General features: G+C 38.6%; 10 protein-coding genes and 2 pseudogenes across 15 annotated transcripts; 8 read left to right on the plus strand and 4 right to left on the minus strand.

Annotated features, from left to right (window-relative positions):
- The first annotated feature begins 2,313 nt into the window (after window positions 1-2,313).
- bmp1b (bone morphogenetic protein 1b) lies at window positions 2,314-37,574 on the plus strand. 2 transcript variants are annotated; one of them, XM_084401043.1, is made up of 20 exons: window positions 2,314-2,897; window positions 7,521-7,631; window positions 8,616-8,762; window positions 9,008-9,125; window positions 15,465-15,643; window positions 15,806-15,911; window positions 19,111-19,235; window positions 20,046-20,161; window positions 20,838-20,940; window positions 21,087-21,203; window positions 22,333-22,478; window positions 28,527-28,722; window positions 28,801-28,926; window positions 31,970-32,130; window positions 34,321-34,501; window positions 34,846-34,971; window positions 35,949-36,076; window positions 36,194-36,407; window positions 36,486-36,736; window positions 36,813-37,574. In XM_084401043.1, the coding sequence occupies exons 1-20, from the start codon at window positions 2,762-2,764 to the stop codon at window positions 36,945-36,947; spliced, it is 2,922 nt and encodes a 973-aa protein (XP_084257169.1). In that variant the 5' UTR covers window positions 2,314-2,761; the 3' UTR covers window positions 36,948-37,574. The 2 variants fall into 2 exon arrangements, with proteins under 2 accessions (XP_084257169.1, XP_084257170.1); XM_084401044.1 differs by having other exon boundaries at window positions 2,638-2,897; window positions 31,967-32,130.
- A 2,271-nt stretch (window positions 37,575-39,845) lies between these two features.
- Window positions 39,846-48,930, minus strand: trim69 (tripartite motif containing 69). Of its 2 annotated transcripts, none has more exons than XM_084401046.1 (6): window positions 47,491-48,930; window positions 47,313-47,408; window positions 45,771-46,004; window positions 44,739-44,761; window positions 44,519-44,634; window positions 39,846-40,525 (listed from the first exon to the last, which is right to left on the minus strand). In XM_084401046.1, exons 1-6 carry the CDS (start codon window positions 47,980-47,982, stop codon window positions 39,981-39,983), a joined length of 1,506 nt encoding a protein of 501 aa, XP_084257172.1. In that variant the 5' UTR covers window positions 47,983-48,930; the 3' UTR covers window positions 39,846-39,980. The 2 variants fall into 2 exon arrangements, with proteins under 2 accessions (XP_084257172.1, XP_084257171.1); XM_084401045.1 differs by having other exon boundaries at window positions 44,519-44,637.
- A 3,145-nt stretch (window positions 48,931-52,075) lies between these two features.
- pcna (proliferating cell nuclear antigen) lies at window positions 52,076-54,568 on the plus strand. The gene is made up of 6 exons (XM_084401155.1): window positions 52,076-52,579; window positions 53,147-53,244; window positions 53,413-53,480; window positions 53,583-53,777; window positions 53,863-53,986; window positions 54,070-54,568. Exons 1-6 carry the CDS (start codon window positions 52,359-52,361, stop codon window positions 54,144-54,146), a joined length of 783 nt encoding a protein of 260 aa, XP_084257281.1. The 5' UTR covers window positions 52,076-52,358; the 3' UTR covers window positions 54,147-54,568.
- An 841-nt stretch (window positions 54,569-55,409) lies between these two features.
- LOC311285262 (GTPase IMAP family member 8) lies at window positions 55,410-60,495 on the minus strand. The gene is made up of 6 exons (XM_084400840.1): window positions 60,392-60,495; window positions 59,168-59,765; window positions 58,949-59,025; window positions 56,657-57,230; window positions 56,509-56,558; window positions 55,410-56,387 (listed from the first exon to the last, which is right to left on the minus strand). Exons 1-6 carry the CDS (start codon window positions 60,399-60,401, stop codon window positions 55,765-55,767), a joined length of 1,932 nt encoding a protein of 643 aa, XP_084256966.1. The 5' UTR covers window positions 60,402-60,495; the 3' UTR covers window positions 55,410-55,764.
- A 2,524-nt stretch (window positions 60,496-63,019) lies between these two features.
- LOC311285480 (GTPase IMAP family member 7) lies at window positions 63,020-65,309 on the plus strand. Its single transcript, XM_084401127.1, has 2 exons — window positions 63,020-63,096; window positions 63,578-65,309. The coding sequence occupies exons 1-2, from the start codon at window positions 63,054-63,056 to the stop codon at window positions 64,336-64,338; spliced, it is 804 nt and encodes a 267-aa protein (XP_084257253.1). The 5' UTR covers window positions 63,020-63,053; the 3' UTR covers window positions 64,339-65,309.
- Window positions 65,310-69,057: 3,748 nt separating this feature from the next.
- On the minus strand, window positions 69,058-74,722 carry LOC311285693 (GTPase IMAP family member 7; the record flags this gene model as incomplete). 2 transcript variants are annotated; one of them, XM_084401502.1, is made up of 4 exons in its annotated part: window positions 74,596-74,722; window positions 73,643-73,839; window positions 73,152-73,228; window positions 69,058-70,037 (listed from the first exon to the last, which is right to left on the minus strand). In XM_084401502.1, exons 2-4 carry the CDS (start codon window positions 73,738-73,740, stop codon window positions 69,388-69,390), a joined length of 825 nt encoding a protein of 274 aa, XP_084257628.1. In that variant the 5' UTR covers window positions 73,741-73,839; window positions 74,596-74,722. The 2 variants fall into 2 exon arrangements, with proteins under 2 accessions (XP_084257628.1, XP_084257627.1); XM_084401501.1 differs by having other exon boundaries at window positions 69,388-70,037; window positions 73,299-73,839.
- Window positions 74,723-81,702: 6,980 nt separating this feature from the next.
- On the plus strand, window positions 81,703-82,698 carry LOC311284578 (trace amine-associated receptor 13c; the record flags this gene model as incomplete). The annotated part of the gene is made up of 1 exon (XM_084399677.1): window positions 81,703-82,698. One exon carries the CDS (start codon window positions 81,703-81,705, stop codon window positions 82,696-82,698), a length of 996 nt encoding a protein of 331 aa, XP_084255803.1.
- A 6,570-nt stretch (window positions 82,699-89,268) lies between these two features.
- LOC311285292 (trace amine-associated receptor 13c-like) lies at window positions 89,269-90,261 on the minus strand (the record flags this gene model as incomplete). Its single annotated transcript, XM_084400885.1, has 1 exon — window positions 89,269-90,261. The coding sequence occupies one exon, from the start codon at window positions 90,259-90,261 to the stop codon at window positions 89,269-89,271; it is 993 nt and encodes a 330-aa protein (XP_084257011.1).
- A 4,713-nt stretch (window positions 90,262-94,974) lies between these two features.
- Window positions 94,975-95,982, plus strand: LOC311284760 (trace amine-associated receptor 13c-like; the record flags this gene model as incomplete). Its single annotated transcript, XM_084399975.1, has 1 exon — window positions 94,975-95,982. The coding sequence occupies exon 1, from the start codon at window positions 94,999-95,001 to the stop codon at window positions 95,980-95,982; it is 984 nt and encodes a 327-aa protein (XP_084256101.1). The 5' UTR covers window positions 94,975-94,998.
- Window positions 95,983-102,857: 6,875 nt separating this feature from the next.
- LOC311285291 (trace amine-associated receptor 13c-like) lies at window positions 102,858-103,913 on the plus strand (annotated as a pseudogene). The gene has a single exon. The product of its transcript is annotated as a trace amine-associated receptor 13c-like (transcript).
- Window positions 103,914-119,080: 15,167 nt separating this feature from the next.
- Window positions 119,081-120,070, plus strand: LOC311284761 (trace amine-associated receptor 13c-like; the record flags this gene model as incomplete). The annotated part of the gene is made up of 1 exon (XM_084399976.1): window positions 119,081-120,070. The coding sequence occupies one exon, from the start codon at window positions 119,081-119,083 to the stop codon at window positions 120,068-120,070; it is 990 nt and encodes a 329-aa protein (XP_084256102.1).
- An 8,542-nt stretch (window positions 120,071-128,612) lies between these two features.
- Window positions 128,613-129,607, plus strand: LOC311284762 (trace amine-associated receptor 13c-like; annotated as a pseudogene). Its single transcript has one exon. The product of its transcript is annotated as a trace amine-associated receptor 13c-like (transcript).
- Window positions 129,608-144,179: the final 14,572 nt, after the last annotated feature.

Consider the following 144,179-nt stretch of genomic DNA (forward strand, 5'->3'; position numbering starts at 1 on the left):
TAGTGATTTTTTTTAATTCTTATATTTATTTATTTATTTAACATATATGACTCTTAATTCACTTTTATTGTCATTTAAACCTTCTCATATGTTTTGTCAGTAATGATTTACACAGATGGAAATGTTTTTACCTTGTTTCAGAACTCTGCTTTAAAATGTGCGAAGTGTAAAGGCACTGATGGAAACAAAAGGGCAACAAACCTTTTTGTATATTGCATGAATATATGTGGATATGTGGGAGGTATTTTGTGCCCATTACTCTTGATTGAAGTGACATGTAATGCTAAATACAGAAGCACAGAGAAAAAAAAGAAAAAAAAAAGAAATGATGTTTTTACATACATTGTGAGGTTATTTCATGTGTGGTGACACCATGCTGTTATGAACAGAATTCTTATCTGTCAGCTCAGTTCTTGCTGCCCAGATTTAGTGTTATTGTAATTTAAAGAGTGTTATTGCCTCTGAAAGCACCATATTATTTTGCTGCTATGTTTTCATTAGTAACACACACTGTTATACAAGTTCATGGAATCATAACTGAAGATAAACATCACCTAACTGGAAAATAAAGCCATTTAATGTGTCAAATGTGACCACTAAAGATGTTTACCGGAGTCATTTTTTTATTGTAAATATGTTAATTAAGTAGATGTTATATTCATTGCTTCTGTTTTTCACCATATTCACAGATATTCTGTTAATTGTAATACCTTGCTTAGTCATTTTTATACCATGTGGATTTTGTAAAACAAGCTTGCATTTCCACTCTTGGGCATGAAATTCATATTTTAATAGATTGGTGCTGCTAAATGCCTCTCATACTGAGCTACTAACACGTAAGTTTTACATACACTTGCAAGTGGGGTGACCAAGGAACAGCACTCTCTGAAAAAAAAATGGTACAAAAGTTGTCACTGGTACGGTACCCTTTAAAAAGGTTCTGATATGTACCTTTTGGTACCACCATGTACCTTTGAGGTACTAACATGCACTGCCCCCAGTGGCAGGTTTTGTATCTTTTTTTCTGAGAGTGTGGTAGCCATTTTGTAGGGTTGCTCCAAACAGAAGGGCTCAAAAATAACCTCTACACAGGGCCAGTCATCATACATCTGCACCAGGTTTGCCAAATGTAATGTAGTTAAACCGGCTTGATTGGCAAACGTGCTCAGGTTCTGTAAGTGCAGAACATGAGGTTTCACAAAAATGTCAGTAATTGTTATTATGAACTTTTGAAAACATTATAAAATCCATATATATTCTTGTAACTGGGTGTAACCGGTCCTACTCAACCGGCTCTGAGCGGGATTCAGACCGGAGTTGCTGTGGCGTGGGAGGTACCTCTTGAGGCCAGGGGAGTGAGGTTTACATGCACAGCTCTTACTGACCCGAGTCCGTTACACTTACCCCCCTAAACCTCACTCCCATCTGGGTCACGGCACCAAATGCAACCAGTCCCACTCATCCTATTTTGAGCAGGATTCGAACATGAGTCACCAGCGTGGGAGGCGGGCGCTCTAACAAGAACACTATGAACCGCAGCCGATAGCGTCAGTATAAAAATGACTAGTCAATGGTTTTGCATTCCCTCGAGAAACTTTGCAAAGATTTTGCAAGCGAACAAAAAGTTTCTCAGGTAAACGCAAAACATTGGTGAGAGAACGCAAAAGCATTGCCAAATAATTTTTCCTCCCATCATCTCATATTTTTTTCTTTACCATGTTTTCTTTAGGGTCTGCATAGTACGGAAACATTTTTTGAGCCCTACACCTTGCAAACCTCTGAGGCTGAAGCTTCGGCATAGGCATGATGCTTTTGAATGGAACTCTGTTGATAAATTTGTTCCTTGAACAAGTCATATCTATCAAGATATTTAGAGAAAACTATTACAAATAGAATATAGAAAATAGAAAAAAACTTTTTTTAGTTTTTGTTGAAACGACTGTTTTTGCTTAAATCTAAATAACTGTATAATAATAAATAATACATAACTTGCCTGGTTAAAAAAATCTCTTTGTATATCCTGAAATTTCACAATTTTGCCGAGAGCATTTCTGATGGGCTTCTTTTTACTTTCGCTAAGATCGAAGTGCGGGCCACTCCGCTTGGAGACAACAACCGCAAAACATGTAGAGAGCGTTTCTGATTGGTTAATAAAGCGTGGGTCGGCCTTTGCTGTTTACAGATTTTAGCGCAAAATGAGTCACACGCAGAACGCGTTTCTGATTGGTTTATAAAAATAAAATAAAAAAAAAAAGCGCTGGCTGCTCACCTGGTTCTTCCTTTGCTATATTTACACAGTCAGAGACTGGCTGTCACAGAGACAGGTGTGATTCTTCAGGACACATTTCAGATGTAGGAATATTTTATGATTGCTATTCAAAAGAAATATAAGATATTGCCACTATAAGTGCATTTAACTAAATATAATTTGTTAAAATTGAGTCGGATTTGTGTTTTAAGCATTTTTGCTTCTGCTCTGCAGTGAAATGCACGAGCGAGCGCGTTCGCGTTCTTCTCCCACACAGATGGGCTCAGGACACTTTGAGTGCACTGACCTCCGATCTGTGATGTTTGTAAGCTTGGTGTTGGCACGAGGCCCGGGTATTTGAGCGAATCACTGGACTAGAATAAAGGCATTGAAGAGAGCAAAGCCTCGCCTTCCCGGGAGCTCCCATTTTCCCAAGTCCTTCCAAGCTCCCACCGCAGCCCTCAGCTCTGCGCCGGGTCCAGGTCCACATCCACATCCGCACTCATTCCCGTCATGAATTCCCTGTGGACATGTTTGCTTATGTTCAGTCTTCGGCTTTTATTAACGATCGCATTGAAAGTGGATTCAAACTATCACACAAGTCCAGGAGAAAGTGATGAGGTTGACTACATGGACCCATGCAAAGCTGGTAATAGCCTATATAACAATATGTTTCTAAACTAAAAGTTTGTTTTGTTTTGTCTTGTTGCTGATGTTATTTTGCTTTGTTTAATAGCCTACTGTTTTGTATTATTATTATTATTTGCTTTGTTTTGGTTAAAGTTTTGTTTACATTTTTTTTGGCTTAAAGTTGTTTTGTTTTATTTTGTTTGCTGTCGTGTTGCTTTATTTTATATTTAGTTTTGGTTAACATTTTGTTTTATGGTTTGTTTAATCTTGCGTTGCTTTTTGTCATTTGGTTGTGTGTTGTTGTTGTGCTGTGTTGTTTTGTTTTGTTTTGTTTAGCTGTGTCCTGCAGGACAGCATGAGATCTGGGACAAGTGAATGGGATCCTGGTGGTTCGGCACCTCCCCCTATCCCAACTCAGAAATCAGCATCCTTGGGCAGAGTGTGTAGAACTAAAATGTTGCCTAATTTACAGCACAAAGCATTAGTTACCCAACCAAGTTTTGATGACCTGTAAAAGTTTAAACCCTAACGTGACATCTAACTCAGACAAAAGCACCAATTCTTTGAGCTAATCTTTGTAATTGCAATAGACAGCAGATTAAATGTTGTTTGGACTATTAGAACTGAATTTAATACTAGTATTGTTTACATGCAGTTCTCTGTGAAAATGTTCGCACAAGAAAAATAGCTACATATTTACTATTTATCATTTTCATTATTGCTGGAGTGCAAATTCTTTATTAGTACTACTACTACTATTATTATTATTCATTATTAAATCAGCACATTTTCCACTTGCTTACTTTTAGAGGCAATGTTACTGAGTCAGTGGTCAAGCGTATGTGATTCCTACCTGCTGATGAAATCATTAACCTTGTGGTATTGATTTTGACTAATTTAAAGGACAGTTCACCCAAAAATGAAAATCATCTCATGATTTACTCACCCTTAAGCCATCAAGCCAGATATGACTATCTTCTTTCAGACGAACACAATCAGAGTGATATTAAAAAATGTCATTGCTTTTCCAAGCTTTATAATGGTGGTCCGGATTTTGAAGTCCAAAAAAGTGCATTTATCCACTATTAAAGTGCCCCACACGGTTCACAATGAAGGCCTTCTGAAGTGAAGTGATGCGTTTGTGGAAGAAAAATATCCATATTTACAACTTTATAAACTAAAATAACTAGCTTCTGGCAGACGGCCTACGGCCTAAGTCGACTTGCGCCAAAAGAGTAACACTTGACGCGATGTATGACGTCGGATGTAGCTAGTAATTTATTTTAATTTAAGTGTTAAATATGCATATTTTTCTTACACAAATGCATCACTTCGCTTCAGAAGGCCTTTATTAACCCCCTGGAGTCGTTTGGATTACTTTTATGATGGATGGATGCACTTTTTTGGACTTTTATGATGGATGCTTTTATGATGGATGGATGGATGGATGGATGCACTTTTTTGGACTTTTATGATGGATACTTTTATGATGGATGGATGCACTTTTTTGGACTTTTATGATGGATACTTTTATGATGGATGGATGGATGGATGGATGCACTTTTTTGGACTTTTATGATGGATACTTTTATGATGGATGGATGGATGGATGGATGCATGCACTTTTTTGGACTTTTATGATGGATACTTTTATGATGGATGGATGGATGGATGGATGCACTTTTTTGGACTTTTATGATGGATGGATGGATGGATGGATGCACTTTTTTTGGACTTTTATGATGGATACTTTTATAATGGATGGATGGATGGATGGATGGATGCACTTTTTTGGACTTTTATGATGGATGGATGGATGCACTTTTTTGGACTTCAAAATCAGGACCGCCTTTATAAAGCTTGGAATGCCAGGACATTTTTTTAATATACTGTAACTCATATTGTATTCGCCTGAAAGAAGAAAGTCATGTAAGAGAAGCGCTTAAAAAAAATTAGTTGAAAGGCATTTGAATTTACATATGAATCATTTATGTTTCTGACAGGGGCTGCCTAGCATTTTGGACAACTGTTCATTACCCTCACAGCATGAAGTGGGCTTCAGGCCATTGAAACCTGTCAGGAATTTGGTTTGGCCCAACCAGCATTAAATTGAGACAGTTAATTTGATGCTAACAAAGAGAAGAACTGAAATGGGAAATTGGAAGAGGAACAACTACTGCTGCTGCCATGTAGCGGTAATGACTAGATTCGATGGAACAAAAAGAACAGATTTTAAAGGAATTTTCTTCCATCTTACGTATGTAAAAACCCATCGCTTTGCTTCAGAAGGCATTTATTGTCATATGGATTACTTTTATGATGGATGGATGCGCTTTTTTTTAACCTTCAGAAACTCAGGCACTATTCAATGCCATTACAAAGCTAGGAAGAGCCAGGATATTATTTAATTTAACTCTGGTTGTGTTAGGCTGAAAGAAGAAAGCCATATACACCTAGGATGCCTTGTTGAGGGTGAGTCAATTATGGGATCATTTTCATTTTTCTGTGAACTTTTACTTTAAATGTGAAGGCCTGTCTTTGCATCCCTTTTGCTGAAGGGAATTGTTTGGATTGAGAAGAAGGGGAAGGTGAAAAGTTTGATGTCTTTAAAGTTTTACCTGAGACCTGGCAGTGTATCTCAATATTGAACGTTGATAGATTTTGTGTCTGTACACTTTAAATTTTGAGCAGAACAACAGTGAAGATGGATGCTGATAGTGACACATGGCCGTTTTTCTGTCAAGCTGTTTAAACAGCAGATTTAATTTGAACCTTTAACTGGGAACTGCTTTACCTCAAAATTGGTATGCTGTGACTTGCTTCTTCCTTCTTTTGACACTTGGAGAACAGCGTGACAGGAGGGCGTGAGTGTATGTTTTTATATGCATGTTCATAGATTTGACAGCTTTGGGTGAAAAATTCAAGCAAGACAAAATTATACTCATATATTTTTTGGTTTGTTTAGTAAACATTTCAGGCTTAATAAGATCTCCTGTCAGGCTGAAAATACCAGGGTAAAATAATAAAAGTGCTCCCTGCTGCCTCAGAGTCCATAAAACTATGAATTCAAATTCCAGACATGAATGTTCACAGCCACTCATGCAGAGTTATGATGTCTTTATACAGAATATAAAGGATGAAAACAATTAGTAGAAATAAAAGCCATGGTACCAAAATAAGGTTTTATTGCATTTAGTAAAAAAAAAAAAAAAAAAAACTTAAATCATTTTTTTTTAAAAAGATATTAGTTAACATAATATATATTTCATGTGCAAGCAGACCAACATTACAGATGATTAATCTTAATATTTTGTCCAATAAAACGTTCTCTAGAATGACGTGGTTCCATCTTCCTAATAACACACAAACTAGGGATATAATAGCTATTGGCTATTTAAAAAGCCTTTTATTCGATTTGATTTGATTTTACAAACAAATTGTATGAGAAAGCTTTAAAGGGATAGTTTGAATTCTGCCACCATTTACTCACCCTCATGTTGTCCCAAACCTGTAAAGAAAGTTTCTTTCTTCTGTTGATCACAAAAGAAGATATTTGAAAGAATGTTGGTAATGAATCAGTTGATTTTAGCTATTGACTTCCATAGTAGGAAAAAATATATGGAATTCAATGGCTACCATCAACTGTCTGGTTTCCATCATTCTTTAAAATATATTATTTTGTGTTCAGCAGAAGAAAGAAACTCATACAGGTTTGGAACAACATGAGGGTGAGTAAATGATGACAGAATTTTTATTTTTGGGTGAACTATCCCTTTAAGCTTTTACAGAAGGACACTTATTGATCTTTAGATGTGTCTGTGTTTTAACACTGTCGCTCTTTCATCCATCTTTAAAGACCTAATTAACAGTTATGAAACTTTTCTTCGTTGCGAAAAACCTTACTTGTCCCTTCACTTATGGATTATATTTTAATATACAAACAGAGACATCCGTTTAAGGATGGTGGTGACTTAAAGTTTAAAGCTCTAATCAATATAAAGGATTAAAAATCCAACAAACAAGAAAACCAACACAGAAAACCCAAAGCGGATTTTCCAGACACGGGAGAATTACTAGAATCACAAACTCGTTCTGTTACCGCCAATACAGAGGGACCATCCGTGCAATTACTGTGCTGTAAGTCCCTGAAAAATGCAAAAGTGTCTGCTGAAAGGCTGCTAATAGGTTCTTAGAAAAAGTAACACAAATCCTGTTCATTTAGATTTGTAAAGTGCCTTTTAAATCCCTCCATTTTAAAGCCACTGCACCTGCACTATATAATGGCTTCTGCCTGCATAGGGTAGCGTTAATGATCAAAGCCCTGGAGAAAAGTCTCTAGAGTCTTTTTCTGGAAGTTGGCGTTGGTTTGTGGTTCTTTTTCAAAATCTCCCTGCAATCTGACCAGCCTGTATGAGAGTCATCTCATTAAAATCTGATTTGAGACTGGTATACAAGTTGCAGGTGTGACCCCAGAGCACAGATTTAGTTTTTGGGGACCTGTGAACATCTAACAAGAACCTGAAACTGGGCTGAAAGCTGCTTCTCATCATGGTGATGTTCCCCCCCTCATCAAGTCTCACAGGGTTGCATGTTACTTGACCTTGAGAAATTCAGCCGGTGATTTATTGTCATCTTTGTTTAGCTGCTTTTCTAGGGGACATAGCCTTAGATGAGGAGGACTTGCGCTTTCTTAAAGCAAACTATATGGATGTTACAGAGAATGACTCTTCTAACTTCCCTATACCTGATTCAGGTGAGTACGGTTGCCAAGCACAGACTGCTGCTATACCATGCAATGATATTCAGTGCTGGGTAGTAACTGATTACATGTAATCTGGATTACATAATCAGATTCCAAATATTAAGTACTTGTAATTAGATTATATTACATTGTAAAATACTCTTAATCATGATGTATAGCTGTGAATCATATCCAGTGACCTTCACTAATTATTGATTCTGGAAAACTGGACAAAAAAACAAACAAACAAACAAAAAACCTGGAAGACATTGGCCATTGGTGACTGAGACAGATCAGACACACAATTAAGTTTTAAGGCACTAATCATGCAGATTTTGCAAATTTGCTACACTGTGTAATGTCACTGCTGTTTATGTGCTTTTTAATGTTTCTTTATATAATGCAGGGATTCCCTTTTTTTGTCAGCCAAACCCCTTTGACATAAAGTGTTTAAGTTAATTAAAAGAGATTTTTTTAAGTTTATATTTAAAAAATTTAACAGCACGGTTCCCTGATGGTCAATTGCCATTCAGGTAAACAAATAAAATATTTCATCGTTTTTTTAGGGCTGACCTCTTTTATTTTGATAGTTGTTATTTTAAAATGATTTATTTTAATTTTACATCATTAAGATTGAATTAATTATCTTTTCATCAACTCACGAACACCCTGCACAAACCTCAATTTTGGAAACCTTGATGTAATGTGATGTTTAATGCATTTCATGTTGTTAATAACAAAGTAGGTATGGTATGCTTTTTCTTTAGGTCAAAATTAAGTAAAAATGTAGTCTGATTATATTACCTAAGCTAAAATGTATGATCTAATTGAATACTCTACAGACTACAGTTTTCCTTATGTAAATTATAATTGATCTAGCCAGCACTCATTATTAAATGAATGTGTAATGCTTAATTCTGTGCAATCAGGCCTTTACAAACTTCATGGAATAAAGTAGACAAGTACATTTTGTCTGAAGCATTGTCTTTGCCCTAGCAAACAGATCCTCAGCTAATAGCAGTGCAAAGGACCCAGTTTTGGCCAATCGACGCCTTCTACGCAGAAGGAGAGCAGCCACAGCCAGACCTGAGAGAGTTTGGCCGGATGGCATAATACCCTATATTATTAGTGGCAACTTTAGCGGTAAAGCCCCATGTTTTGTTTTTTATTTCATAATCTCCTGTACAGTATGTGTTTTTTTTTTCATAATGTTGAATGTTCCAGTGTAATGTCATTTTTCCAACTGCACTTAACATCATACAAAAGCTCTAAGCTTAACACTAACAAAATTCTACAAATCCAATTTAAGATTAGTCTCATCATCCTTTGTAATTTTTCATTAGTTTTATCTAGATGTCCTTTACTGATTTAAATCAAATGCCCTGCAGGCAGTCAGCGAGCTATTTTCAAGCAAGCCATGCGTCACTGGGAGAAACACACTTGCGTGACCTTCAAGGAAAGAAGCACGGAGGAGAGTTACATCATCTTTACCATCCGGTCATGTGGGTAAGTTCATGTTCTGAGTTTCTTTGTAGAGAGACTACTGTTGCTCACCTTATTGACTATTCCAGTTTCTCCCTCAGTCCCCGATGCACAGAAACTCCTCCCTGCCAGCATCCCAAAGCTTCAATCATTACAGCAGTTTCCTTGATTTGACTTTCTATAGGCAACAAGTGCACAAGCAAGTTTTTTTCTAGAGCAAATCTGGCTCCCAGCATGTATTATGCAGTCACTGTGAATTGACACAAATCGTTTTACAGGATATTCAACACACACACACAAAAGACATTATTGTCTAACTAGACACTATTGCAGCTAGAACTGTGTGAATGTGTCTTTGCAAAATCAATGTCTAAATAGCTTGGCTATTGGTTAACATAATTCAATTGTTTGTTTAATTGCCATTAAGAAGGTAAATAGGGTCAGTTGTGATTAAAAACATAGCTCTGTTACTTTTCAGAGTGACCACACATACATACAATTAATATAATAATACAATAATTTTAATATAGTTTTAATGTAATTATACAATCCTAAGAAATCTGATGTTGTTTTTTTTGCCTAGCAGATGATAAAACAGGTTAAAAGGTTCTCTAGACCTGAGCCATACACTATTGTTCAAAAGTTTGGGGTCAGTAAGAGTGCTGTAAGAGCGCCTTCAGGCGCCATTTTCGAGTAAATTTAGTTTTTTTTGAAAAACCCACTTTTGTGAACTACTCCTAGGTTTTTGGCCTGATCGGAACCAAACCACTGCAGAAAAATCAAAATTCACGAAATTTAAATTCACGGTCGCTAAGGGAAACCAAAATGTTCGATGTGACCGGGGCCACTTTTACTAAAACAGTTCACATAACTTGTGAACGGAAAGAGATATTTTCGCTAAACTCGGGACACAATCTGAGGTCACAAGAAAAAAATCGTAACGATTGGCCACTTGATGGCGCTATAACAGGGAAAAAAAAAATCATGAAAATGGCTATAACCGCACCCAACCGTTTGTCCGATGAAAATTGGCATGCAGTGTCTTTGTCCAGGGCGCCATGATAGTCTGAGAACATTGGCGTATCTCAAAAACTAAGTATGCATCATCGGCACAATGCCCTGTAGGAGCCTGAGAAGTTTCAAGCCAGCGTTTTTCATGGAAGTGACCTCCTTAGACTGCCGAGTCAAACGATACCAAACATGCCAGGTTTCGCCTTATAGTTTGTGTAACGGTGTCATTTAGCGCATAAAAAAACTTGCGATTATCTTCGAAACCGTTAGTCCGATCGAGACAAACACTCAAATGTCAAAATTATGATAGGAACTGACAAAAAAAATCCAATCAATGTAGCCCATGGATAATTTTTATGCTCTCATAAATATAAGTGTCTAAACTTCAAAACGAAATGAGATATTTACAACAAATTTGACACACATATGTATGGGCACACTTTGAGGACACCTACTAAAAGTGGTGGAGATCAGGCAAGACATGGTGCTATAACTGTCAAAAATATTTGACATTTTTGTCATATTTTTCCTTAGTAAATTGCCTGTATTGGCTGTAAATGGTCTTTTCCATCTATGATCTAAGTGTATTTGTTTTTTTGGATCCCCATTAGTCACTACCTAGGCAGTGGCTACTCTTCCTGGGGTCCCAACAAGTAAAAAATACAAAACTACATTTAATCAACAACAATAAAAAGTCAAGTCAATGAAACATACTAACCCAACAATCATTCCAAATATCAAAATCAACAATTTACAATATATTGTGCCATTAAATGTTCCTTTAAATATTTTTTTAAAACTAATTTTTCTTGTTAAAAAATATGTAATATCAATGGTAAATCATTCCATATTTTCATTCCTCTATACATTATAGTTTGTTGTTTTGCAGTGGTTTTCGCAACAGGAAATAAAAAATATCCCTTTTATGCAAAAATTATGACTAGTACTACTATACAAAAGTTGAGAGTGCAGGACATTAGGAACTCTAGACACAGAAATATTTCTTATAAAACAAAGCAGAGAGACAATCCTTCACCAGTGCATTCTTAGTATATTAGCCCTTCTATTACAGTTTAAAGTGAGTCGTTTCGCTCTGGTCTGGACTAATTGTAATTTTTCTTTTAGATACATTTTTTGTCTTTACTTGATGCACTTGACCACACCACTGGGCAATCATCTAAGAAAAAACCATTGTTTGCACAATTTTAGAAATACAGTGTTGAGAACCAACTTATTATTCCGTACCTACTTTATGACCAATTGTATTTCCTCATCCAAAGCAGTAGACAACTGCTTAATTGATGTTGCAGGTAAATATAATGTTCTATCATCTGCATACATGACTGTCCATGCACACTTTAAAACATGAGGAAGATCATTGGTCTTAACTTCCTTGAGGCACACCACATTGCAACTCTTTCACATCTGAATAACTTCCATTATAAAATACACATTGTCCCATTAGACAGTTAACTTTTTAACCAATGTACAGTATGAGAAGTAAATTTGTAACATCAGTTTATCCAGCAATAATTTATGATCCAGTACATCAAAAGCTGAGCTAAAATCTAACAATACTGCTCCTACTAAGTTATTGTCATCAATCTGTGCTCTCTCAATAATGCATATTAGAGAGTAAATTATTCTCCTTAAAGAATAATTGAATTTACTCACAAACTATTTGCTAAAAACTGGTAGCAAACTTATTGGTCAACTATTATGACCATTACAACCCAGTGCTGCATTTTTCTGTAGATGAATAACCTTTGCATCTTTCCAAGCTGAAGGAAAAATCCTTTTTTCAATACTGATATTAAAGATGTAGCAAACTGGTTCTGCCAAACAACATTTCTTCTCTTAATTTATCAACTTTATTTATGAAAAAAATCATTAAAATAATTTCCAATTTCATATGGTTTAAAAATGAGTCACCTGTATCAATAAAAGTAGGAATTTGACTTGATTTCCTATCCATTATTTCATTGAGTGTACTCCACATTTTTTTACAATCATATTTACATTGACTTATTTTAATTTTGTAAAACATTCTTTTAGTTACTTGATTTCTTAATTTGCAATAGACATCCCAATCCTCCTTGTTCCCAATTCTGTTTGCTGTACCCTTTGCCACATCTCTACTAGTTAACTAATTAACAATCCATGGTGCCCTAACATTCTTCACTGTACATTTTTTCATAGGCACATGTTTTGTCTTGACTGAATCTCTAATATGATCTTTTATAAATTACTTTTGGTTTCCTAAGTTTTCTAAGTGTTTACATGCTTGCTAAATAAAACATAATATCTTTTTATGCATGTGCTTAAAGGCCTTAAACCGCTTGAACCCCGATAAATGCTGCCTGCAGCTTTAATTTGAAATGTTTTTGAAAGAAGTCTCTTATGCTCACCAAGGCTACACTTATTTGATCAACAAAAAACAAAAACAAACACTGTTTTTATGGGACTGAATGAATGATTGACGCAGAGTGTAGTAAAAAGATGGACTGTGCTGAAGTTTTCATGGCTCTAACAGCCATGTCACTCCACCGCAGTTCCCAAAAGAGCAGGCCATGTGCTGCCTGTGACAAAAACATCCTTGCTTTGGATTCAGTCAGCACAAAGCCTTTTTTTCTCAGCAGAGGCAGATCCTGACCTCAAGGTCTGACCGACTATAGAATTGGCTGCATTCAGCTCATTGTGTGTCTCACAATAACTCAAAAGGCTGAAGGATGAACTTAATTGTTGTCATGCTCAATGGTTTTCGAACAGGTTTCTCAAACATCTTCTACCCTGCCTCGTTTGTTCAGATAAACACCACTTATCTTATTACATTCACCAATTCTGCTAATATTTGGTATAAAAATACAGTAAAACACTAATATGATGAAACATTTTATTTATTATATTTTATTGTAACAGTTCTAGGTTGAATTCACGGTTACTAGTGCTTTTCTGCTACACTAGGGGGCGATGTCCTCAGTTCTGAGGGGGGAGGATGCGGATATAAGCAGAGAAGAAGTGAAGTTAAAGGAGAGGCAGAGCCCGTCTACGGAGAGCCTGCCCACTCCCTATTAAGTCCTATTGTACCGAATTTTGGTTGTAGTTCCACCAGAGTTCCACTGGGGGCGATCGCCATGAGTGCAAAATGAATGGGAGTCTATGGGGCTAGACGGCTAAATGTGTCTCTTTCACCCGATTGCCGTTGAGAAATCTCAGATTTGATTGTAGGTTTTGCAAGTTCAACATGGGTTATAGGTCGAAAGTTGAATGAATGAGTACTTATGTCCTTTCGATTTCTTACAGGTTGAGTTGTTGTTGCCCATAACACGCTAATGAACGCTGATTGGTCAGTGAAGGACTGATTACGACCAGAGATGCCGCTTGATGGCATCGTGGCATCCGAAGCGGGACCAGAAACAAACAAAGCAAAAACTCGTCTAGCACGTGTATTTACCTGTGTCAGCTGTGTTGTCGATGCCTCGAGAGAAAAGAAAGTGCAGAGCGCAAAAGCACCAGAGTGACTGAAGGATTGCCATAAAGCAGTATCTCTGGTCGTACGATGTGTATGACGTCATTGACACTTTAAAACATTTTTTTAAGCAAATAAGTGACTCTAAAAAATCTAACACCCAGCAATGTGTAATTTCTTTGCATCTCCTTTCGAATACAACATTCAAATTACTAGACAAAAAATCATATCCTGAGAAAAGTGGATTTTGGTTGGTATAGCGCCATAGACCTCCATTCATTCTGCACTCGTCCTGTGAGCGCCCTCATATGGAATCAGAGAGGAACTGCAACCAGATCAGAAGCCGGAAGTGTACTGAGAGTGAAACTTCTCGCCTTATTAGACATTCTCTGGGAGAGGTGACAAAAAACATGGGGTGCTTCTCAATTCTTATTTGTGCATCCTTTTCCTTTCCTCGCTTCCTTTCCTCACGTCTGAGCTCCACCCCCTGTAGGATGCGAGGGAAGGCTGCAAGGAAAGAAAATGAGGACGGAGGAATCGAATGAATGCTTTTTTATACATTTGAATGCTTGATCACTCGAGCATCACTTCACAGCGTCATCAGCTGCGCTCAAAGGATCTGCCCTTATGTTGTATTAGTTTGGTTATTTAAGAAATTCATTATAAATAATAATAAAGCAAGATACCCTGTTGAAATATGTGAGATGTGTGGTTTATATAAACTGCAAAGGTAAAGTATAAATTAAAATTGTGACCGATGTGAAGGGGGAGGAGAATTTATACGTGCGTCACGTTTAGTCAATAAGCTCTTCCGCAAAGGATACACCTGTGTATCCTCGCTCATGACTCCTCAGGAAGCCTCCTCACTCCTCGATCCTCGCCTCCTAGCGGTGCTATTAGAGAATTGAGATGTCCTTCAAAATGGCTGAGCTCGGTCGGTTTCCGGGTCATAGGATGGAGGACGGAGGAGCGAGGAGACGAGGATTGCATAAAATACTGTATACAATTCTATATAAAACAATTAAAATGTAATGTCTAATGTTAAAATGTATGTTTTTTTTTTATGTAACCTTCTAAAAAAAAAGAATAATTTTTGCAATTTTATATTTATTTGAAAGAATTAAAATAGCAGTTTCATGTCTATCCTTGGATTGTTCTACTGGTTGAGGTTGATTTGAGATTTAGAAAGTATGTAATTAGTAGCTAGTAATTTATTCCTTTTTAAACTTATTTACCCAACACTGGTGGAAACAATGATCATTTTTTCTTTCAGGATTTTTTGATGAATAGAAAGTTCAAAAGAACAGCATTTATTCGAAATAAAAATCTTTTGTTATACTATAAATACAAAGTTCTGTCATGAAACTCTAGATGGCGCAGGCTGATAGTTCCTTAACTCAATCTGTTTGCAATCACATCATTATCGATAGGGAACAGCTGATTGGTTCCCTCTGTATCAGTAGCCAATGAGCTTGCTGCTTAACCTTCAAATACTTGGTCAGCATTTGCTGTAGCGGTTGCAGTGTGCTTTCAGAAACCCTCCACCTTCCCCAGCTCCACCTGTTTAGATCTGCTACGGGTTATTCATGTATGCTATATTGTACAGCAACAGCATGTCTTACTTGCTTTTCAGCAGCAATAACAGCAGCAGCAGCGTAGCAGATCTATTCTGCCATGACCAAACATATCAACATTGTCATATCCATTACCATGCTAAACACTCCAAGAGCTGTCATGACAGAAATGTCTTTTAAACGGTAGAGTACCTTAATGTGAGAAGAGAAGAAAGTAAATATACAAACATTAATTTGACTCTGTTTACCAAATGCATCTGCTAAATATGTTCATTAGTGTTTTCTAACCCCACGTTGGCTTCTTTGCAGGTGCTGCTCATTTGTCGGGCGGAGGGGTGGAGGTGCACAGGCCATATCTATCGGGAAGAACTGCGACAAGTTTGGCATCGTGGTGCATGAACTCGGACATGTCATTGGATTCTGGCACGAGCACACACGACCCGACCGGGATGAACATGTTAATATATTTCGAGAAAACATCCAGCCAGGTATAAGAACTATCTAAGCCTCTGGTTAACTGGAATGACATCTCATACTTCTGTTTGCTTATAGTTGCTACTTGTAACTTTTTATGCATTATTCTATATCTAAAATCCAGAATAATACGTAATTGTATGGGATTCAGTGGAAGTGTTTGTTGCATTTTACAGGTCAGGAGTACAATTTCGAAAAGATGGAGCCAGACGATGTGGACTCGCTCGGGGAGGTTTACGACTTTAACAGTATCATGCATTACGCCAGAAACACCTTTTCCAGGTTTTGACTCATAAGCATTTAATGCACTTGTACACCACTAGATATTATTATTATTATTTTAGAGATAATTGGATAATGTATAACATACAAATAAATACCATTTCTGCTAAACACCACTTCAGTCTGATTATGCAGCCTCCCATTGACACTTTTATTATATTCTGTGTGTTGATTGGAGAATCATTATTATAAAGAATTGTAAATATATTAAGATTAAATGGTAAAACTTTACAATAAGGTTTCATTAGTCAAAAATCTAAATTCTGTCATTAGTTACTCACCCTCATGTCGTTCCAAACCATTAAGACTTTTTCATCTTCGGAACACGAGTTAAGATCTTTTTGATGAAATCTGAGAGCTTTCTGTCCCTCCATTGACAGCTACACAACTGACACTTCAAAAAGTTCATAAATAAATCATAAAACTAATCCATATGAATTGAATGTTTTTTTCCACATTTTCTGAAGAGACTCGATCACTTTATATGATGAACAGAAATTGTTGAATAAAGTCGTTTTTTATTTTGTGCACAAAGTATTCTCGTCACTTCATAAAATTAAGGGTGAACCACTGTAGTCACATGGACTATTTTTACAATGTCTTTACTACCTTTCTGGACTTTGAAAGTGTCAGTTGCGTAGCTGTCAATGGAGGGACAGAAAGCTCTCGGATTTCATCAAAAATATCTTAACTTCTGAACAGTCTTACAGATTTGGAACGACATGAGCCTGAGTAATTAATGACAGAATTTTCATTTTTAGGTGAACTATCCCTTTAACGACATGAACTAACAATAAACAACACTTCTACAGCATTTATTAGTCTTGGTCAATGGTTATTTCTACATTTGAAGAGTTCAGATGCAAAAGCCTCTAAGTGCCATCTGAAATTTTCTTCTAGAATGATCATTTTTATCAAGCTTGTATATTTAAGTTCAGTAATTTCACTTAAATGGCAATGCAAATGACCTATTAATTGTCATTTAAGTGAAATTACTGACTTTAAATATACAAGCTTTATAAAAATGATAATTCTAGAAGAAATTTCAGATGGCACTTAGAGGCTTTTGCATCTGAACTCTTCATTTACTAATACAAAGTTGTATTTGTTAATGCTCTGTGAACTAACATGAACAAACAATGAACAATTAGATTTTTACTAACTAATGTTAACAAAGACTAATAAATGCTTGAAAACTATTTTGGTCATTGTTAGTTCATTCTAGCTAATATGTAAATGAATGTTAACAAAATGAGACCTTATCGTAAAGTGTTACTATTTAAACAAAAATAAAAAAAAAAAAATATCAATTTCTACACTAATTCTAAATGACAGGGACATCATTGCATGTGTTAGTGTCTTAAAGTCTTGGCGCGCTCAGCGACTGCTGACTAACCTGTTGTTAGTGGCTTGAGGATGGAGATGCAGCTAGCTGCTCGGTTGTTTAGGACAAGAGGAAGGAATCCAGACAGGGAGCCAAGGCTGAAGTGCAATTAGACTTTTGGTAGAGTGTCCTTTGGTCAGTTCTTTGGGGTCTTACAAAACTTCTCTGAACTAACCATGTTGAAAACCTGCAAACAGTTTGGAATCAGTGAGGCTAATTCTGGTGTAGTCTTAATTCATATTCAGGGTTGGTGTGGTCAGCTTCTGTAAAAGTCACTTTATTCTACATGACTCAGTCAGGGTTCCCACAGTCATGAAAAAACTATAAATGTCAAGGGATTCTTTTATTTGTATTTTTTTTTATGAATTGGTACTGTTCTGTTTTCTAGTTTGCTGAATGCTGACCTAGTTATTGCTCTTTGTGTGGAGTAAAAAAGTTGTGCTCGTTTAGTTGGTTCCTTTTAATGAGTCAGTTAAAACTATTTACAAACTGGTCTGAGTGATTCGCTAGCAAATTGGTCTGAATCTAGGAATCTGGCATGGTTTCTCTCTGATTGTTATGTTTAGTGTTTTGAAAAGTGGCCCCTGTCCTATGGCCTCTCAACAAGGAATATTCACATTGTGCGGTTTTACCTCCAGCATTTTGCAGTCAGGGGATCCTGGAACTAGGCCAAAATAAATAAAGCCCTTCCAGGCTTTTTTGTCCTGGACAATTGCAGGGCTGGAGTGCTGTTGTGCTCTGGCATGCAGGGTGGGCTCCAGGGAGTCGGAGTCTAGGGAGGCAATGCTTTAAACTCTGCTCTGACCGCTCTGCGTCCGCATGCTGGCCATTCAGGGTGCTGTCATCATGGGAACTGGTGAGAGTGAAGACAGCACAAGCCAAAACCTATATATATTGGGCAGATGTCAATCAAATATATGTCATAGGCAGATATTTTAATTTAGGAATATTGGCATTGGTTGGAGTGCAAGCTGGATCTCTGATGTCATAAACATGTACAGTGGCCCCAAAACGTATTTGGACACTTAAACATAATCACAAATGTTTCTTGAGTACTAAATCCATATATTAGAATGATTTATGAAGGATCATGTGATATCGAAGCAAGGTTATTATCGTCAAATAAAACTAAAACCATAAAAAACATTTTCGTAATTCAAAACAAAATAAACGTTAACTGAAATAAAATATAATGTTATGCTTTATTTCAGCTAGTTGGCAAAGCAATATTGTTTTTTCACCTTTTTACACAGTCAGGACTATGTACATACACAATATTTTTTTGGCACACACACACAGGAAAAGACATCTAGCAAATATTCACAAAATGGTTTGTTTGGGTGTTGATTTCAATTTTCAACAGCCTTTCTAAGAAATTGCTTACTGCACCTTAAATTGTGAATAAAATGTCCAAATACTTTGGGGTCACTGCGGCCTCATCATGAATCAACCATGTATGAAATCTTTGGGTCCTTTGTCAGTTTCATAACATGTGATGTCTCAATATATGATTGGATTAATTTTTAGATGCACACTGTAAAAACAATTTTTTTTCAACTTATGTGTTCGTGCTGGCTTAATTTTTTATTTTAATAAAAAATTTTGTTTTGTTTAGTCAACACAAATATCCAAGTTGTCACTTTGTACAACTTTACAATTCAAGTTGACTAAACTTAAAATTAAGGCAGCACGAACACTTACTTTAAAATGTTTACAGTACATTCTCCCTGCTGCTATATCTTAGATCCTCTTAAAGGTTTCTGAGAACCCACTTGTGAATAATTGGGGAGTTATTGTTTTTATGTCTGAAAATAGAGGCATCTATCTTGATACCATGCTGCCAAGGTATGAGGTTGATGGAGTCCGACCTCCCATCGGACAGCGGACGAGACTGAGCAAAGGGGACATCGCTCAAGCAAGAAAATTATACAAGTGTCCAAGTAAGTGGGCCCTCACATCCCAGTAGGGCTGTGGAATCGTAATTGATTTTGGCTTCGAACGATTATGAACACAAGATAATTGAATGAATGAATGAATGAGGCATTTATATAGCGCTTTCATATGTACTACTGTACACCCAAAGCGCTTTACAATCATATCAGGGGATGTCTCCTCAACCACCACCAGTGGTAATTGAGGTAAAAAATTTTTATGTCTAATAATAATATTCACTTAAGTGAATGTAAACAGTTAGACTATTACTTATCTGAATACCACTGTTACATCTTCCTGAAAAACTTAACTTTTTTGTCTTTCAATAATTGTGATAGAAAGTAATAAATTTGATAAATCTAAAATTACTCTATTCTTTGTCATTTCTAATTATAGGCCACCTATAATCATGTTAAATAATTGTGATTTCAATATTGACCAATTTTATTTGCCATAATTGAGCAGCCCTATATATCCCATGCATTTTTGTACTGTTTTTAGATTTCCTTCTGCACTTGCTTAAGTTGTTCTTGACAGATTCATTTGCGACTATGACATCAGTTTAATTATCCATTTACAGTGGGAGAATGAACCAGCTGTATAATTATCCCCTATAACTGAACATTTGTTTTTGCAGTCATCTTTTTTAATCTTAGCTGGAATTATGGTGATTTCCCACTTCAAAATAAAAGCATGATCCATAAAACTGACCTTACCATCTGCAAAACTCCTACTGATTTCCAATAAGAGGATCCGGTTTCAAGGTCAATCATCTGTGAGTTTCTCTCAGTGTGGTTTTGACTCTGGTTTGTGCACAGGATGTGGTGAGAGCCTTCAGGACAGCACTGGAAACTTCTCCTCCCCTGGGTTCCCTAACGGATACGCTGCATATATTCACTGTATATGGAGGATATCGGTCACACCTGGGGAAAAGGTAGAAGTGACATTTTTCAGTCATTAAAACATTATTTTATTTCTACTTTGCATTACACGCAAAACACAATCAAATAAATAAAGTATTTATAAACTTGTTTTTAAACAGCTTTGGGAAAGCATTTATATCTAAACTTATATACACCACCGTTCAAAGGTTTGGGGTCAGTAAGATTGTTTTTAATTCTGCAAGTTGATCAAGAGTGACAGTTAAAACATTAATAATGTTATAATATTTAAAAACAAATATATATTTCAGTATAAAGCTTGTTGAACTTTGTATGCTTTAAAGTATCCTGGAAAAAAGTATCACAATTTCCTCAAAAATATTAAGCAGCACAAATGTTTTCAACATTGATAACAATCAGATATGTTTATTTAGCAGCAAATCGGCATATTAGAACGATTTCTGAAGGATCATGTGACACTGAAGACTGGAGTAATAAATGACATTTTAAAATGTATTCAAATAGGAAACAATTCTTTTAAATTGTACAAATATTTCACAATATGAATGTTTTTACTGTATTCTTTAATCAAGTAAATGCAGCCTTGGTAAAAACATTTAAAGACATTGCAAGAATCTTACAGACCTCAAACTTGTCAACTGTAGTATAAATAACCTTCTTCTGACTCCCAACTTCTCTCTTTTGTCTGTATTTCTTTCTCTTTGTTAGATCGTTCTTAATTTTACCTCAATGGATCTGTACAGAAGTCACTTGTGCTGGTACGACCATGTGGAGATCCGTGATGGATACTGGAGAAAAGCACCTTTGAAAGGTTCTCATATTTATTAAGATCATTATTAAATGTGTTTTAATGGCTTCAGGATTATTGGAAAGAAACACTAAATAATTAAATATTCAATCAACCCTGTCCATGACATTTTGGCATCACCTTTTAATCAATTGGTTCTTTTGCTTCAGGCCGTTTTTGTGGAGACCAGCTACCCGAGGCCATCGTCTCCACTGAGAGTCGACTGTGGATTGAATTCCGCAGCAGCAGTAATTGGGTGGGGAAAGGCTTCTCTGCTGTTTATGAAGGTATAAGTCCGCTGACCATTAGTCTCAAGTCTCAAGTTTAGTTTATTTATAGAGCCCTTTCCACTACAAAGTAGACCGAAGGGCTGTACAGTTAATAGTCAATAGTAACAAAAATAACAAAAAGCAGCGAGGAAAAGACATAACATATACAACTGCCAAAATTGATATTTTTAAATCTCGATTGAAAGCACATTTGTCTTCTATGGCTTTCAATTCTTGAAATTTAGGGTGCAGATCTAATGTCAGGTGGAAGGGTATTCCACAGTCTTGGACAAGAGAAAAAGCCCAAGCTTTAAAAGAGAGTTTTAGGAATTGCGAGAAGTAAACAATTAAGTTATCGTCGAGGTCTACATGAATTAAATTAGTAATATATTCTTCTTTAATATATTACCAAAACTGGGGTAATATGCTCTCTTTTTCTAGTGTTCGTGAGGAGCCTTGCAGCCGCATTCTGGACCAATTGCAACTTTGAAATAAGAGATTGACTTGCTCCCAAATAAACTGCATTGCAATAATCCAAGCGGGAGGAAACAAATGCATGAATCACTGTCTCAAGATCAGCAGCAAACAAAAAAGTTTTCATTAATTTTTTTTTTACCACACCCTTTATCTGATCAACGAATGTTAAGGATGAGTAAAAAATTACACCGAAATTCTTTATCTTAGGTCGCACAATTATTGACCATTGACCCAAAACATCTTTCTGTCACCTTGATTTGGCCCAAAAATGATAACTTCAGATTTAGTCGCATTTAGCTGGAGACGATTTTGTTCTAACCATCACTTCACCTCCTCAAGACATAATAACAAAGATGAACGAGGAGTTGATCATCCAGATTTAATGGGCAAGTAAATCTGAATGTCATCGGCATAAAGATGATACGACATACCGTGTCTTTTAAAGACAAGACCTAAGGGCAACAAAAATAAAGAAAACAAAATAGGCCCCAAAATGGAGCCTTGAGTAACTCCACAGTCAATATGAACTACAGAGGAAGAAAAATCAGTCCTTTCTGAAAAAGACCTTTCCTTCAAATAAGAGGAAAACCATTTTAAGACCATTAGCTGAGAGGCTCATCTGCCCATCTAGATGTAGTGTTAATGTGTGATGTCCTATCCATGGTTTCAGCTATTTGCGGAGGTGAAGTGAGAAGAGACAGTGGACAGATCGAGTCACCCAATTACCCTGATGACTATCGGCCTAATAAAGTTTGCACATGGAAGATCAACGTATCCCAGGGGTTTCATGTGGGCCTCATCTTCCAGTCGTTTGAGGTAGGGTACTTGAGTCTTACTTTTTTTGTTTGTTATTGTCTTGCAGTATTCTACAACTAGCCTCAGACAGCACTGTAACAGTGTCTGAAACCACAAAAATATCAAATATCAAGGTGGGTCCTTCTCAGGAAATGCTGTAATATGTGCACCATGTGTCCCTATGATTATTACTAATATAAATATCAGCCATGTCTCTATCGTATTTCACTTTATACACAAAAAATATTATATTATTATATATTGCTTTACTGTTTTTAATAATGCTTGTTTTTGTGAAAATGTTTATTATTCCTTATTTTTCTCGCATTAATCTGTTAAAAAATATACCAAAAGTCTAATTCTAAATGATTAATATAGAAGCAGTATCTATTAAATTTTAGCATACACTTTAGCATACTTTAAAAATAATACCTATTATATACCTTAAAAGAAACGTAGCGCAAACGTAGCATTGTGTAATATTAGTTAAAATGTATATTAAATGCAATTAGCTGTACTTTGTTTTTAGTGTTTTTTGACCCACTTAAGTAGGACTAAAGTACATCTTTATACAGTATGTAATATCATTACTTCTGTTGTCTTTGAAATATGGTTACAGTGTACTGCTGAATGTACTGACAACTTATGTAAACTAAAATATACTTTAATGTAATTTCTACTAAAACTTCTGTCATGTATTTAAATATATTTGTAATGTTTAAATTAGTATGTTTAAAACATAATTTAGTATGTTTAAAATATATACATTTTTACATGCAATTTTGAATAACACACTATTGTTAAAATTATAACAAAGTATTTAACATATGCTTTAGTATGTTAGTCGACACATTAAAATGATTCAAAATGTACTTTATGTACTTTTAATGTGACATTTTTACAAAGTGCATTGTTTTAAAAGTGCACTTAAGAGTGTTATGAAATATAGTATATATTAAAATGTACTTTTTTCATTATTATATTTGCAAGTAGTCTACTTTATATATTTTAAGATTTGAAGTACAGGGTGGGCCATTTATATGGATACACCGTAATAACATGGGAATGGTTGGTGATATTAAAGTCCTGTTTGTGGCACATTAGTATATGTGAGGGGGCAAACTCCTCAAGATGGGTGGTGACCATCACATATACTAATGTGCCACAAACAGGACTTTAATATCACCAACCATTCCCATGTTATTACGGTGTATCCATATAAATGGCCCACCCTGTACACAATACAAGCACATTCAGTACACTTTTTCACAAGTGTAATTATGGAGGAAAGTACAGAGAAAACTAGACTGGGAAATGTCATAAAATGTTAAAGTCATTTATGAGTAGAAAATACAACATAAATCCATGAAATGTCTGTGATTTACTGCGGCTTGAGTTTGTTGTCATGGCATCACAAGTGCTTATTAGCAGTATGACAGTCTGAAGCATTCTTGTGTTGTTCCTCATTGACTTTTCTTTTTTTTTTCTTTTTTTTTTTTTTTTTTTTTGACATGTTTATTCAATATTAGCAGGATGAGTGTACAATGTGCTTTCCAGAAATACAATAGGTTAACAACAATTCTTTAGACCATTGTGACATGAATTTTTAAACAATAAACAATAATATCAAATAAATAAGCAAATCCAAAATGAGTAAATATACATTTAGAGAGTAAAAGGATGATAAAATAAAAATTAAAAACATAATACCATCTATAAGTATAAATGTTGGTGACTAACTAGCCACTAAATTAAACAGTCACAACTTCTGTAAAAGCACACAAACAAAAGATATTTCCTGTATATATTACCCTAGATATGTTCAGTAATATAACCCTATAATGAAGACATGTCATTTAGAACAACAACAACAACAAAGAAAAAATAAATAAAATAAATAAATAATAATAATTGTTAAAACAAAGGAACCAAGACCATTCTTTATTTATTATTGAGCCCACCTCCAGGAGGAGGGATCTGACAACCCAAAAGCCCTAATTAACACACAAAACCATTTTTCTCACATCTGGAGGCAAGTGATCTATAAAAGGAGACCATACATTCTGAAAGCTCTGTATATTACCCCTAAGTACAGCTGCCAGCCTCTCGTGTGGTAAAACTGCAAAAATCTCCTTATACCACTGTGTGACAGAGGGGGGAGTACTTTTTATCCATTTAATAAGGATGCATTTCCTTGCCACAAGTAGCAGTTTATCTAGCAATCTATAACCTTTTGCATTAAGTGACAACGACATTGCCTGCCTTTTAGAAGGGAGCCCCAAAAGAAAGAGACCAGGATCCAGTTTCAATTTTATCTTAAGAATAGTGCTAATTTCGTATGCAATAAAGTTCCAGAATCTTGAAATGAACTTGCACCTCCAAAAACAATGAAAGTATGTTCCTAGTTCTGTATGGCACTTAATACAAAGAGATGGCATAGAGGGATCAATTTTATTCATTAAAACTGGCGTTATATGCAACCTATGCAAGATCTTATACTGAGTCTCTCTAAGCCGGTTACAAGTAAAAGTGGATCTAACACTTTTCAGAGCCTCCTGCCAGTCATCGTCTATATAAACATTACATAGATCTTCCTCCCACTTTCGAGCCACAGTGTTTAAAAGTCCAGAGACATTAGAATATAAAAAAGAATAAAATCTAGAGATAAAATGAGCAGCATTAGTTGTGTTGATAAGGAAACTCTCCAAACTGCTAGGTGCTAATGGATCTGGCACCTGTTTTTGCTTTGAAATAGCATAGTGCCGAATTTGCAGATATCCAAAGTGATGTTGATTTGGGAGATCAAACTTTTGTTGTACTTGTTGATAAGACATTAGCGAGCCATCCTGAAACAGGTCTCCTAGCACACGAATCCCCTTCATGTGCCATGTTTTAAAGAGAGGTGAACCTATTCCGGGAGCAAAATCCTGATTCGAATATATTGGATTCAGCATGAATATAGTTCTGCCTCTCCCAAAGAACCTAGAGATCTGTCGCCAAACTTTAATAGAACTATAGAGTATTGGATTCTTTCTCACAGTCTCATCATACTTATGGGGACAGGCAAACAGGCTCCAGACAGAGAGCGGAGTGCAGGCCCAGGAATCCACAGTAGGACACAGATCATAGTAAGACCTAAACCACTCCCAAATAAGTCTAGCATGGCAAGCCCAATTATAATATAGAATGTTTGGCATAGCTAATCCACCCAACTCCACTGGCATCTGCAGAGATTTAAACTTTTGTCTAGGCTTTTTACCATTCCATATAAATCTAGAAAAAGCACTTTCCAGCTGAGCAGAGACTTTCCTGCTTAACCATAAGGGTAACATCTGAAGAGGGTACAATAGTCGAGGGAGGATATTCATCTTGATTAAACTTATCCTACCAAGCAGTGAAAGAGGGAGAGCTTGCCAACGGTTTAAGTCTCTTTTTACAGTATGAATAATTGGAGCATAATTAAGTTTCCATAATTTATTTAAATCAGTTGACACATTAATCCCAAGATAAACAAATCCAGATGTTGACCATTTAAAGGGGAAATTAATTAATGATTTAGTATCAAAATTACCTAGCGGTAATGCTTCCGATTTGTTAAAGTTAATTTTGTACCCTGAGATTGCGCTAAATTCATCAAATAATGATAATGTTGCTGGTATCGACAATTCAGGTGAGGATAGAAACAACAAGATATCATCTGCATATAGTGCAATTTTGTGCTCAGCACCCCTCATCGATATACCCTTTATATCCCTATTCTGTCTAATAGCCTCTGCTAAAGGTTCTAGAGCCAGCGCAAACAAAAGAGGGCTCAACGGACAGCCCTGTCTGGTGCCCCTAGCAAGCGGAAAAGAATCTGACCGTAGACCATTAGTAATAACACAAGACATAGGGGAATGGTAAATAGTTTGAATCCATTTTAGAAATTCACCCTCTATACCAAATCTCTGCAAAGCCTCAAACAGGTAGCCCCACTCAACCCTGTCAAAAGCTTTCTCTGCATCTAAAGATACAGAGATCGCCTCACAATTCTGCTGGTTGGTATACTGTATAACATTCAAGAGTCTCCTTATATTTGTGATAGAAAAACGTTTCTGTATAAAGCCCGTCTGATCTGGGTTTATAAGGTTAGGAAGAACCACCTCAAGTCTTCTGGCCAGCAGTTTAGAGAGTATCTTAGCATCAACCCCAATTAAGCTAATAGGTCTATAGGAGCTACATGAATCAGGTGGTTTATTCTTTTTAAGAATTAAAGAAATATTTGCCAAATTTAAAGTGGGTGGAAGGTGACCATTTTTCAATGAATCAGTAAACATTTCAGTAAGTGATCCTACTATTTCTTTTCCCATTTTTTTATAGAATTCTGGGCAAAAACCATCTGGCCCAGGGGCCTTCCCTCCTCTTAGAGCGTTTATGGAAAAAAGAACCTCCTCCTCTGTAATTGGCCTACAGAGTTCTGCTTGCTCTTCCACTTTAAGAGAGGGTAATCTGATGTTATCAAGAAAAAGGTTCATCCTTTGCTCTGTCGAATGGCATTCTGATGAGTAAAGATTTTGATAATATTCTTTCATAATTTTATTAATGTATTTATTTTCAAACCTATGAGCCCCGGAGGTATCCTTTAAGGATGAGATTACATTAGTCTCTATCCTCCCCCTAGCCAGCCGTGCAAGAAGACGGCCAGGTTTATTCCCTGACTCATAAAGTCTGTGTCTGGCAAAAAAAAGAGAAGATTCAACCTTCTTGGTTAGTAGTTGATCTAAAGCCAAACGGGCTGCGTTAAGTTGTTGGGACACACCTCTGGATGGTAACAATTTAAAATCTCTCTCCAAAGACTTAATTTTCTTTTCAAGTTCTACTATGTTTTTCATTGCTGCTTTCTTTTTGGCTGAGGTGTAACCTATAATTACACCTCGCAAATAGGCTTTTGCTGACTCCCATAAGACTGACGGAGTGATCTCAGGAGCTTTGTTGATTTCAATAAAGATTTTCCATTGTTGTTTGAGAAAATGCATAAATTTAGGACAGCTCAGTAATGAAGGGTTAAGTCACCACTGTCTACTACATGGGTCTCTGTAGGGAGGACAGACTATTATTGTAATGGGAGAGTGGTCAGACAAAGTCCTAATCCCAATAGAGCTATCCACTGTTCTATCCAATAACTCCTGGGATACTAAAAATAGATCGATACGTGAAAATGTTTGATGGGGCTGAGAGTAGAAAGTATAATCTTTCTCCCTCATATGAGATACCCTCCAAACATCAAACAGTTCCAGATCCTTGCAGAATTCCAAAAGCCTAAGACTTTTCCTTTGTCTGATACCTCTTGAAGGGGACTGATCTATGGATGGGTCTAGAACGCAGTTAAAATCCCCTCCCAAGAGTATGCGAGAGCATGAAAATGAAGAAATGTCAGCTAATAACTTAGAAAAAAAATTAGGCTCATATACCGTAGGAGCATAAATGCAGCCAATCAGAACATGCTCCCCATATAAGAAACCTGAAAGGAGTACATAGCGACCTTCATTATCTGCAACTGATTTTTCAAATGTAAAGGAAAGATTTTTATGAAGAAGAATTGCAACTCCCCTACTATTGGACTTATACGAAGAAAAAAAAACTTGGCCAACCCAGTTTCTACGCAGCTTCATATGCTCTGTATCAGAGAGGTGGGTTTCTTGCAACAATGCAATCTGACATTTCTCCTTCTGAAAAAAAGAAAGAAGTTTTTGCCTTTTAACAACATGGTTAATACCTTTTACATTAAGGCTAATAAATTTAAGATCACTCATAATCAGATTATACCAATATATTTAAGTTGTCTTAATAATACAGAAATCCAAGTGTGAAAGGGTCTTGGGTTGTTGGAACAACACAGAGAATGGTCAAAATAAAGAACAAAAAAACACACAAAACCAAACCATAACCACCCCACTCCTTTACCAGAAACGAGTACAAACGCAGTTTGATAAACACCTCCCGCCCCCACAGCCGACTTTTCTGACAGAGATGTCATAGGTAACATTTCTATTACGATCCTTTCCTCATGAGCTGCTCTTTCACACTCAGATTGAGAAACATGACAACTGTGCTTATGACTTCCTGGAAGTGCGAGACGGTGATTCAGAGAGCAGTCCTCTACTGGGCCGTTTCTGTGGCTACGAAAAGCCAGATGATGTCAAAAGCAGCTCTAACCAGCTGTGGATGAAGTTTGTATCTGATGGTTCTGTGAACAAAGCTGGGTTTGCGGCTAATTTCTTTAAAGGTGACAATCCTAAATTGCATATTGACCTCTTCACCTACTTTTGTGACCTTCTGACCTTGAACTTTGCTTGTAATGCAGAGATTGACGAATGCTCCAGGCCTGATAAAGGTGACTGTGAGCAGCGCTGTGTCAACACCCTGGGCAGCTACCACTGCGCCTGCGACCCTGGTTACGAGCTCGCCCCGGACCGCCGAAGCTGCGCAGGTGATACCAATTACCTGCTCATGATAAACGCACAGCAATGTGCTGTGAGCCACGCAGAATACCCTAGTTATATTTACTAACCTCACATTTAAGCAGAAGTCTTAGTCAACAGAAGTTACATTTAGAGATGCACCGATGTATCGGCCAACAACCGGTATCGGCCGATAAAAGCAATTATTTTCACTATCGGCCATCGGTTGTTTAAAAACAGCCGATGATCAGTGCTGATTATATCCTGTCAATCAAAAGGTTGCGGTAAAACCTGACCGAATGCAGTGTGTGACTGAGACTGTGTGTGAAGAAAATCTCTCATGTTGAGTTAGTTAAGGCAAGATAATGCGACAATAACGCATTAACGGCTAAAAACAGCTACATATAAGCAGGCTCTATTTGACCCTATGAATCACCCGTAGTTCAAGCCAGCGTTGCCAGATCTGCAGTATTTCCGCAGAAATGCTCGCCTCTCACCCAGTAATAGCAAATAGCTCTGTGCTTTGTTACTTCTAAAAAGAAACAGTGTCAGCTTTCAAATTCTGTCCATTTTATCACGAAATTCAAACAATAAATGACATTTTGACACTCTTAAATGTGACGTGACAGATCACTGTAGCGCCTCAGTTCAAGCAGCAGCGCGGAGTGCGAGTCTATTCTTCCACTTTAATACAAATTATATCTGGAAAAACATGCATGAATATCAGAAGGTAAGTTGAAAGTTACAGTACAACTTGCCGAAATCCATATCATGTCTCATGTAATCACTCAATCAGTCTTTCAAACGTGGAAAGATGTCAATAAAACTTGCTTGTGAAGCTTGAAACTTTCTTGTGAAGCTTGCGAATAATATCACTTAATGTTGCATTTACCTCAGGAAAGTCATCCGTTTGTTAGTTAGTTAAAAAAAAGAAGAAAATTATTTAAATTTAATTTATTTTAAAACTTATTTACTGTTAATTATGTATGTTTGAATACATTTTCCTTGAATAAATTTGCCATGAAGAGAAGTGCTTATGAAAACTACCTTATATGTGTAACTGAGTTGTATACAAACATTTCATCTTTTATTTGAGTGTAAATATTATATCTGGAAATAAATAGCAGTTGAATATAATAGCTCTGTTGTTAATTTTAACCTCTAATATTATAGTGTACCAAATGAGAGGGTTCTCTGTTTGCAGCATTATTTGGGAGAGATTTTTTTTATCCATAAGAAAAAACAAACTATCGGCATCAGCATCGGGCAATATCATTCTAAAAAAAACGGCTATTGGTATCGGCTCTCACTGGTATCGAAATTTCATATCGGTGCATCTCTAGTTACATTTCTTCTATATGAGAAACAGTGCTGGATAGATTACTTACAAAATGTATTCAGTTACTGATTCCAGTTACTATTTATCACATTGATTTGAATAGGATAATCTAATAGCAAGTGTGTAGTTTCAGCCCGACGCAGTTATTATTTCATCGCCCTGCGCCATGTTGTTTAAATAGCAAATATTAATATTGTGTACATAATATTGTCCCGTAGATGGTCTGCTCGCGTGCTTTAACCTCATGCACGAGCAGATCCGTTTTCTCGCTAGAGATGGCGCGAGCGCAACAGGCTTTTAAACGAATGGGAGATGAGACTTGTTACGCCCAAAACGCACCCATTACTCAATAAGAGAATAGGGACAACCCTTTTAGACCATGCGCCGGGTGTGCTGACCATTTTTCCCCGTCGTTAAACTAGCAAAAGTGGATTCGGACACGCCCTAAGTGCACTTGCGCCGTGCGCTTTGATCGTTAAAATAGGGCCCAAGGTCTTAATCGCTGAAAATGATCCCACTCCGTGAACGCACACACAGTCATATCCCATTTTGAAAAGTTACACTCAAACTTTAGCATAATGCAATTAGTCACGAGACACATGAGAGCCAATGCCATTTCAGAACCAAAGCTGATGTAATGCTTCATCTGGCAGAAATTTTAGAACGTGTTCAGGACGGATCGGAGCTTTATGGATGAAGATGCTTAAGAACGCTTTTGGGTCTGTTCCTCACACAAATAAATTGTTTGTCCTTGTTACACTTGGAATAATTGTACTGTTTGAATAAATTGTGATGTAGATGTATCTGCCTGTTATATCCTGTGTTTTATATTATATAATATACAAACGGTTAGGTTTAGGGGTAGGGGGTTGGGTTACGTGCTCAAAAATGTCTAAAAAGTAAGTTGAGAGTGAGAATGTGCTGGTTCTACCTGTTATTCTCAGGCCTTTGTAAACTAAACAGACTGTGAAATCAGGCCTGAAGTGGTTCCCTTTCAACAAATAGCCATAACTGATCAGGAAAACCAGTGTGGTAATTATATATCCGGTAAAAAGGGACCATTTCATTCACTGCTCTCCAATCAGGCTTTGAGGGTTTTACCTGGAGTGGGAACCTACTTTTCATTATATCAGTTTGTCTGATTTTAACGGCAGTCATTGTACTGGAAAATTAGAACTTGTCTAACTGAAGTGTGGTGACCTGAGGCATGAATAGGAGAAATCATGGGGCTTGAGACGTGCTGTTACTTTTCCAAGTGATCAGTCTTTTTCGGATTCATCATTCGGTGGCTCGGAATTGTCAAAACGCCTCTCAAAATGCTTGCTATTTTTTTCTTTTTATTATGACGGACAAAAGATTTGGAGGCAGTGTGTAAACGTGATTGAGACAACCGTGAGGTCGTATTTATTTTTTAACGTGCGAAAATTTCGGATGAGAATTTGGTTTACAGCCATAATGTGTATTCATACAATTTGTTTATTGATGCTTGCATTCAGGTTGCTTTAGATCTTTGACCAGCTTTGATGTTACTGGCAATGGAAAAGATTAATAATTGAGTTGTTGAAAGCAGGAAAATTACTTCTGAAAGCCTTCAAAGGCATGCTTGTTTGGCTAGTCAGAACATTTGTGTTTAACATTCTGGGTCATGTGTATCTCTTTGCATGTTGGCTTCAATCAATCAATCAAGTCAATCAAGCCAACATAATAATGACTCCTCTATCTGATCCCAGCAGCAGCCTGTGGAGGATTTATCTCCAAACTCAATGGCTCCTTCACTAGTCCAGGATGGCCGCAGGAATACCCGCCCAACAAGAACTGCGTGTGGCAGCTCATTGCACCTGTGCAGTACCGCATCACGCTGCTTTTTGACACTTTTGAGACTGAGGGGAATGATGTAAGTTGACTTCAAAGGAGCCGGAGCAACTTTTCTCTATTTATGGATATGACGAGACTAGGGCTACCCCCGACTAAAGATGTTTCTAGTTGACTAGTAGTCGTTCATTTAAGCCATTAGTCAACTAATTGCACGTTTATATTAATTTAAATATAAATAAATATATACTAGGGCCGAATATATAGCCTATTCTGCGCTCAAGCGGATGCATAAAGTTTGCCACGAAGCGCCAGCAAAAGTATTGATTATGGATGTGTCAGGAAAAAAATTGCAAGGAGACGTTTAATTATCAACTCTTTCCCTGCCAGCATGTTTGTTTTTTGTTTTTGTTTTTTTGTTGTCAGCTACCGCCAGCGTTTTTGATAATTTTTACAAAAGTTTCATGGCCCCCAGAATATTTGATTGTTTGAATATCTGAACATGCAATTTATCAAAAGAAATAAAACCTGTTTTATCCTAGCTTATTGCATTCTTTTTTTTATCAACACTTGAATGTCGGTAAGTTTCATTTAAGAAAAGCAACATTTTGAGCAAAAAGCGGAGAAAAAAATCACGTTTTTGTTAAAGACTTTGTCCAGGTGGGATTCAGAACGATGATCAAAACACAGATGAAGTAGATCGAGTCTATCAACACCCCTAATGCTTGCACAGTCCTATAGCTCGTCCTGGGTTGACATTTCATTCAGTAACATTAGGCAGATTTGATTTATCTGCTGTTTAATGTTGATGATTGCGTTATTTTACATATGCATATGATTACATATGATATTGCTTGTTTCATATGAGATTCAGAGAGATCAGGAGATTCAGTACTGTTTCAGAAGATATGTAATAGCGCCCTTACCATATAACAGTAAAAACACGGATTGCCGTACATTTTCATCAATGGCGGGGAAAGAGTTAATAAACTAGTGATTTCTGAGGTAATGTTGGCTGCAAAGTTGTGGATGCTCGCCATCTCTGCAGTAAACCCTTATGAAAAAGAAGTATACTTCAAGTTCATTTTATGAAGTATACTTAAGTAATGTTCAAGTATATTTTTAAGTATACTTTATGTAGTAAGTATACTAGTATCAATGTGTACTTGTTGTAAACTTGTAAGTGTACTATTTCAGTACGGCTTGGGACTAAATTGGCTCACTTTTAGTATATAAAAGTATACATTTAAGTGTACTATAAGTGTAACAGTAGTAAACTTTAAGTACACAACTAGGTTTCTCATTTGTAATGCATCTGTAGTACAAGTGAACTTATAAGTATACTAGTAGTTTACTATTTGAATACAAGTAGTACAGTTTTTAGTTTATGAAAGTACACACTGAAGTGTACTCTCAGTAAACTACTAGTTTAGTAGTTTATACTGCAAGTATACTTGTAAGTTTTCTTTAAGTGAACATAACATTATACTTATAGTTTGCTATTGATATATTATTTTTGCACTTGCAGTATACTACTATGTTCAAATGTAGATATCATTTTTTATACTTGAAAATACGTTTAACTGTACTTTAATTTAATAAACATTTTATTAGCAACAAATAAGTTGAGAAAATCATATTTTTGTCAAAGACTACACCTTGATCAGATTCAGAACGATGATCAAAACACAGATGGAGTAGACCCAACACCCCCAAAGCTTCACAGTCGTTTTCTCCTCATGGGTTCGACATTTCATTTGGTAATCTTAAGCAGTTTTGATTTACATGTTGTTAAATGTTTGATGATCACGTTATTTTACATTTGCTTGAGTTAGCAAGTAGCCTATCCGCTGAGTTTCGTTAAATTTTTGTGACGTGCTCCAGCTCACAAAGACCGAGATGGCAAGAAGTGCATCCTGTTTGTTTTCTTTATTTTACAAAAGCACAACTTTTTGTTGTTCTTGTGAGTTTTCACAAATAAAATTACCCTTATCAGTTTCGATGCATTACTCTTATCTGTATGAACAAAAATGGAGTATTTTAAGTTGTTTGCGCTGTTGACGTATGTGCGTAATTTCCAGCGAAAACCATCCTGACAGGTCTAAAATATAAACACATGTAATAGGTTTACCATGAATCGGGGTAAGACAAAAAGACGTTTTGGAAGAAGTATTGATTATCTATTAACTATTTGTTTATTTAAATGTTGTTCATGTTGAGCAAGCACAAAAAAAATGTGAAATCTATTCATTGGTTGTCTGTCTGTTTACAGGTTTGTAAATATGATTATGTTGAGGTACACAGTGGTTTGTCTACTGACGCCAAGCTTCATGGGAAGTTCTGTGGCACAGAGAAACCAGAGGCGATCACGTCCCAACTCAACAGTATGCGTGTTGAGTTCAAATCAGACAACACTGTATCCAAGAGAGGCTTCAAAGCTCAGTTCTTTTCTGGTGAGCATGAGAATTGATCATTTGCGTTTGTCTTGTACAATACGAACAATATAAATGAGTTTCAGACAGTCTTGACTTTCTTTTCTGACAGTTTCTGACTCTTTTAACTCTTCTTTTGTACTGAACCCAGAATTTATGTCAAGCTGTCCTTCAGTTTGTAAATGCATACATTTACAGTAATGTACTTATAATGGATGTCTGTGATGAAATATGGAACTGTCAAGTTTCCTTTAATAGCCTTCATGAATTATAGACTCGTCTTTCACTGATATTTATATAATTGGGTGTATTGTGTCAATCAACAAACTACAGAATAAACTACAGTTCCTCTTTTTCTCTGGCAGACATGGATGAGTGTTCTAGGGAGAATGGAGGTTGCCAACACGAGTGTGTTAACACGTTTGGGAGCTACAGCTGTCAGTGTCGCAGTGGCTTTGTGTTGCACACCAATAAACATGACTGCAAAGAAGGTTCGTCTTTACATCACGTTACCAATCATTCTTGTATTAGAGGCATTCATTTGGCTGGAGGCATTTGGCATAAACTGGACAAAATTAAGCACTTCAAAGCTCTGTATTCTTTTTGAACTCATACAGATGCAGAGAAGGGCTGTTTCGTTATTGCTCCAAGGCTGCCCTGTGTACACAAAACATTTCCTTTTGCTTTTTGTAAACTCTTTAAACCTGAAGTTACGATTATCTCTTAATAAAATGTTTTTTTTTGTTTTTTATCAAAAAGCAGAAAAAAATACTGATACGAATATATCAGTATATTCATATATATATATATCATATACTCTGTGTGATATATAGATATATAAATAAACACAATTTCACAATCACTGATAAGAAAAATTATTATATTATATATATATATATCATACACACACACATTTTTTTTTTTTTTCTGTTGGGTAGTAACTGATTATATAGGTAATCTGGATTACGTAATCAGATTCCCAAAAATATTATAACTGTAAGTAGATTATTGATTACATGATTACTTAATATTCACAAAATGGCAGTAAATTATTCATAATTTATTGATTCTCACTAATTCTTCTTTTCTGTCTTTTAACTTGTCCTTTCTAAAACAGCCTAATGCTTATGTTTGTTTGGGAAACCCTGTCAATATGTAATGTTTAATGCACTTCATTTTGTTGATGTCAAATTTTCTACAAAAAAAAATGTCTCTTTGTATTGTTATATCACTTTAGTACAAGATTATCCATTTTAAATCTATCTGATAACCAAAGGTCAAAAGCAATTTAAAAGTAATCAAAGAGTAGTTCGATTATATTACCAAAAATGTGTAATGTAACAGATTATGTTACTAACTATTCAAACAAGATATAATTGCATTAAGCTTACAGAAAATATTTTCTTTGCATCCTTTCCTTGGTTGAGGATTCACAACAATCATCTATGTCCTGGTTTTGTGTTTTTAGTGGGCTGTGATCAAGCCATTACCAGTGTGTCCGGTATCATCACCAGTCCAAACTGGCCTGATAAATACCCCAGCAAGAAGGCCTGCACATGGACCCTATCCACCACCCCAGGCCACCGCATTAAACTTGTACTTGCATCATTCGGCCTGACAAAATGAGTGGTTAAAGATACAATATACACTAGTAAACCATTTCACCAGCTCTGTTTGTGTGGCGATTAATCCGAATTGTATTCTCTCCCATAGGCTTTTGAAGAGATTGACATGGAGGCTCATCAGGAGTGTACATACGACCATTTGGAGATATATGACGGCCAAAATGGCAGAGCGACCAGTTTTGGACGCTTTTGTGGGAGCAAAAAGCCATCGTCGGTCATTTCCAGTGGTAACACCATGTTCCTGCGGTTCTCCTCTGATAACTCGGTACAGAAAAGGGGTTTTAAGGTCTCTCATTCAGCAGGTATTTCTTTTTCTGAATGGTCCTGAGGTTCTCCATGAACGTTTGATTTTGGCTACCGATAATCGTCCTTGTTCTCAGAGTGTGGTGGTAGTCTGAAGGCGGAGATAAAGACCAAGGATCTGTATTCCCACGCTCAGTTTGGTGACAACAACTATCCCGGAGCTTCAGACTGCCAGTGGGTGATCTCAGCGGAGAAGGGCTATGGGGTGGAGCTCATCTTCCACACCTTTGAGATTGAGGAGGAAGCTGACTGTGGATATGATTACATGGAGCTGTTTGATGGCGCTGATGTCAAAGTGCCCAGGCTGGGACGCTACTGTGGGTCAGGGGTAAGCTTGAGATTTTTGTTAAGCCAGCATAAGCACACACATCTATACATTTATGTCTCAATTTTATCCTTTATAGCCACCAGAGGAGATATATTCAGCTGGTGATGCCATTGTCATCAAATTTCACTCGGATGACACCATCAACAAGAAAGGTTTCCATGTTCGCTACAGAAGCACCAAGTTCCAGGACACCCTGCACTCTAGCAAGTGAGTTCTTCATGACAGAAGAGCTCTTGTGGACCTGTATTATTGAAGCCACCCGAGGCCTCTTGCTCCCTCCCCTCCAGACTGCAAAGAGGAAGTCCTAATGGTGCCAACCCCATATGTAGCCTTTCAGCTATAACAAGCAGAAATAACAAGCTTGATGTAGGAATATGACAAAAAACAATTGTCGTACTTCAAAGGATCCATTGAAAACTCTATAGGAAATGGAACATCAGACTGGCAGATATAATTAGTATGAAGAGCTTTGTTGACTGCAAATCAAGGAGGAAGGATGAATTGGATTCAAAATGTCCCTGATGCACTTTAGCCGCCCAGAGATCTCTTCCATTCCTCGAAGGCAAGCATCTTAAAGACTTTTAGATGTGTCTTTTATTATAAAAATGTTTTTATTGCCACAAATCTGGGTAATTGAGTTTGGAAATGTATAAAATATTATACTTACAAGGATTATATTTTTTGTAAAAAAAAAAACATAAAAAAACAATTCTAGCACTATTCCTTACATGAGAGTTGTACATGATTATTCAGACTTCTAAACCTAAATTATATTCGTAGAAATAGATCTAGTGCAAATTTACCCACTCACAAGTAGCAAGGAATAAAGTAAAGCAACGATGAAGAAGGATCCAGATAATTCAGCAACGCTTGTAATCAAAGAATACCAACACGTTTCGGCTTGAGAGCCTTCCCGTAGACTTAAATTGTTTGGCATTTGATATTGTCCATCTGATGCAATGAACTGTAAGACAGTGTTAATGTGACTAATAAACAATTTGAGATGACTAAAGGTTTTTATTGCTCTTTTGCTTTTGTGTATAAAATGAGCTAGGATCATCAAGTGAGTAGTATATGAGTTAACAACCTTTACCAGGAATCATGATCTTTTGAAACTAGGCTACTAGGTAAGTTTTTAACTATTATAGCCTGTCTGCAGTGAGCCAACTTGGCTAAAAAACAACAACAACAACGTAGTTGTCAGACTGGACACTTTTCAGCTGGTCAGGCCCATAGACTGCAAAGAAAAAAAAAAGACTAGAAAAAGGCCATTTCATGCTCAATATAGCATGGCCTCAAGTGCATTTGTTGCATTTATGGGGAATTTAATACATAATAAAAATATGAATGACAATTTTGAATTGTGAATATTTTTTTTTTTTCATTTTCAGTAAACATCATTAAATGCTTTGCTTCCACTGGAAGATAGTCCCTTTCAGTGGCGACTTGCACAACAACAATTTCTGTTTTTTCTTTTTTTCTATGTGGGCTACGCAGTGATACTTATAAAACTAGGCTAACCTTATATCATACATTTTAGCAGCTGGAATGCTATGATTATTTCATCATTCAGATCTGGAACTACCTTAAAAACAATAAGTCTAGTTTTAGAAATTTCTTCTCATTCTTTTCAAACTGACGCGTAGGCCTAGGCTGATTATTTAACGCTGTATGCCACACACTTTTCACCCTGTAATTATAGTTTATTTATTTATTTATTTATTACCTAGCTAATTCTTGAGTTGTCCAAGTAGGACCCCACAGGGCAAAATAAAGCCAGATCAATTTTCATTGTAAGTTTAATAGACTGCATGACTCATGCCAATTGTTGTTTAAGTCATTGTGACTAATAATTGTATAGGCGGAAATCAAGTGCTTTAGCGTAGTCCTAATTAATTGCTGCTCCCAGAAAACTAGACAGAGTCAGTGTCGATCCTACGCCTTTCCCTCTCTGTGTCAGCTTGACGCTGGGGTGTTCAATCCTGCTCCTGGAGGGCCATTGTCCTGCAAAAAAACACAACAAAACCAGCTAATCACGGTCTTAATAGGCATACTAGAAACTTAAAGGCAGGTCAAGTTTGGACACCCCTGGTTTAACGTAACAAGAGTACAATTGCACCTCCTTGTGGTTAGTAAAGGTAACTGCATTGATCGTATAAAGTAACGAGGTGGGAAATAATTTGTTACATGTTTACCAGACATTAAAAATGAAGCAACGCACTTTGTTGTTGGTTTTTAATGAATTTCTTCCATAGATTGTACATGTTTGTATTAAAAAAAGAAAGAAATCATTAGGCTTGTAGATTTTAGACTATAACTAGAGTGCACATACGACTGTAGCCTATAGCCTAATATTTTTATTATTTTTATTTTTATTTATTTATTCACATCTGTATAGTCTCTTTTTCTCAGCAGGATATGTAGGACCATGTTTCTCTATGCATAGAAGCCTAGTTTTAAGCTGATATAAGTGGTATTCGCACTGGCTACACTAACCTGTACTGACTGTTTTGCTGTTTACAGCATTGAGCTGTTACATTAAAGGCTGCAGATAGGGGAAATAGCTTAATAGTCAGTCCATTTTCATGCTTTTAATGTCCTTCAGAAAAGAATCTGTCACTGGTTAAATATATACTGTAATATACTCAAATCATTTTGATGATATGTTGCTTGCAAAAAATAGTTTTTAGTCAAAATATACAGGTAATGTCGATGGAGAAAAATGCTTTTTGTTCTCAGATGGGTGTAGTTACTGCATCTACCAGCAGGGGGCTGACTGGACCATCCTGACCAGCCAAATCTTCACTCACCCCTTTGTTTATAAAATCTAGAGTACATGAACATGTGTATATACAAAGGCAGTGATATCTGTCAGGGTATCTTATGCTTGGTAGTCCAAAATAAAATAGCTTACTGCAGCATTAAACTGAGAAAGGGTCATGAGCCATGGTTTATAACCATTTTCTAAAGATTTGGTTTCATTTTACATGTGCCTCCACTAACCCACTGTGATGTTGACATAAATGCTTTTGCAAAAAAAAAAAAAAAAAAAAAAAAAAAAATATATATATATATATATATATATATATATTTGTAATTCGCTTCCCTTTAAACAATATTCTCTTATTTTAAAAAACTTAAAATATCCAGGTCCAGCCTAGTGTTTATATATAGAAAAAAAATATTAATATTATGAAATATAAAATAATAAAGCATGTAAAATATGAATATTAAAACCTAAAATTTAGATTTTAGGTAGGAACACCTTAAGAGGTTCATTTTCATGCACTTTATCCAGGAACCCCAGGTTAAAATAAGGGTAGAGGGTCTCAGTGAAGGTGTCCTTGAAGGTGTAGAGGTGCGTCATGTTCTCAGCATTGTAGAAGGACACCAGCCCTCTTTTATAGTCCAGATACACGCCGATTCTTGCCAGCGGCTCTTCCAAGGCCAGTAATGTTGGTGGAGACGTCCCAGCCATGTATTGAACTCCATACGACAGTGAGAGCGTCCAGAAGCCGTTGGCCGGCATGGTATTGATGACGCCTTTTCTCGTGACGGATTCGCGAGCGACTCCTACGGTCCACACGGTGCTGCTGTACACCTCCACCTCCCAGTAGTGGCGGCCTTTAGTGAACCCTTGACTGCCCATGAGAGACAGGGCGGCATTGAAGCGCTGTGGGTTGTCCTGCACCGTGATGTTGAAGGTCTGGTAGCGCACACAGGTGAGCGAAGATGTAAGACTGAGCCAGGGGTTGGCTGTTTTGGAGTTAAATGTGATGGCTGAGGGAACTAGAAAAATGTAATAGAGAACTGTTAGTTCATGATATAGTAATCGGTTAAATGTAATCAAATAAGTCTTAACTGCATTTACTGATTATAGATTGCAGTCTATTGGAATCATTGGTGCCCCCTTGACTTGATTTCGATCTTATGTTACAGGTCATATTCGATTTGTAAAGTTTAAGCAGTTTAGATCAAAGCCTTTTAGTACATCAATATTGGTGTTCCACAGGGCTCAGTTTTGGGTCCTTTTTTATTTATTATTGATCTTTTACCCCTTGGTAATATTTTTAGGAAATTTGGTATTAAATTTCACTGCTATGCAGATGACACCCAACTTTACCTACCTGTTTTACAAATTTTCTTAAACTTAGAAGTAAAAATTTAATTCTTGTTGGTTCAAAAATCAATCTGACCAAATCTAAATGTTCCTCTGTGAATATTGATAATATGATTTCTGGTGTCTGTTTCTAATCAGGTTAAAAATTTGGGTGTCATCTTTGAAAGTACTTTATCATTCGAAGCACATATGTCATTGTCAGTGTCATTTGCTCTGCATATTTCCACATACGTAAAATTAATCGACTTCGTCCAGTTCTCTCAGTAAAGAGCACTGCAGTTCTTATTCATGCTTTAGTCACTTCCTGTATTGATTACTGTAATGCTTTTTTTTTTTTTTGCCTGCCTTCAAAGCTTTTCTACAAACTCCAGCTACAGAACACAGCTGCTAGAATTATTTGCAGAACTCCTCTAACTGAACACATTACTCCCATTACACTTGCAATCCTCCTTCTTATTTACAAGGCACTCAATAATCTTGCCTTATAATAATCATTCTTATCAGACCTTCCTCATATCTACACAACTACTCGTACCTTAAAGGTGAACTAAGTAACTTTTTTACCTTAACTGAACAGCTTCGGAGTCATTGGAATGGTTATAATACTTATTTTGGGTTGAATGGTGGTCGTTTCGCACCCCCCTGGTGCCCGTGAGCGGAAAATACGCACTTGCAACTTTGGGGCGGCGGGCCGCCGGCCGCCACGTCAGGAAGTCTCGTGTGATATCAGGTCTCGCGATGTAAACAACTGCTTTACGGCCAAAAGAAATCTGCTAAAATGCTGTCATTATTGCGCTCCCTCACGCTGTTCGAACCCGAATGAAGAAGACGTTTTAAAGAATGTCCCATCTGCTTTGATGTCGTTGATCTACTAGCCTCTGGTGTCCGAGAATCACCAACGAGTTTTTACAACAGTGTTGTCAAATATCTATTCCGAAGCTGTGGGGGGAGCTCTAGAGAGAAACCTGCGAGCGAAAAGCGAGAATACAGCGTAGAAATCTGCTTTAAAGCTGCAGTCCGCAGTTTTTCCTCTTTGTCGCCATCTCTGTTCAAAATCTGCAATTGCAGTTATTCGCGGAATCATCAATTTACGTGCGTTGTGTCTCGGCATGGCACAGCGCGGATAAATCCAATGTTTTGAGGAGAATGTGCGGCTGTCAGTCACCGCGCTGGTGGTGTGGATACTGTCATTCGCTATCACAGATTCTACTTTTTGGAAGTATGACCGACATAAGAATTTTCACCGGAAAATGTCGTCTGAATAAGTAGCCTAAGTAACATCCACTTTAGTTCTGACCAAGCGTGCCGCACAAGCCCTGAAAAGTGAAGCCAAAACGTCTCGATCGCCCCCCGGTGACTGGTCCTAGTATAGGTCATAAGCCCCGCCTCCCCATGTTATTCAACGGGACGTGAGACCAACTAAACAATTAAATTACACTTCAAATATCTTTTTTCCAAAGGTGGTTTCTTTCATTTGCTGTCGTTTTTATCACGCTGATGTAAGTTCAAGTGTCTGTTTCAAAAATAAGTTGGTTTTTAGTTAGTTACGTGATGCGGTGATGTAACGTCATGATTGACAGCTGTGATTGACAGGTTCTCGAGCGAAGTAGTCACTGAAGCACCAACGGACATTTTTTTCGGGATCTTCGGAGGACTGAGGAGATTGTATTTACTTTATTTTAACAAGCCTCTTGTCGTACTGTAATCAATTTTTTAAAAAGTGTGCAGAATCCACTCTCCCTGAGTGCATTCTGCGAGAGTGAGGGCGGAGCGTTGATTTCGCGGCTTTACTTCCTGCTCACTACTGCGCAGGTCTGGTCCCGAGATCGCTACTGCGCAGACTCAAGTTCCAATATGTCAGCGCCATATCGGGACTCTGGCGGCTTCAGTTCTCATCAATGGAAGAGAGCGAAGGGGCGTCGTCCATCTTTTTTTACAGTCTATGGTTCTGACCAACTAAGGGGAAAAAGCATTGCAGTAAATCGTGCTGATTAAATCTAACGATCGCTTATCATATCACATCAAACCATGCAAATTATACTTTGCTCTCAAATTGTTAATGTTAACAACATCAGCATTGCGTGACTACATTTATTGCCCTTCCGATATTTGTCCTTGTTTTCGCATGGGCCCGGTTGCAGTGTCTTTCTTTTTTTTCTCCGAAGTCCTAAGTCTTTCCCGTTTTACAACAGGTGAATCTCCAGTTGTCACTGGTGATTGTCGTTTGAACCTTTCTGGATCCGCCATCAAATTGATAAGTTTAATTATATCAAGTGCTGTGAGAAAAGGCTATAAATCTCCACCACCAACATCCTCACACGCAATATAGCCTACTAGCCGAGACTCCTCATTTATGTGCACAGATGTGACGTAATGACGCAGGGGTGTCAAACTCATTTTCACTGAGGGCCACTTCAGCATTATGGCTGCCCTCAAAGGGCCGGTTGTAACTGTAAGACTTTTAAAATGTTAATATAGTGTCTCTTTATTTGATTATTACTTATTTAAGTTACAAATATTGTATATGCATTTGCAGGGGTGTTTCTAGGTTTTAAAAACATCAGGGGATGAGCCCGAAACATCAGGGGCTGGGTAATAATGATTTGATACAGAGAATAATGTATATTGTATATATGCAGGGGCAAACTGGCTCAAAAATTCAGCCTTGGCACTGTAGCCACACCAGCACACATTACCACACAGTCATGCGTATTCAAATGTGAGGTAGTTAGGGGGGTTCGGGGACATGCTCCCCCAATAAAATTTGGATTTCTCGGACCTACATATGTGCATTTTTAGGTGTTTAAAGGGGGGGGGGGGGGGGGGGGGGGGTCCATATAGTTATCTAAGTCAGTCACACCTCGACTTTCTTCCAAATAACGCACATTTCATTCATAATATTATAAATACAGGCCTCTATATTTCCTGCACATTTTTGTTTTTCTGAATGGTCTGAATAAAAATAGGTAATACAAAACGATTACTTGGTCACCACCACCACCACCACCAAGGCTCGAAGGGGGTCTCGCCCAGGGTGTAATTCAATGTAGAACCGCCACTGTCTCGCGGGCCATATAAAATAATGTGGCGGGCCGGAATAGGCCCGCGGGCCTTGAGTTTGACACATAATGACGCAATGACATGCTCGAATTTCCCGCGGAAATCCACCAGTATACCACTGGAATTAAAAACATTATTACAAGCTTACTATTTTGAATCGAGCTACGGCAAGCAGATAGTTTTGAACGCTGGTTGTGTATGTGTACAAAAAAGCTACGGACTGCAGCTTTAAGATCATCTTCTGCACTCACTCTTGTTCTCCCTCGAACTCACACAACTTCTATAAGGGCACCGAGCCTTTAGTCATGCAGCTCCTTATTTATTGAAGTTGTTGCCACAGGATGTGCAAAACAGTGAAAGTCTTGTTTCTAAATCTCGCCTTAAGACCCATCTTTTAGGTAGGCTTTTATGTGATCGTTTTTATGCTTGTATCCAGTTCTAACCAGGCTGCAATAATGATTATTTGTTGTTTAATGTTGATAGTTTTATTGTGTTTCTAAGGTGTCCTTATGTGTCATGTAAGGCATCCATAAATAAAATGTATAATAGTAATATGTGAAAATGCATTTTTTTATTATTTTTTTTTAGGATCATTCCCAAACCTGGGTAGATGCTTCCCTTCAGTGACTTCCACACTCTGTACTGCAGGGGCCCGGCGAAGCGGCCTTCACACAGGCTGGGTGGTGTCAGTGCCTGCCTCTCGAACTTCGGTGGCTGCCTGCTTGAAACAACAAAAGCCCAGACACAAAAACAATTCAAGCACTTCCTCATGAAAATATTAGTGAACACATTAAATGTAACAGAACCATAGAGGTCGCTCACCTTTGAAGCAGGCCCTTTATACTCTGCAAAAAAGACAGGAAAAGGGAGATTGATGAAATTGGCTCAGTTCGAGAGGCAGGGGCAGAAGTTTTCCACATGAGATCAGTGTTTGAAACTTAAACTTCATCTGCGACTCTGGAAAATCCCCTTGTGCTGCTCTAATGGCATTATCTTCCTATTGCAAGGGTGAGATCATTAGATTGTTTCCTGTGTTGACCCAACCCAAGTGATGTCCCACAAAGCTTTTTGTAACAGTTAACTATTGAAATGATAATGTAGGATAAGATAAAAAAAATAATAATAATTGTATATGTATATGTACATGTGTGTTTAATATTTTTAAATTGTTTACTCATTTAGTAGGCTATTATATGTAAATGTAAATGGACTGCATTTATATAGCGCTTTCAACAGACCCATGGCCACCAAAGCGCTTTACATATTGCCTCACATTCACTCACTCATTCACACATTCATACACCGACAGCGGTGTATTATGTGACGACACATAATGTGTGTGTGTGTGTGTGTGTGTGTATATATAGCCTATATATATGAAAAAAAGGAAAATGTTTAATAACATTTATTTTTATGTAAAATATGAATGAAAAAATATATAATAATAATAATTATAATATAAATATAATTAAATACTTATTTAATATTTTAATTTATTATTATTATATGTAATTATTAAATATAATTATAATACTATAATTAAACTATATAATACTGTATATAAATATGTAATAAATATATAAAACTATAAAAAAATGGATCTCAATAAATTTATTTTGTATTATGCAATTAAAATTGCCTATCACTCAGCAAATCACTGACAACAGGGGATTCTACTCCACTGCAGGATCCAACTGTAGATCCAACTGATCTGGCAGCAGATCACACACAAGTTTCACTGTCTGCACACACCCATTGTCAACCGTATGACACACTCCAATTTCGATTCTAAATGTCTTTGGTGCTGCAAATATCTGTGAGTGTGAACGTGTGGCTGACTCTGCAGTCACTCACCCTGAGTAGCGTGTAAGGATCCTGTTCGCTGAGTTTGTCCTCGATATCATTCATAGCTCTGCGCAGACGGGATATCTCCACACTGAGCAGGGCCTTGTGCTCGTCCAGTCTTATCAGCTCCCGACGCTCCTCCGTCTTCAGCTTCACCTGCAGGAGTTTCTCTTCCTGGTACAGGAACTGGTGGAGCTCGCTGAACTGTGCCTCGATTCTCTGCTTCAGATCTGCAGTGTGCTCCTGCGTTCGAAAGCAGTCACATTTGAGGTAATGTTTTCCCTCAGAGTGGAAGTCAACTCACGCTTGCGTGAATCATTTATTTTATTGAAAATGGTATCGAATGTTTTGAAATTGACTGGATCATGAAAAGTGGGCAATGTAGTGCAGCCAGAATGGTTTGCTTCCATTTTCCCCTTAAAGGAATAGGTTTTTTAAATTCTGTCATCATTTTGTCTTCAATTTCTTTCTTCTGCTGAACACAAAAGAAGATATTTTGAAGTCGGTAACCAGACAGTTGATGGACCCCATTGACTTCCATAGTTCAGCAGAAGAAATAAACTCATACAGGTTTGAAACAACTTGATAGTGAGTAAATAATGACGGAATTTTCATTTTTGGGTAAACTATCCCTTTAAGACCTAGCAAAACTTAAAGGAATGGTTCACTTAAAAATAAAAATTCTGTCATCATTTACTCACCATCAAGTTGTTTCAAACCTGTATGAGTTCTTTCTTCTGCTGAACACAGTAGATACAGATCTACTGTGATCTAGATGAAGATATTTTGAAGAATGTCGATTACAAAACAGTTGTTGACCACATAAAGTACCATGGAAGTCATTTACGTCAACTATTTGGTTCACCCTCGTTCCCAGACAGCGCAAAGGTTCCAAAAGATAAGAACTCTTTTCCACTAAAGAACCTTTTTTTTGCAATGGAAAGGTTCCATGGATATTAAAGGTTCTTCATGCATGGAACCATCAATGTCAATAAAGAACCTTTTGTTTTTAACTGTGTACAGGTCTTGCTTCCGCAGAAAACAAAAATTATTATTATTTTTTTTATAAAAATGCCTCAGTGTTTTTGGTCCATACAATGAAAGTCAATGGGGTACAATGTTGTTTTGATGGCAAATATGGACAAAAATAGATGAAATACTTATCTTCAAAATATCTTCTTTTGTGTTTGGAATGATGTGAAGTTGAGTAAAGGATGGCAGACTTGTCACTTTGAATTCATGTTTATTTAAATTGACTATTTACTTACTATTATCTGGAATTTAGATCAGGTGCAGGGTTATGTGGTCAACTAAAACTAAGATCGTAATAATTAGAAAAAAAAAAGTTGAAATTAAATTAATGTTAACTAAAATAAAATACAATATAAAAATTTCAGAAATTCTCATTTTCATACAAAAAAAAAAAAAAAAAAAACCTGAAAAATTAATTAGAACTGTAAACACAGAAACCAAAATGACAACATTACAAGGAAAATGGAATATATATATATTCACTATTGAAGAGTGTGCATGAGATTGTGTGATTCTTACCTTCAGCTTCTTCACCTCCTCTTCAGTCTCTCTCTCACACTCTAGAGCAGTGTTGAGCTCTTTTTGAAGGGCAGTTGCAGAAGTGGTTAGAGAAGTCTATTCAACACAAAAAACAGACTTATTTTCTGCTGAGCTGAAGAGGTTACAAAATAAGAGACACATTGTCTTTGATTCTTACCCGATATCTCTTCTGCGCATCTTGCACGCACACCAGCGTATGAGCCCGGTGGTCCTGAGAGATCCCGCACACCAGACACACCAGCTCCTGGTCTTCCTCACAATAGAGTTTCAGCTCTTCTCTGTGTCGGCTGCAAACTGGGGTTTTAGGAACCGTGTCGGCCGCCATCCCAGTCAGCCGACCCCCACTTTCCTCGATCCCCTGGCAGTAGCTCTCCACGATGTTGGCTACAATGCGGTTGGGTCGGTAGCTCTGGCCAGGGAAGACTTTCCGGCATTGAGGACAGGAACCAGACCCGCATTGGCCTTTCCCGCGCGGGCCGCTCCAGTAACTGGAAATGCAGGCCTCGCAGAAAGTGTGGTCGCAGGGCAAGGAAACCGGGTGCTTGAACAGGTCCAGGCAGATGGAGCAGGTGAGGTCCCTGCTCAGGCGCTGCGCAGAGCTCTTGGACACTCGAGGACTGAGCTCAGCCCTCAGCTTTTGCTTGTCCATTTTGTCCTGTGTGGGAAGATTGTTGGACGTCTGTTCTCTGGGATCTTCAGTGCTTGTTCTTCTCTTGTCTCTTCCCTGCCTGCTCTCTCCGAGCTCTGGCCCTGTCTTTCCTGTTTACTGTGAGACAGGATAGGGGGAGCTGAGGGGGCGGCTCTTGTCTCAGGCTTGATCCTGCCGAAAGTTGGCTGGAGTTGCACGTCCCCTCTGCTTTCCTTCAACATGACGTCAGACCTACAGCCAGGAAACCAAGAGCCTAGAGCCCAAGGACTGTTTATTTTTGGAGAAAGCCCCTTCTAGATTGGTCTTATGAAATCTTGTATAAGAAACTTTATTGCACACGTACAGTAACCTGGTATTTATCCAAAACATTTTAATCCCCTCCATGTGACTGTGCATATGTCAGCACAAAAAGCTTTGTGAGTAAAACCAGATGTGTCCTACTTTTTTCCCACTCTTTCTTTTCAAAACTTGCATAAAGGATATAAGCATATTTAACAATGCATTTTCAGATGCATCATATTTATCAGAGCTTGGCAGTGTGTATAAAACAGCAAAGAAACCGGGTTCAGGAGGAGTCCCTTTTCGGCTATCCCAGACGTTGTTGGTGTTAACTGTAGTTGGCAAAGAAATATTTGTGAATTCTATTGTCTGAGTGTTGTCTGAGTATAATGACAATTTAAACTATGTGAGTTTAAACCGTGTAGGGAGTTGGGCGCCAATTTGTTTGGAGTATCCACTCCTTAACTTTTCTCCTGTTTATTTTTAATTAGTCAGGGAGAATTGTCTTTAATTTTGTTTTCTTTTTGTTTAGGGAATTTAATTTCCACCATTCTCTGTGCTTTGCAAGTGCTGTTGTGTTTTCCTGCATCGCACGTCTCCATCCTCAGTAAAACAATATATATTTTTCTCTCCTGATTGACAATAAATACATATCTCCATGCATTATGGTAAGAGAAACAATAACAAAATGGTCATTTTTTTCAGTTACACTTTATTTTGGTGTTCTTGTTACAGTGTAATTACACATTTAAGTACTGAGTGATATTAATTAACAACATGTACTTACTATATAATTATAGTAGTGCTAGGGTTAGAGTTTGGTTTAGGGTTAGTTGCATGTTATTATGCATAATTTACTGTTATTACTACAGCAAGTACATGTAACAAGGACACTATAATAAAGTCTTACCAATTTTTTAAAGTTAGCATTTGAGGAAGACTGCTGAGACAGTTGTTTATCCTGTTGAAAGTGTCGTTGTGGTCTGCACATGCCTGCATGCTTATAGTGTATCTCAAGGGACTGCAAGCCGGAAAGAAAGAGCTGTGTTTTAACTCTCTCCTCATGTTCCCCTGGACCACTCGGCCTCCGCTTCCTTCCTGTTCGTTCAGTATTGTTAAAATTCAGTTCCATGTATCCTGCCCCTCTTCCAAGTTCTCTGGAAAAAAAAAGATGGAGCTACAGCTATAATTTAATGCAGAGAAGAATAGCAAAACGGATGTTTGAATAAACATAGATATAGCTGTGGAGTGTCCCTTGGGAAACACAAAGTCGAAGTCTTGAGGGCTCAGAGTGACTCAGAAATGGGTTTTAGGTCAACAGCTCTGCAGTGGTGGTATCTCAATCTTTACAGGAAACTTGGCAGTCACGATAGGGGCTTTTAAATCAGACACTCTTTTACAGTTGTTTACTAGCATTGGGAAATTCCACCCCACTTTAGCTGGGTGGGTTTAAGAGTTTTGGGGCTGAAGTGGGAATAAGAGAAACACACACTAGGAACCAGCTGGTAAGCCCTGCGGTTGAGGATTCGGCCTGCAAAAGACGGCAGTGAGTGAAGATTCCTGCACATGCAGACTCATGTGAGTTTCAGTGCATGAGTCATTTGATCCCATTCCACAAACATCATGTACACCTGAAACGATGCTTTAATATCCCAGACCCTGTATTTGTTAGAACATGCTATGGAGGAATGCTTATACACACATTTCGAGGTCATGCTATACATTGCTGGCAGTAATTCATGCAGAAAACTGCAAAAGGATAGCTGTCCTGACATGTCCCACAGTCGTGCCAGTGATCTGTTTTTGAATAATTATTATACAGTACATGCACTTTTATGATTCCATGGCCTGGTTGCACAGACTGGGCTTAGATTAAGCCATTAGGCCTTAGTTCAGTTAGGACAGTATAGCTTTTATAAGCATGCCTTAGAAAAAAAAAAAAAAAACATTACTGATTTGCTTCTTGAGACAAAACAATAACACTGACATATTTTAAGATATGTCAGTGCAAGTTTGCTTTCAGTTAAAACAGCTCAAACATGCATATTAGTCTGGGACTAGGCCTAAACCTGAGGCCTGTTTCAGAAAGGAGGTTAAGTGAAAACTCTTGAGAAGCCTATGTTAACCCTGAGGGAAACTGGGTTTTCCGTTTCAGAATGGAAGTAGGCCTATGTCAAACCCGAGAAAGCAGCTTAAGTCAAGGCTGTTTCTGAAAGAGGGGGAACTTATTCTCTGAGTCAGTTACCATGGTAAGTTATACTGTGTACCTAACCTGGTCTGGAGTTTCTTTCAGTCTCCTCCCTCGTTTTAAAGCGTAAGCGTTATTTAAATACTTATTACCCCATTGGCAGATCATTTGCAAAATAATAAAAACGCACTTAAATTGTTACATTTTTTCCCCCTAGGAAGCAAGACTAAATAGCCCACATTATGCCATTTTTCTCATGAAAATAAATGCATCTTGATAAGAATCTTTAAATATTTTGACTGGACACAACAAGACCAAAATACCAAGTAAGAGTAGTAATCCTACGTTTTTTGCACTGCAGGTACATTCATTCATTGTGCATATTCATCATGCAGACACCGTCAAAGGGACAAAAATGGCATGTCATTTTATACAGGATCCTGTAGATGAGGAGGCTATATTCAGTTACATTTATGGCGGGAGAGGACATTGGATTTTGTCATATTATCCACATGCATATTTACCATTTTAAATGGTAGTTTTCTATATAACATCTGGATCTATGCTCGAGCACATTAATATGGCCGCTGTATGCAGAGCGGTAAGGAAAGTGTGCCTCGCTCTCGTGCTCTTTCTTAGAATGTTTGTGTTGTTTCTTTCCTGGGCACAATCCTGTGAGAGCAATCAAAGAGGGGATTCACATGATTGCAGGTCAGTGGTGTAAACCACTTTAAATGACGTTCACTTGATAACATCTTGCTGCGACCTCTGGAGGTAACCTACTAATTAGAATTTCCTTTAGGATTTCCTATGTGGATGGATGCATTGATAACACACATATTCCCATCATTGCACCTTACGGATGTGAAAGAGATTACTGTATGGGATGGAAGGATGACAAACGGAAGGGTAGTCCGAGATCTATGCCGTAACCACCACCACAGCTGTTAAATAAACACAAATTATTCAAAATGTTTTGGGGTCATTTTTAATTCCTACAAATACAAAAGCAATAACAGATCTTTTTTATACTCTTTTTGCTCTTTCATACTTTATTTTAGGGGTTTCGTAGATCAACAATACACACAACACAAAAAAAGAAAAAAAAACGTTACATCTAACATCTCAACATCTTATATCTCTTTAATGCAAAAACAGCAAAAGAGAACAAGGCAAACAAATTGGCTCAAATGAATAATTGACGTTGGAATTGGCGACATCTTGTGGCCAATAGCTGCAATTCACATTTAAGAGTTTTCCAGATTTAATCATTTTTGATCATGTGTGTATATTTATATATAATATAATTCATTTATCACAATGCGGGAGCCTTCAATTCAGATGATAACTAACTAACTAAATGTTACACATGCACCCACATATTCATGTTATGCTCATGTTATTTGTAGGATTTTTTTTTTTTTAAGTATTTTTTGTTCTTAAGTTCTGTCTTCAAATTTCCTTTCAGTAATTAAACATCTCTCAAAAAAAAAAAAAAAAAAAAAAATTAATTAAATTCAAGAGTTACTGGACAAAGAACGAGCTCACGCAACAAATCAAATGCGTATGAAATGACGCCCTCTAGTGGTCAGTGGCTGCAGTTCCGTCCGTGTTCGAGGAGGAGTCAAGCGTCAGAGGAAATGACGAAGGCAAGAGAGGGTCAGTTTATCAAAGTTCCAGCAAAAGCGCGCGTAGTTACATTCAGAGCCCAGAGAGAAGAGAAGACGGGACAGATACACCTGTGTTTCTTTTGCAGTCTTTGGACTTGTTCCTGCTACGGTTAAAACACTTTGATAGACTACGAGTAGTGCGTTCCTGCACTTGAAGACAAGCAGAAAACCAGGCCGCGCTTGTGTCATAACAGGATTTAGATAACTATTTTTCTCTCCTCACATAAGAAAGAAGCACAATGTTTGAGGCACGTCTCGTTCAAGGATCAATCCTTAAGAAGGTTCTGGAGGCTCTGAAAGACCTCATCACCGAAGCCTGCTGGGATGTGAGCTCCTCGGGCATCTCTCTGCAGAGCATGGACTCCTCTCATGTGTCTCTGGTGCAGCTCACACTCCGGAGCGATGGGTTCGACTCCTACCGCTGCGACAGAAACCTGGCCATGGGTGTCAATTTGAGCAGGTAACGTTAATGATAATAATGACTTTTTCTTTATTCGTATTATTTGCCGTCTAACTGCTCAGAGAGTGAAAGTTGAACATGTCTGAACATGTCCGACTGCGCGAGCAAACTGCAGCCCGCCATTTTTAAGATGTAAAACAAAAATGTGTCCCTTTCACTACTGTTAGTTGTGAAATGCGTAGTTTTAATGTTTAGTATGTCGTTAATGTGTCTCAAATATATCTAGTATTATTTGGCGCGCAGAGTGTTTCCTGTATTCTTCCCCTCACTGCTGGTCGTGACGTCACTTACGCGCGCTCAAGCTTGTTGGCGGGAAAAAAAAGCCGGGTTGATGAATGACAATATGGCTTTACTGTTGGACAAAGAACATTTGCTTAAAAATAATTTTACACCACTTTTATTTTTATAAAACTTTACATTGGTAGTTCAACGTGAATTGTAATGTGTTTTACATTACAAATAGAAATAACGTTTTTATGTTTTATTCTCAATTCAGCATGTCGCTGTACATGGTTCAACAATAAGTGCCTGTTCATTAATTTGAAAGGAATTGTTCTTGTTTTCTAGCATGTCAAAGATTCTGAAGTGTGCTGGAAATGAAGATATCATCACGCTCCGGGCAGAAGACAATGCAGACTCTTTGGCGCTGGTCTTTGAAACACTCAGTGAGTACATAAGACTAAATTGAAATGATTATTCCCAGTTTTAGATTAAATGCATAACTAAAGTTAAATGTAAATATAGCCAGGATAAACTAGATATAGCACACTATCAATAGAAAGCCATAAGTTATACTAGAGAGAGCCAGTGCTGATCTCTGAATGTGTTTGTAGATCAGGAGAAAGTGTCCGACTATGAGATGAAACTGATGGATCTGGATGTGGAGCAGCTTGGCATTCCAGTAAGGCTTTTTATTAAACATGATTGAAATTTTTATATGATTGCATTTGTGTTTTTCCCTGTTTTCTCCAATGGTCATGTTTTGTTCTGTCCTTAACCTCAGGAACAGGAATACAGTTGCGTGGTGAAGATGCCCTCTGGTGAATTCGCCCGAATCTGCAGGGATCTGTCGCAGATCGGCGATGCTGTCATGATCTCATGCGCCAAGGATGGCGTGAAGTTCTCTGCCAGTGGAGAGCTGGGAACGGGCAACGTTAAGCTTTCACAGACCAGCAGTGTCGACAAGGAGGATGAAGCGGTAACATTCTTTTAACATTGACAACATAACTAACTAAAGTCTGTACTAACTATGAGGGTAATTGACGACACTGTGTTCTTCGCAGGTGACAATTGAGATGAATGAGCCAGTGCAGCTTATTTTTGCATTGAACTACCTGAACTTCTTCACCAAGGCCACTCCTCTGTCCAAGACAGTCACACTCAGCATGTCTGCAGACATTCCACTAGGTATGAAAACTGCTCACATGCTCATTACATTGCATTTTGAGTTGAGACAATTGAAAATGATTGATTGTCTTTTCCTCCTGCAGTGGTTGAGTACAAGATTGCAGACATGGGACACGTCAAATATTACCTGGCACCCAAGATCGATGAAGAATCCTCCTAAATCCAAGTAGAAGACTGAAGGCTGTCATCTGTGGGATTTCATTCTGCATATCAAAAATTGTTTGGATAGATGTTTTGGGAAAATGAATTTAGTACTCAGTGTCTGCTGTGGTTTCCAGTTCAATGGATTCACAATTCTGTGACCTAAGCCATTTCATATGATTGGCAGATGATGCATGGGTGCACTTAAACTATGGTAGTTTGGTCCTTAGCTTTACCAGGCACTGTGGGCTGAATCTAGAGTGCTTATGGCAGCATACAGACTCAACTTTGGTTCAGTCTCGTTTTCTCAAACTTGGTCCCTCTTTACTCCATTTCAGGTTTTTGTCCAACTGCTCATTCTTATGTATAGATAATTGTCTGTAAATATGCTAATTGGACACTGTTCATCCAGTCAACCATTAATAAAACTTTTGTAATGTTGATTTGTGATTGTTTCTCTCCTGTCACAAGGTGCTTTATTTAAATTATGAAGCTATTTAGACATTCTAAAACTGCTTAATGTAATACGAAATGCATTATTGAATTTTATTTTTTGGACAATTTGTTGGCCACTAGAGGGAGCCAGATTAACATTTACTACAGTTCTGATGTTTGTTCAAGCTTTAAAAAACATCATTTTCATAGTGTTAATTATTGACTAAAATTGCCTTTTTCTTTTTGAGTAAATGGCATTTAAGAGAATGCTCATAAGAATAGCTACTCAATTGAAACATTTCCGTTTGTAAGACAAAAGACGCTGGATAATTACATACAGCTTACATTTTTCTTCTTTTAAAGGGATAGTTCACCCTAAAAAATAATTTTATCATTACTTGCTCTCAGCGGTCCGCGGGGTTCTCGAGGCCTCTCTCATAAATATGCACCAAATTGGGTCTTGAACCGTTTCTTGAAATGAACTTTGAAAGTATCGATTCGCAACGAATGAGCTGATTACTAGAAAACGTCTCTGAAACAACGTTATTTTTATGATTGGCGTCATTACAGCGAAATTGCGAGGAAACAAACCACAGGCGCAGCCAAACACATGCCGGGGAGTTGGGGTTTAATATTTATTATTTTTGGCAGTTTATTGGTAGTAACCTGGTTCTAGCTTGGATATTTGCACTTTGAAGACATCTTGTGAAGATTACCAAAAGAGTAATAGCATAGGTAGGTCTATGTGTGGTGTTTACAATAAATAAATAAATAAATATACATGTATAGGCCTACATATAAATATATGTAGGCTATATACATATACATGATGAACCATGGACTCCTGCAGGGTTTAATGTTTTTTTTTTTATTATTTTTTCATATTTCACTTATTTCCAGTACAATCACCAATAATCTGTTATTCAAATAATTAGCTGTTTATAGGAAAAACAGCTAGACAGGCTATGTTGCATTCAGCAATTAGAATTTCGCAAACATTAATTGGAAGCATAAACAAACCAGTAAAGCCTACACAATTTTAACAACTGTACAGACTAACCCAAATAAAATCTTAATATTCTTAAAAGAAAAAGAAAAAAAGTATCATGTTTTGAGGGTGTCCCCAAAACTGAGGTTTTGTATGATTCAGCTTACTTAGGGACAATTTAGCTGTGCACATATGATACACACAGTTCAATATCTTATAAGATGCTGCATTCTTTGTTCTCCTTAAGCTTCTTTTTATGACTGTGATAATTTGCCATGGCCATAATTCCCTGCATGTCAGAAATGATCTCCAGCAGTTTTTTCACCTGATGATGGCTTTTGTCATTGTTGTTAAATGCATGACATCTTGAATGACAGCTTTCGACCAGTTCCTGAAGTTCTTTGTCACTTCCATTGATGTAATCATTTAAAGCCCTGTTCTTCAGCTTCTCTTTACCAGTGAAAAGAATCACAGTCTTTGAAATCACATCCTCGCCAAACTCTTTTTTCAGATGTGGGAGAACGTCTCTCTCGCCATCAGTGAAACGGCCAAGCTGCATAACCAGCAAATACACGTCAGGCATGAGCTCTTTGCACTTCTTTATCTGCTCTTCCTGGTTTTTAAGGTCTTCACTGAAGAAATCTGGGGTGTCTATAACCCTAATCTTCATTTCAAGAACAGTTTCCTCTGCCACCTGGCACACCTGTGTCACTGGCACAGAACTGGCACGTGATTCAAAATGTTGCTTTTTCAGAATTGTATTTCCTGTAGCACTCTTCCCACTTCCTGTCTGTCCCAGCAGCACAATGGTCATTGGTTTCGGCTGATGCACCTTAACTGATGATATATAGTTAGAAAACAGTCAGTGCATATACCAATCTATTATCAACTAGTGTGCAGGTGACATGCTACTTAAAATGTTTTCTAATTTATTGGTTTAACTCAAACGTTTTGTTACCTGTTTTGACTGGTATTGCTTGCTTTGTCTTCATATTGTCATGTGTCCTTCTAGATTTGAAAGAATGATTGCTATAGGGTTATAGAAATTAATACAATTCTTGCTGCTCATCATAACTATGTTAACCATACAATATAACCATACGTACATTTCTCTGACAGCTTCAGATGTTTGGTTCTTCTGCATGTCTTCATTGTGTTTCATCAGTTCTTTGATTAGGTCATCATGCTTAACGTCTCTGTTGTAAACACACAGTCTGTTTCCACACTCATTCAGAATTATGGAGTAGCCTTTTTTGAAGGATTCTAGTCTGTCTCCTGAATCATTTTTTTCAATTTTAACCAGCACAATTGTGTTTTCAACCATTTTCTGTCCAAGCTTCTTCTTCAGTTCAGTAAACATCTCCATAACTTTTGGTGACACCATTGTGTTCTTGAGTATGAAGAGGAACACACGGGGACCTGTGTATGATGGCTTCAACTCCTGCATTCTGTCAGCTTCTGGATCTGATGAGTTTGGTTTGTGAAAATGGTCTGGAGTGTTGATAATACAGACCTTCTGACCAGCAACGCTACCCACAATCTTCTCACAAGTGTTTTTTTCTGTTCGGAAATGATCTTTGTCAATAATTATGTTTCCTATAAGACGCTTATTGTTGCTGTTCTTTCCCAGCAGGATCACTGTCATCTTGCATTCACCTCCATACGTCTGGATGGTCTGTTCTGAGATAAATTCAAACAATTACAGTTAACACAATTGCTAAGACACTAAACCCCATTCTCTGAACCAAATTCTCAAAGGCCTAAACCCATTTGTTTAATAAATCACTCTTTCTGCAAAACCGTAAACAAGTTCAGGCAGTTAGACAACATTTGCAAATCTCATGCACTTTTTTTTTGTTTTTTTTGCAAAACTCTAAACTCATTCTCACTCACTAAAGCACATTTTGCACTGTGATGCTCTTGTATTGCAAAAAGGTAAGCACAAATAGCACAATTTAAACACAACTACATCACACTTGTTTCTAATGATGTGATCAAAAACCAGCTGTACAAAATATAAGCCAGCACAGATGGCACAGGTGTACTGAATGTTGATGCCAACAATGGATGGAAACAACCTGAGAGGGAGAGGAGGAAGAGTATGTGTAAGAGGTGGTGGATGAGGAGGAAGAGGAAGAGCTAGGTGTGGAAGAGCTTGTTGTCAAGGCTGGATCTAGCACACCAGAGGGTTTTTTCTTTTACCTGGCAAGAGACAACATTGTCTGTGATGTGGACAAAGTCCTCAGGCTGAACCCAACACGAAGACGTGATGCTGAGGCAGAATTAATACTCTCATTGCATTTTTATAATATGCAACGGCTGAATATACTGATATTCAATACTATACAATATTCAATATAATACTGTACTTGCAGTACATACAGTATACACTATATTCACCTTACTAAGCTGTGATTACTATACTTTTTTTTACGCAATTGCAAATTTTGTTAACTGTATATATACACTCATTTTTTTCTCCATTTTGTTCTCCATTTTTTTAATGTAGTTTTTAATGAATGATCTCTACAGGTTATATATTGACTGGCTGTGTATGATCTGAAAGCATTGTTTGATTTTGAGTACAGGTGAAATGGTTTGAGCCAATTGTTTGATTTTGCCTGAAGAGTCAGGGTTTTTGTGAACGTAGTATGAAGGTTTGGGTGAAGAATGGGTGAAAGTTTGAAGAAATTTGTCTTAGCAATTGTGAAAAACTGTAACACATCTTCGAAAAACGTACATCCTTGATCCTTTGCAATTTAAAGTAGCAGAAAATGATTGTTTTAAAACACTACTGTACTCTATTATTGGTCACTTAGCATGGTGGTTTTCAACTGGTTTTGCTGGAGGACCCAGAATTTACACTGGGCATCAAGTGGTGACCCAACACGGTACAATAAATATAAATTATGGATTTGGTACTGAGTTCATCTTTTCTAATAATGAGGGCACATCACCAACCTGTTGGTATGTGCATGGCAAATTTCAAGAATTTGATTGGACACATGCACCTTTGACAACATTGGTTGTTATCCTATGCACTATGTACAATTATATGGTGAGTTGGATTATTATTTTTATCAAAACAGATTTTTGCACAAACAGATTTCACAGAGTGCAACATGTTCCTGGAACAACATTCCAATCAACCAATGAGATATGATGGACAAGTTTACAGTTTATTTTAGGCCTAACTAGGGTTAGTTACTTTTAGGGATAAGTTAGGTTCAAGGGTTAGGACTAAATTTTCAGACCGGAATGTTGTTCCGGGATCAACAAAATGTGTTGAGCTCATTTGACTACTTAAGATTGACGTGAAAGGCAGGTTAGAAAAAATTTCTTTTATTCTTTTAGATGACAGAGAAAGGTAAGTTGAATAAGAAATCTGTAAGCTATACCTTTGCTTTTTTCAGGCACTCTTGACACTTCAGGTATTTCCTTCATTGGTTCATATGCATCCATGTCCTCATAAAACCTGCAGGATTGAGATGATGTTACAGGTCAGATTCTAGCTGTAAAGTGATTTATATGTACAGAGATTCTTAATTAATTATTATTATTTTTAAATGTCATCACTACTTTCATATATATATATATATATATATGTATGTTCTTACGGCTCATCGGCAGGTGTGGATTTGTTTGATTCGATAGCCTTCTCGTGCAATGCCTTCAATTTTTCCATAACCTGTTTGGTCAGCTCATTCTCTTTCTTGTCTTCGTTCTTGTTGTAAACACAAATTCTCTGTCCACACTCATCTAGTAGTTTTTTGAGACTCTCATCGGCTTGGTCATATGGCTGTCCAGATTGCTTCTCTTGACTGTTAACTAGCACAACAATTGTATTTTCCACCATTTTCTCTCCAAATCTCTTTTTCAGCCGGCTAAACATATCAATCTCTTGCTGTGAGAGCTGTTTGTCATGCAGTACTAGAAGGAACGCACGTGGACCTGGATATTGGGGTTTTATCTCTTCTATACTGTCAGTTTCTCGATATTGGTTTGGTCTGTGGAAAAGGTCTGGTGTGTTGATGATACAGACCATCTGATCACCTAGTTTTTCTTCAGCTTTTGTGCATGTGTCTTTTCCAGCTATGAAACGCTCTGCCTTTAGTATGATATTCCCTATCGTAGACTTATCATTGCTGTTCTTCCCCAGCAGCACCATAGTGATCTTGTCACCTCCGTCAGAATGCGCCACCTTTGTATACTCCACTATAACAAATCACAATAAAAATTCATAGTCAAAAGAAAACTGAGTTTTGGATTAGGAATAACTTAATTCCTACAGTAAATAAACCCTTGATGACATAACATTGCTTGTTTACAAATATTTGAGAAGGATTCTGTAATAATCTTGTCATTTTATTTTACAAGGCAACAAGGTTGGAGTTGAGCTTGAGTATCACATTAATGCCATTAAAGGGATAGTTCACCCAAAAATGAAAATGCTGTCATCATTTACTCTTCCTCAAGTTGTTCCAAACCTGTATGACTTTCTTTCTTCTGCTGAACACAAAAGAAGATATTTTAAAGAAGGTTGGTAATTAAACAGTTGCTGGTCCCCATTGACTTCCATAGTATTTTTTTTTCCTACTATGGAAGTCAATGGGGTCCATCAGTCGTTTGGTTACCGACTTTCTTCAAAATATCTTCTTTTGTGTTCAGCAGAAGAAAGAAAGTCATACAGGTTTGGAACAACTTGAGGAAGAGTAAATGATGACAGCATTTTCATTTTTGGGTGAACTATCCCTTTAATATGAGCAACTATCAAGTCAAATCACTACAATTTTACAAAAATAGACTAAAATGTATTTAAAAAAAACAAGCTGCTTACTTACATTGTAACATGTTGAGTTATTCCACGTTAACAGAAACAAATAAAAAGCAGAGTAATAAGAAGAATCATGAAACGTGTCTCTGGCACTCTAGAAAGGACAGTAATGAATAAATGAAAGCAAAAATGTACTTGTCTTAACTGCATGAGAATAAAGGGCTTGTCCAAAATCTGGTATAACACGTCGAGTTACTAGTATGCTAGATAACAGCTGTGCTTAACTTTTGTTTCTCCACTGCAGTTTTTTATGTTTTGTGAAAATGTTTGTCTTAATGTAGTAATCTAAAAGGTCAGGCTTTGATCATCTGTAGAAAATGAGTGAGAGTTTCGAAAGAAACCTTTGAATCATTTAAGCTTGTACTAATTGTCAAATATCTGAGCAATGGTGGATGGGCACGTCCTGATTTTGCAGAGTTAGGCGTCAACCTGGAACAACAATCCCTAAAATCAGAAGGGAATGATAGGTGAATAACACTGTCCCTCAAATATGTGAATAACACAACCTAAATTTGTCCCTCAAATCTGATTGGTTGATTGGAATGTTGTTCTAGGATCAACAAAGATGTGAAATCAGGTTCTGCTGTGGGTAGAGTTACTGGAAACAGCCTTTGGCAATTTTTTTTTTTTCCAAACAGTATGTTTCCTGAAACTCCAGCAAAGAATGTGTTAGATCAGTGATTCGTTTCAGATTGTCTTGATGATAGTGAGATTGAATGATTGATTGGACCTGTAAGGGAGTTGTTTTGCATATGTTTATTGCACCATCTTTTGGTTACTCATAGGATTATAACTTGTCTTTGCTGTATTTAGCAAAATCTTACACTAATTTAGTTACACAGGACAAACTAAGTGGACTAAGTTGATTTCTTACTGATATATTCAGTTCTACCAGAAAGACTCGGGATATAAAATGATATAACAAGAGTAAATTTATTAATAGCTCAGCAAGCATAGTCTTTGGCGTAGGCCCCGTCCTTAGCAAGCAATGCGAGGGTAACGGAATCTGCAAATCCCGCCTGAAGACGAAGGCAGGGGCGCAGCCGACCCCCTGGAGGTAAAGGAAGGGACCATCCTGGTGGTGGTGGTGGGGAGGATGGAGGGAAAGGACCATCTTGGAGGTGGTTGGGGAGGATGGAGGTAATTGGCGCCGTCAGTATCTGCGAACTCAGACGGATGTAAGTACCATTCTTTTATACTGAGAGTGTTAACACATGATTGGTTAGAAGTGAGTTAATTCATGACGCGCTGATTGAGTCTTCCCGGCAGAACTTAACGCTAAGCTTACATTTGTTTTCAGATTCCTGCGTATCCTGCATCTTTTTCTTTTGTCCCATAAGCTGTCAAACCAGCTCAGTGCTGCACATGACGGTTTCATCTCCTCCATACTGTCAGCTATTGGATCTGGGCTTGGTTTATGGAAAAGGTCTGCAGACAATCTGATCAGCTCTACCCACAACCCTCTCACATGTGTCTATTCCATGAAACAGTCATGCTGGAGGATACTATTTCCTATCAGGCACTCGACATCGCTGTTCATTCCCAGTAACTCCATGGTGGTCATGCAGCAGTCACCTCCAAATGGCTGCATTCACGCTCTCCCCTATGAGACAGTGAACATTAGAATAAAAATATAATATTGTACAATAGTAATATTGTAAATAATTATTACAATTTAAAATAATTGCTTTCTATTTATATATTTTAAAATGTAATTTATTCCTGTGATGACAAAGCTGAATTTTATCAGCCAGTCTTCAGTGCCAATGATCCTTCAGAAATCATTCTGATATTCTGATTTGGCACTCAGAAACATTTCTTTTTATTATCATATTGAGAACATTTGTGCTGCTTAATATTTTTGTGGAATTCGTGATTTTTGTCCCGCGGCAGCTGAATAAAAATAAAAATTTCTTTCCAAAAAAGAGGGAGAAAAAAAAATTGAGGTAAAAAATTAAATATTTATTTATTTATTTATTTATTTACTATATATATATATATATATATATATATATATATATATATATATATATATATATATATGACCCTACCTCAATTTTTTTGCTGTTTTGAGATTCATATCAGCTGTGTGGCAGAACTGTCTTTTCTTTTCTGTCTTTTCTATTCTATTTTTCTCAGAAATGTCTCTTTACTATTGATCAGCCCTACAGTAATGCTTCCCATCATTTTCTCTCCAAATATCTCCTTCTTTTGGGTGATCATCTCCATCTCTTCCTGGGAGAGCTGTTTATCCTGGAGTACCAGGAGGAACAGGAGTGTATGATGGCTTCATCTCCTCTAGCATTAGATTCAGGATGGTTTGGTCTCCAGCACTTTGGACTTTCCTGGCTGGAAGTAGTTAGCATGGTGTTTCCTATCAGGCACTTATCAGCGCTGTTTTGTCCTAGCAATACCATGGTGACGATCAAAAACCCACACTACGTCTTATCTTTTGGCATGTTGAATTTCTAGTCTGTTCACCAGGTTGTGAGAAACACCTCCATCTATTTCTGTCATGTGGTGAAGCAGGAAAATAATGATCAAATGAAAGTAGAAGCTAACTTTGTACATTTGCATACACAAGTGGCGTCACAAGAAAATCTGGTACTAATACAGTGTCGCAAAAAAAAAATTCAGTCGTTGTCGAGAGAAACTGTTGCTGAAAGGAAATGGACTGTCCATGGATTTGTCGCTGCTGTTTTATTAAGCAAAGTAAGTTTTCTGCTAAAACATTTGACTTTGGTTGTTTAGTAAGATTTTTATTAAACTGTTGGAAGCTCAAAACTGCTGAAACATTTGAGACTGAATGTCTATTGTCAAAAAGTCTGTAAAAGCAAACAGGAAGTTTCCCAATTATAACTAATTTTGTAAAATCTTAAAATATGCCATAAACAAAAATACAATAGAAAGTTAACTTCAACCAAAGCTTAATGTCAGATAGGTGTCATGTCTTCTAAATTAAAGTGTTTTGACTCATATCATTTTTTGATGTAGATTAAAAGGATTTGAATGGATTTGCATCATAAAGCATATAATATAATATGATAATGATACATTAGGGCCAGACTTAAAATTAAAAACTCAGTTTTATACAAAGACACAGGCAGTCTTCCTCTGCCTCTGTCAGTTGATTTTATCTATAAAAGTTTCATTGTCACTGTTTTTTTTGTCCTTCATTTTGCTGTGTTAATAGGAGGACCACTTCGCATCGTAATGATTGGAAAAACCGGAGTGGGAAAAAGTGCTGTGGGAAACACCATCCTTGGTAGAAAGGTTTTTCACTCAAGCCCTTCTGCAAACTCTGTCACTCACTTGTGCCAAAAAGCAATGGTCTACGACCATAGAGAAATTTATGTGATTGACACACCTGGAATCTTGGATACCAGCAAACCGAAAGACCTCATCAGAAGAGAAATAGTAAGATGTATTCAGATTTCAGCACCGGGTCCTCATGTGTTCCTGCTGGTGCTACAAATTGGCCGTTTCACTGCTGAGGAGCAAAAATCTGTCCAAGCCCTGCAAGAGCTCTTCGGAGAAGAAGCTGCAAAATACATGGTAGTGGTCTTCACTCATGGAGATGCACTCAATGGTCAAACTATAGACGACTATGTAATAAAAGGCCATCCAGAACTCCGTAAAGTGATCCAGAGGTGTGGTAGTAGATATGTTGTGTTTGATAACACTAAAAAGAAGCGAAAGCAAGTGAATACATTAATGAAGAAAATTGATGAAATGGTGGCAGCAAATGGGGGAGAATGCTTCACTCAGGAAATGTTTGAAGAAGCGGAAGAACAAATTCAGCAACAGAACATGGAGAGAGCGGCCGCAGAGCTTCTGGAATATCAGTTTAGCTTTCTTGGGGATCTTGACAACAGAGTCGTTCTGTTCCAGCAAATATTGATAGAAGGCATTCGCGAACAGTTTGCTATTGATAGTGGCTCTTCCGGTTACTAAAGAGACTTAAATCAAACACATCTTGTGTTTATCTTCAGCGGTAGTTTTATGACACCTTACTCATTTATGTTATGTTATACAGTGTATACATTTAATTCAATAGAGAGGTGGCCAACCTTCTAAAGAATAAATGGTAGTTTTCTTGAGATACTTGATGAGAGAATTCGTTTTTTTCCCAACAGATCTCGATCTGTAACCTGATCCTATACTTTTATCAAGTGTTGTTAAGACCTCCACAGTTATTGTGCATTTTCATTTTAACATTGATTTTATTAAAAAAATTCTCCTGTTGTGGAAAAAAAATTCTTATTTCAAATTTAAGATATAATTTGACTGCAGCACATTGCAGAATGAATATATTGTGGAAGCGAACTTCTTTGTGAAGAACCTGTGTTCTCTAACACTTTTGTTTTTGAGTTTTTTTTGCACAATTTAAGTGATGGTATTCATTAGATTAGCAGTTAACTTTATGCCTAATATACTGTATTACAGGCATCAAAAAAAATATTTTTAGAATTCACAAAAAAAAAGTCTACTTTATAATTGCAGACATAAATGTATCCCTGTCTTTACCATTCTTTCTTCTTAAAACTTACATTTCTTTATAGTAATCTATGAATAATAATGTGTGAAATCTGCGTTATATATTTTTAAGACACATTGGACACTTTCCACATAATTTAGCTTTTTTTTTGTTACCATTATCTAACATTTAATCTGTTAAGAATCAGTTATACTGTGTAAATAAATGTAAAATTGTTAAATACAAGTAAAATGGTTATACTGTGAAAACGAGGTCTGCATATGTTTTTAATGTATATAATTGTGATGTATTAGGACTAGGGGTGTAACGACACCCTCAAGTCACGAAATCATGAAACTGAACTCGCAATATTATTGCAATACTCCAAGACATATGGTAAAAGGTTAACAAAAAATGTACTGTTGATTAAAATGCAAAATTTGGTATTACATTTGTGGTGGAAATGAATATGGACTTGGTGTTGGTAACCCAATGCATAGGACAATGGTGACACCAGAATGATGCTGAAGCTTAAAATACAGAATTATTTTAGACAAATATGCTTGCACTCTGTCACTGACTCACTGTACTGGTAACATAAGACATTTGGCACTAACAGGACCCACAAATATTCCCCCATTGCATAATTATACATTATATTCAACATTAATGTAGTACTGACACAAACTCTGTAAACTTGAATTTTTTTCAGATCACAAAAAGGGGTTGACAGGTAAAAGGTTGAAACAATAATATTTATGGATCATGTGGCTTTTGACTGGGCAGAAAATACGCATGTTTACATCTAGGCATTTGGCAAACCATTTTTATCCAAAGCAGTTCAATTTACATTCAAGTAAATTTATTAAAGATACAAAATAAAAAGATAAATTCATGCATTCACATTACTACAGGAATACATTTTAATTTTTAGGTGTCCAGAATTTCCTGTTAGTTTCTTTAAAAAGAAGACCTTAAAAAGCAACTTGACATAGGAACGTGCATTTTTAAAGCACGCTATGGTCTTAAATTTCCAGTTTGAAACATGACTAAACTATGTTCTAGAACACAACAGGAAATAAAAAAGTCCCTTCACAGCAAAATCCCCAGTGTTAAATTACTCAAACTATATTTTGAATAAAAGATCAACATCCAAACCTCTGTTAACTCTCAATAAGAACTTCTGTAGACGTATGACAAAAAATAAAGTCAAACTGGTTTGTAATATAAGTGAAGATGGTAACGCTGTTTGTAAAGTTATTTAATCATCCTCTGCTGAGATCTCGAGAGGTTTTAATGTCTTTTATCTTCAGTTGATTACATCTAAGGCTGTGGCTGGAAGTAATTTGTAGTTCTTGCATTTCTGCTCATCTCTTCTCTTTTTTTCTGTTCTTGTCGTTTCTTTTTTCCCTGATTCTTTATCTTTAATGTTGTTTATATGTCTTTTTTTATGTGCTTTAAGACAAACCATGTGCAAATTCAACACCATTGTTGAGTATTGTTTCCTTAAAACTGCAGTCTCAAAAACATGGTTTGAAATTGCTGGTGTTTCTCACGTCACAAAATACCTTGTAACCAATCACGTCATCCTGCCTGAGGGGCCGGCTTTAACATATCATTAACTATGCTGCGAAGCAAGGAAGTCTCAAGAGAGGCCAGGTTATCCCGGTATATGTTTCTGCAAAAATCAGGTACATTTAGCAATATAGCTGTTGAATTATGTATATGATGTTTATCACAATGTTATGATGAAATATGTGCCTTTCTCCACTGATGTTCTAAGATGTTTAAAGCGTTTAAGTGTAGCAGGTTGAAAGTGTACCCTTGTTTGTTCATTGGCCAGTGTCATGTGAAAATGGTGACCCTATCAGTAGTGGGGTGTGTTTGGTGTGCAGGCTGCCCCGGGGGTTCAGTTGGGTACTTCTGTTTTAAGGAGGCTTCTCTTCAATGGAATGTTTACTTATTGAGTTTGTTGACGATAATACGCATAGGACTGCGCTGTGAACATCTCCTGGTATGTTCTAGAGTCGTTCGCCTGTTTTGGTGGTTTTATGATTGTTTTTAATTCTTCTGTTTCATGTTCGGCAGGTTGATTGCATGACCAAGAGTTTCATCGCCGTGTTATGGGGTGGAACGCACGTCTAGTGATGTAACTCACTGCTGCCTTGCCTGGGTCTCATTTCAGTCAATTTTGTGTTTAGTTTTCATGAATTAACTTTGTGTGATTGTAATTTCGGGCCCAGATTACTGCTCGCTGGGGGGTAAGATGCACCAGCGTAAAGCGTGACGGTTCGTTGGCCGTTTTGTTCCTCTAGTAGAACAAATTTGTTACTTATTATCATGTCTTTGGCTTGTTCTTTGTTTGTATTTTGAATTGTAAACGATATTATTTAAGTTATTTGTTTGTTTTCATATGCACTGAATGTAATGTCATTTATTTTGTTGGTTTATATTTCAGTTTTTAAGTTAAGTGACTGATTGAATAGTTTTTCTTTGTTTCTTTTGTTGTTTTGTGAAACTTGTGATTTTATATGGGGCTGGTTAGCACCAGCTAATTATTGGTAGTTTGTTTATTTAGTTTTCATCCTTTTGTGTTTAGAGGAGTGGGAGAAGGGTTTGGCTGCTGTCATTGAAATGGTGTGTCCACATTGAGTGCCATGCTTCATAGGTTGGAGTGATCTCACCAGAATGTTGTGTGTGTGTGTCTGGTATTTCCCGGTGTATTCCGGGTGGCGTAGTAGGGCGTTAGTATAATTTCTATCATTCTTTCCACAACCTGACGTCCGCCGCCACATAAGGATGCTAATTTTTAGAAGGTCTGACTCTGATGTTTAAACGACACCGGTTTGAACAGAAAATGGAAGACTTTTTGCCGTTTTGCCGTGAAAAAGCCGTTCATTTACACGACAACAGCGTTTTGGGGCAAAAGGGTTTCAAAGTGCAAGGTTTTGGAAATTATGCCTTTATCTTCTCCATGTAAACAACAAAAATGTGAATTTGTGAAAACTGTGACGACATGCGGATGCGTATTACGTGTTCACACATGCGTATTATGTGTTCACGGGGTGTTTCTTGACAAAGTGACTTTGCCTGGCATAAACCAACTAGCCTGGCATGCATAATACAGCCTTTTTAGTCAATTTCGCAGATCAGTGTGAATGGGGATCATTTTGACAACATTGTCGTCTGATTTCAGTTCATTGTTGTCAAACACACCATGAGATGGCGAATGGGAACATGGTTTGTGTAACATTAGGAACACACAATTAGCTCTTTTATAGTCAAACAAAAGGCTAATCATATTAATTACCGTTATGTGTCCGACATTGCAGAGAGTGATACATAAAATGCATTACCATTCTGATACATCGACATGTATATGAGCCTGTATAATGTGCTCTTTCTCTTCTTCTTCTGAATCATTTTCTGGTTCAAACATATATGGCTGAATTAAATCAGTATTTCCACTTGCCATTGTGCAGCGTTTACTACAGTAAAGTTAACCTCGTGGATCTTTGATCTGGTGTGAGTGAGTGGATTTTCATGGTTCCGCGAATACTAAATTAAGCAAGGGTATAGGGTTACATTCAAGCTATTTTAAGGCATGAAAAACAAAAAAATTCACAGGATTTTCGTGATCAAAGATGAGTTTAAGGGGATACAATTATTAACCCCAGGGGACTTTATCTCATTAACTTTGACACTGCTTCAGTGTTATTTTAACATTCATAGTGTGGACACATATGTTCACTGAGCAGTGTTAATTTAACACTGGGGAATTTGCAGTGTTCAAATAATGTTAACTACAATCATACTGAGTTTACCAACAATCAGTAAACACTATCTGTTTGCCATCTGTGCTGATCAGATGCTATGCAGAATGTTTCTCAACAGGAAGAAATTCTTCAAAATGTTTCTTATAAGGAAGAAACTATGAAGAAGGAATGTTAAATGTAGACTGAGATAACCAATGCCACAATCGTTTGCATTTTCATCGTCATTGTAAAAGGAAAAACTTTGGAACATTCTTGAAACATCCCAAAGTATGCAGACTTGTAAGGACCACATTCTCTGAAATGTTTACCTCTGACTAGCAGCACATACATTTTTTTTTTATATGCCATCCGATTAGGTTTCACAGTCCAAATAGGTTAGTCTGTCTATTTTACTGATAAATGAAAATGTAGTGCATGAATGAGATTTTTAAATAAAATATCTTTATTTGTACATGTAAAGTATTGACATCATGCAACATATAACAATGATGTATATTCATTTGATTGTAGCAAAAATGAACAAGACATGTTTTCAAATCAAACTACACTGTCAGAATAAAAGGTACTGTGCAGGTACAATTTTGCACCTCTCATTAAAGCTACAAAAAGGTACCCTTCAGGGTACCACCCCAGTGACGGCCACTTGTACCCTAAAAAGGTACCGTTTTGTACTTTTTTTTCTGACAGTGTACTTGCACAGAACAAAAGACAACGAATCAGTTTTTCATTACATGAACCGTTTGCCAGTGTCTACTGGATTCTGCAGTCCTTTTTCTCTGATTCTTTAGAATATGAGTAGTCTTCTAAAATGTCTGTAGTTCCATTTTTCCTCTTCATCTCCAAAACCATCTCTAATAGTCTCTCGACCTGAGAAACACTGTGGTCATTATTGTTAAACGCATGACACCTTGACCCACAGGTTGGGATCAGCTCTTGCAGTTGGGTGTCAGTGTTTTTAATGTACTCTGAAACAGTTTTCCCTCTTAATTTCTCCTTGCTTGTGAACAGAACGATAGTTTCTTTAACCACGTCCGCACCGAACGCTATCTGTATGTTCTGAACTATCGCTCTCTCGCCATCTGTGAAACGGCCAAGTTCCATGACCAGCAAATACGCGTCAGGCCCTGGCTGCCCGAGCTCTTTGCATTTCTTTATCTGCTTTTCCTGGTTTTTTAGGTCTTCATCAAAGAAATCTGGGGTGTCAATGACCCTGATCTTGATTCCACAAACAGTTTCCTCTGCCATCTGGCACACCTGTGTCACTGGCACAGAACTGGCACGTGATTCAAAATGACGATTTCTCAGGATGGTGTTTCCGGTAGCGCTCTTTCCACTTCCTGTCTGTCCCAGCAGCACAATGGTCAAGGTGTTTTTTTTCTTGATGGCAGCTTGGTTACCTCCTTAAATATAATATAATATAATTAATCTAATATAATTAATATGCTGCATGTAACAATAGAATTTAAAAAGAAAACAATTTTATTTCAATTTCAAAAACTGCATCCTTTCTGTTCTTATTCTAGAGTAGGGGAGAGCGGGGTATGTTGTCACACTTTTCACACTGTCTAACATTTACTGAGGACCATACATCAAAATGGTATAAATCTCATACCAAATGAAAGAAGGAAGTCTTGGGCACATATGTTGTATTCATAACATCTTCAAATCTTATCTCATTACGGAGTTGTAGACTGTTGAATAGCGAGTGTGCACTTGTGACAATTTGCCCCATCGGCGGGTAAGTTGTCACACTAGGGCGGGTAAGTTGTCACACTATTATCTAAAAAATAAGAACACAACTACTTAATTGTGAATATTGATTTTAACTTTTAAACTCAAAACAGACCTGGAAATATAAACATCCGTGCCTGGAGAACCTGGAAAAACAATTATTTCAATCCAAATAATGCACATTTCAATTAAGTGGTAAAACCACTTTACTTTGAACTAAACTCAAACGTTCTATGGCTTGCACATAGATCCTGATAACTGAATGGAATGCTGCAGATAACCTGCTTAACTTAACCTCTGAACAAAACAGATGCCCTGTATCTGACTAATCGGACTCATCTCCAGAGTCACAATTCTGACACACATAAATTGCCTGGCCTGAGGTGCAAGCGTCATGGGCCCAATTGTTGCATTTTACACATTTTACGCATATGCTACTCTGAACAATGCCTGAACTTCGTATTTTGAGCACTTCTTGTGTTTTTTTTTTTGCCTCTTCACAATGACTCGCTTAAATTAGTCCTAATTTGTAAGTCGCTTAGGACAAAAGCGTCTGCTAAATGACTAAATGTAAATGTGTTATAGGCGTGCTAGGCGTGTTATAGGCGTGCTAGGCAGGACAGGGTTGGTGCTGGGGCTGTGTTTATTTGTACAGGGGCAAGTCGTCACATGTGATCTATGTGCAAAGTCATTGAGACAACTTGCCCCATATTGACTTGTGAGCTAATGTTGGCTAAATCTCAAGTTTAGCTCAACATATCACTTTAGCTAAAGTACCAAAAGACACGTTACTGTCTCCTCTATTTTGTGCAAAATAATAATTTTAAACATTCATACCTAACAAAGTTGTATTGCATAAAATGTAAAGTGATTTTTTTTTACTTTTTAAGCAGAAAAATAAGAAAATTGTGCTAACCTCAGATTACAGTGATCTTGACCACATGTGAACAGGAAGTTGACTATAGAAGAAGAAGTCACATAAAGTGGCTATTTGATTTTTGAGATAGAGCCTCTAGTGTTGGAGTTATGGACAGTGTGACAACTTACCCGTGTGACAACTTACCCCGCTCTCCCCTACTGAACTGATTTAAAGGCAGTGCTCAACTGTTTGGTTAACGACATTCTTCAAAATATCTTCTTTTGTGTTTAACAGAAGAAAGTAATTCATACAGGTTTGAAACAACTTAAATGTGAGTAAATTATGATAGGATTTTCACTATCCCTTTAAATATTGCCACCAAGGTATAATTGAAATTGCGAGAAAGACTTGTGTTTGTAAGTATCAAACAAATCAGTAATTGACCCTCCCCCACTCTTTACATGAAATGTTCTCCTCTATCTAAGTCTAGAATTTTTTTTCGGTAACACTTTACTTGAAGGGGTGTGCATAAGACTGACATGATACCTTCATAATTATGACATGGCAGATGTCATAAATATGAAGGAGGTCTTATGCATGTTTATGGCAAATGTCATTAAGTGTCATTCGCTCAATTATGACATTTTTAATGCAAATATGACATTGTTTGAGATGTCTTTGTTATGACAACTTGACATAAACCAATACATCATAACCTGTCAGTGTCTTTGTCATGACAACTTGACATTACCAAGACAACATAAATTGTCATAAATATGACATAGCAGATTAATTATCAAACTTAAGAAACCACTTAGCTTTATGGGTTAACATTTCATTAAACTGTTAGTTGGTTGGTTTTGACATTGGCTGTCATGAGGCCATTATAACTGTGTCATGAATGTTTTTCTTGACCTCAACTACAGTGGTACAAATTTAATTTGTCATTAAAATGTTATAATGGCTTCATGACAGCCAATGTCAAAACCAACCACTTGACAGTTTAATGAAATGTTAACCCATAAAGCTAAGTGGTTTCTTAAGTTTGATAATTAATCTGCTATGTCATGTTTATGACATATTTATGACAGGTTGTGTTGGCTTAGTAATGTCAAGTTGCCATAACAAAGAAATCTCACACAATGTCATATTTGCATTAAAAATGTCATAATTGAGCGAATGACACTTAAAGGAGAACTCCGGTCAATTTTAACATTGAGCTCAATTTTTTTGACATCCTTAACATCCTTGATGTGTCATTACAAGTGCCCAGCCATGTGAGTGATTCCTTCAGAGTGATCACGGGTGTATTCGATTGTCGAGTTCACGCGCGTGATCATAGGTAACTAAACCTATGCGTGTGAACTCGACAATTGATTACTATGGGCTTCGACCGAAAACAGGAAGAAAATACAGGTATGTGCGCTGGCTGAAATAACACCATTTTTATTAATATCTTTCACATCTACTGCAGTCAGATTCACCCGTGATTACTCAGAAGGAATCACTCACATGACCTGTGCACTTGTAATGACACATCAAGGATGTTAAGAGGCTAAAAGCAGGTTTAAAACTTGCCCCATTGAAGTCAACAGGGTGCAAATTTTAAAACGAGGATAACACGGTGTAGGCAACACCGATTTTTGTCGTTGTTCTCTGTACTGACAGCACTCCAAATTTACAAAAAAATGAGCTCAATGTTACAATTGACCGGAGTTCTCCTTTAATGACAGTTGTCATAAACATGCATAAGACCTCCTTCATATTCATGACATGTGTCATGTCATGATTATGACGGTGTCATGTCAGTCTTATGCACACCCCTTCAAGTAAAGTGTTACCTTTTTTTCTTAGTGTCTTTCAAGGGTAGAAATGCGGATTATGTTTTTGTTATTTTGAAGATTTCGATTATAATGGTTGTTACCTGGTATATGCTCTCGTGTCACTGCTTCCTGTGGATTCCGGACCCTCTTTTCCACAGAAGTGGGCCTGTGTGATGATCTGCAGTTAAACAGAAAATGGATCAAGGATGGGGACAATCATCTGGATAAACTCATATGTTTAGTCTTACCTTTCATGCTTATATACTTGGAGCTCAGGCACACTTTTGTTACATGTAACCAGTTGTTCAATTAAGTCATGTTGATCCAGATTTTTGTTAAAAACACACACTTTCCTTCCACACTGATAGAGAATGCTATCCAGGTTCTCATCTGTTTCTTTGTTTGGCCTAACTGGTGTCTTATCTTTGCTACTGACCAGAACTACAACAGTATTTTCCTCCATTTTCTTTCCTAACTTTTGCTGAAAATGTACAAACGTTTCCATATCCCTCTGAGAAACATGATCACGCTGCAGAACAAATAAAATCATACATGGACACCTAGATGATGTCTCCATGTACCTCTGAATTACCTCTGTCTGAGGCTCTTGAATAACAGTAATCCATTTGACTCCAATCTGCAGAGACACCTCTTGAGTAGATGTGGACTTCTCTGGCAGGAAATGTTCATACCCAAGAATTTTATTTCCCACCAGACACTTACACCAGCAGTTTGCCCCTATCAGAAAAAATGTTACGTCTCCACAGAACTGCTCAGTGTGTTCATGTCCTGTAATGAAGTTCACAAAAGCAGTTTTGACTTCCTGAATTGAAATAATTGGAAAGACTTTGCAATAAGGTGTCATTTGTTTACATTAGTTAATGCATTACCTAACATGAACTACTGAGCAGTGTGTTTTCCCAGCATTTATTATTCATGTTAGAGTCTGTTATGAATCGCTTTGTTTGTTCAGCTCATTTGTAAGCTATACTTGAATTGAGAATTTGCTAAATAAATAAATGTAAATGCAGTTTAAGGTGCATTCACTAATGTTGATAGCCTGGATGGCAGCCGAATTTTACAGCCGAACCACCGGAATTTTTAGTTCGGGAAGTTCTGACTAGAATCTGAGTATGACCACGTCAGACTTTTGGTTTTAAAAATGTATGAGTAAATGTTCACATTAACATGAATGTAAATAAATGCTGTATAGAAATATTCATTTAAGTTTTTGCTAACTCAATGTTAACAAATGACACGTTAGTGTTATCAAAATATTCTTATGCTCTTTTAAGAGCTTCTCAAAGCTTTTTGAATAGGCACACAATATTTTACAAATCAATCCATAGTAACTTCAAAGTATACATTTACATCAATATGTGTTCCCCCTTAGAAACAGACCCAAGACCTTGGCTATACTTTATCTTCGATTATGTCAGTGAGTCTCTGAAAAGCTCAAATGTATAAATGTTTCAAAGATTCCTCACTATTGAGCCGTAACTATTTAAAATTAAAACACCACAAACATTTTTTTAAAAAGCTTACCTTTTGACATACTGACTCGTTTTATACTCGTTGCGAAGTTTCAGATCATTTCACACAAAAACAGACAACACTTGATGCACATTTTCTTGAGGAATTTCTGGTAAGAGTCTGCACAGTAACTGAATGTGAAATTCCGGTGAGGTTGAAACCTTTTTTAAACAATGAAAAGGGGCGGATCAAAGTGATCACGTAGGTCCTCACTAAACACTGAGATTAAAGTTGTCATACTTTGCACTTTTATGATTTTATTATGTTCTGTGGAGTGACAACTTACTCTGACAGCTTAAGAAAAAAGTCTGTAAGAAAAAAGATAACTCAAAAGACATGGATTTGATAGACCTGGAATCTTCAAGTGAGAGTAAAATGTATGCATGTGGCCTGAATAACCAGATTCAAGTCACATGATCTTGTACTCCTGCATATTTGTCACCTGAATAGTTTACTCCAAGGTTACCAGTTTAACTGGTCATGTGAGAGGACTCTCCCAATGAGAGGAGACCTGCCATAAATAGAATAAAATAAACATTTTATATGCAAGTGATATGACAGGAGTGTCATTTTTATATCAAAAGTAGTATTATTAGTTTCTTTACAAAACTTTAAAGTAAAGTTCTGTGAAATACTATTGAAAGTGGATTTTTTCTTCAGAAATTGCTTACTGCGCCTTTAAAGCTGCAGTCCGCAGTTTTTCCTCTTTGTCGCCATCTCTGTTCGAAATCTGCAATTGCAGTTATTCGCAGAATCATCAACTTTACGTGCGTTGTGCCTCGGCATGGCACAGCGCGGATGAATCCAATGTTTTGAGGAGAATGTGCGGCTGTCAGTCACCACGCTGGTGGTGTGGATACTGTCATTCGCTATCACAGATTCTACTTTTTGGAAGTATGACCAACATAATAATTTTCACAGGAAAATGTCGCCTGAACAAGTAAGTAACATCCACTTTTGTTCTGACCAACTAAGGGGAAAAAATCATTGCAGTAAATCGTGCTGGTTAAATCTAACGTTCGCTTATCATATCACGTCAAACCCTTTGTTCTCAAATTGTTAATGTTAAAGGGATACTCCACTTTTTTCGGAAATATGCTCATTTTACAACTCCCCCAGAGTTAAACAGATGGGTTTTACCGTTTTAGAATCCATTCAGCCGAACTCCGGGTCTGATGGTACCACTTTTAGCATAGCTTAGCATAGATCATTGATTCAGACGAGTCCAGTAGCATTTCTTTCAAAATGACCAAAGAGTTTCAATATTTTTCCTATTTAAAACTTGACTCTTCTGTAGTTAAACCGTGTACTAAGATCGACAGAAAATGAAAAGTTGCGATTTTCTAAGCCTATATGGCTAGGAACTACTCTCATTCCGGCGTAATAATCAAGGAACTGTGCGGCCGTAACATGGGTGCAGCAGGCGTAGTGATATGACGCAGCGCCTAAAAATAGTCCCCAGCTCGGTAACTTCTTCCAACGTGACCGGGACTAAGTTTGTCTAACCTATTAGACCTATTTTCAGGCGCTGCGTCATATCACTACGCCTGCTGCACCCATGGTACGGCCGCACAGTTCCTTGATTATTACGCCGGAATGAGAGTAGTTCCTAGCCATATAGGCTTAGAAAATCGCAACTTTTCATTTTCCGTCGATCTTAGTACACGGTTTAACTACAGAAGAGTCAAGTTTTAAATAGGAAAAATATTGAAACTCTTTGGTCATTTTGAAAGAAATGCTACTGGACTCGTCTGAATCAATGATCTATGCTAAGCTATGCTAAAAGTGGTACCGCCAGACCCGGAGTTTGGCTGAATGGATTCTAAAATGGTAAAACTCATCTGTTTAACTCTGGGGGAGTTGTAAAATGAGCATATTTCCGAAAAAAGTGGAGTATCCCTTTAACAACATCAGCATTGCGTGACTACATTTAATGCCCTTCCGATATTTATCCTTGTTTTCGCATGGGCCCGGTTGCAGTCTCTTTTTATCACCGAAGTCTTTCGCGTTTTACAACGGGTGAATCTCCAGTTGTCACTGGATATTGTCGTTTGAACCTTTCTGGATCCGCCATCAAATTATATACAGCCTACTAGCCGAGACTCCTTCTTTATGTGTACACATAAAAAACGCAAAGACATGCTCGAATTTCCCGCGGAAATCCACCAGTACCACTGGAATTAAAAACATTATTACAAGCTTACCATTTTGAACTGAGCTACGGCAAGCAGATAGTTTTGAACACTGGCTGGTTATGTACTTGCTCAAAAAAATATTTTGGATAATGTGTAACCCCAAAAAGCTATGGACTGCAGCTTTAAGTGTACAAAATCAATTAGTGCACCTGTCTGCCTTTAGGGGGAGCTCTAAGGTTTAAGGCCCATTAAAACCAAGAACAATAACTATAAAGATAACTAAAACACTGAGCGCCAATCAGAATACAATCGAATTTAAAGGGCTTTTCAAGAAAATGGACATGGAAAACAGTCATACCCTCTGAATAAATGGTGAGAAATATTACCTATCCAGAGGTATCCAGCGCTCATTTCCACAACATTGTTTCCTTTGAAGTTGCAGTAAAAAAGACTAGGGGCCCTATTTTAACGATCTGAAATGCAAGTAACTTTGTTACGCTGTTGCTATTATACCGGCGGGATAAATGACTCTTGCGCCCGACGCAAATCTAAAATGGGTTGGTCTGAAGTAGCTTCATTATTCATAGGTGTGGTTTGGGCGTAACGTGAAATAAACCAATCAGAGCGACATCTCACATTCCCTTTAAGAGCAGGTGCGCTTGTTCCATGGCGGATTGCTATTATAACGTCGGATTTGCCAGGCGCACGCCAGGAGCGGTTCACAGCCGAGGAGACCGACGTTCTCGTCAGGGCCGTAAAACACAGAGAAGTGACATTGTATGGGGATGGAGAAACACACCCAAATTAGCTTTGGTTAAACAGGCGTATAAAAATTTGGGTAAATGTGTAAGCTAGATTAATGCCTATTTTTTCACATCTTCATGGACACAACAATGATTTCCCTCGTGTGTTAATATTTTTCCTTGTAATAATGTATGGTTTTCTAAAAATTAGAACTGCTGCATCTGTGTGTAGATGAGATAAGCAAAGTGCACACGCTACATTGATTATGGCCAAGCATGCGCCCTTAAAATAGCATATGAATAACATGCGCAATGCGGAATTGTTTTCTAAACCTGCAAAATATCATCAGGGAACGTTTGCGCCAGAACATGCCTCCTCTTTGCGCTGAACTGCCCCCGGGAGCGCAAGTTCATTCCCTAATTTACCGACGTGCGTCTGTGGAGGGAAAAGTCCGCTGTGCGCGGGTGCAAAATAGGAATGATACATGCGCCGGTGTACAAAGTCAATTGCGCTGGGTGCAAGATATAGGGCCCAAGGTGTTGTTTTTATTCCACTATATTGACTACGTCAGCTAAATTGTTAGATTATTAGATTGATTACACTAGCTTGAGTCAAAACATACCATGCTGAGGACATCTGCTGGTTAAAGCCGTGTAATGCAACAAGAACAGCAGAATGCTTTTGTTAAGGAACACCTTGGTTAATTAGGTATTTTTCTTCCCTCTTTTAGGGTTCCAGGAACAGGCCTTAATGAGTTTCACCATACACCATTGAAGAACATCACACAGTACTCTAGAGAGGGGCCTAAGCCAAAGAATCAAGTAAGGGACATTTTTAAAAAGGGATAGTTCACCCCCACCCAAAAAAACAAACCAAAAACAAACAAACAAACAAAAACCTATCCCATGTTTTTTGTCTGCAGGATAAAAGTTAATTATTCAAAATATCTAAATCTGTTCTTCACAGAAGAAAGAACTTCTAATGAATTTTCATTTTTGGGTGAACTATCACTTTAAGTACTATATGGCGAAGTGTGTAATTTCTGTGCAACTAGCGACTAAAATGATATTGCAAAAATGATAGTTCCTAAACTGTCACGTCATTGGTTGATTTAGAAATTGACATGCCAAAAAGCAGTTCAGTGTTTTGAGAGCACCATGCAGCCACAGTGTTTACCCATGAATGGCTAATTTATATTGTATATATTACTATTAGAACAAGTACACCCTTCAATTTTAATGCATGGGTTCCCAGTTACCTGGATGTAGGCCTATTTTTTTATATTTTGGTTTCCAGGCCTGTAAATATTATGAATTTTTAAAATTATGACATGCATGCTTCTTCATATGCTCAGCTGTAAATATAATAAATCATATAGATTTTACTCTTTTTGATCTTTTTAAAATGATTTTTAAAATCATTATTTAATCTTTTAAATAATTGGAAAATTCATGGAAATTAATAAAATATAAAAATGGTTAGTACATTTTCAAGCTTCTAGGCATGCTCTAAAATAGTTAATAATTTCAGCTGTAAAATATTTCATAGATCTGAAACTAAAAACTGTTAAATTTACATACACTTATGTCATTCTAAATCTAGAACTAGAAAAGTGTTAGAAAAATCATTGCAAATGATTGGTCAGTAGATGTGGGAACCCTATGTGAATGCTGTGTGTGTATGAGAGCCCTAAGCAGAAAAGTATGTAGGTAGATATATGTAATCAGCAGATTCATCATCCCTAAGAAGATAAGGGGACATTTTTAAAGATAAAAATGTAATATGAGTAATACTGTCAAATTACTCCATCATGAAGGTACGTGTCTAAAGGAAAGAGTCAAAGTTCAACAAACTTCAGAGTTCTCCACACTTATGACATAATAACTCTCTCTTGTGATCAATTAACACTTTTTTTTTACCATGTTATTTATCTCACAAAGTGTTATGCTCTAGAGAGGCTTTTAGCACCTATCACAAATGTTTGTATATGTATTGATGTCTCCTCCTTCAATGTTAATTTAAGTGTCAAATTTAGTTCAGCACGGTCTCTGGTGTCTCTGTGCTTGACTTATGATGCAATAATTCTGTGAACACTTGTGACCAATCAACACAAACTATGTAACTCTCTTGAGAGTCTGTTTGCACCTGTCCCTGACATGTCATCTGTAGTCTCATTAAACGTGCTGTTGAAGCCTAACAATCAAAGGTGTTAGGCAAACAGGCAAAGCTCCAAAAATAAGAGTGTAGTTGAACAGCCTGAGCCCCTTGCTGTTGTTTGTGCCGTAACCACCTTCATCATAACAGATGCTTTCCCTCTACCACACAGTATGCTGTGGTTGCCCAACAATGTCAGGGTAATGGTGGTGCAGATACAGATGAGAATATTTATTTTCTAATGCACAGTGATGGTTATAAAAATGAGAATAACCAGAAACAAAGACTGGATTGTGAGGCATAAAGAGAGAATATAGCCTATATTTTGCTTTCCTTTTGGCCCAGCAAGTAAGAGCAGCCTAGCTCTATTATAATGCATTGACATGCAATTTATCATATGTTGATTCAGTTGCTGCTTTGGATTGGTGAGTTCATTCATTGAAGTATTAATCAGGCTGATTCATTGATCTGCAACACAGTCATGCCTACTAGAAGTGGGGATATGACCAAAATCTTATTTCACATATAAATTTTCTCTGTAAAATATGTAAAACAATGTATGTAGTTACTTTTGTTATCTTATTTTATCAGACAACATACGATTTACCACATTGAGTACCTTTTGTGGCTTTAAACCTCTTTTTAATATCAAGCATATCCCAGGCCTTTTCTCATTCATGCAAGTTTCTTTGTATCGTTGATGCAAACGATATTATTCACGAGATTGTTTTATTCAAGGCTCAGCTTACTGTATTTATAAAGTATAATTCACCCAAAAATGTAAATTCTGTCATGACCTTGTTGTTTCAAACCTATTTTCGTTCAACTTCCAAACACAGATGAAGATATTTATGAAACCTGAGAGATTTCTGTCCCTCCATTTAAAGTAGAACTTAAGATCCAAAAAATGTCATAAAGGCATTGTAAAAATAATCAATCGAGTGGTCTAATAAAAATCCAGGTCTTCTGAAGAGACACGATGGCTTTATATAATGAACAGATTTACAACAATAGGCATAGGCCACACATAGGCCTACTGTAGTAAACACAGACGTTCAAATGCTTGCGTGACGTGCAAAAACAACATGAGAGTGAGTAAATGCAGAATATATTTTTTTTATGAACTAATTTACAGTTTTGGAATACTCATTTTGACATACTTTCTTGTGATTAGAACTGTGATTGATTGCATTGATCATCTGAAGTTCATGCGCTGGAACGGCACTGCTCAAAGTGAAAGCGCAAACATAAATCACCATGTCATATTAGTTTTAGTAGTGTGATTATTCAAAACATTTCATATTGTTTATTTGTATATGTATAGCAGTGCAATAATATCAGAGAGGCGGCATGGCGTGCACCAGGAGAGTCTGTGTGTGAGCATCTTGTCTGTGTAAGAGATCCAATGAATGAAATACTGTGATGTACTTTTTTGAAATACTTTTCCATTGAAAGCATACTGTGTGAGGAAAAAAAAAATATATATAATGTTGAATATAATGTATAATAATGCAATATAGGAATATTTGTGGTTCTGATCATAAAAAAAATTTATTATTTGAATAATAATAAAGAGTGACAAGTAATTTTTTTTTTCAGCAAATTTTACGTCTATTTACATTGAAGATTCATTTTATTAGAATTTATAAGGACATGTCTAAAGTATTACATGTCTAAAGCTTCAAGCTTTTCATTTTATTAATAACATGCATAACTTTAGTAGTAAGTTAGAATGTATGGCAGTATAGTTCTAATAGTAGTTTGTCAAACCTAAAGTGTGTCTGGGCAGATAATTTAATGCGTAAAATGTAACTTTAAAATAAGATCTGAGATGAAAAGATTATTGGATTCATTTAATTCAAAACTGTATAAATCAGTTTAATCCCATCTATGAATATTTAACTAGTAGGTGGGTTGACGTCAGATGTCACGTTGAATGGGTGTCTCTGCGCTTTCTGCAAGTATAAATATAACAGTCATGTCAGTGATGAGCTCCAGGAGGCCAAACTGACAAGCATCCTCGGACAGATTTGGAATAGTTCTCTGATGAAGCACAGAGTCTACTCAAAAGTGAGCTATCCTGAATATGTCTAACTGGGGCACAACAAACACGGAAAATGAAACAATCCAATACTGCTTTCCGAACAGCAATTTGTCTTGTACCAAAAATGTAAAACCTGGATTCGAATACATTATTGTGTACATATTAATTTCTACAATATCAGTGTTCACTGTGTTTCTGAACCTGCTGGTGATCATCTCCATCTCTCACTTCAAGCAGCTCCACACTCCAACCAATGTGCTGATCTTTTCTCTGGCAGTGGCTGATCTGATTGTGGGACTGATTCTTATGCCAGTGCAGGGTTTAAAATTGATTGAGCCGTGCTGGTACTTTGGAGAAATATTTTGCTCGATATTTCCTTATATTTTCTATGTGGTTATAACAGCATCTCTTGGTAATTTGATTATTATATCTGTGGATCGTTACATTGCTGTGAATAACCCTTTGCGATATCCATCAAGGGTAAATATTAACAGAGCAGTTTTTTGTATCGTTGTAAACTGGGTATTTTCCTGCGTATATTCTTTTTTTCTTTTGTACGAGTCTCTACTCTATCCAGAGAAAAACCATATGTGTATTGGAGAATGTATACTTACTATTAAGTTGGGATATATCATAACAGATGTCTTAGTTACTTTAGTGACACCTTGTTGTTTAATAATTACTTTATATCTGAAAATCTGTGTCATAGCAATACATCAAGCAAAGCGTATAAATTCACTCACAGACAAAAAGGCCATGTCAGAAAAAAAGTCTGCAAGAACCTTAGGGATTGTTGTAATGGTATATCTTCTTTGTTGGATACCATATTATATAGCTGCTCTTAGTCTTGGTCAAGACACAGGTGACTCCTTTGTAATTAATGTAATGTATTGGATTTTATGCATGAATTCATGCATGAATCCACTTATTTATGCAATGTTTTATAGATGGTTTCGAATATCAGCAAAATACATTTTGACTCTGAAAATATTCAAACCTTCATCAGAATACTTCAACCTATTCATGGAAGAGAAATGATCTCTTGCTGTTGCATTACTATAAAACCTATGTAAAGCACATACAGGTATACAGCACTGTAAAATCGAATTAGTTGGACTTACTTAAAAAAAGCATGCAAACCGATTGCCTTAAAAAAAACAAGTAAAGTGAAATAGGAATAGTATGTGGTACTGACAAATGTTTAGTTTGTATAGTTCACTTACACAAGAGCTATAGTAACTAAAAAAGAAATAAAATATACCTGTTACCATTGTTGTGTTTTGCAGGCTGAATGTTGAAGTCTGTGTGACTCAAGTATGATCAATTGCAAGATTGTCACAAATATAGAGAGATCATATAAACCCAATTAAAAGTTTCACAAGGTGTTTAGGACATAAGTGTTTGCAACAAAATTATAAATATAGAAAAAAAAGATTTTCCCCGCCTCAAAAACCACACTCAAACCAATCAATTAATCTTAAATTGGGTTTTCTTAGTAAACAAAGCATAGTATGTGAATAGAACAGATTACTAGATTTTTACAATTAAGTTAAGACATTAAGTAAAGTTAACTAAAAAGTGTAAGTTAGAATCACTGTTGGATTTTACAGTGAGGTAACTACAGGCATAGTTTACCCCAAACATTATAAATGTTCAGATGAAGAACGGTGTTGCCAGATTGGTTTGTTTTACAGCCCAGTAATTGTTTAAAATCCACACAAAATTATATAATAAACACCCAAATAAATCTATAATAAACAATACAGAAGGCTCTTCACAAGTTTTCAATATGAAATAAAACAATTAATGTGTATAATTAATGTAATAAGTATAACCGCAAAAACCGGTTCTTGTTGCATTTACACGGCTTTAACCAGCAGATGTCCTCAGCATGCTATGTTTCGAGTGAAGCTAGTGTAATGATCTAATAATCTAACAGTGAATAGTGGAATAAAAACAACACCTAGTTTTTTTCACTGCAAATTCAAAGGAAGCAAGACAATGTTGTCGATACCTGAGCTAATCACCATTTATTCATTCAGAGGGTATGAACGATTGTTTTACATATCCATTTTCTTAAAAAGGGGCTTGACTTGTCAAACAGTGATGGATTAACTGGTCCGTGTACTTTTTGATCATTTCATTTCCTGTTTGGAATGGAATAACGAGAAATGAAAGTTTATTCGCTTTTTAGTTTAGTTTAAAAAACAAACATTCAGATGGAAAGAAAAAATTACAACAATAACAGAAGCCAAGGGAAGCCCTCTCATAATGTGGAAGCAAATAAATGGTATTGTGAAACCGTCAGGCAAATCAAAGACCATCCATGAGCTTAGAAATGGTGATAGGCAGATTAGGGACAGTAAACAAATAGCACTGGTCAATGGAAGAACTGGTGCAACAAGTTAATGCAGAACAGCAACTAAAATTCACTAAACATCAATCAATAAACCAATACTCTTCATTCTCACTTCAGCAGACCAATGAAGCAAAAGTGCTTGAAGCAATAAATTCAGTTAACAACAGCTATAGTAAGGATCTTTTTCACATAAACACAGTCTTTTTGAAACGAAATAAAAACACTTTTGTAAAGCCGCTGACACACTTGATCAATTTGTCTATTCAGAGCGGACAATTCCCCACACCTTGGAAACAGGCAAAAGTTATGCCATTGTTTAAGTCAGGAACACCTGACCAGGCATGCAATTATCGGCCCGTAAGTATCTTACCTGTATTCTCAAAGGTGTTAGAAAAAATTGTGTATGGTCAGCTTATGGCTTTTATACAATCAAATAACATTTTACACCCATTACAATTTGGCTTCCGTCCTCAATACTCCACCGAAACGGCAAACTGCTTCTTTGTGGAACAACTCAAACTTGCAATAGATAGTGGAGAAATTGTTGGCGCCGTCTTTTCGGATCTCAAAAAGGCGTTTGATACGCTAAATCATGACATCCTTATCCACAAACTGTCCAATTTTAACTTCACAACATTAACTTTACAGTGGTTCAAATCATATCTTGAACTGAGAGATCAGTGTGTGGTGGTCAATAATGAAATGTCTACATTCTTAAAAATGAATACAGGAGTACCGCAAGAGTCCATTCTTGGGCCCTTGCTTTTTACACTGTATATTAATGATCTGCCAGACTCATGTCCTACAGCAGGATTTCAGATGTACGCTGACGATGCAGTGGTTTATGTGCGAGGGAAAAGTGTGCATGCAGTTTCTGATGAACTGGCAAAATACCTGCAAACTGTGGCGGTGTGGTTTCAAAATGCAGGTCTGACATTGAATGTTGAAAAGACTATGTCTGTTTGCTTTGCCTCAAGATTCAAGTCCATATCAGAAGAACTAAATTTAAGGATAAATGGGCATAAGATCCAGCAGGTCTCAGAGGTCAAATACCTGGGCCTTGTACTTGACTCTCAACTTAAATTTGACAGTCATATTAAAAAAATCTGTCGAGTAGCCAAAGCAAATCTTTATACATTCAGACTGATCAGGGACTATCTACCGTTTCATGCTGCTCACACTTTCATGCACGCCATGATCTTCTCGCATATGAGTTACTGCATCTGCTCATGGTCACAGGCTACTGTTACTACAGTTAAGCCACTTCAAATGATTTATAACAGAGCGGTTAAAATCCTAGATAGGAAGCCCATTAGGTCACATCATTGTGTTAGTCTGAGGAATTTAAACATTTTATCTTTTGCAAATTTCACTAAATTTTCTCTGTTGAAGCTGATGCATAAATGTTTAAATCAGCAAGCCCCACAGGTCTTGAGTGAGTGCATAGTTGCTCTCAGGGCTGTGGGTTCAAGGACTAGAGGAGCTCAGAACGGGAACTGTCAGATCCCGAAATGTAATACTTCATTTGGACAATCAGCTTTCTCTGTACAAGGCACTAAAGCCTGGAATTGTTTACCCACTGAACTGAAAGGAGAGTCAAACTGGGTCCTTTTCAAACATAAACTTAAAGACTCTTTAATCAGAGGTCAGAAATGTGACCACTGACTGTCCGCTGTGTTTATATTGTGTTATATGGTGAATTGCCCTAATGTGGGACACTGCCTAATGTGGGACACCTAAGGTCTAGTGTTTGTAGGTCCCCCATAAATACATGAATGACAGTGAAACTATGGGTTAGACAAAGCTGTGGTGTCATGTGATCAAAATCACATGACCTATCAAATGTCCAATAATATTTGAGGGTGGAGCAATCATCAAACAGGAGGCACCTTGTGTGAAGACCATCTGAAGGCCAGTGACATAGAGTTTTAACCAGTTTGATATTAAGGAGTTAAATACATTTTAAACAATGCAATCCTGCGACTTTTTAGCCTAATATGCTTATGAAATGTTTGTCCATCAAAAAATAGTCTAACTTTGTGCGTATCAACTATATATTTTATATTTTTATCAAATTTCTTAGTGTCCCACATTAGGAAATGTGGTTTCCAAATCCGGGACAGTATGATCAGCCTAATGTGGGACAGTACTTCATTGAGTCAAAAATGTGTGGTGGGGCATGGTTTGTGGGACAAACATGGTTATTTACATGATTTTAGTCTTGTAATACAATATTACAATACTATTAATGCAGATTTTTACAGTCATGTGAATTTTTTATTCTTGGAGGGCGGTTTGAAGGCTCTTTTGTGCGTGTGCATGCCTACATACGTGTGTCTCTCTCTATCTCTCTCTCTCTCTCTCTCTCTCTGTGTGTGTGTGTGTGTGTGTGTGTGTGTCATGTATGTGTCATGTATGTGTAAAAGGTATAGTTGACTTAAAATGAAAAATAGCTCTGAATTAAAAAATGCCGTAGAAAACCAATAAAGCAATTCCACTTTATTTTATGCATCTGATTAATTCAATGAAATGCATTTTAGATCACAATGGTAAAGGTGAGAAAGACAGGGACAGATTGTCAGACGCAGAAAGAGAGGCAGAAACAGGGAAAGGATAAGAGAAAGAAACTTAATCAGTGGAGGCAGGACAGGATGAGAGGAGCCATAGAGGAGTATAGGCAGATTGTTGAGGATGGTGGGGTCCCTCAGCTGAGACTGTTGGCCAGGGCATGGAATGTCCCTAAATCTACTCTCCAGTGAATCTAAAATAAAAGATTTTACTATTCTACATGTATCAATGTGATTTTTTGGTGTTTTATCATAGATTTTTCAGTGTCCCACATTGGGGACACGTTCTGTCCCACATTAGGAAGCTGCAGTTTTTCTCAGACGACTTGCAATAAGAGCACTAATATGTCTATAATTTATCTTATGAATGGGTTATCTGAATTTTCTCTTTTGATTTGATTAGGATACATCCTGTTTTTTTTTAAATGGTATTGGGTGTGGATTTAATGTTTTGTTTACACATCGAAATATGTCACAGAAGTCTGAAGTGCAAAAAATGTCCCACATTGACCTAAATAAAGGTATATTGTCATTCCCCTATAAATGGTCAGACAAAACAAATAAGCTACATGTTGTACTAAAGAGTTTGGAAGACTATTGGGGCAATGGCCATGGAAATTGGAGCTTGCCAAGGTTGCTCCCATTTCTGATAGGACATTATGTGCCAGAATATGAACAAGCATGGCTTGTATTGATGGATTTAAAAGATATTGTTGAGCTAGTAATTGCTCCTGTGCCTAATGATGAATCCATCTCATACCTTGAAAGTAAAATAGTTGAACACAGACAGAGGTACTTAGAGCTGTTCCCTGATGTGAGACTTCTACCAAAACACCACTATCTTGAACACTACCCTCAGATGTTAAGGTATTTTGGCCCTCTAACGGCTGTCTGGACAATGCAATTCGAAGCCAAACATGGTTTCTTTAAGAAGATTGTAAAACACACTAGTTGCTTTAAGAATGTACCTTTGTCTTTGGCTCCAAAAAATCAGCTGATGATCACTTTTTTTTTTTTACATTTTACTGGATCTGAATGGTCTAAGATATGTTGTCATTGTTCATGTTAATTCGTTCATGGAATTGTAAGCTATTTTTAACTTCACAAATCCACACACAGAAAGCTTACTTCTATGTGAAAAATGTATTGTAACTTAAAAAGTATGGACATCAGAACTCTTGATATGTTCAAAAGTGAACTCCTCCTTTTTAAAATAAGGTTCTACACTAACAAAATCATAGTTTGAGCGTATACGATTTTGTGACTCAAATAATGACCCAGAGGCATTAAGCATTTGCTCTTTATCAGATATGCTAGTAGAATCCGTATTTATACATGAAGGAAAATTAGAGAATTTTTTGTTTTATATATATATATATATATATAAAAAAAGTTTTTTGCTTTATATTCTGCCAAAATTTCTTGGGATTATTTAAATTTGTTGTAGTTTTTGCCATAAAACAATCAACTTTAGCTTTATTAATGGTGACTGTATATTTATTTCGAAGATGTCTCAAACAAATCCAGTCAGAACATGAATGAGATTGCCTAGCTTTTGCCCAAGCAGCATCCCGCTCACGTATAAGAACTGACAATGCAGCAGAAAACCAAGGGTTATCCCTGCCTTTGACTCTAAATTTCTTAAATGGTGCACGCCTATTAAGAACCGATGTAAAACTATCATAGAAATATTGCCAGGCAGACTCGACATCAGGGATAAGAAAAATCCTATCCCAATCATAAAGAGCAAGGTCATGGAAAAAAAACATTGCTCATTAAAATATTCCATCCACCTTTTTGCAATAATACGTGATTTCTGCTTAGGCAGTTTGGTAACTCTAACTGTGGCAACGACACAATGATCACTAACATCATTTGCATATACAGAAGCCAATGAATATTTGTGTGGAACATTTGTTAAAATAAGATCAATTAATGTTGACTTTTTAAAATCCTTCAAATTGGGTCTAGTAGGTGTCTAAACTAGCTGAAAAAGGTTAAGAGTATCACAAATTAATTTAAGTTCGTCAGAGGCTGACTGCAACGAGTTCACATTAAAATCACCCAGGAGAACAAGCTCCATATCAACCAACTACTGTAGGATGTACGGTTTTAGAAACAATGAGGTTTAAAGCTAGCAATTCATATTGTTTAACCACTGACTAAAGTTTCAAGCTCCTTGACATAAATTTATTAAGCCATGTTTCAGATATTACTATGACGTCAGCATTGGTATTTTTTACCCATATACACACCACATCCAAGCAAGCTTCTCACATTAATATGAATAAAACCCAAACCTGATCTAGATTTAAAATCAGTAGGAACGTTAAAAACGTATATCTTTAACACATATAAATCATGTTTATTTAACAAACATAAATTATGTATCTTTAACACATATAAATCATGTTTATTTAACAAAGATAAATTATGTAGCTTTAACATGTATAAATCATGTTGCGTAAACCTAATTTTAATATGTGCAACCGATGTACATATATATTTTATGTTAATCCAACTGGGTTTTTTTTCAGTGAAGCTAGATTTGAGACCGCCAGTGTCCGAAAAGAGAAAATAATAATCACTGTGCAATGATACAAGAAATAATATATCAGATCAAGCAAACCTCTTTTACACCTCTTTTATTCAGTATATACACATACACATACAGTATATTGGTCATTTATCGTCTGGGAAAAGACTGAAGTGCTTTGATGATGGATTCAAGATTTTTAGAGTAACAATGTGTTTAGCTGATATTCTAAACCATTTATAAAACAGTGCATAGATAAGTGGATTCATACAGGAATTCATGTACACAATCCAGCATGTTACATTAAATTCAACTGATTCTGTAGACTCATTTCCTTCAATAAGGATGACAATATAGTATGGTATCCAACACATAAAGAAAACTGCAACAACAATCCCCAGAGTTTTTCCTGCCTTTCTTTGTGACCTGCTAACACCTGCGACAGAATTTACAACCTTGGCCTGATGCTTCGCAACACAGAAGATTTTCACATATATAGACATGATTACAGAAGAAGGGGCAACAAAAGTGACTATGAGGTCCGTGACAACATGTTCAAATTTAAAGTAAACTGAACAGTCTCCATAGCATCTGTTATGTGTCTCTGGGTAAAACATAGTGTTATATAAGATAATAACAGAATATATGCATGAACATAGCCAGTTTATAATAATGCAACAGACAACTTTATCAGTTGTGACCCTTACTGTGTATCTCAAAGGGTCATTCACAGCAATGTAACGATCTAGAGATATAAAGACTAAATTACCAAGAGATGCTGAAACAACCACAAAAACAATAAATAAAAATAGAGAACAAAATGTCTCTCCAAAGTACCAGCATGATTCTATAAATCTGATGCCCATTAAAGGTATAACAATCAGTCCCACAATCAGGTCAGCCACAGCCAGAGAGAGAATGAGCAGGTTGGTTGGAGTGTGAAGTTTCTTGAAGTGAGAGATGGAGATGATCACCAGCAGGTTCAGAAACACAGTGAACACTGATGCTAAAGAAATGAAAATATACAAAATAACGTACTCCACTTCAGGTTTGATATCTCTGAAACATGACAGATTGTTGTCTGTAAAGCAATACTGTATTCTTTGCCTGTTGTCCTCCATAATCCTAGAGTCAAACATTTTCACAGTTGAGTACATCCTCATATGTAGCCTGGTCCTGTTCCAGCTGTCAGTTTGACTTACTGTCTTCCTTCACTGACTTGACTAAATGTATATGTACAGAAAAAGGGACATCCAATGAAATGTGAGGTTTGTTTATACTACATGAAACCCACCTACTATTTTAATATTCATAGCATTCGGTGACTATACATTTACGTGCACCAAAAATGTTTTTTTTCTTTTTTTTTTCTTATAATAAGGACTTAATCACAGTAAGATGTTTACATGTCAAAAGCAAACCTATTCACTCCTATTTAAATAGAATTCTTATTCTGATTATTCACTAAGAATTGTAGTTATTTTGACCAAAATGTTTCACATAGGAAACTGTTTCACATAGGAAACATTTGTGCTGTTGATTGGATCCACAGGAACTGGAACTGATAAACAGAACTAAAAATGTGCATCAATGGTAAGGTTCAGATTATTACTTGCCCTGCCAACATTTTCATTAACCCCAAAAAAAAAAAAAAAAAAAAAATGAATGTTGATTTTGACACATTTAACATTGTATTCTAAGGACAACAGCAGTTGTACTTCTATAGAACACGAAAATCTTACAAAACTACATCAAAACCAACCGCATGTATACTAGACCCCATACCCACTAATCTACTGTAATGAAAGAGTTGCTTCCTGTTAGTCTTTTAATATTATTAACTCCTTATCTGTAGTTCATGCCCTGATAACCTTCAAGCTGCTGGTTATAAAGCCTCTCATTAAAAATCACAACTACATCCTAGTGAATTGACACACTACTGACACATCTCAAATCTTCTTTATGCTTAAAATATTAGGAAAAATTTGTCAATTATCCTCCGTTTGGCATAAATATTTCACGTTTCAGCCCCATCATAGCACAGAGACTGTAATTGTAAAAGCTACACTTTTTTAAGTTGATTCTTAGCAAAAAACACTTTGTTCTTTCAAAATGGTATGTGCTCATTAATGTGTAATTACTTCTACCAACTAATCAAGTATTCTCGTAAGCGTAGAATCTGCCATTTAGAATACATACGAGCGAGTCGCTCGAATGGCGGCAGCCATGTTGCGCCTCCATCTTGAAAATACATTAGCCCAAGAGGGACATACCTGGAAATTCAAGTTTTGCCTTTCGCATTTTTACACTCAGTGACACCGTGACGAATGCGAGGGGGAGATTACTCACGACTGCCGGCAGATTTGAAATAATACGGCCACCGTAGGAGTTAAAACGCCCTCGGAATGGGAGGGGCTAGAAAGTAATATTCAGTTGGTAGTCATAAACAATTTCACCGCTAGATGGGAGAAAATCCTACACAGTGTAGCTTTAATTACAAATGACTTGCTTCCAGCATCTGACCTAGGTTGCATCTCACCGCTAGTTTTACTTGATCTTAGTGCCGCTTTCAACACTACAGATTCGTGACATACTCTTAGATAAATCACAAAATTGTCTGATTACTATTCAGTTTGTTTAAACATGGAGCTATCAAATCTAATGCCAGTAAAGTATGGAGTGCCACAAGGATCTGTGTTTAGCCCTCTGCTGTTTTTATTACACATGTTAACTTGCCCCTTGAAAATATTATTAGAAAACGTCTCGGTTACAAACGTAACCTTGGTTCCCTGAGATGAGGGAACGAGTATTGCGTAAGGCTAGCTTACGCTATGGGAAAACTCCTTTTCTCAAGAATATTGAAGCAAAATTTTTATAACGCAGTGCAGCTGCACAGCAGACACATAGATGAGCGACTAGCGGTGCCGCCATTAGGTGAGCTGCGGGAACTGCACAGACCTATGCCGAGGCGGCTCAGACGCTTAAAACTTCGCTCCATATTATAGCCCAGGGCAGGATGCCTGAGGCCCATAGAAGAGTAAAGTTATGAATCCTAAAAGAAGCCAGTCTAGTGACAAGCTTTGTATAGGGAACCCAGGAATGGGCCTAAAAGGGCTTTATAATATATATGTATATAAGAACCATAGTTCGAGTTTAACCAGGACCAGATATATATCGGCCCCTACACTGAAAAAAATGATTCATTGACTAGTTGAATTTACTAAAAAAAATTATGTTAAGTGGTTCCACATAATTCATTTTAGCTACATTTAAACAAATGCATTACGTTGAACTAAGTTCAACTTGATGCATTTGTTTAAATGTAGCTAAAATCAATTGCGTGGAACCACTTACGATAAAAACATTTAGAAAATTCAATGAATTTACTGAAATCATTGAATTTACTAAAAAAATTTATCGTAAGTGGTTCCACGCAATTGATTTTAGCTACATTTAAACAAATGCATTAAGCTGAACTTAGTTCAACGTAATGCATTTGTTTAAATGTAGCTAAAATCAATTATGTGGATCCAATTAACATAATTTCTTTTAGTAAATTCAACTAGTCAATGAATCATTTTTTTCAGTGTATGTTTTAGGGGGGATTGTGCTTAACACTTTTTTATATTGAAAGAACCCTTGCTTGCAAAGCAGGAACTTCCAGGTTATAAACCCGAAGAGGGTTTAACCTTCTTGCCCCTTTAAGGAAGCGCATGACGAGGTTGTTTCTTCCTAGTGATTTCCCGGCCACAAGAGCGTGAGATGCTGTTATGGCCGCAACATACACTTTGAGCGTGGAGGGGGTACGACCCGCGTCCAAGAGCTCTTGCAAGAAGGCGAGCACATTTGATACTTCGCACGAGTAGGGGTCCAGGCTCTGTGCTGCGCACCGAATTTGTAACAATGGCATTTGTAACAATGCCTCAGAATTTGCTCTTTTACAAAAAGTGTGACGCAACGGCGAACACACTAATGCGTTAAAAGGATATGTATAGCATGCTGGATGGCACAGCAGAACAGCGGGCTGAAGGCGGCGTCCAGTTGAAAAACCAGGAAAGCCGGCGTCCTCAGAACTGCAAGGCAGGTGGCTTGTTCCACTTAAGGCTTTTCGACGGCGGCGAGAAGGCTTCGTATCCAGAGATCAGCGAAGTGGTGAGTTTGCTGAAGGAGATAAAATCTGAATTCCATGGCTGAATGAGTGCTTATATAGCTATAAGCCACGCCCATTCTGGCGGCCCTGACGCACCAGGGTGCGAAGCGGCCCAATTGGTTCACGCGTCTGAATATTCTTGAGAAAAGGAGTTTTCCCATATCGTAAGCTAGCCTTACGCAATACGAGAGAGCTCTCGATAGGGAACAAGGGAATAGTTCTGTAACGTTAGACATAAGACGAATATAAACATGTGAACGCCATTTTTTAAATAGCAGCTAATTGAGCTAATTGCAGCTCAGGATTGTAATCTCCGTCTATGCAAGTTACCAAGAGCTGCACGAATGCGTTGGATTCGCTGTGTTTGGATGCCGATGTAGGTTCGCAAAGCCATGAGCATCAATAGTAACGCAACGACCGCCATTGTTGATGGATGGCTTGTTCGAGATGCATCGGGGTGGCGCGGACCGATCGGAGTGCTGTGGTAATGTTTGGAGAGCATACGATTCCTTGTGCTTTTGGATTTCTCTCGCAGTGCTTTGATGACATGCGCCAATCGGTCTGCGAGAAGCCAATGCATCTCAAACAAGCCTGGTATGTCTGTGAGTGGCGCTGCCGCGCTAGCGTTGCTGGGCAACATGAGATGTATACAGTGACGTAAGATCTGGCTCTGTAGTGGCTCTCTGGACTGTGGAAAGGCAAACCGGTTCTTAGAAGGCTTGTCAGTCGAACCAACCCCGAACTGGCAATTGCTCTGCCCAGGGACCTTCTTGCAGTGAGGCGTCAGTGCTACCTACTGAGCCACCGTGCCGCCCAATAGTAACTAAACTCTGGAATAGCTTTCCTGATAATATTCAGCTCACACACACTCTCTCTGTAAATCGTGATTAAAGACGCATCTCTTTAGCCAAGCATTTATAATGCGTTTATAACCTTGTAGTCCAGTTATATCTGATGAAATTGTAACAAATTCCCTTGATTAGCTTTTTCCTGAAATGCTCTGACAAATGTATTAAAAATAGACATTTTCATGCTTAAAATGTGTTAACATAAGCAATTTAAAACAAATTGCACTTTTGACAACAGCCAAGTTTGTTTCAAAGGTGACTTATCATGAAAATCTGACTTTTTGTGCTATAAGTGCTATAATTGGGACTATAATTGACATTATTTAGTGTCCCAGCCTCAGATGAGACAAGAGAGCAGTGGATTAATTTTATTTTCAACAGAAATCCCCCAGAAACAGATGAATCAATGTAACTCCTCCACAACAACTACATAAATGTATCCACTAAAGCTTGTGTAAAGGACACCTTCTAAATGGAGACGGGGAGCAGCAGCTCATTTGCATTTAAAGGGACACAACCAAAAAGGGGTAAATTTGACAAGCATTAATAAATTATCTGGGGGGTATTTTGAGCTGAAATTTCACAGACACATTCTGGGGACACCATTTATATTACATCTTGTGAAAAGGGGCATAATATGTCACCTTTAAATGTATTCACTTTGCCCTCTTGTAGAAAATTCTAATTTAGTTTTAAGTTTCTAATTTAATACAAAAGAAAGAAATGTGTGTGTGTGTGTGTGTGTGCATACATTTATAAAACCATGTAGATAAAAAATGATGGCATAAGCATCATCAGAGTGGGCGGTAGATAGGTTGGTCAGTCTAAACCAGACACTATATAAATAGAACAAACTCCTAAGAGGAGGAGACTCACTCATGGCCTATGAGACAGAGGATCATGAGACTCAATACTGCTTTCCTGCCATCAACTCATCATGTAGCAAGGGAAAACGCTCCACACATGAATACAATATCATGTATGTGTTTTTTTCATTGCTGTCAGCATGGACTGTGTTTATGAACCTGCTGGTGATCATCTCCATCTCTCACTTCAAGAAGCTTCACACTCCAACAAACCTGATTATTCTCTCTCTGGCTGTGGCCGACCTGCTTGTTGGACTTATTGTGATGCCCATAGAGGCCACCAGGCTAATTGAAACATGCTGGTACTTTGGAGACACTTTATGCAGACTGTTTTTAATAATCACGGGATTGCTCTTCTCAGCATCTCTCAGTAATTTAGTTGTAATTGCTGTTGATCGTTATGTGGCTGTGTGTCACCCTTTACAGTACCCACAGAAAATAACCACAACTAAAACTTTATTTATAGTCTGTCTTTTCTGGGTTTGCTCTTCAGCATATAACATTGCAATAGTTATGAGCGTCTCACACAGAACGTATGCATGTTATGGAGAATGTACAATTGTGATTACTTTTGAGAGTAGTCGGGCAATCACTGATCTGTTCTTGTCTTTCTTGTTCCCTTGTACCCTGATCATAACTTTATATTTGAGGATATTTTATGTTGCACATCAGCAAGTGAAAGTTATAAACTCTCTGATGAAGGGTGGAAAACATGTAACTGAAGGTTCAGTGAGGAGGAAATCTGAGAGTAAAGCTGCTCTGACATTAGGAATAATTGTCACAGTTTATCTATTTTGCTGGATTCCTTTCTTTATTTTGTCCCTAACAGAAAACACAGGAATGGCTTCTACCACGGCCTATATTCTATTATGGATACTGTATATTAACTCAGGACTGAATCCTCTTATTTATGCTTTCTTTTACCCCTGGTTTAAAATGTCAGTTAAACACATCATAACTCTTAAAATATTCCAGCCAGTAAAACATGAATTATAACCGTCATGTAAAAAAGATTTACTGGCATTAATTTCTCCTCAGTGGGTCCATGGGGTTCATTGTTATTGGAAACAATTAGAAAATGTTTGCTAAACAGATGAATTAAAAACAGATGAATTATAATTTATTTTTTTATTTTTTTAAGTGTAGAATCTTATCATAAGAATATAAATTGTGCCAGTTAAATCATCACACTGATGTTATACAAGAAAGCATAAGAGAAAATGGTTAGGTTAACCCTAAACCAAGCCCTAACCCTGTAGATTAATATTAAGATCTGCTTTGAGTGATCATTTTAAAGCACAAAGGTTGTTTAATCAATTAGTGGATGGATATCTATTTAATCTATTACATAATACATTTGAAAATATATGTACTTCTGTAATCTATTGCTTAGTAATTATGATCATTTGGACTAGATAAACTTAAAGCTCAGTGTAATGTTGTATTTAATTAAACTGATTAATTATGACAAAAGTCAGGTTTGGAACAACATGAGGGGGAGTGAATATTTACAGACTTTTTATTTTTAGGGTCAACTAACCCTTTAGCTGTGACCTCAGAGATTTCTTGCCACAGGTCTACATAATATAATAACAACAATAATCTAAATGGATGTTTTTTTTTTTTTTTGGGCTATTCTGAATCACATACACTGGGAGGAAGGTAATTAAACTAATAAATTAACTACAAAAAGGTGATGCCATGATGTTATAATGACAACAAAGTGGAGATGGCAAAGGTGGGTGTTGTGAAGCCTTCTGTTAGTACATGAAAAAACCTGCAGTTGCTGGAGAAAGAGTTTATGAGTGTTACTGTTTGTGGTTAATGTGAAAGAGACGTGTTTCAATAAAAAAAAAAAAAACAAAAAAAAAACTTTGTTTCACTGTTCTATTTACGGCATTATATATTAATGTAAAATGTCTGTGCGATGAATACATTTTCCACAGTAGCACGTGTGCAATACAGGTTTGCATATGTGTGAGACAGAGACGTTTTTTGTGTGAAGTGAGTTTGTACCGAAATCAAACCAAAACTGTGATTTGGTTTAGTGCGATTATGAAATCGCAAAGGCTGCAATTTTTCATTAAATAAACATACATGTGCAGCGTGTTTCATGGTGAAGCGCAGCACTGCGATCAGGTTTGCAGTAAATGCTGCTCCAACTCTGCAAGCACAAGAGCTTGTGTCACTTATAATGTGTATTTAGAAAAGCAACAACTGCCAAACATCTTTCCAAATTTGTAATGAGAAGCGTTTACAAACCTCGTCTAACAAAAGAGAACATTTAATGTCTGAATGGGTTTTTACTCCAAACTTACTTCATAATTTCAATCACTATTTTATAGTAAAATAGTGATATTTCAATTGTAATATTTCTTATTTTGTATAATATTTATATTTATATATATAAATTCCCTAATAATATGATTTAATGGTTTATCACTTTTGACCAATAGGTGGTACAATTACGAAATTGATGTGGTGTGGTCAGAGTGAGGACACATACGAGGCCTTGCAGAGATCCAGTCTCAGAGTCATCATGGCATCATGCCTCAACTTTGTCGCTGCGGTATAAGAAAACAGTTATGGTTACATCTATTGACACAACATCCATACATTTTTGCCGGGATGGTCTGAAGATGATATGATTACATTTTTGTGAAAATCGGACAAACAGTCTAGGAGAAGTTCGAAAAAGTAGGTTTTGAAAGCAAATCAAAATGGCAGACAGGAAGTTCGGCCAAATATGGCAAATTTGATATCTATGTTTTCGGCATGACCCAAGGAATCTATTAATACAAGTTCATAACAATAGGTTAATTCATTCAAAAGTTATTAGCATTTTATTTAAAATGTATTTTAACATATGACCACAAGGTGGCGCTGTCTCGAAACCTTTTGAGTACCTTCATGGCATGGTGCTGATGGCACATACCGAGTTTCATAATGATGCACCAATGCATTTATAAAATATAGCAGTTTATGTCAGAATACTGTATTATAATTAATGACAATTTTATGTTTTGTTCTGTTATAGCGCCATCAAGCGACACAGTTACCCCATTTTTTATGTGTCCTCAGAGTGAGCCCATACATGTGTGTGTCAAATTTGGGGAAAACATCTCATTTTGTTTTGGAGTTATAGACATTTATACGAATGAGTGCATAAAAAAAATGACCCATGGGTGACTTTGATTGGATTTTTTGCCACTTGGGCATTAGCATATAGCCAGCGACCTATGTTTCAGAATTTCCCACAGTGGTTTTGTCTCGATCGGACTAATGGTTTCGAAGATATTCACGGAAGTTTTTTAGGTGCTAAATCACAACGCTGCACAAATCATAAGGCAAAGCCTAGCATGTTTGATATCGTTAAGGAAAGGATTCAGGAGTCTAAGGAGGTAACTCCTGTAAAAATAAGTTGAACTCACACAACATTATAAGCATTTGAATATTTGATTTTACCACTAGATGGTGCTGTCTCAAAACTTCTCAGGCTCCTTCAGGGCATTGTGCCGATGACCCATACAGAGTTTCGTAATGATACGCTAATGCGTTCCTAAAACACTGCATTTTGTTACAAAATTCAAAATGGCAGATGCCCAAAATGGCTGAAATGAGAAAATTGGATATCATTTGGCTCAACATGCTGCCCCGAATCTAATGAGCAATAAGCAAAAATAGCCATTTTTATCTATGGACCAGTAGGTGGCACCACGCAGCGCCTAAAAATAGTCCCCAGCTCGGTAACTTCTTCCAACGTGACCGGGACTAAGTTTGTCTAACCTATTAGACCTATTTTCAGGCGCTGCGTCATATCACTACGCCTGCTGCACCCATGGTACGGCCGCACAGTTCCTTGATTATTACGCCGGAATGAGAGTAGTTCCTAGCCATATAGGCTTAGAAAATCGCAACTTTTCATTTTCCGTCGATCTTAGTACACGGTTTAACTACAGAAGAGTCAAGTTTTAAATAGGAAAAATATTGAAACTCTTTGGTCATTTTGAAAGAAATGCTACTGGACTCGTCTGAATCAATGATCTATGCTAAGCTATGCTAAAAGTGGTACCGTCAGACCCGGAGTTCGGCTGAATGGATTCTAAAACGGTAAAACTCAACTGTTTAACTCTGGGGGAGTTGTAAAATGAGCATATTTCCGAAAAAAGTGGAGTATCCCTTTAATGCAATTATCTAATCAACCAATCACATGGCAGTTGCTTCAGTGCATTTAGGGGTGTGGTCCTGGTCAAGACAATCTCCTGAACTCCAAACTGAATGTCAGAATGGGAAAGAAAGGTGATTTAAGCAATTTTGAGCGTGGCATGGTTGTTGGTGCCAGACGGGCCGGTCTGAGTATTTCACAATCTGCTCAGTTACTGGGATTTTCACGCACAACCATTTCTAGGGTTTACAAAGAATGGTGTGAAAAGGGAAAAACATCCAGTATGCGGCAGTCCTGTGGGCGAAAATACCTTGTTGATGCTAGAGGTCAGAGGAGAATGGGCCGACTGATTCAAGCTGATAGAAGAGCAACTTTCACTGAAAAAACCACTCGTTACAACCGAGGTATGCAGCAAAGCATTTGTGAAGCCACAACACGCACAACCTTGAGGCGGATGGGCTACAACAGCAGAAGACCCCACCGGGTACCACTCATCTCCACTACAAATAGGAAAAAGAGGCTACAATTTGCACGAGCTCACCAAAATTGGACAGTTGAAGACTGGAAAAATGTTGCCTGGTCTGATGAGTCTCGATTTCTCTGTCTGTTGAGACATTCAGATGGTAGAGTCAGAATTTGGCGTAAACAGAATGAGAACATGGATCCATCATGCCTTGTTACCACTGTGCAGGCTGGTGGTGGTGGTGTAATGGTGTGGGGGATGTTTCTTGGCACACTTTAGGCCCCTTAGTGCCAATTGGGCATCGTTTAAATGCCACGGCCTACCTGAGCATTGTTTCTGACCATGTCCATCCCTTTATGACCACCATGTACCCATCCTCTGATGGCTACTTCCAGCAGGATAATGCACCATGTCACAAAGCTCGAATCATTTCAAATTGGTTTCTTGAACATGACAATGAGTTCACTGTACTAAAATGGCCCCCACAGTCACCAGATCTCAACACAATAGAGCATCTTTGGGATGTGGTGGAACGGGAGCTTCGTGCCCTGGATGTGCATCCCACAAATCTCCATCATCTGCAAGATGCTATCCTATCAATATGGGCCAACATTTCTAAAGAATGCTTTCAGCACCTTGTTGAATCAATGCCACGTAGAATTAAGGCAGTTCTGAAGGCGAAAGGGGGTCAAACACAGTATTAGTATGGTGTTCCTAATAATCCTTTAGGTGAGTTTATATACACATAGATATTTGAGAGTGTCTGAGTCAGCTTTCTGTTATGGGGTCTTAGCGTCAAATCCTTTAATGACGGTTTAAAGTTTACAGGATGCATTGATACACATCAGTTCATCAACACTAATGCTGCTTTTCAAACTTTCTATTTTATTTTTTATTAACATTACAATAAGAAAACAATGTTTAATCTAATTTCTTTTCATTCCACAGGTGCACAGTTAAAAATTCTCGCTCCCATGAAGAAATAATAAATGCTAACATTAATGTATGAAGACATTCAGTTTTTGGTATACTCAGAGATTTTACAGTTTTGTTAGGATGTTTAACTTCATTTGACATTCATTTGGATAGATACATTATGGTATTAAAATCAGTTAATCAGAAGTAAACAGTAGGTCACTGACCCATGACTCATCAAAAAAGCAGAAGCTGTTGCATCAGTCTGTTATGTGTTGTGTTTTTCACACCTTTAATTAATGGATCAGTTAAGGATCATCTCAGTATTCAGCAAAGATTTTAACAGCACCCTCAGGGGCACATTTCATAAATAACAAGCCACAACCATAATTGGTCTTCAGAGTGTACTATTATTGATTTACTCAGATGCTCATATCATCTAATCATGAGGGGTCACTGCCTAATGGTCAAGGCTTTGATCTGCTAACTGAAAGGCTCTTTAATCCCATGAAGAGCAACTGGAATCATGTAGCATCTCTGGCCTTATATATCCAGTGGCACTTACAAACATTCTTACACATATCATATCAAGAAAACAATGCAACATGTCCACAATGCTTTGCTTAATGTGATGAATTTTACACCACCAGAATCAACAAAATAACACATTTATCAATGACATCTACTACAACACTTCACTGATTGATTCACCAAAGTTCACATTAAAAAAATTATGCAACAAACTTGTTAGTGACCAGTGAGCTTTGGCTGTTCATAAATGAATTTGTGTCATTTAAGGAAGGTATAATTTGATTAAAATCTCCTAAATCTCAAATCTCCACTTGAGTGTGACTCCTTCACACATTTTATAAACTCTTCACAAGTTCTCAGCTGATAGAAATGCCATCATATGTACGCACATACATGAGCGCATTAAGCCTATAGCACAAAACATTGTTTTGGATGTCCGGTAAGTTCCGTTGCAAAATATACGTCACAAAAGCCATTTTATACTGTATGTTTTTAGGTTTGGTCTATCCAGTGTCATTAAAAATGACAGTGTGCATGCTAAGTGAACCAGGATTAAATGTATAATTTTCTTTTTTGGACCAGACAAGAAGAAGCAGACTTCAGACTTCACACAGTTATTCAGCCTCATGTCATTACAAAACTGTATGACTTTCTTTCTTCTGTGGAAGGGTGGCCAATACGTCCGGATTTTGGCCGGACAGTCCGGATTTTAAGCCCCCTGTACGGCACAGCCTCAAGCCGGACACTCGTTTGTCCTCCTTTTTGGAGCAGCGCTGAATCGGCCTAAAAAACCCCGCTCTAGAATCTTTATTGGGACGCAGCAGCATAGCGTCCAATGCCCTAAGACGTCTGGTCAAACAAATGATTGGCTGAAAGCGTTGTGAAATAAATATCTGATATATCATTAGTTAAAAACGTAAACAAGCCTCCATGACTTGGAGTCCACGTGCTGGCTACGTCATATCATAACGTTAACATGCCGAAACGTCAGACCTCATTTAATCTGGAATGGACAAAAGAGCACGAATTTGGCCATGATGACCCTAGAGGTGCTTTTGTCGCCTGAGCTGCTGCAGAGGGTGAACTTCTTTGTTAAGAACTGAAATGTGTATTTATTTATTTTTCGCATTCATTATTTGTTTATTTATGAAGTCCAGAAATGTTATGTTTTCTGGCACTGTGCCAGATTATTTGTTTATTTGTTTATTTATGTATTTCTTTTATTTCCAAAAGTCCAGAATTGTAATGTTTTCAGACACTGTGCACTTTGCAGGACAGGTTCATCTCAGTGGTCAGTTTTTGAAACAGACATCACAATGTCTTGAATAAATACAAATACTGTGAACAAACACTTTTTTGCCTCTTCTGTTACACATAGGTCTACATCAAGATATATCGTAGATCATATTGTCCGGCAATGAATAGAGTAGGCTATTTCAGAATCACTGTATCATGATACCATCGATATGATGGACAAAATTGTATTGTAGAGTGAAATACCCCTTTAAGATATGAATATGAATGTCTAATATTTGGGCAGATTCTATCCCACATTTTAGGTGACAGATTATTTTCTGTTACAAAGTAACAATCGATAAATAGATGGACCCCATCATGATCAAAAGCTTGTCCATCTTAATCTCTGTATAAAAAGAAAGGAAGGAAAAGAAAGAAAGAAAGAAAGAAAGAAAGAAAGAAAGAAAGAAAGAAAGAAAGAAAGAAAGAAAGAAAGAAAGTTGCAGCATCAGTGTGAGCGGTGGATCATGGGTTGGTCAGTCTGATCCAGACACTGTATAAATGAAAGGACAGTAAGGAGAGCAGAACAAACTCCTAACAGGAGGAGACTCACTCATGGCCTATGAGACAGAGGATCATGAGACTCAATACTGCTTTCCTGCCATCAACTCATCATGTATCAAGGGGAAACGCTCCAGACATGAATACAATATCATGTATGTGTTTTTTTCATTGCTGTCAGCATGGACTGTGTTTCTGAACCTGCTGGTGATCATCTCCATCTCTCACTTCAAGAAGCTTCACACTCCAACAAACCTGATTATTCTCTCTCTGGCTGTGGCCGACCTGCTTACTGGACTTATTGTGATGCCCATAGAGGCCATCAAGTTGATTGAGAAATGTTGGTTCTTTGGAGACACTTTCTGTAAGCTGTTTATGATAATCATGGGGCTGCTTATCTCAACATCTATCAGTAATTTAGTTTTAATTGCTGTTGATCGTTATGTGGCTGTGTGTCACCCTTTACTGTACCCACAGAAAATAACCATGACTAGAATGATAACTATTATCTGTTTTTGCTGGCTTTTTTCTTTGACTTATATTATTGCAATTGTAGTAATTATCCCACCCAGAGCAGATGCTTGTTATGGCGAATGTAATATTATGCTTACATTTGAATGCAGAGTAATTGATTTCATATTTTCATTCCTATTTCCTTGTACCCTGATCATAACTTTATATTTGAGGATATTTTATGTTGCACAAAAACAAGTGAAAGTTATAAACTCTCTGATGAAGGGTGGTAAATGTGTAATGGAAGGTTCAATGAAGAGGAAATCTGAGAGTAAAGCAGCTCTCACATTAGGAATCATTGTGGCAATACATCTGGTTTGCTGGATTCCATTCTATATCTTGACTCTAGCTGAAAACACAGCAATCCCACCCACTGTACTGTATTGTCTAATATGGGTCTTGTACATTAACTCTTGTCTGAATCCTCTTATCTATGCATTTTTTTACCCCTGGTTTAGAAAATCTGTTAAACACATCTTAACTCTTAGAATATTTCAGCAAGCATCCTCTCGGCTTAGTATTTTTACAAATCATCATTCATGATATTTTTACCACAATTTGTGCTTCAAACTGGTGAAGCAATTCTATATAAAGCACACCATATATTGTAATTTTTAGAACTTATTTTAGATCATTTTAATAGATAATCCATAATAAATCTATGTACCAAATGGTCTGGATATATTGTGCATCACTGAAACTTGGCTTGCGAGTGGGGACTTGAGTCCGTTTTCTGAACTTCTTCCACCCAGTTGTAAGTCCTTTTACCTGCCCTCGCACATCTGGCAGGGGAGGCGGCTTGTTGACTGTGCTACTCTGATGACAGATGATTTTAACAGTTTCGAACTACAACTGCTAAAACTTGAAATGGATACTGCTGTGGCGGTTGCTGTGTTTTATCGCCCTCCTAAAGCACACAAATACTTTCTAAATGAATTTGCAAATTTTCTTGGGGATATCATATCAAACTTTGATAAAGTAATAATTCTTGGAGATTTCAACATTCATGTGTGCAGCCCGTCAAACACATTTGTAAATGAATTTATTTGTCTTACTGACTCTTTTGATTTAACTCAGTGGGTAAAAGGCCCCACTCATTTACAGGGCCACACACTCAATCTTGTGTTAACGCATGGTTATATCCATTGAAGATCTGGAACTGGGCGATTTTGGTATTTCAGACCACAAGCCTATCTTGTTCTCCATCCCTTTTACAACAGATATGGTGAACACTGTTAAACCCATGCGTTGGTCTCGTATACTGACATCTAAAACCGGTGGTGATTTTTCGGCAGTGTTTAGTGTGATTGCTGGAGTTTCTGATGTGCACCTCCATGATTTGAGTGGTTTGAGCTGGTTTAACACCGCTTCTACTACTAGAAGTCTAAATACTTTGCTGACCTCATCGAAAGAAATTGTAATAATCCAAGAACTCTTTTAAAACCATAAATGCTGTAGTGAACCCTGCTATTAGTGTATCCCATCAGAGTGAGTCCTTGGCTATGTGTGAACATTTTCTACACTTTTTTATTAATAAGATAAGGGACATAATATTGAATATCATGCCTTCAACACCTGACCCAGCTGTGCTTCCTGCATGTCATGTGGTTTTCAATCAATTCACAGCAATTTCTCTCTTGTCTTTGCAGGAAATTGTAAACAAGCTAAATGTCTTGGATCAGGAACTGTACCTGATTATTTGAAACACGCCTTCATTCAGCACCTCCTCAAACGGCCAAACTTAAACCCTACAATTTTATAGAATTTTAGACCAGTCTCCAAATTTTCATTTATCTCTAAAATATTAGAGAATACAGTCTGAGCAACTGTACAATCTTCTAAAAAAAAAAAAAAAAAGATTTTTGAAGTCTTTCAATCGTGATTCAGAAAATAACATTCTACAGAAACAGCACTTGTTAAGGTGATAAATGATGTGCTGTCGTTCTTGTGCTCTTGGATTTAAGCACTGCATTTGACACAGTAGACCATACTGTCCTTCTGTCCCAGACCATACTGTCCTTCCGTCCCATTTAGAGAAATGTGCAGGCATCCAAGGGAAGGCTCTGAATTGGTTTCAGTCCTTTCTTAAAAATAGAACTTTCTCAGTGAATATTGGGGAATTCGTATCAAGTAAAGCTCCACTTACATGTGGAATCCCCAAGGGTTCCATTTTGGCTCCAGTGCTATTCTCCATTTATGTGCTTCCATTAGGTAAAATGTTTAAGAAATATGATATTTCCTATCATTGCTACGCAGACGACACTCAAATTTACCTGCCCCTAAAACAAGATAAAAAAATATCTAGATTCTCTACTTGCTTGCCTTGCTGATTTAAAGGTCTGAATGGCTGTAAACTTTTTACATTTTAACGAAAATAAGCCTGAGATTGTTGTATTTGGTCACACAAAACATTTTAAGTTAGGCACTCTTTCCCAATACGTAAAACCTCGGATTCAAGTTGGATAATGCCCTTAAGTCTGACATACAGGTCAGTTTTGTACTCAAATCTACCTTTTTCCATCTTAAAAGCACTGGCAAAGGTGAAGTCGTTTTTGTCTTTTAAGAACTTTGAGAGGGCTATTCATGCCCTCATTACTTCAAGGCTTGATTACTGCAACGCACTCTATATAGGGATAAAGTGCTACTCTTTCTAGACTTCAAGTGGTTCAAAATGCAGCTGCTAGGCTCTTGACTGGGGTTAAGAAATATGAACATATCACACCCACATTAATGTCATTACGCTGGTTGCCGATCCGCTATAGAGTAGATTTTAAAGTCCTTTTAATGGTCTACAAATCTGTAAATGGCTTAGCACCTTCTTACCTCATCGATGTTTTTTCGAAACATGACTCAGGGAGGTCTCTGAGATCATCAAATCAGGGACTATTAGTGGTTCCAAGGACAAAAAAAAAAACTAAGAGGTGACCGGGCATTTGCAGTAGCTGCGCCAAAATTGTGGAATAGTCTGCCGGTTAGTATTAGGACTGCGCGTACTGTGGGAAATTTTAAATCAAAACTGAAGGCTTATTTGTTTGAAAGAGCTTATATTTGATAATACAGTGGCATGTTTTCTGTTTATTGTCTGTTATTTGTTTTTATTGTGTATGTTTATGCAATGTACAGCACATTGTTCAACAGTTGTTGTTTTAAATAGTGCTTTATAAATAAAGTGACATTGACATTGTTTCTTTTTGCAATAGCCCTACTGTGCTGTAACATGGTGTGGTATAGCCATTCACTGTTCCATTCCCTGCTCTGCTCACATTCTCTGATAATAATCTTTCTAGGACTATATTTTATTTTGATAAAAAATAAATCTGTTAAATCTGATTCTGTTGCATAGAACTAAATGAAGAATAATATATATATATTTTAATATATTGATAATAGGGGCCTATTTTCTGTCCAACTTTTGTGTGTTACTTTAAATAAAAGTGTGGTTATTTTATTTTATAGGCTTGTTATTTTTGAATTCAGTTTCAATAAAATGATTGATTATTGATTATTTAATTAAAAAGACTATTAATAATACAATTATCCAAAAAACGAATTTATAATAAGAAATTAATAATTATAAAATTTCGGTTTCAGCCCATAATTTTCATTTCGGTGCATCCCTAATCACCACATTGCATCTGCACAAGGCAAGCGGGCACTGCAGGTGGCAATACCAGACTCTCACATTTCGAGAGTCGGGACAGTTGACGGAATTGTCACTTGAACAATCGTACGGTGCCCCTAAAGGGACGTGGTGGTGTATAACATTTGAGATGGGAGAAAATTATTTCTCAAATCTTTTGTGTTCTCTCGCAAAACGTTTGTGTTCCTCTGAGAAACTTTGCAGATGGTCCCTTCGGACTTGTCTGTCAGCCTCATAGAGATCAATTTATTTTATAAAGCTTGTTTTGAGGAAAATTGTAGATAATTGCCTATGTTACTATGAGTGTAAATACGTGTAATTTGTGTTTTAATAACGTTTAGCTCAGTTATTGTTCCGGTAAGTTCGAATCTGTGAATATACTGCCAACTTTACTGACCTCCTTGAGTTAAGTACTGACCGCATTTCTTTATATTTGAGTCTAAGTTCAAACACTATGAAGCGCTCTATTGACATACGGAGCTGTCTGAAACACTGTCTGAGCTCACAACAGGTTTTGCAAGGGAACGCAAATATCTTTGCGAGTGAAGGCAAAAGTTCTCAGGGGAACACAAAAGATTTGAAAACGTCTCGGTTACGTATGGTAACCCTCGTTCCCTGAGTCCAGGGAACAGAGACGCCTCGTCGGGGGAGTTCCCCTGACGAATTGGGATCACGCTAGGGAGACCAATTGCCTTCGAGTGAATTAAAACGAGCCAATGAACATTGGCATGCAACATTTGCATTCCGCAGCCCGCCTACTAGTGCGGGTATAAAGGCAGAAGCAAGCGCATACACAAATACTTTTTGCTGAGGAGCCGGACGGTGTCCAGTCCTCCGCGAAGGTACAGCAGCATGGCGACGGGACGAGGCGTCTCCGTTCCCTGGACTCAGGGAACGAGGGTTACCATACGCAACCGAGACGTTCCCTTTCGTCATCAGGGAACTCCGACGCCTCGTCGGGGGAGTTCCCCTGACGAATTGGGATCCCTACCAAAACGCCATGGTGCTGGCCCCTTCCAGCGCCCAGCTAAGCTACAGCCCTGCAGCAGTTTCCAGAAATTTTGCGGGAGCTAGCTAGGGAATCCTAGCTGCTGTTCCGCAAGACCCAATCAGTGGATATTGGATAACACTGGGAAAGCGTGCCCGACCCCAAGGAAAATAATAAGGGGGGGGGGGGGGGAACGCTGCGGAAGCTGAGGCAGCCTAGAGGAAGGCCCTCAAATACACACATGTACTAACCACGTAGGGTAGTGAAACATATGGCAGTCCTTGAAGGTAGTCCCAGTCCGGAGGAGTGAGGAGCGTACTCAACAGGGACGACAGAATGAGTCTGTCAAGGGGAAGACACGGCTGAACTGCACGTGGCAATCATGGGTCGCCGCAGGGACCACTGGAAAAGGCACTCAGTCTACTAGCAACTCCTTACTGAAGGTAGCAGACCTGGTGCCGGGCGGTCCGCAACGCCTGGCACCGGAGGGGGTGATGGAGGAACTCACGAGGTTAGCCGTTTGTTGGGTAACCAACGGAGCAAAAAGACGCACGTATCCGCTCACGGAATGGCGTCGCAAGCCGACACACCTATTCCCTCTAATTACTGACCGTAGCAAGTACTCGGGAGGAAACAGGTTCCACACGTAGGCTATAAAACCTAGCGAACGTGTTCGGTGTCGCCCAGCCCGCAGCTCTCCAAATGTCTGTTAGCGAGGCGCCTTGAGCCAGAGCCCAGGAAGCGGCAACACTCCTAGTGGAGTGAGCCCGCAACCTGGGTGGGCAGGGCTCACCCTGGGACTCATAAGCCCTGGTGATAGCATCCACTAGCCAGTGGGCTAACCTCTGCTTGGAGACAGCCTTCCCCTTCCGCTGGCCTCCATAACAAACAAAGAGCTGATCTGAGGTCCTGAAGCTTTGCGTTCTGTCTATATAAACCCGGAGGGCCCGGACGGGACAGAGAAAAGCTAGGGCTGGGTCTGCCTCCTCCTGGGGCAGCGCTTGCAGGTTCACTACCTGGTCCGCGAAGGGAGTGGTAGGAACCTTGGGCACATATCCGAGCCGGGGTCTCAATAAAACATGAGAAAGGCCAATGCTAACAGGAGCGCTGTCTTAATGGACAGAAAATTAAGCTCTACTGTCGGCAAAGGCTCAAAAGGAGGACTTTGGAGCACTCTAAGCACTAAGGTTAAGTCCCAAGTGGGTACAGGGTGCAAATCGCGAGGTGGATTTAGCCTCCTAGCACCCTTGAGGAATCTGATGACCAAGTCGTGCTTCCCCACGGACTTACCTTCAACTACATCGTGATGTGCGGCTATTGTGGCAACATACACTTTAAGGGTGGAGGGAGACAGCCTTCGCTCCAACCCCTCTTGTAGGAAGGAGAGCACGACTCTGATCGGGCAAGTTCGTGGGTTCTCCCCGTGGGAAGAACACCAGTCGACGAACAGGTTCCACTTCAGAGCGTAGAGGTGCCTCGTAGAGGGGGCTCTAGCTTAAGAGATGGTATCTACCACTGCCTGTGGCAGGCCATCTAGAACCTCTGCGTCCCGTCCAGGGACCAGACATGGAGTTTCCAGAGGTCTGGACGCGGGTGCCATAGAGTGCCCCGTCTCTGAGAAAATATGTCCTTCCTCAGAGGAATCGGCCAAGGAGGGGCTGTCGCGAGGAGCATGATTTCTGGGAACCAAGTCCGGGTTGGCCAATACGGGGCCACCACAAGGACCTGCTCCTCGTCCTCCCTGACCTTGCACAGGGTCTGTGCAAGAAGGCTCACTGGGGGAAACGCATATTTGCGCAAGTCCCGGGGCCAGCTGTGTGGCAGGGCATCCGTGCCGAGAGTTCCCTCGGTCAGGGAGTAAAACCACTGGCAATGGGTCGTGTCCGGAGAGGCAAACAGGTCTACCTGTGCGGCTCCGAAGATTCGCCAAATCAGCTGGATCACCTGGGGATGGAGTCGCCATTCTCCCGGAAGGGGGGGCTGACGCGAAAGCTCGTCGGCCACACGATTGAGCTCCCCGGGGACATGAACGGCACGAAGCGACCTCAGATGCTTCTGACTCCACAGGAGGAGGTGGGAGGCGAGTCGCGACATACGACGGGAGCGTAGACCACCTTGTCGGTTGATGTACGCAACAGTCGCAGTGCTGTCCGTACGGACCAGTACGTGCTTGTGTTTGAGATGGCCCTTGAGGCGACACAAGGCTAAGCGTACTGCTTGCAACTCTAGGCAGTTGATGTGCCAATGCAGCTGGGGCCCCGTCCACAGACCCGAGACTGCATGCCCTTTGTACGTGGCCCCCCAGCCCTTGGCAGAAGCATCTGTGAATACCACAGCATGCCTGGAAACCTGGACTAGGGGCACTCCGGCCCGTAGAAACACAGGATCCGACCAAGGGGTGAAGGTTTGGCGACAGTGCGGGGTGACTTTGACCCGGAACGTGCCGCTCTGCCACGCCCACCTCGGGACTCGATCGTGAAGCCAGTGCTGGAGCGGTCTCATATGCAACAGGCCGAGCGGCGTTACTGCGGCTGCCATATGCCCCAAGAGCCTCTGAAACTGTTTCAGTGGGACCGCTGACTTGCCTCGAAAAGACTCGAGGCAGTTGAGCACTGACTGGACGCGTTCCTCCATGAGGCGCGCAGTCTGGGCGACCGAGTCCAGTTCCATACCGAGATAAGAGATCCTCTGCACGGGGCAGAGTTTGCTCTTGTCCCAGTTGACCCAAAGCCCCAACTGACTGAGGTGCCGGAGCACCATGTCCCTGTGATCGCACAACACATCTCGCGAGTGCGCCAGAATGAGCCAGTCGTCGAGATAGTTGAGAATGCGAACGCCTTGTTCTCTCATGGGAACAATGGCCGCCTCCGCGACTTTCGTGAAGACACGGGGCGACAGGGCCAGCCCGAAGGGTAGGACCTTGTACTGATATGCTCGACCCTCGAAAGCAAACCGAAGAAATGGTCTGTGTCGGGGAAGAATCGAGACATGAAAGTACGCGTCCTTCAGGTCGATCGCTGCAAACCAATCCCGGGGACAGATGCATTCGAAAATGCGTTTCTGCGTGAGCATCTTGAACGGGAGCTTGTGCAGGGCCCGATTCAATACTCGCAGGTCCAGGATTGGCCGTAACCCACCGCCTTTCTTGGGTACAATGAAGTAAGGGCTGTAGAACCCTGACCTCATATCGGCTGGAGGGACCGGCTCGATCGCGTCCTTCACCAGCAGGGCGTTGATCTCTTTCCGCAAGACAGGAGCATCCACCGGACGCACACGGGTGAAGTGGACGCCCCTGAACTTGGGAGGCCGGCGTGCAAACTGAATTGCATAGCCGAGCCGGATGGTGCGGATGAGCCAGCGCGATGGCCTCGGGGGCGCTAGCCAGGCTCCGAGAAACCGCCGCAACGAGCCCACCCGCACCGCCGGCGTACCCGCGGAGGGGCAGCGAGGCGGAAGGCAGGGACACGGCTCCGGTGGCATTGTAGCGGCCGAGAGCGGGGTCTGGGTGTGTACTTGGACAACACCTACCTGCTTCCACCGGGGGACAGACGGCAGAGAAGACCCGAGAGTGTTCTGCTGCGGGCTGTCGCCTGGTGAGGGAAGGGGAGGAGACAAGGAGCAAGGCCCGAGGGCGGCTGCTGGTCTCGACGCCTTCCCGCCCAGCGGCAGACAGGAGTGGCGTGACCGAGGTGGCGCCACTGCTATCTGAGAGCTGGGGAGAGGGGGACAGACGGCAGCGAAGACCCGAGAGTGTTCTGCTGCGGGCTGTCACCTGGCGAGGGAAGGGGAGGAGACAAGACAAGGAGCGAGGCCCGAGGGTGGCTGCTGGTCTCCACGCCTTCCCGCCCAGCGGCAGACAGGAGTGGCGTGACCGAGGTGGCACCACTGCTATCTGAGAGCTGGGGAGAGGGGACTGAGAGTGGTGAGACCCAAGGGTGGCACACACTGCCGTCCCACTCTCAAGCGGGAGAGACTGCTTGTTCGGCAGTCCCAACCGTGAATGACCCAGAGGAGGACGAACTGCTCTTTTAATGAGGTTTTGGGTACCACCGATCGACTGGTCGGCGGCGGAACAGAAAGAATTCACCAACAAAGGATTCTCCACCCGGCCCTCCTCTGGGGGAAGGAGTGGTGATGACACGCACTTCCGAAGAGCAGACATCACAAACTCTGGGTCGCTCCTCTCAGAGTCGTTTCCCTTCCCTTTGCTGGGGGGAAACGAACTCTGAGCGGGCTGGTTTTGAAGCGCTTCTGGACCACCAGTGTGGACATCGTCTGACCGAGGGCCAGTGCTGTGACTTATCACGGTCAGTCAATAAGCGCAGCTCCACCCCGAATCAGAACTACCCACGTGCACTGAATGTGCAGGGGTAGTGAGAGAGAAAAAACTTCTGCAGATTTAGGCATGTTTGGCTTGCCATATTGGCACCAAAATGCTTCCATACTGCCAAAGTTTTTCACACCCACCCAGGCACTTTAGACCCAGGAAGTGTGGCTGTCAAGTCTGAATCTTCAGCACGAGAACACACCATAATAGTAGGAACTCAGCATCATTTTCAGAGTATAACAGCCCTCTCTCCAATGTAGCAATCGACATCTGTCCTCCCCTGGAGCCCCGAATGAAATGCTTGGTCCCTCATGAGAAGGACCAGAACCCCATCCGAAAGCCTCGACGGCACTCGGCATGCTGAGCGGCTCAAGCCCTTACGCGAAGGGGAGACGAACAACGTGCCGACGTGGTCACGCACTCATGAGAGAACATGAACCACCCACGAACGCAGTCTCAACACACTGATTAAGCATGTGAAACAGTGATCGTGGCCGCCAACCAGGCATGCAAGACAGTGAACGTGGCCATCACCTCGATGACACACGGCACGCCGGGCGCTCAAGCCTTCAGGCAAGGCGTGCCGACCTGGTCATGCTCTCATAAGAAAGCATAAACCACCCACGAACACAGTCTCAGCATGTTTGCGATGCGCTAGAGGAGTGGGAAGCTCGTGAGGGTCTTTCACCTGGCGAGACGTTCCACACTGTAACCCCCAGATCACCAAATGCTCATTAGCCAAAGTAGTCCTCTCCTTTTTAGAAAAGGAACTAGATTGGGGAACAAGCAAAGGGACTCAACCTCGTACAGGTACGAGTCTCGATCGCGCATCTAGAGCGCTGAATGACGCGCGCTGGGTTGCCGTGACAACCCGCGCTGTCAGCCGGCGCTTGACGGCACACGGCACGCTGAGCGGCTCGAGCCTTTAAAAAGGGGAGGCGAACAACGTGCCGACGTGGTCATGCACTCCTGAGAGAACATGAACCACCCACGAACGTAGTCTCACACACTGATTAGGCATGTGAAACAATGAACGTGGCCGTCAAATGAGGACAGGAAACGATCGCATCCAGAAACACACGAGTGAAACGTCATCCTGAAAAGGACGCGATCTTCACTCGTATTGCTCTTTCAGGAAAAAAGTACTCTCTTTATTGTGCTGAAGCACACAGGGACCCAACGCGGCAACACAGCGGGGAAACTGCAAGCCCGCTGTGCGCACTCAACCGTTTACCAGCTGTGAAAACAGCTTTTGAATTAACAGTGTGTAGACACAGCCGGCAGACAGGAAATCGCGCGGTCGCTGAAACACCGTCTCACCAACACAGAGAGATCCCTTCCCGAAACAGCAGACTCGTAGAGCGTAAGATAGATACAATCTTAAAGCTCATTCACTCAGAGAGGACACACCGTTCGGCTCCGAAGCTAAAAGCATTTGTGTATGCGCTTGCTTCCGCCTTTATACCCGCACTAGTAGGCGGGCTGCGGAATGCAAATGTTGCATGCCAATGTTCATTGGCTCGTTTTAATTCACTCGAAGGCAATTGGTCTCCCTAGCGTGATCCCAATTCGTCAGGGGAACTCCCCCGATGAGGCGTCGGAGTTCCCTGATGACGAAAGGGAAATATTGTTTCCTCCCATCCCAATTTTTACACCACCACGTCTCTTTAGGGGCTTCGTACAATCAGTGTTGCATCGTCACTAAAGTTTATCATTTGCACGTCTTTTTAAGTCTTAACAATAAAAACATTCAAGCGATTTTAAACTATTCAGTACTTGCGCGCTCTCTGCAGCAATGGCACCTCACAAACAGCTTGCGAGTAACAAAACTGAGTTCTTTTTCACAGATTAAAGTGCTTTAATGGTCAAAAAGACACAAAATTGTCAAAATTCTGGTCTTGACGAGTATCCTTGAAAACACAGTCGGTAATGTCTTAGATAAACATAAGCAGTTGATAAAAAAAAACATAATATGGATCCATATGTGCAGCCCTACTCAACATCACATTAAAGAAACACATGCATATATCATGTTGCACTATATATTCTATATATTTCTGTATGCTTTAATTTTAATGTAAGTGAGTATTCTGAGTTAGCAGTAGCATTGCACCTAATATCATCACTTTTTTTTTACAGTAAAAACAATGCCACTATAGAATTTCATAGTGGGTGGTAGATGGGTTGGTCAGAGACCTCCCTCTGAACCCCTGCAGTCAGCTGAGTTAAAAATTCTGTCACTGAAGACAGTGCTCCTAACTGCTCTGGCTTCCATCAAGAGGGTAGGAGACCTGCAAGCATTTTTGGTCGATGAATCATGCCTAGAATTCGGCCCAGCCAACTCTCAGGTTGTCCTGAGACCCTGGCCTGGATACGTGCCCAAGGTTCCTACCACTCCCTTCATGGATGCTATTGTCTGTCCCAAGACATGCCTTGCCCATTCGGGTTGCGAGCACACTCAACTAGGAGTGTTGCTTCCTCCTGGGCGCTGGCTGAAGGCACCTCGCTGACAGATATATGTAGAGCTGCGGGCTGGGCGACACCCAACACGTTCGCTAGATTCTATAGCCTTTGTGTAGAGCCGGTATCTTCGCGCTACTCGCCCCCAGTGGCCAGTAGCGCGAAGGACCCGTGCTTAGTGTCGGCTTGCAACACCACTCCCGCCCTGCTGGGCCAGATACGTGCGTCTGTTGAGTTCCTCCGTCACCCATGCGGCAGTCAGATGTTGCGGAGTGTCTGGCGCCAGGCCTACACTCGTATGCATTGTGGAACCTGTGCTAGGCTGGGTGTCCATATGTAGCAATCCCTGCGGCGACCCCATATGTGTATTCCTCCACGATCAGCTCCTCTGTGGATGAGCCCATGTCTTTCCCTTGACAGAGTCCGCTCTGTCATCTCTGCTGGTGTTATTTCCCCCCTAGAACTAGGCTGGAACCACCCCAGAGACTGCCATATGTTGTACTACCCTGCTCGGCTAGTATATAAAACCGCCACAGTGCCTCACTCTGGGGTAGGACGTGGCTTCCGGAGCGTCACCTTCTCCAAGGGCATGCTTTCCCAGCGTTATCCAATAAGTCACACTGAGTGGGTCTTGCAGAACAGCAGTGACTGACCTTCTCTGCTTAGAGCTCCTACTTTCTGCCCAACATTGTGGTCAGGCCAGGAGACTCAAGCGGAGCGCTGGAAAGGCCAGCAGCAGTGGCGTGTTGGTAGATATCCCCATTTCGTCAGTCATGATGTATGTCATAGTGACAGATGAAGGGGAACGTCTCGGTTACGTATGGTAACCCTCATTCCCCGAGGAGGGAACGGAGACGTACGTCCCGTCGCCACAGTTGCTGAGCTTCCGCTGTACGGCTGAGTCACAAGTCTGGGTCCTCAGTGGAAAAACAAAGATGCGATTCACCGGCCACTCATTATATGCTCGCGCCACGATGCACAGCAGCTGGTGCAATTATTCCATGCCAGTGTGCATTGGCTCGTTTAGTTACACTCAAAGTAGATTGGTCTCTCAAGCGAGATCCCCATTTCATCAGTCATGACGTACGTCTCCGTTCCCTCCTCGGGGAACGAGGGTTACCATACGTAACCGAGACGTTTTTCACATAAATTTGCAGAAGTTGCCACTAAGCCAAGAGTTGATTGTAATCACATATTATTTATTTAAAAAATCCAAATGTTCATAAATTGCTTTAGAATAAGAATTTAAATGTAAAAAGTAAATAAAAAAAACAGCAATAAGCAGACATGAACAGGGGTGAAGAGTGAACACACACCTGTGTGTGTGTGTGTGTGTGTGTGTGTGTGTGATCATGTTCATTCAACATTGCATTTATGCTTTAGTACTAGGCCTTTATTTATGTGTGGACATTTTCAGATTTATGCTGGAATTATTGATTTTATTTGCCAAAGAGAGAGAGAGAGATTACAGGTATACTATCCCGAGCATCTCCAGATCTAATAATACTCTGTATGATTAAAGCCTAATTATGTTACTTAAAGACATATTAAAATAAATTTGGAGAAAGTACAATTTTAATTCTTGTGTATAAAATAAATGTCAAATTTTATACTTGACCTGCATACTCTAGGTCAGTTTCAATTAAAGGAGGCCTACAATTTTAATAACTACCAATTGAGGGGATGCACATCCAGGGCACGAAGCTCCCATTCCACCACATCCCAAATATGCTCTATTGGGTTGAGATCTGGTGACTGTGGGGGCCATTTTAGTACAGTTAACTCATTGTCATGTTCAAGAAACCAATTTGAAATGATTCGAGCTTTGTGACATGGTGCATTATCCTGCTGGAAGTAGCCATCAGAGGATGGGTACATGGTGGTCATAAAGGGATGGACATGGTCAGAAACAATGCTCAGGTAGGCCGTGGCATTTAAACGATGCCCAATTGGCACTAAGGGGCCTAAAGTGTGCCAAGAAACATCCCCCACACCATTACACCACCACCACCAGCCTGCACAGTGGTAACAAGGCATGATGGATCCATGTTCTCATTCTGTTTACACCAAATTCTGACTCTACCATCTGAATGTCTCAACAGAAATCGAGACTCATCAGACCAGGTAACATTTTTCCAGTCTTCAACTGTCCAATTTTGGTGAGCTTGTGCAAATTGTAGCCTCTTTTTCCTATTTGTAGTGGAGATGAGTGGTACCCGGTGTGGTCTTCTGCTTTTGCAGCCCATCCGCCTCAAGGTTGTGCATGTTGTGGCTTCACAAATGCTTTGCTGCATACCTCGGTTGTAACGAGTGGTTATTTCAGTCAAAGTTGCTCTTCTATCAGCTTGAATCAGTCGGCCCATTCTCCTCTGACCTCTAGCATCAACAAGGCATTTTCGCCCACAGGACTGCCGCATACTGGATGTTTTTCCCTTTTCACACCATTCTTTGCAAACCCTAGAAATGGTTGTGCGTGAAAATCCCAGTAACTGAGCAGATTGTGAAATACTCAGACTGGCCCGTCTGGCACCAACAACCATGCCACGCTCAAAATTGCTTAAATCACCTTTCTTTCCCATTCTGACATTCAGTTTGGAGTTCAGGAGATTGTCTTGACCAGGACCACACCCCTAAATGCATTGAAGCAACTGCCATGTGATTGGTTGATTAGATAATTGCATTAATGAGAAATTGAACAGGTGTTCCTAATAATCCTTTAGGTGAGTGTATATCTCCAATGCTGTGTGTAAGTTAAATACAGTACAGGCACTACTGGGAAAATAGGAAAAATTAAATGCTTAATAACTGTCCATATCATCACTTGAACTAATCCTTAGCCATTTTATCCTGTTTCTATCTCATTTGTCTTGATCCTCATGTATTACAAACATGTAATGCATTATTTCTACTGGCCGGGCCAGTAGAAATAATCTTTGGTGTTGAAACCTGAGAAGTCTTTCACTTAAATGAAAGATTATCTCTGAAATGACACTACTTGAGCATGACAAAAAAATATTTTCTCTTAACTTCCATCCTTTACCAGCAAAGCGACTTTTCCCCATCACACCACATCACAGTTCTTTAGTGTTTGCAGATTAAAGCAAACCAAATCAATCTTTTAAAAAAAGTCCCTGAAGACTACACGTTTACATTGTGATTAATGGCTTGAAAATGCATGGATGTCTAGAATTACTTGCTAAAAGTACTATTCCTAAACTATTACTAAATATACTATTACTAAAAGTAAATTCCTGTTTTTGATGGACTCTTTGCGTAACAACTTAACCCAACGAATTCACAACGTTTTATTATAGTGTTCTCATTGTAACGTTATGTAATGTGAAAGTCCCAATAATAGTTATTAATTTGTGCATTGCTGTTTGAGCTGCATGTGCTGAAACAATGATCACTGGTGCCCTGTTCTACCATGTTAATTCTTAACCAAACGCATCCTATATGAGATAAATCAGATACATATATACACAAAATAAACATATTACAACTTACAATTGCACAAAACAAAAAGCTGCAAATAAGCACAACTAATTGTCATGAAGGTGTAACTCTGTTGTGGAAGTGCTCTAACAACTTGCTAAAATGGGCGTAAAAAGAATTCTCATCATTCTGCACTCAATTGTATTTTTCTTTTTGAAGTGATTTCAATCATATTTCAAGCCATTTGAAATCATCATGCCGAGTGCGCATCTGAAGTGTCTCAGCTGAAGGACATAATCCATTACTTATTGGCTTGAATATATCCGCAAATTTTATTATTGGGTCGACAACAATAACATTAAAAATGAACATGTATCGACTGATACCGATATGGTGGCCAAAATATTGTGCATCTACTTGGTAGACTGTTCCACAGTTTGGGACAAAAAAAAAAGCTGATCACCCCTAGTCTTCAGTCAAGACATTGGGACCAATAAAAGTCTTTGATCCAAAGACCTTAGATGTTTGACAGGTGTATTTCTATCCAGAAGGTCAAAAAGATAAGAATGTGGGAGCCCATTTAAAGCTTTACACATTCACAATATTATACACATCATCCAATTCCTCATTGCATGCTTTGAATATTTAAATAGTAGGTGGGTTTAATGCAGTATAATCAAACCTCACATTTCATTGGATGTCTCTGTTTTTTGTACATTTAAATCAGAGTTTAGTCAGTAAAGGAAGGCAGAAAGTCGAACTGACAGCTTGAACATTGTACCACAGCTTCAAAGTGGTCTTTTGATGCAGAACGGGATACACAGTGCCAGACTACATATAAGGATATTTTAACTCTGGAAATGTTTGACACAATAATCATGGAGGACAACAGGCAAAAAATACAGTATTGCTTTCCAGACAACAATTTGTCATGTTTCAAAAATATCAAACCTGAAGAAGAGTATGTTGTTTTGTATGTTTTCATTTCTTTATTGTCAGTATTCACTGTGTTTCTGAACCTGCTGGTGATCATCTCCATCTCTCACTTCAAGAAACTTCACACTCCAACCAACCTGCTCATTCTCTCTCTGGCTGTGGCTGACCTGATTGTGGGACTGATTGTTATACCTTTTATGGGCATCAGATTTATAGAATCATGCTGGTACTTTGGAGAGACATTTTGTTCATTATTTTTATTTATTATATTTATGGTTGTTACGGCATCTCTTGGTAATTTATTTTTTATATCTGTAGATCGTTACATTGCTGTGAGTGACCCTTTAAGATACACAGTAAGGGTGACAACTGAAAAAGTTATTTTTTGCATTATTATAAACTGGCTGTGTTGTGGCATATATTCTGTCATTATATTACACAATACTATGTTTTATCCAGAGACACATAACAGGTGTTACGGAGACTGTTCAGTTTCTTTTAATTTTGAACATTTTGTCACAGATCTCATAGTCACTTTTGTTGCCCCTTCTTCTGTAATCATGTCTATATATGTGAAAATCTTCTGTGTTGCGAAGCATCAGGCCAAGGTTGTAAATTCTGTCGCAGGTGTTAGCAGGTCACAAAGAAAGGCAGGAAAAACTCTGGGGATTGTTGTTGCAGTTTTCTTTATGTGTTGGATACCATACTATATTGTCACTCTTATTGAAGGAAATGAGTCTACAGAATCAGTTGAACTTAATGTAACATGCTGGATTGTGTACATGAATTCCTGTATGAATCCACTTATTTATGCGTTGTTTTATAAATGGTTTAGAATATCAGCTAAACACATTGTTACTCTAAAAATCTTGAATCCATCATCAGAGCACTTCAGTCTTTTCCCAGACTATTAATGATCGATTTATAATTTTTTCAAGAGTTTTGCTTGGAGAGTTACGGATCTCATTCCCTTATGTTTCCTTGTACAGTGATTATTACTTTGTATTTTAGGATATTTTATGTTGCACATCAGCAAGTGAAAGTTATAAACTCTGATGAAGGGTGGTAAATGTGTAATAGAAGGTTCGGTAAGGAAAAAAGAGCAAATCAGCTCTGACATTAGGAATAATTGGGACAGTTTTTCTGCTTTTTACAGTTATCTCATCCACCATATAAAAATGTCTAACTAGGGTGTACATTGACATCATATCTGAATATTTTCTATGCTTTATTTTACTGCTGCTTTAAAATATCAGTTAAAAACATCATAAATCCTTATTAATATTTACTCCTACATATATTCCTTATTAATACTGATTAATCACGCCTAACATAATTTTTATTTTTTTTTGTAATCATTTTACATTGTAGATTCAAAGACAGTTTATTTTAAATAGGTGTTTAATGGCATCTTTTTACTAAGTATGAAGGCCATCATCACCGCTACCATACCAATACTAATGTCTATATTTAATGGATCCCCCCCTCCTCCCTCATTTTTAGCCATTAATTATAACCATTCAAAATTACACTGTATTTGAAAGCCATAACTGTTACATGTAATAGGCTTTAAAAAAAATAATAACTTTTACATGTAAGTGAACTTAAAAAAAAACAATCTTCACATAAACCAATTATCTGTGCCTTTAATATAGCAGTGCTCAATGCTAAGGATTTTTTTTTTCTTCTACTGGCTGCTTCATATTTTTACTTGCCCTGCACAAAAAAAAAAAAAAAACAATAAGTAAAATTTACTTAATTTTTATTTGGCAAGTTTTTGCATGCATATTTTTAAAGTAAATTTCACATATGGAATTAAGTAAACTCTACTTAACTAAGTTAAGTGAAAGTAACAAAGAAAATAAGTAATTTTAACTTGGCTAGTAAAAGGTTGAGTAATATCTATTTAATTTAAGATTCCTTTGCAAAACATTTCACTCAAACAATATAACATTTAATTAAACCACACTTTTAAAGTATGTGCTTTACTTAGAAACATGTAAGTAATTAATACAATAGATATTATGTGAAACACCATATTTACATAATACAAATTTTGATTTAAGTGAACGCAGAGACCTCAATACTTGGTAGACAATACACAATGACGGTAACATTTGATGGATCGTTTTTGTGTTTGAATGTGTCATTATGAGTAGAAAATGAACTCCAAATGTCACAAAATGTCAAGTTACTAATCCTAACAACATAAGCAATTATAAAACAGCAATACAGCTGAAAAACAGTGAAAAATCAACCTAATTAATTATTCAAGGCCCAGTGCATGATGGGAACACCAGTATCAGAAAAAGTAATTTTACCTAATTTTATAACGTTGATATTTACACTTTCATTTCTACACGCTTGAATTGAGTACTAATATAGAATTTACTTAGTTTTTTTTTTATTATATCCTGAACTAAATTTTCATGTAAATTCCGTTGTTTTTTTCTGTAGTATTTACTTCACCACAAAATAATTTTTATCAGTGTGTCTCAAAAAAGTAATTGTTTTCATTGTTTTTGTAATGTATTTATCAAGGATTAATCATTATTAAAGCTACAAAAGTTATTCAGTCAAGAGCAGTGAGTGATTTTGTCTTTGTCTTTTACTATTTGATTATCATTAATAATAGACAGCAGGTTTATTAGGCTGCTGTCACTTTAATACTGCATTCCATTTACCTCGGAAGAAGGATGTTGAGCTGGGAATGACGTCACACTGGAATTGACCACGTTCCAGTAAACAGGTCAGAAAACTAAGATGGAGGAGTCCAGGCAAACCTTTGTTGTGCTTGCTCTTTCAGAATTCAAACACATAAAAAAGCGGTATTTTGCACAGATAATGCCGAAGTATCATGTCCACAAATAGAGGTTGGATAGTACTGTGTCCAACACTGAGTTGGAGACTCAGTAAAACAGAAGTGCTAATAAAAAATATATTACTACTGTTTCATAGGGCTGTGTATCAGCAATAATCTGGCGATACAAGATGTATTGTGGTACAGGGGTTATGACACGATATTGTCACATCTGCTGTGTAGATGATCACCAAAAACAAGATGAAGACAAAAGTCTCTTTAATTAATCCACAAGCATAAATTCAAAACAGAGAGAGAGCTACTCACACACACATAACATAGACAATACCCGACAATGAACACCAACAGAACTGTACTTGTACACGTGATAATGAGGTAGATAATGAGTGCACAGCTGAACATAATGAGTGACCAAGACAACAAACGACTAACACAGGCAGGAGGTGGTGAAACACAAAAAGTCCAAACTATCAGAACAATGACAGAACCTTCCCCTCCCGGAAGGCGCTTCCTCGCGCCATAAAGAGAAGGAGGTGTGGAGGATAAGGAGATGGTGAAACAGGCCGAGGATACAGGAGGCAGTTCTGGAGGTGGACGGATAACCGGGAGGAGGCAGAACAGAAGAGTCCAGGGTGGTGATGACGGTGGAAGGATCCATGGGATGGCCTTGAGCAGAGGCAGGTAGATAATGCCCCAGTGCAAAACCATGGAGGAAGACAGCCGGGTGACATCATGATGACGACAGCTAATAGCTAATTAGTAAGAGAGCCACTTTCATCATAGTGAGAAACGGTGAACCTGTAAGGTACTATGTGAAGACGTGTATTATGCATTTACGCAATTTAATATTCCTGCTGCTGTATATACATATTTAAACATTTATCCATTGCTGAAGGTTTCATCCAAAGCGACTTATATTATATTTCAAGACAGACTTTACGTCTTATAATTTCTTGCTTCCCCGGAGAATAAACCCATGACCTTAGCATTATAATCTCCAATGCTCTACTGTTTGAGCTACAGGAAATGAGTTGAAGGGAAGCAAGGCGCTGGGGAATAGTGAACATAAAACTGAGAATGAGGCTAACTTAGTTACATAAAGATAGGCCATTGAAAACACAAGCCGTGACAGACCACACAGAGCAAGGCCACGATGGACCACACAGAGCCAGGCCACTATGGACCATACGGAACAAGGCCATAACAGACCACACACAGACAAGGCCGCGATGGACCACACAGAGCCGGCCACTATAGACCACACAGAGACAAGGCCGCAATGGACCACACAGAGCCAGGCCACCTTGGGCCACACAGAACCAGGCCACCCTGGGCCACACAGAACCAGGCCAAAGTAGCCGCACAGAGCAGTGCCACGCTGGGCCACGTGGCCTTGCTAGACCACAGAGACAAGGCTGCCGATCAGCCACAACGCCCTCTAATGCCACACAGAAGACGAAGTAAGACTGGACAAGGTCGCAAGGCCACACAAAACCAAGGCCGCAAGGACCACGAGACCACCATGGCCATTTTTTAGCAAGGCAACAATGCCTCAAGGCCACTTAGCCACACAGACAATGGCCACTAGGCCACATAGAGCCAATGCCGCTAAGGGCCACAAGAGCAGAGGGCATTTTTTACATACAGGACAAGGCAATGATATGCTACAAGGCCATTAAAGGCCACATAGAACAAACCACACAGAACAACGGCCACTAGGCCACATAGAACCAATGCCGCTAAGGGCCACAAGACCACATAGAGTCAATGTCATGTTGGCCACTCAGACGAGTAATTCAAACTAAGACTATCGACAGGATAGATAGAGCATGACACCACCACCAGTAGTTGCATAGTGTTACGTCTAAGGACGTATTCATTGTGTTACATACAAGAGTGTTGTGTGCATGTTTCTTTTTCTCTCTCTCTATCTCTCGTTGTGTGTCTGATTAATAGGATTAAGGGCTACCACCTGTGCTCGATTACCTGTGATTTTTGAATTTATGTTATTTATGATCAGTTAAGAGTTTATGGGTAATGTAGGGTGGAGGATACCCATAACTTTTCTCCTGTTTATTGGTTAGTAAGGGAGTGAGGTAAGATATATGTTGTTTTGTTTTGTTTTCTGTTTTGTATAGGTAAGTTAATGTTATCCCCTTTTTAGGTAGAGGTATTTTTATTTTATTTTGAGTTGGGCCCTCCTCCTGAGGTAATATTTTTGTTTGGATTTATTTATAATGTTTTTTTTTTTACTTTATATTATTATTTGATAACTCCTGCTGAAGTTACACAAATAAAAGGCAGACACGCCATTTGACACGCCAGCAATGGCAAAACAGTCAAACTCTGAGGTAATTGTTGATAACAGTTCTGTCAAGTCCTCAGCAAAGGCTGGAGAGTATTTTGGAGGCCTGTAAATAATGATAAGTAAAATGCGTGGAGCACCTTTTAACAAAGTACCCAGATATTCGAAAGACGGGTAATTCCCAAATGATATTTGCTTACATTGATAGATATCTTTAAAAAGAGTAGCTAGACCCCCACCTCTCTTAACAGCTCTGCAGACACTCATAAAAGTAAAGTTAGGAGGGGCCGTTTCATTGAGGACTGTTGCACTGCAGCTGTCTTCTAGCCAGGTTTCATTTAGAAACATAAAGTCCAGGTTGTTTGTGGTTATTAAGTCGTTGACTAGAAGTGATTTATTTTTAAGTGAGCGAATGTTTAAAAGTGCTAACTTAACAATCTTATTTTTTGTCCCCACAGCAATCTTAGTTTGACATGTAATAGGCACCAGATTAGTTTGGTTTGCTGTACGGCTATTGAAGGTCTTAGACTTTCTATCTTGTAATAAAACAGCAATAGAGAAAGATACAGGCACACTGGGTTCCCGCTTGTTCTGTAAACATTTGAGAAAGTTACTGTTATCATAGCGGGGACCCGACACATATCACTGAGAGCTTGTATAAGTTGTTATACTAGCATTTCTCATGCTAGCTTCACGTATATCGATTAGCTATTTACAATTAAAATTAGTTCGATTGACTTCCTGAAATGCTCATTTGGTTCCTCTGCTGGCTCTTCGAATAGCCGGAAAAGCCAGGGAGGAATGCCTGGTATGGTTTATTTGGGGGATTTTTGCTGCTCTCCCAGATAAAAAATTAGGAGGTTGTAGGCTACCCAGAAGCTGCTGCTGTTCCCCGTCTTAGCTTTCATGGAGCTCATGAAAAGGACGGGGAATTTAGAACAGAGCCAGAACAATGTAAGGTTTGAGGGCGAACCAAACACAAATGAATCTTCCAGGTGATTTGTTCAAACATAATTCCACACAAAACTCAGCATTCCAGACCTCAAATCACCAATCCAGAACCATAAAATCCAGGCTCCAGCCAGTCTACGCTAAGAACTTTATGGCCATGCATCCAACTAAAGGAAGAACGTTGTCAATGTTAGATGGTTTGGAAAAGACTGATTGGTTCAGAGATGGCAAAGCTCAGGGCCCTACCAGGATAACGGCAAAGGTTGCTTGATCCCACGACAGATATACAAAACAGACCTCCTTCTTCTTAAGGACCTCTGAATGACCCCAGGTTTGAAATCTCTTAAAACCACAGGGACTGAGACTTTACCTATAAAAATACATAAAATCATCCCAAAACAATTCTTGATGGACTTATAATCAAACATCGTGCAACTACATAATTCTATATTGTGTCTACAACCTATATGTGTGTCTAATATTCTTAGATCCCATATAAGTTATGAAATTGTTATAACTATTAGGTGTTTGAATGAAAGTGTGTCTCGTTTCCTATCAGTACGATCGTATGTTCTTAATTCAAAAGATGGCTTGATTGAAATCTGTGTAAAATGTTTCGTATTGTTATAATAGGAATGATGTCTGAACTGTGGCCTCTGTACTCTCTGCTAGAGCTGGAAAGTAAGGAGATCACAGATAACGCATGATTTACGATGAGAAGTGAAGAAAATGCCACCTCTCAAATAAAGAGTGTCTAATTGGTCAGAACTCATCCAGGAGGCTGGACAAACATTTGAGTTTAAAATCTTAGGACCCGAACAAAGCTTTGGGAGAAGATCCGCCATGACGGAGTAACCAGGCAGACAAGTAACCATGTAGACGAGCAGACGAAATAACCCAATTCAAGATCAGAAGAACATGGGTTAAACAGCTTCATTCAAGCCATCCAACAACTCTCGTCACAATTTTCTTTCTTTTCTTAGTTTTCTTTTCCGTTGTGAGTCTCGGTTCTAAGTTAAGTTTTGCGGTAAAGTTTCGGTCCACGATTCGACTGCAAAGCCTGCTTCCAGCTTCAAAGACTTTCCATCCATCTGCCAGCACACAACGTGATTGGCCGCCCCATCTATCCAGGCATGAGGAGACGCCAGCCAATGAACCCGGGACACCCCTTTTATGCCGACAAAGGGAATCCCCAAAGGAACGCAAAGACAAGCAAGTAGCCTCCAGACTCTTAAACTGAACTGGTGCATTGATATAGATTTAATAACCCGCCTAAGAAACGATTGAAGGGTTAAATGAATGACTGATGGTTCGTTCAGGTCATGTCTTATAAGTGCATATAGAAACTTGGGATTTCATCATCTCACTCTTAAAACTCATTCTTTCTTCACTCTCTTTCTTTCTGCAACTCGTATGAATGTGTGTGCGCGTGTGTTTGTGTTAGATATTAGTTTTATGTGTTAGAATAATCAATAAAGTCTTGTTTGTATGTTAAAGAGAAGTGTTACTTGTGTTATGTGCTTACGAATTTAATGTCTTAAACTGCTGATCTAAGTTACCTTGCTAATAAATAGTGTTTCACTATAGTTTGGATATTTATATCCGCTGCAGAGCTGATAGTTACGGCCGGTTCAAATGAACCCTGGACGAGTCATTTGCTCGGTCGTAATAAGTGATTCTTTCGAATTCCCTATAAATTAATTAATAATTCCTTTTGAGCTAAATTGACCTGTCAGAATCACTAAATTACGTTACAACAAAATGTAAAAAATTTAGCTAAACATGCAATAAAAATGTTTTACTACAATTTTGTCTTATGTGTTCTTGACTTAAAGCAACACCAAAGATTCTTTTGTACCTTAAAATAATGTTTCCAAAATCGTTTCAGGTTCGCTTTGCGACCCTCTATCGGCAATAACTGCACTATGCAAATTTGCCAGATCGGGTAGCGGATCTGTAGTTTGAATGAGACATAAGAAACTACAAAAAGTTCCGTTGCAAAATATATGTCGCAAAAGCCATTTTATATATATACTGTATGTTTTTAGGTTTGGTCTATCCAGTGTCATTAAAAATGACAGTGTGCATGCTAAGTGAACCAGGATTAAGTGTATAATTTTCTTTTTTGGACCAGACAAAAAGAACCAGACTTCAGACTTCACACAGTTATTTAGCCTCATGTCATTACAAAACTGTATGACTTTCTTTCTTCTGTGGAAGGGTGCATCCGGATTTTGGCCGGACAGTCTGGATTTTAAGCCCCCTGTACGGCACAGCCTCAAGCCGGACACTCGTTTGTCCTCCTTTTTGGAGCAGCGCTGAATCGGCCTAAAAAAACCCCGCTCTAGAATCTTTATTGGGACGCAGCAGCATAGCGTCCAATGCCCTAAGACGTCTGGTCAAACAAATGATTGGCTGAAAGCGTTGTGAAATAAATATCTGATATATCATTAGTTAAAAACGTAAACAAGCCTCCACGACTTGGAGTCCACGTGCTGGCTACGTCATATCATAACGTTAACATGCCGAAACGTCAGACCTCATTTAATCTGGAATGGACAAAAGAGCACGAATTTGGCCATGATGACCCTAGAGGTGCTTTTGTCGCCTGAGCTGCTGCAGAGGGTGAACTTCTTTGTTAAGAACTGAAATATGTATTTATTTATTTTTCACATTCATTATTTGTTTATTTATGAAGTCCAGAAATGTTATGTTTTCTGGCACTGTGCCAAATTATTTGTTTATTTTTGTATTTCTTTTATTTCCAGAAGTCCAGAATTGTAATGTTTTCAGGCACTGTGCACTTTGCAAGACATGTTCATCTCAGTGGTCAGTGTTTGAAACAGACATCACAATGTCTTGAATAAATACAAATACTGTGAACAATTTTTTTTTGCCTCTTCTGTTACACATAGGTCTACATCAAGATATATCGTAGATCATATTGTCTGGCAATGAATAGAGTAGGCTATTTCAGAATCATGATACCATCGATATGATGGACAAAATTGTATTGTAGTTGCGAGTACACCAGAGTGAAATACCTCTTTAAGATATGAATATGAATGTCTAATATTTGGCCAGATTCTAGCCCACATTATAGGTGACAGATTATTTTCTTTTACAAAGTAACAATCAATAAATAGATGGACCCAATCATGATCAAAAGCTTGTCCATCTTAATCTCTGTATAAAAAGAAAGAAAGAAAGAAAGAAAGAAAGAAAGAAAGAACTTTTTTTTTCTTTTTTTTTTTAAGTTGCAGCGTCACTGGGAGCGGTGGATCATGGGTTGGTCAGTCTGATTCAGACACTGTATAAATGAAAGGACAGTAAGGAGAGCAGAACAAACTCCTAACAGGAGGAGACTCACTCATGGCCTATGAGACAGAGGATCATGAGACTCAATACTGCTTTCCTGCCATCAACTCATCATGTATCAAGGGGAAACGCTCCAGACATGAATACAATATCATGTATGTGTTTTTTTCATTGCTGTCAGCATGGACTGTGTTTCTGAACCTGCTGGTGATCATCTCCATCTCTCACTTCAAGAAGCTTCACACTCCAACAAACCTGATTATTCTCTCTCTGGCTGTGGCCGACCTGCTTACTGGACTTATTGTGATGCCCATAGAGGCCATCAAGTTGATTGAGAAATGTTGGTACTTTGGAGACACTTTCTGTAAACTGTTTATGATAATCATGGGACTACTTTTATTAGCATCTCTCAGTAATTTAGTATTAATTGCTGTTGATCGTTATGTGGCTGTATGTCACCCTTTACTGTACCCACAGAAAATAACCATGACTAGAATGATAACTATAATCTGTTTTTGCTGGCTTTTTTCTTCAACTTATAATATTGCAATTGTAGTAATTATCCCACCCAGAGCAGATGCTTGTTATGGCGAATGTAATATTATGCTTACATTTGAATGCAGAGTAATTGATTTCATATTTTCCTTCCTATTTCCTTGTACCCTGATCATAACTTTACATTTGAGGATATTTTATGTTGCACAAAAACAAGTGAAAGTTATAAACTCTCTGATGAAGGGTGGTAAATGTGTAATGGAAGGTTCAATGAAGAGGAAATCTGAGAGTAAAGCAGCTCTCACATTAGGAATCATTGTGGCAATACATCTGGTTTGCTGGATTCCATTCTATATCTTGACTCTAGCTGAAAACACAGCAATCCCACCCACTGTACTGTATTGTCTAATATGGGTCTTGTACATTAACTCTTGTCTGAATCCTCTTATCTATGCATTTTTTTACCCCTGGTTTAGAAAATCTGTTAAACACATCTTAACTCTTAGAATATTTCAGCAAGCATCCTCTCGGCTTAGTATTTTTACAAATCATCATTCATGATATTTTTACCACAATTTGTGCTTCAAACTGGTGAAGCAATTCTATATAAAGCACACCATATATTATAATTTTTAGAACTTATTTTAGATCATTTTAATAGATAATCCATAATAAATCTATGTACCAAATAAATAAATGTAATTTGTTGAAAATGTAACAAAACAAACCCGTTAATCTTTTATCAAATTGTCCGCAATCTTAATTCTGTTCATATACATGACGCTATTCATAATGTATCCACAAATTATAACATACATGTATATGTGCATTTCTAATTAAGTTCAAATCATTAAACAGGATATATATAAAAAAAAAAATGTAGTAGGTATTACAATTTGTTACTTCACGTTACTCGACATTAGGGCTGCACAATTAATCGAAATTAAACCGGAATGTTTTATAACTTTGCGAGCGACTCCGCTTCAAGAGATGCACAGCTTCAAAGTAACTGCTCAGTGTTCAGCCCTTTGTGTGCGGCTATGCGCTGCGCTTTCCGTTCCGTATGTGTGCTGTGCACTGCTTAATGTTCCACTCAGTGCGTGCGGTGCGCTCTCTTGGTCGCTCATGCACTCACGATCAATGGAAAAGCAAAGTCTGCTCAGATAACATGCTGACATGAGATTTCTCTGGACAAATTAGTGGACTGCTGCATGTAAGGTATACCTCATGCAAGATGGCACCGCTGTTTTTGGCATGCCGTCAACTACTACCGAGTTTTTTCTTAATTTGTGTTTTGAGTCAAGGAGTTCTATCACTGCTACTGTATGATCGACAAGCACTTTTGAACATTTAAGACACAGTTAAACTCCAAAACGGAGCCCAGCTAGGATTATATTACGCTCCCCGCCCTTACTTGCATCGATACCAGCATATCTTCGCCGTCTGCCGTTTGCTCTGCCTGGGCGGAGGCGTTGAAGGCAATGTCGAAAACAGGGCGGTGTGGCGGCCAAAGTCAGATTGATTGCGGGGGCTCAGTGGGAGCTAAAACATTTTATTCAAGAATCTGCTAGCGTTCGTTGGAACCATCATACGGGTGGAATATTCCCGTCGTCCCAGATTTGTCAGCTCACTGTGTGGATCCACGACACCTACGCTCATTCTGTCGGGCTGCACAAGTCAACGACGAATCTGTGAAGTTGAAAATTGCTTTGATAAATGCCAGATAGGTGGGTAACAAGACTTTCCTTTTGAAAGAGACTTTCCTTTTAGACAAAGTGACCCCCTTTAAATTCTGAAAAAAAACAGATTCTAATTATTGGACAAAAAACTCCCACACGTAATAACCTAGAATACTGTCTAACACTTGATGGCTGCTCTGTCTTCATCGTCAGTTAGGAACATGGGTGTGCTCTTTGATACTAATCTTTCATTTGAAAGTCACGTGTCTAGTATCTGTAAAACCGCATTTTTCCATCTTAAAAATATATCTAAATTACGCCATATGCTCTCATTGACAAATGCGGAACAATTAGTTCATGCGTTCATGACCTCAAGGCTAGATTATTGTAATGCTCTACTGGGTGGTTGCCCTGCACGCTTAATAAACAAACTACAGCTAGTTTAAAACGCAGCAGCTCGAGTTCTTACCAGAACCAGGAAGTATGACCATATTAGCCCGGTTCTGTCAACACTGCATTGGCTGCCTATTAAACATCGCATACATTTTAAAATATTGCTGATTACTTACAAAGCACTAAATGGTTTAGCTCCGCAGTACTTGAGCGAGCTCTTAATGCATTATAGTCCTTCACGTCTATTTAGAAATTGTTAATGTGATGCCGGAACCTTGAGAGTCATTCTTAGAGTGCTTAAGAAGGAGTGTAAAGAATTTATATGAGAAGTGTAAATCAGAGAAGGAAAGACCTGGGGCAGGATCGAATTGTTTGGTTACTGAAGTGAATTCCTCTGTACGCATGAATATGTAAAAAGCAGTTAGAAACACAGCTTCTAGCATAATATTAGTGTACGTGGAAGAGAGACCATTGCGGACGGAAATGATTAATCTTTGCAATAAAGGCAAAGTAAAAGCAACCGTTTATCTGAGAATTTCTAGAGGATTTAGCTATGCCTTTAAGTAATAAGCCAACAGAAGTAGCAGTGAAAAGACTTGGAAAATTGGAATATATATACTTGCGTAAAATTGAATACCTGCGAGCAATATACTAATGAAGAAACATTTAAATTATGATATCATAAATATAGACGAGGAAGGAACCACCGGCATAATCAGAATGGGAACTGGAATCTGGAAAGAAAAGCAAAACATTAAAAACGGAGAACAAGCAAAAGTACAGTATAAGCTTTTAAAGTAGAGGGAGCCATGGCTTAATGAAGTATTGTCTAGCTGAATTAGCAGATCATCTAATTTAGCAGGGCGATGGATCCGGGTTGGCTGAAGGGCAAAGCTGTCTGAAGCCTGAAGACTAAAGCACGAAAGCGCGTAGCTATGGCATTGCAATGGCCAGGAATGTGCGCGACCTGAATGAAATTAAAGACTACTGATTGCCAGATAAACGTCTCAGCAATAGCATGATCATCTGACAAGAAGATATGCCTAAGTGATGCAACCGAGCTTCGTTAGCACATACAACATAAGTTTTTCCACCACTTCGATCACAAAGGAAGTTAGCAACCGCTATAGGGTAATTTTTGTGAAGCGCGGATGACAAAGAAATTGTATCAAATGCCCTTCTTGAAAAAAGAAACATTTCAGTAAGCATTCCTATTTAATTTTTTAAAAATAACAGCTAGGTGGCAGGTGCATCTTGGGCAAGAGGGTAATCCATCAGCCAGAAACTGAAGCTTCCCAGAGGGCCGCCATTGATTAGCAGACCATCACCTGCTGTTAGCATTCCATTGACTCCCATTCATTTTGGCGTCACTTTGACAGCTAATAACTTTACATCTGAGGCGTTTAAAGACTCCATTTGTCCATTATTTATTTCTAAAGAAACACGAAAATGTACAAAAGGCTCCATTCCTTGTATCTTACGTTATGGCCCCGTAGAAGCAGTTTTTGTAAAAATAGGCTAACGATTGTGTCATAACCACGCGACTCTCTGTCGCACAGTAGAGAGATTACCGTATAGACAGGAGGAGAAGCTCGCAGGCAAGCGGGGGGACATGGAGGCAAAATGACAAAATTATTAATCAGAATACTTAGCAAAAGTTGCTCCTGCTCTCAGCTCATGGACACCTCCTACTCACGCTCTCCGTCTTTGCAAGTTTCGGAAGGGAATGATTGAGATTTCTCTTGGCACAGCTACTAGAAGACAGACAGGTTGCTCACGTCACATCTACGTCGTCAAGCTCAGTTTGAGTCTGCGCAGTACGCTCAGCCATCAGGAAGTGAGTACTTCTAATTGACTTCACTTTTCTCTGTTGAATCCAATGGGGTCGTTGTGTCCATTTATTTTACTGTTTTCACACATACTCCGTGTGCAGTGCGTATGCGGTGCAGGAGCAGCACGCGGTATAGTGCTTTCACATATTCTGCATTTGCAGTGCGTAACTGATCCGCGGCTGTACCACAAACACATACTTACTATTTTTATTTCAAATCCAGAAGTTATGCCGCAGCTTTTATTTAAAAAAAAAAAAATTGTCAGCATTGCGATTCTCTTTGTACCATAGACTGTAAAAAAATATGGACGACGCCCCTTCGCTCTCTTCCATTGGTGAGAAGTGAAGCCGCCAGTGTCCCGATATGGCGCTGACATCTTGGGGCTTGAGTCTGCGCAGTAGCGATTTCGGGACCAGACCTGCGCAGTAGTGAGCAGGAAGTAAAGTCGCGAAATCAAGGCCCCGCCCTCACTCTCGGTGTGAAATAATTAATTATAGAAATTTAGATATTAAATTTGAAGCTCCAGTCTCCTCACTCCAAAGATCCAGAAAAAAAGTCTGTTGGTGCTTCAGTGACTACTTCGCTCAGAGAACCTGTCAATCACAGAGTCAATCATGACGTCACACCACCGTTTTTATAGCATCAAATAACTAACTAAAACCAAACTTATTTTAAAAACAAACACTTGAATTTACATTAGCGTTATAAAAACTACAGTAAATGACAGAAACCACCTTCGGAAAAAATATATTTGAAGTGTAATTAAATTGTTTAGTTGGTCTCAAGTCCCGTTGAATAGCACGGGGAGGCAGGGTTTATGACCTATACTAGGACCAGTCACCGGGGGGCGATCGAGACGTTTTGGCTATATGCTCTTTAATGGACGTATGCACGTTTAAACCCAATTTAAACAACGTAGGCCTATTATTCCATGCACTACTTCTATAGGCCTATTAAGTTGCTCAAGCAAGTGGTCAAATATTTAACCATGTACTTATATTAAATTCACAAACATTTTAGATTAAAACTTAAAATTGACAAAAACAGCCGACTCACATGCCTTTTCTTTTGCATTTAAATTTTAATACAATAAATCTTGCATGTCACAAAGAACTTGTTTTTCCACCTCCACGAATGAGACGAGTGTTAAATTGTAGTTTTCCTGGCTTTACCCCGGTTTTAAAGTATAAAGATGACTGTGAAAAAAAGTAGTGCTCACACTATTCAAGTTTGCCAGATCGGGTAGCGGATCTGTAGTTCGAACGAGACATAAGAAACTACAAATTTGACTTGCTTTACGGCAAGCGTTACAATAGCAAAAAAATAGCAAGCAATGTTTGATATATATACGACCCTGTCTTTTTATTCTCTACCTGATGGTGGCAGTATATCATTCGACTGACATCACTGTTATTTGGATAATTTATGGGTGGATATATAAATGTTTGGACTGATCTACCCAACATTACTTCCTCTGGTGGAATGTAGTTCTCCAGAGAAGTCGTTTGCTCTAATTTGATCTCTTTTAATTTGTCTTTTATTTACCAACATTCATTGCCCCATTGGACTATTATTTTCTTTTGTTTATTTAAATCCCTAGACATTGCGTTATATTTCTGTAACAGATCATTTTTCCCTTAATAAATAAGCTTGCAAATCCTTTATTGATGGTTTAAATTAAGTTTACAGGATGCATTGATACACATCAGTTCATCAACACTACTGCTGCTTTTCAAACTTTCTGTTTTATTTTTTATTAACATTATATAAGAAAACAATGTTTAATTTAATTTATTTTCATTCCACAGGTGCACAGATCAAAATTCTCGTTCCCATGAAGAAATAATAAATGATAACATTATTGTATGAAGACATTCAGTTTTTGGTATAGCTCAGAGATTTCACAGTTTTGTTAGGATGTTTAACTTCATTTGACATTCATTTGGATAGATACATTATGGTATTAAAATCAGTTAATCAGAAGTAAACAGTAGGTCACTGACCCATGACTCATCAAAAAAGCAGAAGCTGTTGCATCAGTCTGTTATGTGTTGTGTTTTTCACACCTTTAATTAATGGTTCAGTTAAGGATCATCTCAGTATTCAGCAAAGATTTTAACAGCACCCTCTGGGGGACATTTCATAAATAACAAGCCACAACCATAATTGGTCTTCAGAGTGTACTATTATTGATTTACTCAGATGCTCATATCATCTAATCATGAGGGGTCACTGCCTAATGGTCAAGGCTTTGATCTGCTAACTGAAAGGCTCTTTAATCCCATGAAGAGCAACTGGAGTCATATCATCTCTGGCCTTATATATCCAGTGGTTCACAATCAATTAATGCCAAGACCAACATGAGGGCACTTACAAACATTCATACACATATCATATCAAGAAAACAATGCAACATGTCCACAATGCTTTGCTTAATGTGGTGAATCTTACACAACCAGAATCAACAAAATGACAAATTTATCAATGACATCTACTACAACACTTCACTGATTGATTCACCAAAGTTCACGTTAAAAAAAGTATGCAACAAACTTGTTAGTGACCAGTGAGCAGCTGTTCATAAATTAATTTGTGTCATGTAAATGCATAGGAAGGTATAGTTTGATTAAAATCACCTAAATCTCAAATCTCCACTTGAGTGTGACTCCTTCATACATTTTATAAGCTCTTCACAAGTTCTCAGCTGATAGAAATGCCATATGCACACACATACATGAGCGCATTAAGCCTAGCACACACAGTTTTGGATGTCCGGTAAGTTCCGTTGCAAAATATACGTCACAAAAGCCATTATATATATATATATATATATACACTGTATGTTTTTAAGTTTGGTCTATCCAGTGTCATTAAAAATGACAGTGTGCATGCTAAGTGAACCAGGATTAAATGTATAATTTTCTTTTTTGGACCAGACAAAAAGAACCAGACTTCAGACTTCACACAGTTATTCAGCCTCATGTCATTACAAAACTGTATGACTTTCTTTCTTCTGTGGAACATAACATAATTAGGGTGGCCATACGTCCGGATTTTAAGCCCCCTGTACGGCGCAAGCCAGACACTCGTTTGTCCTCCTTTTTGGAGCAGCGCTGAATCAGCCTAAAAAAAACCGCTCTAGAATCTTTATTGGGACGTAGCAGCATAGCATCTAATGTTGTAAGATCCCTGGTCAAACAAATGATTGGCTGAAAGCAGTGTGAAATAAATATCTGATATAAAACGTAAACCTCCACGATGTGGAGTCCACGTGCTGGCTACGTCATACAGAGGTGGGTAGTAACGAAGTACATTTACTTCGTTACATTTAGGCTACTTGAGTATTTTTTGGGGGAAAAATTTTACTTTTAAGAGTAGATTTAAATGTGGTTACTTTTACTTTAACTCGAGTAGCCTACATTTCTAATGAAAAACCTGTACTTTTACTTCGTTACGTTGGGCGACGTTCCTCTCGTTACTTTATTTTAATGCAATATGTGTTGTTAAATGCGTAGTTTATTCCAAGCGCGCTGTATCTTTTTTCTGGGCTTGAGCGATGCTCAATTCCCAAATTAATCACTCTTTTGAGTCGATTCTGTTCAAAGACTTCATCAAACAAGTTGACAGATCTGTCTAAATCGGTTCGCTTTATTTTCTTTTGTTTATTTAAATCCCTAGACATTGCGTTATATTTCTGTAACAGATCATTTTTCCCTTAATAAATAAGCTTGCAAATCCTTTATTGATGGTTTAAATTAAGTTTACAGGATGCATTGATACACATCAGTTCGCTAATGATCTGTTCAGTTCCTGCACGCACTGAATCGTCTAAAGCGATTTCAATTCACACTCGACTCGAGTCGTAACAGGAAGATTTAAGAACATCAAGAGCGTTAGATGAAGTGGCCGTGGACCTACAGTAGGCTACAGTCAAGTAAAAGCAAATCTGCAAATGCATCATATTTTTGCCAGCGATGATTTTGTCGTGATTATTGTTGCGCAGTGGCGTGCGAACTCGACTTGATAACGAATGCCTTTGCCTGCCGTAGACACAGTTAACCAGTTTAAACATGCTTGCAGAAATATACATTTGATTCTATTTTGGAGAACAGACAGAAGAAGATCCGTCGATGTACTTTTTTTTAGCTTTTTCTTTTTCAGATGTTAAGTAGCAGTCATGAGCGCGAGCACATGTGAAGAGTTTTAACTCTTTCTTCTCTGTGTCAATTACATGCCTTTGAATGCAACACTCTGCAGATTCACTTTATTTCGACATTGTCTAATAATCCAAATTTAGTTGTAGAAGTTACTATTATACAAACCAAAGGACAGGCAATGATTTTCGGGCTATAGCCTATACAGATGCAGGGGCGTGTCTAGAGCATTTTCAGTGGGGGGGCCATGCTGGGGCACTGCCTCCAAACGGGGTGGCCGCCAGTGACCAAAAAAAAAAAAAGAAGCTAAATTCTACAGTAGCCTATATTACGTAAATCCTACTGATTCTATTTTTTTAACTTGAATAAAGTTACTTGTAAACAAATGTAGTAATAAAGCACATTTTTGATTAATTTAGTTTTTTGTCATCCCTGCATCCATTAAGTTAAATTTGAGAGCCAGTGTGTTATTATTTTGTGTTTTCATAAAACTAACAAGTTTATAAAATAAAAGCAATTTTAATAACGAGCCATTTTAAAAACCCAGAAGCAGAAACGATGTCAACTATTTTCTTTTAATTAGTTTGGCCATTACAATATACAGTAGTTTTATTCACAATCTCTTTCAAATAATAATAATAAAAAATAAAATAAAAACAAATTCCCCCACTGTAATAATTCAAATGGTTTGGCCAAAACATCAGTGTTTCATTCAGCATTTCTTTCAGACTCATTTACAAAAAAGCTGAGTAACTCAGAGTTAAAGGGATGGTTCACTTTGAAATTAAATTTTGGTATGTTTTAGCTTACGTATGTTTAAGGGCATTCAAGATGTAGGTGTCTTTTTTTTCCGCAGTAGTTTCAATTTTGATATTTTTAGGTCAAACCGTTCTTGTCTGTCAGTCATATAATAATGCAGGTCTATGATCACTATCTCAAAGAGCATGCACAATTAAGTCCAAATTAAACAATTCCCCATCGTAAGTACACATTGATGGCCTAAGACACGAAACGAGCGGTTTGTGTGAGAAAACGAACAGTATTTGTATCGTTTTTACCTCTAACGTTACACAACCACGTCCAAGTGATCTGAGGGCGCGCGCGCTTCCTGGTGTGTGACGTGTGCTCGCGTTCTGGCTTAGTCTGCGCAAGTTTCGGAAAGAGCCGGACGTGATCTCGGATGTGTACAAGAGGTAAAAAACGATATAAATACTGTTTGTTTTCTCACACAAACCGCTCGTTTCGTGTCTTAGGCCATCATTGTGTACTTAAGATGGGTTACTTACTCACAACTTGCGACCGTTGTTTCTCTGGCGCTGCACTTCTTTGAATCGCGAACTTCAGTAGAGTCTATAAACTGATTGGCCGTAAAATGAACCAATCACAAGACATCTTATAGGGGGGGCACCTGGGGTGGCCAATCGAATTTCAGGGGGGGCCGGTGCCCCCCCTGGCCACCACGTAGACCCGCCCCTGTACAGATGGCAGAAATAATGCTTGTCTCTTCTGTTTTTGTTGCAAAGATAGCCTATCTACTTATGATAAATAATAGTCATTTAAAAAAAAAAAAAAAAAAAATCTAAATAATATCATTTTATATATATGATGACTTCAGATGCAAAAGCCTCTAAGTAGCCTACCATCTGAAATTTTCTTCTAAAAGAGCATTTTTATCAAGCTTGTATGTTTATGTTCAGTTATTTCACTTAAATGGCAATGAAAAGTAGGCTACCTATTAATTGTCATTAAAGTGAAATTACTGACCTTAAATATACGAGCTTGATAAAAATGCTTGTTTTAGAAGAAAATTTCAGATGGCACTCAGAGGCTTTTGCATCATGAGGTCTTCATACACTCCGAAGTAACTAACTCGCTACTTGAGTAGTTTTTTCATTGGATACTTTTTTACTCTTACTCAAGTAACTATTAAGATTATTACTTTTACTTTTATTTTGAGTAAATATTTCTATAAGTACTTGTACTTTTACTTGAGTACAGTTTTTGGATACTCTACCCACCTCTGACGTCATATCATAACGTTAATATGCCGAAACGTCAGACCTCATTTAATCCGGAATGGACAAAAGAGCACGAATTTGGCCATGACCCTAGAGGTGCTTTTGTCGCCTGAGCTGCTGTAGAGGGTGAACTTCTTTGTTAAGAACTGAAATGTGTATTTATTTATTTTTCGCATTCATTATTTGTTTATTTATGTTTTAAGTCCAGAAATATTTTGTTTTCTGGCACTGTGCCAGATTGTTTATTTATGTATTTCTTTTATTTCCAGAAGTCCAGAAATGTTTTGTTTTCAGGCACTGTGCACTTTGCAAGACATGTTCATCTCAGTGGTCAGTTTTTGAAACAGACATCACAATGTCTTGAATAAATACAAATACTTTGAACAAACACTTTTTTGCCTCTTCTGTTACACATAGGTCTACATCAAGATATATTGTAGATCAGATAGTCTGGCAATGAATAGAGTAGGCTATTTCAGAATCACTGTATCATGATACCATCGATATGATGGACAAAATTGTATTGTAGTTGCGAGTACACCAGAGTGAAGTACCTCTTTAAGATATGAATATGAATGTCTAATATTTGGGCAGATTCTAGCCCACATTTTAGGTGACAGATTATTTTCTGTTACAAAGTAACAATCGATAAATCGAAGAACTTTTTTAAATTTTTCTATTTAAATTTATTTTATTTTTTTAAATTGCAGCATCAGTGATGGACCCAGGTGGATCATGGGTTGGTCACGCATGTTTTGTGCATTGTTTGTTTGGGTGAGGAGCATGCACGGTCAGCGCTCAAGGGCGCTGGCTGTGAGCACTGTGAAGTGCTACCATTGCGGACACTCCGATCCCTCCACACCGAGGTGTCGGGATCGTGGGAGAAACCATTTTCATATAGAGTCTACAGTACACAAACATCTCACTATTCCTCTATATCGAATTATTAAGAGCACGGTTATGGGGAGATGCCAAAGGTGGAAGAGACGCTTGCGAGCTATCTCTCCCCTGAATCAGCATCTTCCCTTAAGGCCCTGGTATTACTCACTAAGCCCGTTAGAGTTACGTCAGCTTTGGTGGGTAAGGCTTATGCGTCGGCTGGTCAGGCTGCAGCGTGCCTTCACATTATGTCGCTGCTGTAGGCTCACCAAGCCAAACTGTTAGGAGACCTGGATGGGGGCGGGAGTATTGGCCCAGACATGGTTTGCGAACTGGCCAATGAGGTTAGTCCCCCCCGAAGCAGAGCGGTCAACACCTCACTATACGGTGCCCGTCTCCCTTCAGTGCCCTCAGGGGACTGTTACGCTAACCCTGCCACCTTGTGTGCTCCAGGGTGCAGCGGTCTGCGGCAAGCACATATCTCAGAGGCCACCCGGAAACGTAGTGGTCCTGGGATGCCCGCCCCCTCCGAGGAGGGTCCCAGAGCAGTCAGTTCAGTCGTTTACCGCCGGTGCGCCGTTAAAGGGCGACGAATTGACCACTCAACAACAACTAAATCCAGAAACCAGTCTCGAGAGGCTGGTATCTCTAGTAGAATTTTTTTGGCAGCGTGGAAACTACTGCAAAATATTTCTCGTTGGGTCCTGCAGACCATAGAAAAGGGTTATCAAATACAGTTAGGGTCTCGCCCGCCCAGGTTTATGGGGGTCCTGTCCACTGTGGTAGGCCCCGAGCAGGTTCTGGTAATGGAACAAGAAGTGAAAACCCTGCTAGAGAAAGGGGCCATAGAACATGTACCTCCCTCAAGCAGGGACACCGGGTTTTACAGTCGGTATTTCATCGTTCCAAAGAAGGATGAGGGGTTGCGTCCCATTTTGGATCTGAGAGTCCTGAACGAGTCAGTCATGCAACTAAAGTTCAAAATGTTAACACTGAGACAGATCGTGCCACAGATCAGATCCGAGGACTGGTTTATCACGATAGATCTCAAGGACGCACATACTTCCACATTTCCATCCTTCCATATCACAGGAAGTTCCTGAGGTTTGCTTTCGGGGGCAAAGCATACCACTATCGAGTTCTTCCATTCGGCCTAGCACTATCATCCCGCACTTTCACGAAATGCTTAGATGCAGCCCTGGCACCACTTCGTCTGCAGGGTATTCGCATCATGAACTACATCGACGATTGGTTGATTCTAGCTCAGTCGCATCAGTTGGCGGTTCAGTATCGCGATGTCGTTCTCGCCCACATGAGAGAATTGGGTTTATGGCTAAACGCAGAGAAGAGTGTGCTTTCTCCACTACAGAGGACCGCTTTTCTAGACGTGCTTTGGGATTCTATGTCGATCCGGGCATGCCTATCACCTGCACGGATAGAGTCTATCCTGTCAGCTGTGAAAAGGATAAAGCTAGGCCAGTCATTCACTGTCAAACAGTTTCAGAGACTGTTGGGTTTGATGGCAGCAGCGTCCAACGTGAATCCTTTTGGCCTGCTGTACATGAGACCCCTACAGTGGTGGCTCAGGTCCAAAGGATTTTCCCCGAGGGGCAACCCCTTTCGCATGATCAGGGTTACGCGGTGATGTATACGGGCCCTGGTTATGTGGAAGAAACCTTGGTTCCTGTCCCAAGGTCCCGTGTTGGGAGCTCCTTGTCGTCGCAAGATGCTAACGACAGATGCTTCCCTCACGGGCTGGGGAGCGATCCTAGAAGGATGCTCAGCTCAGGGTCTATGGGGGGTCCATCATCTCTCCTGGCATATCAATCGCCTGGAGATGCTGGCTGTATTTCTTGCCCTCAAGAATTTCTTCCCAGATCTCAGGGGCCACCATGTTTTGGTCCGATCAGACAACACATCGGTGGTCGCCTATATAAATCACCAGGGGGGTTTGCGCTCGCGTCCGCTGTGCAAACTGGTGCACCAAATCCTAGTGTGGTCTCAGGGGAAGCTGCTTTCAATCAGAGCAGCTTATATCCCTGGAGCCCAGAATATAGGAGCAGATGTCCTGTCGAGTCAGGGGCCAAGGCCCAGGGAAGTACTGGCTCCACCCCGAGGTGGTGGAGTAGATATGGAGTGTATTCGGCCGGACACAAGTGGATCTGTTTGCGTCTCGAGAGACGTCTCACTGTCCACTCTGGTTCTCCCTCACGCATCCAGTTTCTCTTGGACTGGATGCGATGGTACAGACGTGGCCACGGCTCTGCTCCCAGGAGTTCTGGAGAGAATTCGCAGGGACCATCTATGCCTACTCCTTATAGCCCCCCATTGGCTGGGCAGAGTTTGGTTTCCCGACTTAGTGTCTCTCCTCGACGGGCGCCCACTGGAACTTCCCGTCAGGAGGGACCATCTGTCCCAAGTAGAGGGCTCTATTCTTCACCCTTGACCAGAACTATGGAACCTATGGGCTTGGCCTCCGAGGAGGCCCAACTCATAGGGTCAGGTCTCTCAACTGAGGTTGTAGAGACCATCCTTCAATCTAGAGCTCCCTCCACGAGGAAACTTTATGCCCTGAAGTGGAAGGTTTTCACTTCATGGTGTAGTGACCGTCAGTTGGACCCAGTTAACTGCCTGGTTGGTACAGTGCTGGAGTTCCTGCAGGAGCGGTTCACTGCAGGTCTATCCCCGTCCACTTTAAAGGTTTATGTGGCGGCCATAGGTGCTTACCACATTCCTTTGGGTGGAATGTCTTTGGGTAAAGACCCCTTGGCATCTCGTTTCCTTCGTGGCACTTTGAGGCTGAGGCCTGCTACTCGCACCAGGGTTCCGACATGGGACCTGGCAATTGTCCTCCAAGGCCTTTCCCAGGCTCCCTTTGAGCCTTTGGAGGAGGTTTCAGCCAGGTTTCTTACTTTGAAAGCTCTGTTCCTCCTCCCTATCTCTTAAAAGAATAGGAGATCTTCAGGCTTTGTCGGTGGCACCCTCGTGGCAAGCAGAGAATGAGCAAGTGGGTGGTCGAGGCCATCTCACTTGCTTATGAGTCGACCGGACAGCCTTCTCCTATGGCTGTTCGGTCCCACTCAACTAGGAGTATGGCGGCCTCTAAGGCCTTATTGTCAGGAGTGCCCCTTCAGGATGTTTGTGATGTGGCAGGGTGGTCCTCACCACATACATTTGTCAGATTTTACTCTCTGGACTTGGACTCTACTCCGGGGCATGCACACGGTGGTGCTCGTTCATGTAGGCTACATGTAAGTTTAGCTTTCAGACGGCCCATCCACTCTTGACAGAAAAAAGGAAGCTTGATTTTCAGTTTTAACCCTCTGGGGACCAAAAACGCGCCCGCGCGTTTTGCTCGTTTTTTTTTTTAGCAATGAAAAATAAACACAAAATGCTCTGTTAATTTTGATCTTTCATTTTCGTGTAATACATCAATCGATCCTGTTCAGTTTCTATTATTTTTCTGTATACTCACAATAAAAATAAAGTGTTTTGCTTTTTGACAAATAAAGAAAAACTAACATGATGCTATTTCTGCCTTCTCTCTGTCAGTAAACTCCCATTTGAAACGCGTTCGAAAATGATCTATAACTCCGCGAAAATTCAGTCAAACAGGGAAACAGACCCACGGGCATAAAGCTTGAGATCGCAGCTTTTAAATGAAGTAATTTATATAAAAAACAAATATTATCAGCTTCTGTAATCTGTATAAAAAGAGAGCGACTCCAGTCGAGCTCATTACGAGATGATTCACAGTAATTTGACCACGCCCCGGAGAGCGCGTGCTATTCAAACGCAAATTCTGAGAACCATTTCAGTCTGTGAAACGCCCCCACATCAGCTGTAAACAAAGAGGCATAATATAGCCTACCTTATGGAGAAAATTTTCCGTGCTGATATGAGGAGCAGATCCCGCTGAGGAGTGAGGTAGGCTAAGTTATCCTTTCTCAAGTGTTAATGTGGAATAACGTTATGGAATAACGTTAGTGTAGGCCTATGTAAACAAAAAGATGAATCGCGTTTCTATAATATGAATCGCGTTTCTGTGAGATGAATGAAGGGTACATATTTGTAAAGACTGTTTAGCCTAAATATGAATCGCGTTTCTGTGAGATGAATGAAGGGTACATATTTGTAAAGACTGTTTAGCCTAAATATGAATCGCGTTTCTGTAAGAT

Source organism: Rutilus rutilus (assembly GCF_951802725.1).
Source record: "Rutilus rutilus genome assembly, chromosome: 25".
NCBI classification, from domain to species: domain Eukaryota; kingdom Metazoa; phylum Chordata; class Actinopteri; order Cypriniformes; family Leuciscidae; genus Rutilus; species Rutilus rutilus.

Coding starts and splice junctions, on each gene's coding strand:
- bmp1b (XM_084401044.1), top strand. CDS start 2,762: ATGAATTCCCTGTGGACATGTTTGCTTATGTTCAGTCTTCGGCTTTTA. Junction 22,479..28,526: donor TCATCTTCCAGTCGTTTGAG/GTAGGGTACTTG, acceptor TTTCACACTCAG/ATTGAGAAACATGACAACTG. Junction 34,972..35,948: donor TAAACATGACTGCAAAGAAG/GTTCGTCTTTAC, acceptor TTGTGTTTTTAG/TGGGCTGTGATCAAGCCATT.
- trim69 (XM_084401045.1), bottom strand. CDS start 47,982: ATGGACAAGCAAAAGCTGAGGGCTGAGCTCAGTCCTCGAGTGTCCAAG. Junction 44,762..45,770: donor ATCCTTACACGCTACTCAGG/GTGAGTGACTGC, acceptor TCTTTTTTGCAG/AGTATAAAGGGCCTGCTTCA. Junction 40,526..44,518: donor GAAGGGAAGCATCTACCCAG/GTTTGGGAATGA, acceptor ACATTTTTCTAG/TTCCCTCAGCCATCACATTT.
- pcna (XM_084401155.1), top strand. CDS start 52,359: ATGTTTGAGGCACGTCTCGTTCAAGGATCAATCCTTAAGAAGGTTCTG. Junction 53,778..53,862: donor TCGACAAGGAGGATGAAGCG/GTAACATTCTTT, acceptor TGTTCTTCGCAG/GTGACAATTGAGATGAATGA. Junction 53,987..54,069: donor GTCTGCAGACATTCCACTAG/GTATGAAAACTG, acceptor TTCCTCCTGCAG/TGGTTGAGTACAAGATTGCA.
- LOC311285262 (XM_084400840.1), bottom strand. Junction 59,026..59,167: donor TCCACACCTGCCGATGAGCC/GTAAGAACATAC, acceptor TCAATCCTGCAG/GTTTTATGAGGACATGGATG. Junction 57,231..58,948: donor AGTGCCTGAAAAAAGCAAAG/GTATAGCTTACA, acceptor AATTTATCTCAG/AACAGACCATCCAGACGTAT.
- LOC311285480 (XM_084401127.1), top strand. CDS start 63,054: ATGGACTGTCCATGGATTTGTCGCTGCTGTTTTATTAAGCAAA. Junction 63,097..63,577: donor CTGCTGTTTTATTAAGCAAA/GTAAGTTTTCTG, acceptor CTGTGTTAATAG/GAGGACCACTTCGCATCGTA.